Source organism: Ochotona curzoniae, unplaced genomic scaffold, assembly GCF_017591425.1.
Source record: "Ochotona curzoniae isolate NIBS_2020 unplaced genomic scaffold, NIBS_Ocur_1.0 patch386, whole genome shotgun sequence".
NCBI classification, from domain to species: domain Eukaryota; kingdom Metazoa; phylum Chordata; class Mammalia; order Lagomorpha; family Ochotonidae; genus Ochotona; species Ochotona curzoniae.
Window position 1 is genome coordinate 3,468 of NW_024466957.1, and position 139,789 is coordinate 143,256.

General features: G+C 59.1%; 2 protein-coding genes and 1 pseudogene across 3 annotated transcripts in view; 1 reads left to right on the plus strand and 2 right to left on the minus strand.

Moving 5' to 3' along the window:
- LOC121167538 (mitochondrial cardiolipin hydrolase-like) overlaps nt 1-786 on the plus strand; it is a 1,154-nt gene extending 368 nt beyond the window's left edge. The window contains exons 1-2 of the mRNA XM_040997009.1: nt 1-56; nt 533-786. The exon at nt 1-56 is cut by the window's left edge and continues 368 nt beyond it. Coding sequence (XP_040852943.1) covers nt 1-56; nt 533-786 — 310 coding nt within the window. The remainder of the gene's footprint in view (nt 57-532) is intronic.
- Nucleotides 787-6,692: 5,906 nt separating this feature from the next.
- LOC121167534 (myosin phosphatase Rho-interacting protein-like) lies at nt 6,693-99,692 on the minus strand. Of its 2 annotated transcripts, XM_040997004.1 has the most exons (24): nt 99,494-99,692; nt 77,556-77,633; nt 75,546-75,611; nt 46,307-46,458; nt 43,322-43,406; nt 40,100-40,316; nt 38,442-38,955; nt 34,384-34,525; nt 33,609-33,722; nt 32,242-32,298; nt 31,269-31,337; nt 29,591-29,680; nt 26,959-27,068; nt 24,315-24,882; nt 23,716-23,832; nt 17,954-21,661; nt 13,836-13,983; nt 12,451-12,568; nt 11,876-12,035; nt 11,366-11,485; nt 10,788-10,874; nt 10,304-10,463; nt 8,967-9,052; nt 6,693-6,980 (listed from the first exon to the last, which is right to left on the minus strand). In XM_040997004.1, the coding sequence occupies exons 1-24, from the start codon at nt 99,614-99,616 to the stop codon at nt 6,909-6,911; spliced, it is 7,161 nt and encodes a 2,386-aa protein (XP_040852938.1). In that variant the 5' UTR covers nt 99,617-99,692; the 3' UTR covers nt 6,693-6,908. The 2 variants fall into 2 exon arrangements, with proteins under 2 accessions (XP_040852938.1, XP_040852939.1); XM_040997005.1 differs by lacking the exon at nt 17,954-21,661 and having other exon boundaries at nt 38,796-38,955; nt 99,494-99,688.
- On the minus strand, nt 46,599-47,324 carry LOC121167535 (annotated as a pseudogene).
- Nucleotides 99,693-139,789: the final 40,097 nt, after the last annotated feature.

A 139,789-nucleotide genomic window follows, 5' to 3' on the forward strand; every position in this document is an offset into this window, starting at 1 on the left:
CGACTGCGACTACATGGCGCTCAACGGCTCGCAGATCGGCCTGCTGCGCAAGGCGGGTAGGTGGCGGCCCGGGGGAGCCGGGGGAGCCGGGGTGGCAGGCGCGGGGGGCTCGCAGGGGGCCGGGGTGGCAGGCGCGGGGGGCTCGTGGGGAGCCGGGGTGGCAGGTCCGGGGGGCTCGCGGGGGGCCGGGGGAGTCGGGGTGGCAGGCGCGGGGGGCTCGCGGGGAGCCGGGGTGACAGGCCTGGGGGGCTCGCGGGGGGCCGGGGTGGCAGACCCGGGGGGCTCGCAGGGGTCGGGGGAGTCGGGGGAGCCGGGGTGGCAGGCCGGGGGGCTCGCGGGGAGCCGGGGGAGCCGGGGGAGCCGGGGGAGCCGGGGGAGCCGGGGGAGCCGGGGGAGCCGGGGGGCAGGCGCGGGGGGCTCGCGGGGAGCCGGGGGAGCCGGGGGAGCCGGGGTGACAGGCCTGGGGGGCCGGCGGGGCGCGGGCCGGGCCCGGTGCGAGGCGCCGCGTGCGCTGTGCGTGTGCCGGCCGCAGGCATCCAGGTGCGCCACGACCAGGACCTGGGCTACATGCACCACAAGTTCGCCATCGTGGACAAGAAGGTGCTGATCACGGGCTCGCTCAACTGGACCACGCAGGCCATCCAGAACAACCGCGAGAACGTGCTCATCCTGGAGGACGCCGCCTACGTGCGCCTCTTCCTCGACGAGTTCGAGCGCATCTGGGACGAGTTCGACCCCGCCAAGTACACCTTCTTCCCGCACGCGCACGCGCGGCGGGGCCGCTGACCGCAGGCGCCCGGGGTGCTTCGCGGGCCCCCGGGGACACCTGCTTTTAGCACCCCCGTTCCTCCCCCCCACGCCCCGTGTTTTCTAATATTTTGGAAATAAATAGGGAAAGACGAGAAGTGTGGGACCCCTGATGCGCAGCGAGCGGGGCTGGGGGGGTGCCTGCGGAGCCCACAGTGGACCGCCCCGCGTGGCCCGTGTCCCCAGGGCCAGGCCTTCTGCTGGGCCCGTGGGCCTGGCTGCAGGGCGTCCACTGCTCCCCTCCTCCCGCAGCAGGACGCAGGGACCCCGCGTTTGGGCTGCCCAGGGGTGTGGTGCTAGTGCCGACTTGATTTCCCGACCCACGCAGTGCTTTGTATTTTTTTTTTTAAAAAATATTTATTTATTTTTATTGGAAAGTCAGATATACAGAGAGGAGGAGGGGCAGAGAGGAAGATCTTCTGCCCACGGGTTCACTCCCCAAGTGACCGCAACGACCGGAGCTGAGCTGATCCAAAGCCAGGAGCCAGGAACTTCTTCCGGGTCTCCCACGTGGGTGCAGGGTCCCAAGGCTTTGGGCCATCCTCTACTGCTTTCCCAGGCCACAAGCAGGGAGCTGGATGGGAAGTGGAGCTGCCGGGATTAGAACCAGCGCCCATATGGGATCCTGGAGGTTGCAAAGCGAGGATTTAGCCACTAGGCTACTGCACCAGCCCCCAGGTACTGTTTAACAGCCCCTTGGAGATGTGTTTAAACGGCAGACTTCTAGTCACGGCTGGATGGTGCCCTGTCTGTGGGAAGGCTGCCTGTGCCAGGGAGCCCCTGGATTCGGCCGTCCCCCCACGTGCGGGCTGGCATGCCTGCTGGCCATGGTGTTCACTGTCGGTGGTCTCTGGCATCTGCTCCATGGGGCTGCCCAGGCCGCCTGCAGGGCACGGCCAGGGGTGGGTTTGCTGCTCAGGCAGCCCATTTGGGAACGTGGCCCCCGGGCCGTGCAGCCCTCCCTGCCCGGCACCTGCGCCGCCAGAGCCCCCAGGGGCCACACCGCACTTGCTGCCGATTCCTTGGGGCCTGGATGCTTCTCCCCGGGAGATGCTTTGGGGATTCTGTGCCGTTTCCCGGGGCGGCCCGAGTTGGCAGGGCCGGTGGGGGTCATGGTGCCTCCTGCCAAGGTGTCCTGGGATGCCCTTGGCCATGGCCAGCGTTGTGGCATGGCAGGTTAAGCCACCGCTTGAGTTGGGGTGGCTCTGCTTGAGCCAGCCACCCCAAAAGGCAGAGTTAGAGGGAAAAGCCCAGAGACCGCCCATTTGCTGGTTCGCTCCCCGGATGCCCACGACAGCTGGGCCTTCCTCCAGGTCTCCCATGTGGGGCGGGGGCCCAGGCTCCACTGCCTTCCCAGGCCATCAGCAGTGTGCTGGACTAGGAGAGTGGAGCAGCCGGGACTTGAACCGGCACCCATGTGGGTGTTGGCATTGCCGCGCAGGCCACCAGCCCCTTAACACACTGGAAACGCAGATGATGGTCCGAGCCCTTGACTCTGCCATCCGTGTGGGAGACCAGGATGGAGCCCCTGGCTCCTGGCTGTCGAGGTCTTCTGTGGCAGTGGCTGGCACTGGGCGCCCCCGGCCTGGGGGTTTGGCCTCTGGTCCCCCACGCTTTGCAGTCACAGGGCCGCTCCAAGCGTTTCCAGCTCTGATGCCAGCTCCCGACCTGCTCTTGTGCATGCAGTGGTGGTGGGCACGGGGCAGGAGCCGGCCGCCCAGCGTCTGCCGTGGCGGGCAGCGCACAGCCTGGCCGCTGAGCCCTCGGTGCCGAGGCGGGAGCTTGGCATGCGGCAGCAGCTGAGCCCTCGCTTGGGATCCCTGGAGCCCAGTCGGGATGGCTGCCAGCTCACTGCCGAGTCTTGGCTGCGGGAACCCACGGGGGATGCCCTTCCCAGCGTGGGTACTAACTTCTCTAGCAGCGTGTGCAGTTTCTCTAGAAAATTCGTTTTGGGCGTGTGCCTCTGGTGTGCGTGGGCAGACTGGAACTGGGGCTGCTGCGCGTCCAGCTCGTGCCAAGGTGGTGGGGAGGCAGCGGAGGACGGCCCGAGCGCCTGGGCCTCTACCCACGCAGGGCACCCGGAGGAAGCGCCTTTGCCCGGGGAGCCCGGCTCTGCCTGCTGGGGAGGGGGTCAGGACTGGAGGCCTTTCTGTCCTCGCATTTTAGATTTGTCTTCCTAAGGAAAGACAGAAGGGTCTGCCACCTGCTGGTTCACTCCCGAAGCAGGGAGCTGGGTGGGAAGTGCAGCCTGGGGATTAGCCAGCGGAGCCTTTATGCCAGGCCCTTGTTGGCAACTTATAATTTGCCTTTCAAATGTAAGAGTGTGGAGCAGTTGGGACTGGAACTGGTGTCCCTGTGGGATGCTGGGTTGCAGGCAGTAACTTAACCTGACACGCTGCCATGCGGCCTCCTGTAAACATTTTAAAAATGTTTACCTATTTCAAAGAGAGCAGATGGGGCCTGACGCGGTAGCCTAAAGGCTAAAAGTCCTCGCCTTGAACGCGCCAAGATCCCATATGGGCACTGGTTTTAACTGAGGCAGCTCCAAGTGCTTGGGCCTCTCCACCCACACAGGAGACCTGGAGGAAGCTCCTGGCTCCTGGCTTCGGACTGGCTCAGCTTCAGCCATTGCGGCCAGTTGGGGAGTGAGTCATCAGATAGAAGATCTTCCTGTCTGTCCGACTTTCCAATAAAAATCAATAAATAAAAAAGCTAGAAAATGTAAACAAATCTTCTACAAAAAGGCATCAACAGCCAGGGCTGTGCCAGGAGCTCCATCCGGGTCTTCCCTGTGGATGCAGAGCACCAGCGCTGGACCCTCTCCGCAGGGAGCTGGACTGAACCAGCGTGCACACGGGGCGGCAGGGCTGCAGCCTGTGGGGACTCGCTGTGCCAGGTTCTCCTCCCTCAGCCGAGTTTGGAAACTGCAGTAACATACAGAGTAGCATGTTAAAGCTGTACGCTAACATCCATGAGCAACCGGGCAAGGTCACGGAAACATGGGACGAACACGTGTGTACTTGGGCCTGGCCTGATGGCCTAGTGGCTGCCAGTCCTCGCCTTGTAAGCACCAGGAGCCCAATGGTTGCTGGTTCTAACCCAAGCAGCTCCACTTCCCATCCAGCTCTCCTGCCTGTGGCCTGGGAAAGCAGTCGAGGACGGCCCAAAGCCTTGGGATCCTGCACCTGCGTGGGAGACCCGGAAGACTTTACTGGCTCCTGGCTTCAGATCGGCGCAGCTCTGGGCGTTGCGCTCACTTAAGGAGTGAAGCAGCAGATGGACGCTCTCTTCCGGCGCTCCCCTCCAGATGCCCAGCCCTCCCAGGGGCTTGAGGGGCAAGAAGAGCAGGCTGCACACACTTCCCAGACTGTCTTAAGACTTTTTTTTTTAAGATTTATTTTTATTGCAAAGTCAGAGATTAGGAAAGACAGGAAGATCTTCTGTGTGATGATTCACTCCCCAAGCGGCCACAATGGCTGGAGCTGTGCCGATCCAGAGCCAGGAGCCTCTTCTGGGTCTCCCACATGGGTGCAGGGTCCCAAGGCTTTGGGCCGTCCTCCACTGCTTTCCCAGGCCACAAGCAGGGAGCTGGATGGGAAGCGAGGCTGCCGGGATTAGAACCGGCGCCCATATGGGATCTTGGTGTGTGCAAGGTGAGGACTTTAGCCACTAGGCCATCGTGCCAGGCCCTGAACATGTTGGTTAAGCAGGACCCTAAAACGCAGCTCTGCACATCTGGCTGTAGTAGTTAAAGTACTAGCAAATCGCTGAACAACTGGAAGAGTGCCCCGGGTCTCCGGTCTGTGCACTATGCCTCTGGTACAGACTTTCCCCCCGTCTGGGTAAACGGTTTCCATGCAGGCGGCTCCCCATGCAGCACTGCTGGAGGTGTGCCCTGGCTGCCCCCCAACTGCAGGGGACCCCAGGCAGCCGCGCGGCACAGCCCGCACAGCATGAAAGCTCGCTGAGCCACACACACAGGGTGAGCCAAAAATAGTTTATTATGATGGAGTTATGTAAAGTCGGAGTATTTACAGAATACAAACGAACAGCTACATCTGCAGAGCCCGGCCTGCCATAGCAAGGACAACACGGAGACCCCTCCCGGTGCCCAGGGCTCCCTGCCAGCCTGTGACCCCTTGGTGCAAGTTCTCAGGGCCGGGGCGGGCTGCAGCCGTGTGCCGCCAGCCGTGACGTCCTCTGCGCCAACACGCCAGTGTCCATCAGTAGCCCAGTCAGTTCTCACGTCCTCCGGGAGCCACGCTGCAGGAAGCTCTGCGTGGCCAGCACCAGCCGGCGGGGCTGCGCTGCTCCCACCTGCTTCACCACACTTGCACATGGCGGTCCTGGGGAGACCTGCATCCCCGCTTGGGCATCCTGCAGCCCGCCGCCGGGGAGCCCACGTTCACCCACTCTGCCCGTCTCCTGAACATTCCAGGTGGGTACCTGGGTGCTTGGACCAACGCCATCCAAGGTGCGTGCCCCAGCTGTGATGTGCACCCAGGGGACACCCTCGCTGTGCCCCGCGCGGGCCAAAGTGCCTTCACTGCCACGTTGCCCGCCGCCCAGCCCTGGGACTGTGTGACCACGTCCCCCCGACACCCTGTGACGAGGGTGTGCCTAGCAATGGGGCACGCAGCCTCCCCGAGAGCTGAGAGGCCAGGGCGGGAGACGGGCACGCACAGGGGCCAGCCGTCAGCCAGGGCCCTCCAAAGTGGCCCAGAAAGCGCTGCGTGTCACACCCACAGGCCCCACCACCTCATACCTAACTCGCCCTTCGGTGTGATTTCAACACTACCCTGTCCTTTGCAACATGAAAAATCCTCCATTTCCTCCCTCTTTTTTGGGGTCAAAGGGGTCCCTGATTTTTTAAGTGATGTTGGGACCTGTGCTCTGACCACTGTGACTCCACGTGGCCCAGTCCCAACCGCAGCCCCCCCGCAGGTTGCGCTGCAGAGGGATGGCCCGCCAGCAGCGGCAGCTGTGAGCGCAGCCTGGCCTGGCCCGGGGCTCTTCGCCCACCCAGACAGAAGCCACCTCTATGCCTGGATCAAAATTCTCTCTTCCCTGAACTCGAGGGCCGTGGGCCCTGAGGGGGACACAGGCAGCGAAGCCCTGGAGTGGGGTCTTTGCTGCCTGCAGGCGCCATCTGTGGCAGCTGAGGACAGATGGGCGGACGGAGGAATGGCACCAGCCACTCTGGGCGCAGCACCACCAAGCCACCTGCGGTCCCTCACGGGATCCCCTGGCAATCTAGGCAGGCATAGGCCATGACCCAAAACTGAGAGGGTGCAGGTTCGAGGCCAGGAGAGGACCCCAAGCCCTCCAGGGAAGAGGGTGCCCCTTCCCCACCTCAGTGCAGGTGCAGAATGAGGCCAGGTTGACTCGGCGCTGCTGGCTCTCACGTGGCTCTAAGTTGGCTCACCACTTTACTGAGGCTGCTGGCTCCTGGTGGCACCAACTGCAAGGGGAGCTTCCTGCGCACTACACAGGTCTTGTCCAGTGGTTCAAGGACTGGCAGCTGCCCAGGGTTGTGGCCTGCAGTCCTCGGCTCCTTCGCACCTTCGTGGCAACGTGCCAGGGGCCTGAGCGCCTCCTAGGCCACACGGCACTGCTCTGTGGGGCGAGCTCTTGGCCACACGCCAGAGCCCGGGGAGTGACAGCGGAAGGAACGAGAGGGCCGAGGGCCGGGGTTTGTGCAAGATTTAATAAAAAAAAAAAAAAAACCAAAAACCGGAATGGCTGCCTTCAACCCCCTCCAGGCCGTGAGGAGTCCTGCGGGCTACGTGGGCTGTGAGCAAAGCTGCATCAGTGGAGCTAACAGGTGCCGGCCCTCCAGCGCCCCTGGGGACCCCCGGCCTTAATACTGAGTGCAGTGGGGATGGCCAAGGGGGGCCCCCACCAGCCGTGCCGCCTGCCTCGTTTCAGGAAACCACAGAGGAAAAGCCGTGTGCCACAGACGACAGGAAGCTGGAATCGCAGGGCAGGGTGGGGCCGCCCAGTCTCTCATGCATCCAAACCCAGTTAGTGACAGCAGGGACAGCAACGACGAGGAAGGCACAGAGCCGGGGGAGGGGAGGGCAGCCGGGAGCGCCCTCTGCTCAGTCTTTCTTCAAGTCCCTGGATTCAAAGAGCTTCAGCCGCTCCTGCACCGTCAGGCCTTCCTTCAGACTCTGCGGGAGAGAAGTGCGGGTCAGCCTGCTGCAGGTGCGGGTGCCGGTGTGGCCAGGGCGCCGGCCGTGCTGGAGGGGCCGCCGAGCAGGGGCCGTGGTGCGAAGGGAGGAGGGCTCACAGCTGGCTCACCAGTGCGGGAGCGGGGTGCGGCTGAGACCCGGCCTGCTGCCTGCTGGCTCCTGCGCCCTCACCAGCCAACAGCCCATCACGGGCTATCCCGTGCCCTGCCGGCACCCACGCGCCAAGCCTCCACTGAGCAGGGCGGTGTGGACAGTGGCCCGAGATAAACATTGGACCAGGTACTGGCCACGGTGCCCATCTGACCCGGTGCGAGGAGCTGACTTCACCAGGAAATAGCAACTGAAGGGAGGCCTCCGCACCCCCGCTGGGGACAGTCACAACTGCCGGGACACCCAAACATGGTGAACTCACCAGCCCCTGACCTGGACAGGCCCTCCCACCCACAGCAGCCTGGTGGGCTGCCTGGCATTTCCCATCAGGGCCAGGCCGAGGGGCACCTAGCTCCCACCTTGCCCCTGCCTAGGCCACGTCCACTGTCCGACTCGGCTCCAGGGCTCAGCCCCCAGCCTGCGGCCGGCCTGCAGCCTCGTCTTCGTGTGGCACCCCTTGCTGCAGATCTGACCTCTAAGGGCCTGTATCTGTCCCACGTCCCTCTCCCCCCATCTCCCGCCTGCCACTCGGAGCTGTGGTTAAAGCCACAAGACTGAGAGGCTGGAGGCGGAGGCCGGCCTCAGAGGAGTCAGGCGCCAACAACACACCGTCTCATTTGGGGCTGCTGTTGGGGCGGGGCAGCCTAAGCCTCAGCTTGCAACAGCAGAACCCCATGCTGGCGAGCTGCTCTGCTTCTGATCCAGCTCCCTGCTGCTGTGCTGGGAGGGCAGAGAACGCCACCAAGCCCCCGGCCCCGCACCCGTGTGGGAGGGCCGGCCGGAGCCCCTGGCCCCTGTCCTTGGCCTGGTCCAGACCTGACTTTTGAAGGCATCTGGGAAATAAGTCAGAACATGGGAAATCTATCTGTCCCCACCCCCACCCCCATCACTCTGCCTTTAAAACCAACAGATATTCTACAATATTTTCATGTTAAAAACAAAGACAAAAAAAAAAAACCACCCTACACCACATCCCAGTGACTTGGAACTGTGGCAAGGTGACACCAGTTGGCATGGCGGCAACAGGTAAACTTCCCAAACCCGCTCCGGCTGAGCTTTGGACGGAGCCCCTTGGCCAGCAGAGGCCGCGGCCTCGCCAAGCCAGCTCCTGGACATCTGGCCCTGCCCAGGCAGCTGCTGGTGGCTTCTGACCACTTTGCAGGTTGGCCCACAAGTCACTGGGCCCCTGGAGGAGCAACCCATAAGCCCAGACGGATGCGGCGCTGGGAAGGGCAGCAGAGACCTCGGGGTGGCGGTGAGGGCAGCGGAGGCTGTGGGGCTGCCCGCTGCCCGGGGGCCTGTGGGAGGGGGTTCCCGCGAGGGTACTGTGGACTTGTCTAGAGTGGGAATGTGAGCGTGGTGCCGTGCACGGATGACCCGCATGCATGCTGCGTGGCGCTGTGGGCCGAGCTCCACCGAGCGGTTAGAGTGCCGAGGACTCCGAGGTTACGGCCCCTCGCTGGGGCGTGTGCCGGCTGCAGCAGAGTGCGTGCCAACAGTGGGGTGTGAGCGGTGCATGCAGGCAGGCGGTGAGGGGGGCTTTACCTACGCCAGGGGACCTGGAAGCGGACGCGTGTCAGTTATCCCATGAGACCTGCTCAATTACGGACTGTCAGAGAAAGAGCGAGAGTGAGACACAGTGACGGCCCGCGCCCTGCGCGGCTCCCGCCTGCCCGGCCTCCCGGCTCCTGGAGCGCTTGGGGCTCTAGTGGCAGCAGAGGGCAGGCGGCGAGGGACGCCACAGGCCGGCCCAGCTGCTGCCTGGCAGGGCGGCCTCTGCCGCAGGAGCCGGCCCGGGCCTGGAGCCCTGCTCACCTTGGACCTGATGTTTCGGAGTTGCCGGCCGACACAGGATCGGTCCTTCTTCAGGAAGTCAGGGTTGCTCTTGGACTTCATGATGTCTGCAGGGACAGACAAGCCAAGGGTTCCGGTCTCCTCGACCCGCCTGAGCCCTTCCCCGCAGCTCGTTCCTGCCTCCGGCGGGGCTGTGACTGCACAGGTCCCCTGTGCCCTGCCGCGCACACAGGGGCTGCTACGCAAACTGGGGGGGGGGGCTGTGACTCCACTTTGAGACAGCGCCCCTCAGACGTGTATGCATGAGTGCGCGTGCACACACAGCACATGGGGTACCACACACACACTCACACAGCACATGGGGTACCACACACACACACACTCACACACAGCACATGGGGTACCACACACACTCACATTCACACACACTCACATACACACAGCACATGGGGTACCACACACACACTCACACAGCACATGGGGTACCTACCACACACACACTCACACAGCACATGGGGTACCACACACACACCCACAGTGCCTTGTGGTTCTTCGGACACGCAGAGCAGACTTATGCTCATCAGTGTGTGGAGCTCTGCCCGTGCCAACCCAAGATCCTGGGAGACTGCCCATCATCACAGCGGTGCACCCGAGGGCCCCAGTGGACACAGCCATCGAGAGGCATGCATGATACTGTGGCGTGCTCTAGCCCGTGCCGCCTGCTGCTACCCACTCCTCTTGGAAGCTCTGGGACTTGCTGCCCTCATCCCCGAGGCTCCCCCACACAGCCCGCACCCCTGCCTGGCCACTGTCCATGAGAACTCCGCTCCCTGCTGCCACTGCCATGCCACTGCTGGCTGACGCAAAGGCTGGACTGGGGCACATTTGTGGGTCTTTTTTCTGAAGGTCGGCCAAGGTCAGGTGTGATCCTGAGGCCCTCCCAGTGGCTTTATGACCACAGTGCCCAGCACTACCCTTAGAGCAGGTAGCACAGAGCACCCAGGAGTGTGTGCCATGTGTCCGGGTGGGTCAGCTCAGACCACCGTGACTTCCTGTCCCCACTGCTCCATTATGCGTGCAGCCAACACGCTCCTGTGGCTGAGTGCCCTCGGCCGTCTGGGCATTGTTTTCCTCAGGGATCTGCTCCCGCAGGGGATGGTCCCAGCTTCAAGGGGACCCACATGCATGTCTAACGCACTCAGGCTGGAGCTGGGTGCAGTGCTGTGAGCGTGCCCATGCTCTGGGAGCCCAGGTGTGGCACTTGTCACTGTGCCCAGGCCGGCGCTCCAGGTCTCAGATTTGGGAGCCTTCCCAATTCAGGCCTGTCTTGTTGCCCCCCAGGGAACCCAGGAGCTCACCATAGCCCACAGCAGCGCTCTCGGGGGGCTTCTCCCCTAGCGCCTCTGTGGCTGCTTTCAGCTGCTCTTTCAACCTGCTGATGTCACAGTCGGCCTTGGCCTTGGCGATGCTGAGCTCGGTGTAGATGTCTTTGTACTTGTCGCTTGCGTACTTCTTATCCTGGGGAGCGAGGCAGCCGCCAGCGGGATTAGAGCTATGCAGGCCTGTGCCCTGGGGCTGCCATGCTGTGTGTGTGTGGGGGGTGGTGGCTGTGGCGGGCAGAGCGCAACTGCCTTCGATGGCAGTGGGGGACTCGGCCCAGGCCAGGCCTCCGCCCTCTCTGGGACTTCCTGAAGGACTCAACTGCCCCGAGACTCCCACCTGCTCCCCCGACGGCAGGAACCGCCCCGTGGAGCCCAGGGACCTGCCCTGTCGTGCCACATGTCCCGCTGCGGGCCTTGGCCGCGGCGACAGCGCATCGTGTGGGAGGCGGGGCGTGCTTACCCGCAGCGCCGTCTGCAGCTCGTCCTTGAGGGAGCTGATCTCCTGCTTCAGGTACTGGATCTCGGACTCCTTGACCCGCAGTAGGACCTGGAACGACGGGCACTGACTCTCAGGGGCCAAGGAACCCTGGGGCTAGGCAGGCACCCTGGCACAGCACTGGCTCACCACCACATGGCAGCAGTGCGCAAGGGTGGTGAATCCCCTGGCAGGGGCCCTGAACACTGCTCTGCCCACTGCCCGTCTCGCTGCTCAAGCCTCTGGCTCACAGGAGATCCCTTGATGATGAGCTCTTGCTGCTGCGCCAGCTGGGGAGCGAACCAGCAGATGAAGAACTCTCTGTGACCATGTCCTTCCAGTGAGGGAGACCGCCCCACAGCCCACCACTCGGACAGAGGGACTGCCCAGCCTGCAGAGGGCATGAGCCTGTGCTGGGGGGCTGCGGGCAGAGAAGTGGGCTGCAAGCTGAGGACTCGCCAGCCTCTGTTGCTGTCTCAGGGACGGCCAGACGACCCAGCCAGCTGCGGCTGTGGCCTGAGGGTCGTGCTCCCAGAGCCCCCTGCGCTCCCCACGTGCCGTACCTCCAACTCGTAGGCATCTTTGCCCTGCGTGAGGGGCGACCCAGCAGCCTCTCCGCCCCCATCCCCGGTCAGCAGGGTCCGTAACCGTGTGATCTCTGAGGCCAGGCGGTTATTCAGCTCCTGTGGGACAGGCCAACAGTCACCTCCACGGAACCCACAGTGTGCGCACGCGTGGCCCCTTCTGTGAGAACGCGCCAGGCTGCCACGGCCTGCACTGGCAGCTGGGAGCAGGGCTGTGTGTGAGGACAGAGCAAGGCTCCAGACCCAAGGGCCTCCGGTCTGGGAAACAGCTGGGCCAGCTGCCTGGCTGGCGTCCTCTCCAGGGGCCCTGGGCACTGCAGATGTGCCCACAGACTCCAGCAGCCAACACCTTCTGTGGGGACACGTGGGGCAGGGCTCGGGGTGTGGCTCAGGTTCACAGTGTGGGCCAGCACGGGTGTGACCCTGGCCATCGTGCAGGCCAAGAATGCACAGGAGACTTGGGGTGGCCCTCGACGGGCCTCGCCTCACCTGGTTGTGTGCGTTGAGCTCCTGGTTCTCGCGCTGGCACTGCCGCAGGGCCTGCCGCTCAGCCTCCAGCGCCTGCGCCAGGTGCGCGTTCTCCAGGCACTTCTGCGAGTACTGCTCCGACAGCACCTCCAGCTCGCGCTGGACTGACTGCAGCTCCTCCCTGCAGAGCGAGTGGTGGCTCAGCAGCTGGGCTGTGGCCACGGGGCCTGCGCCTGCCTGCCTGCCTGCCTGCCGCTTGGGGAGGCCTGGGCACACGCAGGCGTGCAGAGCGCACCCTGGCCCGGGAGAGCATGGCCATTCAATAGGACGCCATCAGAGCCTCTGCACCAGCCACTTCCAGGAAGCAGGGGTGCTGGCTACAGACGCCCTGCCAGGAGTCGGCATGTGTGGAGGGCAGAGAAGGGGCGCAGGCTGTTCTGGAACACAGATATGGGTGCTTTCATCACACTCAGCACCAGAGCGCCAGGGCGGCAGACACGCCCCGGGCAGCCTCCAGGTCACCCTGCCCTTCAGCCCTTGGTGAGCAGGGAGCCGCGTGGCGTCCACTGGCTGTGTGGGGCGAGTGGCCAACTCACAGGTACTGCCGCCGCAGCGCCTCGATGTCGGAGTTGATGCTGCTGATTTGCGACCGCTGGCTCTTCTCCAGCTCCCGCTCCATCTCCTCCCGGTGGGCATTCTTCATGGCTTCAATGGCTGTAGGAGAGACACGACAGCCCTCAGCACCAGGCGGCTGGCCGTGGGCGCCCGTGCCACGTCCCCGCTGGGGCCAGGGCAATGTGGGCAGAATGGTGGTACCTCACATACTGTCTACCACCTATCAGCAGCCTGTTTTACGTGCCAGGTTGCCTCTCACACCCTCGGCCTGGTAGGGTTCCTGAAGAACCCCACTAAATGCCTGCTGCAGTGTCTCAGTGGCTAGGATCCTCGCCTTGCACAGGGATCCCATATGGGTGCAGGTTTGCGTTCAGCTGTGCCACTTCCCTCCCAGCTCCCTGCTTGTAACAAAGCACTGGAGGATGGCTCACAGCCTTGGGACGCTGCACCCGCATGGAAGGCCAGGAAAAAAGTTCCTGGCTCAGGCTTCAGAATAGCTCAGCTCTGGCCATTGTGGCCATTTGGGGAGTGAAAGAGCAGATGGAAGATCTCTCTCTATATATCTCCTTCTCTAAATGTGCCTTTCCAAGAAAAATAAATAATAATAAAAAAACACCAAGCCTGAATCCGCCCTGCACAGCTATCTGGCGTGCAGCAGGGGTTGTACGGGGGCGACGTGTGTAGCCAGTTACCATATCACAGCAGCTGTTGGGTCCGGTGGCTCCTCTTTTTTTAAAGAGTTTTTTTCTTTTTCTTTTTTTGGAGAGTCAGAGAGAAGACGGAAGATCTTCCATCCACTGGTCCACTCCCCAGAGGCCATAACAGCTGCAGCTGAGCTGATCTGAAATCAGCAGCTGCTGCTTCCGGGTCTTCCACGCAGGTGCAGGGTCCCAAGGCTTTGGGCCGTCCTCGACTGCTTTCCCAGGCCACAAGCAGGGAGCTGGATGGGAAGCGGAGCAGCCGGGACAGGAATTGGTGCCCATATGGGATCCCTGATGCGCACAAGGTGAGGGTTTGGACACTAGGCCGCTGGGCCGGGCCCATGGCTCCACTTCTGATTCAGCACCCTGCTAATGCATACTGAGAAGTAGAGGAGAAAGGCCCAGGTGTGTGGGTCCCTGCCTCCTGTGTAGGACTTGAATGGGGTTTGCGACTCTGGCCTGGCTTAGCCCTGGTCATTGCAGGCTTTTGGGGACTGAACCCACGGAGGGAAGGTCTCTGTCTGCTGCTCTGCCTTCCAAGATGAAAACAGACACTTAAAAAGCCCCTCACGTGAGTCACCCCCCGAGTGGCCGAGCAGGCTGTGGCGGCCCCGCGCGCAGAGCTGGCCCGACTCCCAGTGCCAACGGCACGGCCCCCGGCCCACCTGAGATGGTGGCGGCGGTCTCCTCGGCGAGGAGCCGGTCCTTCTCCTCCCGCAGCTTCTCCAGCTCCCGCTGGTGCTGCCTCTGCAGGTCCTCGATCTTCTTCTGATGCGTCTCCTCCATGGCGGCAAAGCCGCGCTCGCACGTGGCCTGCGAGGTGCACAAGTGCTGTCAGTCTCTGTGCCCGGCCAAGCCCTGGGGCACCAGCAGGCACCCATGGAGGGGCTTGCGGCCACATGCGCCCTGCCTCGCTCCTGCTGTGGGTGGCAAGAGGGGGCCGGGCCGACGCTGCTGGGTGGGGCAGACAGGAGAGGGAGGAGGGCGCACAGGTGGGACTCACAAACAGGGAGGGCACTTGTTGGCCATCCTGTGACAGGAACCCTGGCAGGCCCTGGTTAGGGGACCCCCTCCGCCCCACCGTGGGCCTTGCTAAGTGAGAAGAGGCCATGGGACCAGATTGCTTTCAGTGCTGTCTCCGACAGGCAGGTACACAGGGGCACGGGGTCAGAGGGCCTCTGCCGGGACAGGGCACCTGATGCAAAGAGCCATGTGCAAGCCAGAGGCACAGCTGCTTCCCGCACAGTGAGCACAGCCAGGCACTTCCTGCCGAGGCCCTCCTGGAGCTGCATTTCCGGGCAGGGCTCAGGCCGCTCACCGACGCGTGTGAAGCGGAACACTCCACTCTGGCATGGCTCGCCACACGTGGCTTCCAGCCCGAATCCTCACGGCCCGACTGGCACACAGGTTGAAGTATCAAACCACTCAAGGGGCAGGGCCTCTCCGACTGCCCTCAGGATCTTACAAGCTGTGCTTGTGTCCTGGACTCCACTGCCCCACGCCGCTGTGCTGGCCGAGGCCAGCGGGCAGCCCTCCTGCCAGGTCTTCCTCCTCTCCCTGGCTAATGCTTCCCAAGAGGCCGCAGTGAGCCTCACGCTACGTGCTCTGGGAAACACGGAGCGCGTCATCTCCCAGGCCCCTTCCCGGCAGGGTGAGGAGTCAGGGCTCTCGGGGAACTTCATGGACAAACAGAATTGAAAGATCAGTAACAATGAAGGAAGGAAATCCATCTGGTCGTTCATGATGCTGATTTTTTCATCAATTTCAGGAAGACCCTTTGACCAAGGCTTTCAAAAATCATCTGTGGCGGGCCTGGTGGCGTGGACTAGCAGCTAAAGTCCTTGCCTTGAACGCACCAGGATCCCATATGGGTGCCAGTTCTAATCCCGGCAGCTCCACTTCCCATCCAGCTCCCTGCTTGTGGCCTGGGAGGGCAGTTGAGGACAGCCCCAGAGCCTTGGGACCTGCACCCACGTGGGATACCCGGAAGAGGTTCCTGGCTTCGGATCGGCATAGCATTGGCCATTGTGCTCACTTGGGGAGTGAATCATCGGACGGAAGATCTTCCTCTCTGTCTCTCCTCCTCTCTGTATATCTGACATTCCAGTAAATAAATAACTCTTAAAAAAACGAAATCATCTGTGGCTACCCCTGCTCCTGTAGTGCTGGCACCTATGTGGGTGCCAGGTCAAGTCCCGATCGCTCCCCTCCAATCCAGCTCCCTGCTAATGTGCCTGCAGAAGCAATGGAGGGTGGCCCAAACGCTTGGGTCCCTGGCTTGAACTGACCCACCTCAGGCCGGAGGGGCCATCTGTGGAGATGACCAGTGCACAGCTTCTCCCAAGTGAAGAATGCACGCCTAGCCTCCCTGCTCCTACACCCTGTAACGCACACTGCTTGTGGCCCGCCTCACCAGGTGTGTGCCACCCATGTGGGTGACCCGGATGGACATCCTGGCTCCTGGCTCCACTCTTGGTACAACTCTGGCCCACTGTGGGTATCTGGGGAGTGGACCAGCAGATGGAGCCCTTCCTTGCTGTAATTTGCCTTTCAAGATGATACATCCAAGCCTGGCACTGTAGCCTAGCAGCTAAAGTCCTAGCCTTGAATGCGCTGGGATCCCATAGGGGACCTGGTTCTAATCTTGGCAGCTCCACTTCCCATCCAGCTCCCTGTCTGTGGCCTGGGAAAGCAGCTGAGGATGGCCCATAGCCTTGGGACCGTGTACCCATGTGGGAGACCTGGAGGAGGCTCCTGGCTCCTGATCGGTTCACCTCTGGCCGTTGTGCTCACTTGGGGAGTGAATCATCAGACAGAAGATCTTCCTCTCTGTCTCTCCTCTCTGTATACCTACTTTGCAATAAAAATAAATAAATCTTCAAAAAAAAAAAAAAGATACATCCATGTTGAAAAATATATTGTGGGTCGGGGCGGTGGTACTGACATTCAATGTGGACACGGGTTCAAGTCCAGGCTGTTCTTCCCAACCAGCTCGCTGCTCTGTGGCCTGGGAAAGCCGAGGACGGCTCAAGTCCTTGGGCCCTTGCACGTACAATGGTAGACCCAGGAGAAGCTCCTGGATTCCGAACGGCTTAGCTCTGGCTATTGTGGCTGTTTGAGGAGTGAACCAGTGGATGGAAGGTCTCTCTGCTTTTTTTTTTTTTTAAGATTTCTTTTTTATTGGAAAGTCAAATATATGCTACACTTGATCTTAGCCAAAAGGCCAAGAAGTGACGGAAAGTCAGATATGTATAGAGGAGGAAAGACAGAGAGAAAAATCTTCTGTCCATTGGTTCACTCATCAAGTGGCCACAACGGCCAAAGCTGAACTAATCCGAAGCCAGGAGCCCAGAGCTTCTTCTGGGTCTCCCACGTGGGTGCAGGGTCCCAAGGCTTTGGGCCTTCCTCGACTGCTTTCCCAGGCCACAAGCAGGGAGCTGGGTGGGAAGCAGACTGCCTCGACACAAACTGGTGCCTACATAGGATCCTGGCAGTTGCAAGGTGATGACTAGCCACTAGGCTACTATGCCAGGCCCTCTGTCTGCCTTTCAAATGAAAAAAATCTTAAAAGAAATTCATCTTTTAATTTCACTTTCCATGAACTTTTTAAAGTACTCTCACATTTGATCAAAAAAAAAATCTGAATTTTTAAGCCAGTCATCACAAAGTTCAAAAACAGGTGTTCAGCGGTCTTGATGTGGGCATGGCTGAGGGGCAGTGGGCTCCCCGACCTAGGCAGAAATCCACCAGTTACAACAGTTACAGTGGGCCCACAGGCTGCTGACACACCGCACGTCCTGGGGGAGGAGGTGAAGCCAGCACACAGGGAGCATGGCTCCTCCCGACCGGCCTCTGCGGGCTGACTCCGCCCACCAGAGGGGAGCAGCTCTTCCGGATGTGGAGAGGTTCGTGCCCAGGAACCACCATGTGGGCTGACTGGGCGCCTCGCAGAGGTGGGCATGGACTTGGCATCCGCGGGCCCAGGAAGGGTCTGTGCAATTCTTCCCGCACACCTGAGCTTGCCCACCCCAGACCCGGGAACAGACTGCGGTGGAAGCCTTGCACAATTCATTACGGGGTTGAACGGTTCCGGCCGACTAGGGACAGAAGAGCGGAGACCAGCTCTGTGGCTGCCTCAGCAGGATCTGTCTGCTTGTAGGGTACGTGGAGGGTAGAGGGCTGAGGGCAGGGGTCTGTCACAGGCATGCTGAGGACGAAGGACTGCACATGGCCTGTGCAGCTCAGCAGGCTGTGCTGCGGGTGCCCGAGAGCACCTGGCACCATGCGGTGTCCGCTGAGCCAAAGGCAGCCGGAAGGTTTGTGCAGGACGCGCAACAGCCACACGCACGGTGCACTGTGTGATCCCGCGTGCCTGATCGCTCACTTAACTCAGTCCCTAGGGCCCAGCAGGGCGAGTGGGAAATGCAGCAGCGTGTGGGGACTGTTCCAGGAAAGAGCTGTCCCCAAACCCCTGGGGAGGACAGGAAGGCTGGCTGCAGCCCCTCTCGAGGGAGCCTGTCGCGGTGCTGGGGAGTCGGGGGCAGGCAGTGGAGAGGCAGTGGACAGACGGACTCTGCTCTCCTCCTGCCAGTCCCCCCTCCCATGGTGAGAGTGGGGTTTTTTTTTATGGGGGGGGAAACCCATCCCTTGATGACGTCACCATGGCCAGCAAGCAGAGGGACAGCAGAAGAGTGCACCCGGCTGCGGGTCAACTTTACCAAGCCCCCTCCCACACCGCCCTGGAACCGGCAGACGGTTCTGTAGACTAAATGATGCCGGAGACCTTGAGATTCTCCAAGTCCCGCTGGTATTTCTCACGCAGGGAGGCCGTGTCACCTTCCAGCTCCTTGTGGCCCAGCTCCTCCCGCATCATGTCCATCTGGGCCTCCAGTTCCTGGATGCGTTCCCGCAGACCCGTCATGGAGTCGGCCTCCCCCAGGGCCACGGCGGGCTGGGCTGGCCAGGTGGCGCCGGGGGCTGGCAGGGCCTCGGGCAGAGGCTGTGGGCCAAGGCCGAGGGTCTCTTGCAGGTGGCGCAGGCTGTGCGAGTAGTGCTCCTGCAGGGCCCTCAGCTCCTCCTGGTGGATCGTCTGCAGCTCCTTGACCTTGAGCTGGAACCGATCCTCCAGGGTCTGCATCTGCTGCCCATGGTGCCGCTCCAGGTCCTGACTGTCCCTGGCCGAGGCGCCCAGCTGGCTCCCCACCCGGCTGTGCTCTGCCACGCAGCTGCCCTGCGGTGGAGTGCTCTCACTGCGCTCGCTCTCTGCCTGCTGCTGGCCCAGCTGGCTGGCCCTGGCTTTGAGCTCGGCGTTCTCCCTTTCAATGATGGCGATCAGCTGCAGGTACTCGCTTTTCTGTTTGTGGAGCAGTTCCTCGTACTCCTCGCGCAGCGCCTGCTCCTGGCAGGAGGTGCCCCCGCTCTGCCAGGACTCCCGGTAGAAGCGGAGTTCTCTTTCGTACTCGAGCCGGATCTTGCAGGCTGCGTAGCACACCTGCGCCTGCACGATGGCGTCTTGAACCAGCAGGGACGAGTACTGCCCGAGGCCTCCCAGGCAGGCGCTATAGGAGAGCTCGTGAGACGCCTGCAGGAGCCTCCGGCAGCCCCCGAGTGACTCCCAGGGCGGCAGAGACGGGAGGGCAGCCGAGATCTCCTCCAGCAGCCTGGCCTTCTCCTTCAGCTGCTGAGCCAGCTCTTCCTGGATGGCCACGAGGGCCTGCGGGTTCTGCTGCGGCCCCCGCAAGGGCTCCTGGGTGCCCTCTGTGTCCGGACCCAGCGCTTCTGAAGGGCTCAGCTCCCAGAACGTGCGCACACTGTCCTCGCTGCCCACCGCCGGCCCCAGGGCCTCTGACACCCGCTGCACCACGCGCTCAAAGTCCGGTGTCTGATAGGCTCTCAGGATCTCTCCCAGCATACACTTGTGCTGCCGCAGGGCCCGCTGCGTCCCCTGCAGGGTCTCCTGGACGCTCTGCAGCCTGTGCTGGAACGACTCCCTCACTGACTGCGTGGCGAAGCTGAGCTCTGCCCTGACCCACGTGGCCTCGGCCAGGCCCTGCGGGACATGCTGCTGCCCGCCTCCCGGGACGCTGGCAGCTTCTCCTCCCAGTGTCCCCAGATGCTTTCTCAGGGATTCCACCTGGCTCCAGAACTCGCCGTCTACCAGCACCTTCCTGGCCCAGGCCTCTGCGGGCGCCAGGGCCAAGTGCGTACCCCGCTCAGCCTCCAGGGACAGTTCCCCTGCTCGCGACAGCTCACTGAGGACGCGGGACACATCCAAGGTGGTGCTCTTCAGAGAATCCGCTATCTGGCTGATCAGAGAGGCCTCCAGGGCAATCTGGTCGGACAGCAGCTTCACCTGCTGCTGCTCACTCAGCTCCGGCTGAGGGCCCTGGGCCGGGGGGCCCGCCCCGCCCTCCACCAGCCGTCTTTCCTCTAGCCATGCCTGCACCCCGCTGTCTGCAGGGCCGGGCCAGGGCTGCAGGGCCTGCATGACGCTCACGAGCGCGCTCTCCATGCCAGCCAGGGAGGTCGGGCCCGCATCCTGCTTGTCCTGGCCGGCCCGTGGCAGCAGCCTCAGCTGCTCCCGGCAGCTCTCTAAGCACGACAGGGCCTGGCTGTTTTTCACCTGGAAGTCCCCCAGCTCCCCGACGTGGCTCTCAACACCCGAGGCCCTCTCGCGTCTCTCCTGCTCCAGCTGGGCAGCCAGGGAGCCGACCTGCAGCAGGCTGGCGCGAAGTTGCTCGCGGAGCTGCGCCTCAGCGCCAGCCCACTGCTGGTGCAACGCGAGCAGTGCCTCCCGGCTCTGGCCCTGCTGGCTTTCCAGCCTCAGGGTCACGTCCTTGAGCTTCTCCTCTGTGACGTAGAGCTTGGTCTCCAGGGAGTGGATGATGGACAGGTACGTCTCTGCATCACTGGCTGCGGGCAGAGCGCCGGGCGCGGCCTCCGAACACACGCTCTCCTCAGAGGGCGAGCGCTCCTGACTGGTGTCCGACGACGTGCTGCTGGTCCAGGTCTTCTCAGACCCCTCGGGTTGCACGTACTTCTGGCACTGGATCGTGGAGAACCGGATTCTCTGCCTTTTTCCCCCAGCTGCTCCCGCGTCAGGCTTGGCTGAGCTCTGCACATGGCCCTCCCTGCTGGACACTTCGGCCGACTTGGGCGGTGCCGTGCCCTCCTCTTTGCCAGGGCTGCCATCACCACCCTCGTCCCCCAGGGCAGCTGCTGGGGCCTCGTCTTCCAGCCGCGCGTGTGGGAAGCCCGAGGGTGTGCTGCTGGCAGCTGGGTGCTGCTGGCCTGGAAGGGCAATGCCCCCCTCTTGCTCTCTGTCTTCCAGGGCCCCCGAAGACTCCTCTGCAAACTTCCTTAAAATCTCTTCCTTGGCCTGCAGCTTTATTTCTGTTTCCTCCAAGCTGCTGCCCAGGGCGACCACTTTAACCAGAGCCTCGCGGAGCTCCTGCTCTTTCTTCTGCAGCACGCCCTCGTGCGCGTCTTTGATGCGCTGCAGCTCCTCCTCCCTCTGCCGGAGCAGTGTGTGCGCGCTCTGCAGCTGCTCCGAGACGCTGTGGTAGGAGCGCTCCAGGCTCTTGTAGTCCGCTTCCCGCCCGCTCAGCTTCTCCTGCAGGGCGGCCACATCGTGGTGGGACGCGGCCACCCGCTCCGTCAGCTCCGTCAGCCGCTGCCTGCTGAGGTCGCGCTCCTCCCGCAGGTGCTGCGCGTGCTCAGCGAGCTGGCGCAGGCTGGTCTCCCGCGCCTCCAGCTGCTGCTCCAGCTGGTGCACCTGCTCGCTGCCCTCGCACCTGGCGCTCAGCTTCTCCTTCTCGAGGGCCTCCACCTGCTGCGCGTGGCCCTGCAGCTGGTCCTCGTAGGCGCTGGCCTTGTCCTCCAGCTCCTTCAGGCTCTGCAGCAGCGCCCGCTTCTCCTCCTCACAGCTCTGCAGCAGCAGCGCGTAGTTGCTCTGCAGCTTCTCCTCCATCAGCCGCTGAGCCTGCTCGCTGGCACCCAGCTGCTGGCTGAGCGCAGCCACCCGCTCCTGCAGCCTCTGCACTTCCTTCTGCCGGTCCCGCTGCAGTGCCTGCTGCGTCTCCAGGCCTCGCAGCTCCTGCGTCCTCTCCAGGAGCAGGGCCTCGGCGCTCTGCAGCTTCTGCTCGCTGGCCCTCAGCTGGGCGCTAAGCACGGCCTCACGCTGCTGCCGCTCCTCCAGCTGCTCCCGGACCCTGCCCTGCTCCAGCTTCAGGTCGCCCTTCAGCTTGGCCAGCGCCTGCTCCTTGATGGCCAGCTCGGCCGCGGCATTGCTGAGCCTCGCCTGCAGGCTCCGGATCTCGGCCTCGTGGTGCCGGATGGCGTCCTTGGCCTCCCCATAGCTACGCTTCAGGGTCTGAATCTGCTGCGTGATCAGCTCCTGGCGCTGGCACTGGGCTTCCAGCTCTCTCTGCAGGTCCTGGTTGACTTTATGGAGTCTCTGCCAGGCACCCGATGGGGAGGTGGCCACTTCAGTCTTAAAAAAACCGATGAGATACTGGTTAGTAAGCCTTGGCCGGACCTCCCCGCTCTGAGTGTCACACCTCTGGCCAGGGTTAGCCACAGAAAAGCTCCTTGGTAGGTTTGGCTCTTATCCTTTGCACAACTTTTTTTTTTCCCATTAAAAAAAAAATCCAACAAATCATCTTAATCGTTCTTTTTTGTTTTTGGTAAAGTAGTTGCTTCCAGGTAAACAAAACATGGACAGTGACATAAAAAAAAAACCAGCTCTAACCAAACAGCTTCTAGGAGAAATAAATCAAACAAAACGGAGTAATGGGACACACCGAGGAGGCAAACGCAGACAGGGGGAGGGGGCTGGGGGAGAAGGGGGCGAGCGGCGGGGAGCGGGGCAGGAGGAGCACAGAGCTGCGCCTGCGTCTGGAGGGGGAGCGCTTGTCGCAAAACAAAGTGCACGTACGGCTCTAGGCAACAAGTCCTACGACAGCGCAGACACGGGGTGCAGGTACACGACGTCACTTCCTTCCAAGCCAGGAAGAGAAGGAAGGAAAGGAGCTGCTGGCGAGATGTCTGCGAGGGGCCAGGCCTCCGGGGACAGGAGAACTAATCTCTACCTGAAAGGGGACGAAGACCAGGGCTGAGACCACCACAAACCGACCAACCTTGTGCAGCTCCAAGTGAGAGCGCGAAGCAGGCAGAGAACGAAACGCAATGGCACGAGACACGATGGAACCAAACTCCCCCAACAGAAAGGCATGCACGGTGGCTGGGGCCAAGGGGAGCGACAACAATGGGGACTGGAGAGGGGCCAGCCCCGCCCTGAAGCCTGCCCTTCCTGAGGCTCCCTCTGCTCTGCTGCTGGAAAGCCACAGATGTGACACTCAGTTCAAGTTCAAGCACACGCCACACCCACGCCACGCGAGCTCCTCCCAGCACAGTCCATGCGGTACCCGTCCCAGCGGCCACCCCTCCCGGCCTTTCCTTCCGAGCAGCCCTGCTTCCACAGACCCCTGGTGACCAGCTCCAAGGCTGGTGCCAGGTCACCTGGCCCCAGAGGACAGCGCGGCCTGGTGCTGCCGTGTGGGTTCCTGGGACCCCTGGGTGCGCCCTCAGGTTAGCAATGTGCCAAGGCTGCCGCCAGCTTCTCCCTCACCCAGTCTGCAGTCAGCTCTTGCAGCATGGGCCCAATGAACGCTTGCTAAGAGGCCCCCGACCGGAGGGCCAACACAAGTGACAGACCTCTCTGTACACGCAGGTAAGCAGCAGGGTTACCCCGACCTGTTACTAGGGCCTGACAGCAACCCAGATACAGGACGGTCTAAAGTGGCTCGGGGGAGGAGGAGGGAGAGAAGGAGGCCAAGGAGGGCAAGCGGTGCCCGGGGAACACGTGGCATCCTGGACATGCCACTCCCTGCCTGTCAGACTCTGGGTCTTTGTGGCCACGCTCTCAGAGATTGCAGTCTAATTCTACCAGGACAGGACCTGAACATGAATCTGGGAACTTGCCACTAATGCTGTACCGTCCGCCTTACCAAGAGCATGGGGGTAGAAGTGCCTGCTTTGTGTCCCTGAACAAGCATGGACCTGGGATGCTATAGCATGGGGGCGGGGGGGCAGGGCAGCCACCCGGGCTGTCTGCCTTATTTTAGCCCCCAGGCTAGGCTATCTGGGTGGCCACTGTCCCTTTCAAACCTCAGCCTGGCCAGAAAGGAGCAAGTGGGGACGTCAGGCTTGGGTCAGCAGCCCGGCCTGTTTATGGCGTGCTACAGGCACAACTGGGGACCTGTGCCTGAATCCGCCTCTGAGGTAACCCCGCTCCCCCACCTCTGCACAGCGGCCCCACACAGCTACTGTGGAGTCAGCTGGAGATGACATCTAAGTGTTGGGGTGCTCGTGAGGAGCGTGCCCTGGCCCCTTGGAGAACTCGAGGACAGCAGAGGAAGCGGCCCGCGCAGAGCCGCCAGCCCGAGCAGGCACTGCCTCCGGGAGCTCAGCTCTGCACACCGCTAGCCTGGCCAGGCCCTGAGTGAGGGCCCGGGGTGCACGGCGAGCAGCAGCCGCTCACCCTACCTGCAGCACGTAGCCCTCACGGGCACTCTGCTCGCGGCCAAGGGCCACCCTCAGCTGGTCCTGCAGGAGCCGGTTCTGCTCCAGAAGGTCCGAGGCCTCCTTCTGGCTCTGCTCCAGCTGTCGGCAAAAAGAGACAGTTGTGAGCGACATGACGGCCTCCGTGGCCAGTGACGGGGCGCCTACAGGGTGTGGGCCGGGAGGCACTGTACTGATCGAGACCTTGTGGCCTCAGTGTGGGGGACAGCTTCCTGAGAGATGACCTTCAGCCCACACAGGGCTGAGTTCCTCATCTGCTCCGGCACCCCTGGGTGGCTCCCTGTCTCAGTCTGAGACCTGACCCTGGTCCCTCCGGAGCTGCCGCCAGGGCCAGGGCAGGCATCTGGGGAGTGCCCTTATGGAATCCCTGCTCATGCCCTCTTGCTTAAAATCACCAGTTCAGGTACTATGATGGGCAGAACCACAGTACAGCATCTATCACTCAGGAACTCCACCCCTTACTGCCAACCTGTGGCAGCTGGCCCTGCCCGCACGTCAGGCTGCCCGCATGTCACTGTGCCAGGGTGGGCACGGTCTGTGCTGCCCAGGCCCCTGGGAATTACCTCCTTCTCCAGCAGGGAGGTCAGCTCGTGCGTAGAGAGGCGATCAGTGCCATCCTCGGAGGGCAGGTGCAGGGGGGCGATGGGCACCTGCTTCTCTTCCCGCAGTGGGGTGGTCTCCACCTGATGCCAGCGTTGTTCGATCTCCACATGGACGTTCTGCGCCTTCAGGTCGCTGGGGCCAAGCAACCCCGGGCTCCGGTCAATCTCCATGCGCAGGGCCGCGTCCTCAGCGCCCACTCCGTCCGGGGTATCCAGCATCCCGAAGCGCCTGCGCCGCTCTTCCCGGCGACGTGCACGCTCCCGTTCCAGCTCACCAGGCTCTGCCTCGGGGTGCCCAGGCTCCTGGGTGTTGGGGGGCCGGGCAGCCCTCTCCTGAGCCAGGGCCTGCTGGATGGGGCGGAACTCGGCCCAGTCAAAGGTCTTGGAGCGGCCCTCCCGCCTCCGCTCCCGGGCACGGCTCCTCTTCAGCTCCGGGTCGGGCTCCCCGGGCTCGGCCTCGGGCTTGTCACTGGGCCTTGGGCAGGCCTCCAAAGGGGAGCTGCTCTTGCTCTTCTCCTCTGGCAGGGAGCTGCGGGCAGGAGAGGAGACACAGTGAGCAGCAGGGGGATGCCCGCCCTATCCACACCCGCCGTACAACTCGGCACAACTGCCTTGCCTTTATCCCACGTTCTTCCCTGGGAGAAGGAGAAGGGCGGCGCCTCAGCCAGCTAGGGAGACACCACACAGAGAGCACTGCTGGGGTCCCAGAGTGTCCAAACACCTGCACACTGGCCAGGGGTGACAGACAGAGTGGAACAGCCGTTCCAAAAGGGCACTGAGGGCTCAACAAGCAGGCGGTGAGACTTCCATGTCTGCCAAGTACCCTCTGCCTGACATGAAAGGGGAAGGTCAAGACCATGGGGAAGCATCAGGGAGCCACAGGCCACACCTGCAGCAGCGCAAGGGCCAGGCCAGAAGGCGGCACAGTGGGGTAGACAAGTGGCCAGGGGCACAAGCAGGCAGGGAAGGGCAGGGCTCCTGGGTCTCTACCACTGGCTGTGGGTACAGCTGAGCTCAGAGTCCGGGGAATCTCCGCCTTTCCCCAGTGTGCCTCTAAGCAAAGATTTCCAGCAAGGGAGGCTGCCAAGGAAGACAGGAAGGGACCGGCACCAGGCTCCTCTGCCGTCACCCGGCAGCCGCAGGGCTGGCAAGACCTCACTACCCTACGGTCAGGAGGACTGCGAGCACACGGCATCGCAGAACCGCAGAGCCCGTGACCACAGAGATCCGGCGTGACATGCAAGCAGGCGCCACTGCAGGCCTGCTGCCCAGGTGTGGCAGCCAGGCTGTGCCTCCAGTGAGGGGAAGCTTCCTCCAGGGCCAGCAGCCGCTTCGCCCACCCCAGAAAGCAGGCCAGCACTGTGTGGAAGGGGTCTCAGCAGCATTACAAAGTCTTGTCTTTTCAGACGACAGAAACCTCCCCGGGAGAATGACGGAGGCCTCGATGACCTGGGGGGTGAGCCTGCTGCCACCCTTGACAGAGGCCGGGCAGCAGGAAATGGCCCGAGCACAAGCCCCGGGCTGGGAGGCACCACGGCTGGCGTGGGAAGCCACCACAGCCGAGCTACACAGCTGCAAACGAGCAGATTCTGGACGCCTGCCGGGCCAGCTACAAGCTGACTTCTTCCGGTCTGCGGCTCAGGCCTGGCTGTGACTGCGGGAAAGCGCGGTCTTGGGCTCCCAGGTGTGTGGGTAGTCCAGTCAGCTGTAAGCAGCGCTTCTCATAGGCCGAGCAGAGGGAGGGGGCCCTCAAGTTCCAGCTGAGCGAGGGCCACAGAAGCAGCGGCAGAGGCCACCCGGGACAGCCAAGGGTACCCCCAGCCCAGCCGCGTGGGCACGTGTCCTCCTCCAGGAGACACACAGGGCCACCAGGCCTGACCTTGTACAGGCAGAGCCACTCGGGATCACCTGCTTTGTGAATGAGTGACCAAGGACTAACGCAGAGAAGGAGCGTGAAGACCCTTCTCGGGCTTCCAGTCCTTACTTCTCACCCAGCGTGTGGGGAATTCAGCAAAGCCTGGATGTGGCGAAGTGCCCAGAGGCGGGCACCTGCTGCCTCACTGCCCCGGCCCAGGAAGTTGCCTGGGTGTGATCCAAGTATGACGCCGGAGAGGCCGGCCTTGGGGGTGCCAGAGCCCCGGCCAGCACGGCAGCAGCCCTGCACGCTGGAGCCTTCTCCACGCGCTTCTCACACGGACGCTGCGGGGCAGGAGGGAGAAGGCATGCAGCGCGTCGCGAGGCATACGAACCACAGAGCGCTAACACAGGAGAGAACACAGTTTTCCAACTTGGGCATCAGCACCGAGAGTTTCAAAGAGAAGCCTTTCCTGGTTGCATAGAAAGCAAACAGACGTAGGAGTGAGGCCAAGAGGAGACCCAGGGGGGCCGCGCTGCGGCGGGGGCCCACGGCCACGGCACCACAGGGCTGCAAGGCCGCTGCGCAGGCGCAGACCCTCAACAACTCCAAGCTGACAACGGCCACAGATGCCATTCACGGAACGACCCAGCCAAGGTGGGCAACCCCAGAAGCCGAAGGGAGGCTAGGTTAGCCAGCAGCAGATCACAGGGCAGCGCGAGCGGCGCGTGGCGGGCTCCCTGGGCGCACCTGGTCACGTCCGGGGCGGTGGCGGGGTGCACGTGCTTCATGATGGTCTGGATCCAGTTGCGCCGGATCCCGGAGGTCATGGCCGACAGGGTGAACGCGCCCTCCTTGGTCTGCACACAAGGCAGGGGGGTGTCAGGGGCTGTGTGGGGAGGCTGGCACCTCCAACCTGCAGCAGAGGCCCCAGCAGGAGGAGGCCCCAGCAGGCAGCACAAAGCCGAGCGGGGAGAAAGGCAACGGATGGCCACCTCCTCGCAGCACCGCGGGCACCCTTGCAGCTGCCCTGAGTGCTGTGGCCTGGTGCCAGGTCCCCCAGACCTCGGCCCTATGCCTCCCTACCCCGGGCAAGGTCCGACTTACATCCCTTGCTACAGTGACACCAATCCCGAGTTCCCGTCCAGAGAATTCCCACTAAGAAAGTGGTGTCCTGAGTGGGTGACTGCCACGGGGTGGGGCCGACTCTGGGATGCCTTTGAATCACACGGCGGAGGAAATGGCCAGGGAGAAGCATTTTAAACAAGAACGGCGCTGCAGGGCAGCAGGCAGAGCTGCCGTCTGCAATGCCAGCATCCCATGTGGTGTCTGTCTCAGCTGCTTCATTTATTTGTAAAGACTGACTGACCTGAATGGCTGATCCACAGAGGGAGGGGGAGAGGGAGACGGAGATTGTGTACCTATTGGTTCACTTTGCAAATGGCCACAATGTCCAGAGCTGGGCTGCTCTTCTGGCTCTCCCATTTTGGTGCAGGGACCCAAGCACTCAGGCCATCCTCGGCTGCTTTCCCAGGCACATCAGTGGGGAGCTGGCCTGGAAGTGTAGCAGCTGGGACTTAAACTGGCACCAACCACGGACACCAGCACAAGTGGAAACTTGACTTCTTATGATGCTATGCCGACCCCTCTTTTTTTTTTAAAAAAAAGATTTACGCATTTTGGGCCCAGTGCAGTAGCCTAGCAGTTAAAGCCCTCACCTTCTATGTGCTGGGATTCCATACAACCACCGGTTCTAATCCTGGTGGTCCTGCTTCCTGTCCAGCACCCTGCCTGTGGCCTGGGAAAGCAGTCGAGGATGGCCCAAAGTCTTGGGACCCTGCACCCGCGTGGGAGACCTAGAGGAAGCTTCTGGTTCCTGGCTTCAGATCAGCTTAGCTCCGGCCGTTGCGGTCACTTGGGGAGTGAATTGGACGGAAGATCTTTCTCTCTGTCTCTCCTCCTCTCTGCATATCTATCTGACTTTCCAATAAAAACAAATATTTAAAAATTTTTTTTTACTAACTTATTTGAAAGTTTTGGAGGGAACAGGGGCCGGGAGACAAAGATCCTCCACCCACTGGCTCACTTCTCGAATGACCAGGACAACTGCAGCTGGGCTGGCCGCAAGCCAGCAGCCTCCCGTGGCTTTTCACGTGGGGGCAGAGACCCTGGGCCCTAGGCCCCTCGCGGAGCACTGCACCGTTACGCCACAGCACTGGTAAATGGGCTGTTCCACTTTTGCTCCAGCCCCCTGCCAGCTGTGTGGGAGACCCCGGGAGTTCCAGGCTCCTGGCTTTGGGCTGGCCCAGGCTTAGCCGCCATGGCATTGGGGCAGTGGGTCAGCAGAGAGAGGGCTGGCTGTTCTTTCTCACTGTCAATCCAGCTGACAAATAACTTTTTTATTTTTTAAAGAACCATCTTATTTGAATTGCCAATTGTTTTTTTTTTTTTTAAAGACTTACTTTAAAAGGCAGGGCAACAGATAGAGCCAGCTGACCCAGAAGCCAGGGCTGGAACTGGAGCTGTGACATGGGAACAGACATGCAAAGCAGTGGCTTAACTCTGCACTACAACAGCCCCTCGGGCTGCTTCTGAAGGCCTCTCTGCTCATCTGAACACCCCTCAAGACTTCGGGGAAAAAAGATTTAAACAGCAACACACATCCCTTCTAAGTCCCACATCCTTCCAACTGCCCCAAATCCAGGATCAGAAAACAAAGGAGAATGCGTAAAGTCCGCTGCTGTGGGCAGTGGGTTACGCTGCTGCTTATGATGCGCACTCAACGCATCACAGGGCAGGCTCCTTTATCTCCCATCCAGCTCCTGTTGACACACTGGGAAAGGCCCACACCATCGGGTTCTGCCAGCCACCGGGGAGCCAGGGCAGCCATCCAGGATGAAGATCTGTGACCGTCTCTCTCTAATACACAAGTCTTTAAAGAGAAAGAGTGCGCCTGGTGTGATAGAGTAACGGTTAAAGTCCTCATCTTGAATGTGCCAGGATCCCATATGGGCGCCAGTTCCAATCCCGGCAGCTCCACTTCCCATCCTGCCCCCTGCCTGCGACCTGGGAAAGCAGTGGAGGACGGCCCAAAGCCTTGGGACCCTGCACCCGCGTGGGAGGCCCAGAAAGAAGTTCTTGGCTCCTGGCTTCAGATCAGCTCAACTCTGGCCATTGTGGTCACGTGGGGAATGAATCATCAGACGGAAGATCTTGCTTTCTGTCTCTCCTCCTCTCTGCATATCTGACTTTCCAATAAAATAAAGTAAATAAATAAATAAATAGAAAGAGGTGTCAGTGTTACAAGAAGGACACGGTGCTACGGGGAAGGGCTTGGTCTTGCCGCATGTGGGAAAGCAGACTCTCTCCCTCCCACACTCACATGGATCTGGAAGCCATAGTTCCTCTGGACTGGATACTCCGTGACGTCGTAACAAGTGGACAGGTCGATCTCCCCATCCAAGTCAGCCGCCTGCAGAGATGAGAAGGCGTCAGGAGATTCCTGACAGGAGCCCATGTGCGGACTCCCTGTCCCGCTGGCTTGCAGCCCGGCAATGCGCCCTGCTCAGACACCCGATCACCACCTCTCCCTATGAGAGCCACAGCCCTCCACACAGCCGCTCCCTAGCGGGCCTACCTCAGGGCAAGTGTGAGAGGGAGTGTGAGCGTGCCTGTGTCTTTGTACACTCACTGCACCACAATGCCAGCCCCACAGATTATAACCTCGAGGATCACTACGTCTGGCTGGGCAGTGTGAAGTGTGTTCAGGAACTAGCAGCTTTACCTGCTACTGCTTTTGTGCCACTGCAGCGGGCAGCACAACAGACGCTGGCGTGTGCTGCCACCCCTGCAGCGCTGCCCCACCCCTCAGTCACGAACTGGCGTTCCTGCCCGGCCCCGGTTCTGTGGGAGTGGGAAAGTGCGACCCTCACAGGCCCACTAGCTGAAACCCAGCATGACTGAGGCTGTCCCCACGAGCTCTGTCCCACCAGCACGTCGCTATGAGAGCGACCACAGCGGGCACTGCGAAGCGCCAAGGAGCCTGACATCCCATGCCTTGCTGGGCATCGCCCTCGCAAGCTCTCCTGTCGTTTACCAAGGGCTCCTCTCTCTGGCGTGGCCTACGCCTCAGGCTTGCACTTCCTGCCGGCTCCCAGGAATGTGCCCACCTGGCCATCTGTGCTCCCATTAAAGGGTCTACCCAGATGCCCTGCACACACAACCAAACACACATGCTTTTCCTCCACATACCGCTGTGCCTGTCTCAGTCCATGGGCAACCTCCCCACCCTGTCCAGGCATGTGATGCTCATGCCCCTTGGTCACTGAGCATTGTGCCCACTTTGCGGTCACAGCATGCATCCTGTCCATGTGTCCACTGTGTGCCCAAGTGAAGTGTGTCCACCCTGCGTGTACAATGCATGTAACTGGATTGTGCCCTGTGTGTGGGGTGTGTACACTGGGCACACGTCCACCCTGTGTGTGGTGTGTGTATGTGTGTGTGTACACATGCATACCACCCAAGAATGGCTGCTGAACCGCTCCCCCTCCCCGTAATGACAAATTCGTGGGGTGACTAGCTGAAGGCAGCTTGTACCCAAGTGTATAGGAAGGGTTCCAGAGGAAGATTTCCGGGAAGAAGGTAATTACAGAGTTGTCCAATATTTCTGCAAGCTGACTGGGTGGAGGCGGGGAGAAGCAGCCCCTCTGGCTGGTATCTGATTACAGCATCAGCGCCCTCCAGTGGCCACAACCCCCTGGTTCTCCAGGACTTGGCCAGGGCACAGGGCAAGCTTAGGTTCCACTCTCCTGACACGCTGGTTCACTTCATCTCTACAGAAAAACAACTGCTTCTCCGAAGCTCAAGTTTCCATCGGTTTCAGAGAACAAGCGAAACAGCAGCTGCTGGAAACTACCACCTTCAGAGGCTAACGTGTGGCCTTGGGGAAGTCAGCACCCGCCGTCCCCACAGCAGCAGAGCAGCACAGACGGGGGCACACGTGCAGCAGGAGGCAGGGACCCACAGGCAATGCCTGACGCCTGGCAAGGCTGCCCACTCACCTCCTCAGCCACGGAATCCCTGTAGTATCTCAGGCTTTGGTCGGCGAGGACAAACCAGTGCTTCTTCCACTGAAAGGGAAACGGGAGCCAGGTTCAAGCCCACCAAGCTGCCTGCGCCGCAGGCCTGGGCCCCGCTGAGCACATGGCAAGCAGAGGGCAGACGGCACACACAGGGCTCGGCCCAGGACACAGGCAGCCAAGCACGCACAACCTCGGGGGCTTGCTAAGCAGCTCCTCCCACGATCAGCCAGCACGAAGAGTGGGCTAACCCAGCAGGGCTGTGTGCCCACAGGGAGTGTGACCAGTGCCCTGCAGCCTCCAGCAGAGCCTTGCAGGCTGCAGGCAGTGGGCTGGACCCATCACAACACACAGGTGGCTGTGAAAGTGGCAACTCCCTCTGCAGGTGGTGGTGACAAGTCACGGCCACTTTGGTGGCCAAGCAGATGGGCGCGTGCCCCTGCAGGAAGCAGGAACAAACTAACCCACCAGAGTCCCAAGTCTTCACGGGGTAGCAAGGAGGGACCCTTGAGTCTTCAGGCAAGGCCAAGGGCATTGGATACGGAGCAGATACATGGGACCTTGTGGCACAGTGGCTTGGGAAGTAACAGAGGAGCCTGAGGGTGGGGCGGAAGGGACTTCGTGCACACCCGTAGCCCACAGTTTGGCCACAACCTGCTCCTTCTGCCCAAGTTAGGGCAAGAACGTAAGCCTTGCTCCTCTCGGGGTCCAGCGATGGCATCCTGGCAGAACTAGTCTCTTGGTGGCCTCAGGCCAGAAGCAGAGTCCTTCCCTGGTCATGGGGACTGGGGGACTGGGCCCCTAGGGACCTTTGGGGAGGACCTCCAGCAGAGGATCACGTTGGAAGATGTCCCCGTGTGTGGGCACCAGCAGGCCTGGAGGGGCCACTCAGAAGTACCTCTCAGCAGTGGTGCCACAGATGGCTGCTGGGAGCCAGGGCCAGCACCATACTCACCTGGCCCTCCTCATACTGCTTGGTCAGCCAACCTTTCTTGAAGTTCAGCAGGTCGGGCTGAGAAAGGGAGAGAGAAAGAACATCTCAGTGAAGGGCTGGGGTGCCTGGGGCACAGGCACGGGCGTGCCCGACAGGGCCCAGGTTCTGTGCAGGCGAGACGGGGACCAGGAAGAGACATGGCCCCCAGTCCCCGTGGGTGCTGCCCTCAGACACACACGTCTTGGGGGAAGGAGACAGCCACAGCGTTCAGCAGCCAGGGATACCCCGAGAGCCCCCTGTGTGGCCTGTGTGGAGGCAGACAGCCCAGAGATGGAATCTCTGAGCCCTGAAGTGAAGGCAGCATGGGAGCAGCGGTAAGGAGCACCCTGAGAGTCCTACGGGAGCCCAGGAAGACCGAAAACAGACGCCAGCAGACGCTGCATCTGGGTGAGGAAACAGCAGCCTGGCCTGGACCATAGGCCACTGAGGTCATGGACAAGACAGCCACCACTCCTGCGAGAGGCAGGGCAGCAGACAGGAAGGAAATGAAGGTACCGTTCCCACGAGGTGACCCACACGGCAAGGAGCAGCCCAGAAGGCAGGCTAGCCTTCCCCCGCCCCTCCGCACTCCCGCTTGCCCATCCTGATCCAGAACTGGTGTGCAGACGCCTGGGACCAGAAGGGAATCAGAGTGAATGGGTGACACGTGACTGCAGCCAGGACGCAGCTTGGCAGGGAAGTCTCTGTGGGGGCTGTGCAGGCTGGGCCTGGGGTGATGAGAGCAGGAGCAAGCCCGGCCCCACCTGCCAGAAGGCAAGGAACCCGAGCATTGAGGACCCCACCTGAGATGGCCCTTATGCCAGGGGTCCCCTCTGGCCACCCTGCCTCACTGGAAGTAGTAGAAGGCCCTGGGTCTGTACCCGGGGCCACGCCCTTGAAAGCAACTTGATGGAGAGAGGCCTGGGGTTTCTCTGAGCAGCCCCAACTGAGCTGTGTCTGAGGTAAGGGGCAGAGGCTGCCCCAGTCCCAGGAGTCTGCCTGGAGAGGCAACGACTGCGCCGCTGTGCGCAGGCCACTGGGCCAGGCGGGGGACCTGGGAAAGGCTGCTCTCCCACACAGCATGGCTGAGAACAGGACAAGCTCCTGGCAAGGCACAGTCCCTGCTGCTAAAGGCCCACCAAGACAAGCACCTAAAACAAAAGGAGAGGGAGAGCGAGACCCTCACTCTAGGGAACCTCCTTACAGGACACCCAGGGCTCGGCCAGGCCCACAAGAGCAGGAAGCTGATGTCCGTAGGTTCGTGGGTAGGCTCCCCACAGACACGAGGGCCGTGAATTACAGGCTGGCCAGCCTACGGAGGTGTGCAGAGAAGGTGGCTCCCGGCTCACCGTCATGGGGGACTCCGTGGACCGCCTGTCCAGTGACTTGGCTCGTCGGTGTGGAGACAGGGGGGAGGTCGTTGCGTCTGAGAGCGGAGCTGTGGGGGCTTCGCTGGTGAGGTCCTGTGGCAGAGAGCAGCCGCCGGTCAGAGAGGCCCAGAACAATGCGGGCGGAGCATGGGCCGGCAAGCCAGGGCCATCCACCCGCCCAGAGCAGAAGGGCCTTGCTCCTGGACGGGGGAAGCGCTGCCCAGGCTCTCAGGGCAGTCTGCAACAGGGCAAGACATGATTCAGGTCCTCAAGCACCCTGGCCATCAGAACGGCACTTTGCCTGCATGGGGTCACAGCTCTGTGGCAGCGAGTGGCACAGCAGGTACTACTGGACACCTCACGAGCAAGAGAGAAGCCAGGAAGGAAGACGGACTCAGACTGGGTGGCCTGGAGACGAGAGGACTGCAGGAGGCCCAGGGAGTGGAGAAAGAGGGGTGCAGCTGCCACTGCAAAGAAAGAGGAAGGCAGGTGGCATGGGTAGCCTTGCTGCTGGGCTGCCACGGATAGGTTGCAGGGTCAAGCTGGCGTCTAAGATTGCAAGAGTATCTCTCCAGAAGATGGATGAAGTTTCAGGACAGAGATACGCAAGACGGCTCTGCCCTCAAGAAGTTCCTGGAGAGAGGAGGCTCAGAGAGTGAAGCCTGGCTGGCCCATGCGTGTCTCCAGTGTGAGGGCCAGGGTGCACCACGTTGCCAGGAGGCAGGGCTGGCCCTCCCTGGGCCTCGGTGCTCACCCGCCTCCTAGGGAATGCCCTCTTCTCGCTGCGACCTTGTCGCGTGTCACTCGACGGTGGGGTCACAGCTGAGGCATTGGTCTCCATGTGCTCTGCCTTCTCAATGTCCAAGGCCTCAAACTTCTCAATGACTTGGGACCTCCTGCAAGACAGGATGCATGGCTGCTGTGGCGGGAGAGGTCCTTCCCAGGCCCCGAGGTGGCTCAGTCCCCCCGAGGCCACCTTGGGGGATGCCAAGTGTCCTGTGGCATGTCCCCTGTGCCCCCACAGGCGTGGACCCCATGGGCTCTGTGGTGTGGGCTCCCTTGGCACGCACACTGCTCGGCACCCAGCAGCCTCTCCAGAGGCACAGGCATGATCGAAAGGAACCCACCACCTCAGAGGGCCCCCGAGCTCCCTGCGCCCCCTGGATCAGGTGCAGCCCCCACCCTGGGCGCCCAAAATGCAGCAAGAAAGAAGCCCATGAATTAACATTGCTTCCGCCAACAGGTAAAAGGAATCAAACTCCAAATCAAAACAAAAACAAGCAGGTTGATTTCGTGGGCAAGGCTGGCGGCCTCGTCAGGTGATGAAGTGCCGGAGCTGAGATGGGAGCGAAGCGGGCGGAGGAGGCACAGCAGAGGGCGCAGAGGGCAAGACCTGGAAGAGAACAAGGCTGGAGAGTGAGTCACGGGAAAGGGCCAGACAACTTCCCATCCAAATCATCCACAGGACACGGGGACACACACTGAGGTGCCCGCCGAGCCCTCCTCACCAGGCCTAGGGTCAGCCTTCCTGGGGACACCTGGGTGGGTGGCCAGGGCTGGGGACAGGGAGTGAAGGGCTTCACCCTCAAAAGACCAGAACCCGATGCTGCGGGGAAGGAGGAGACAGCCGTGCCTTCCCAAGCGGCAGCCCTCTGCAGTGGACAGCTAGTAGGAGAGCCGCCTCGGGAGCGGGCCCGTGGGCTCTCTGCTGCACCTCCCTGGCTCCACGCACAGCTGCAAGGAGGGAGCTTGTGCCACGCAAGCCTGCCCGACTCAGCAGTGAAGGTAGGGGGCAGGGCAGGGTGAGAGCGAGAAGCTGAGGAAGCTGCCACATCACCAGGCAAAGAAGGGAAGCCGGTGACTACAGCTGGGACAGAGGGATCTGAACAAGTCCCTGGTTCCAGGGCCTAAAGTCCTCGCTTTGCACACCCTGGGATCCCATTTGGGCGCAGATTCTAATGCTGGCGGCCCTGCTTCCCATCCAACTCCCTGTCTGTGGCCTGGGAAAGCAGTCGAGGGCAGCCCAAAGCCCTGGGACCCTGCACCCATGTGGGAGACCCAGAAGAAGCCTCTGGCTTTGGACCAGCTCAGTTCCAGCTGTTGCGGCCGCTTGGAGAATGAATAATCAGACAGAGGATCTTCTTCTTTGTCCTCCTCTCTGTATACCTGACTTTCCAATTACAAAAAAAAAAAGACCCTGGCTCCACTGATGGGCCTGTGTCTGGTTGCTCTGGCCTGAGGGCACCTTTGCCTGACCCTGGGGCATATAAAGTCCTCAGGAAGCAGCAAGTGGTGCATGGGGTCCGAATGGAAGGCTAGCTACCTGCCACAGTGCCATGGTCACCACAGGAGTGACAACAAATGCCCCCTTGGCTGGGCACTAAGAGGAGGTGAGGGGGCGGGACCACAGGGGACCTGCCTGACTGTCACCTGCAGTCCAGTGTGGACCCTGGCTTCCCCACCTGGCACGCTTGGAGAGGGCAGTGAGCATCTAAGAAGCCAGGGCTCAACGGGCTGGGAAGGGATTGCTCACAGGGGTATGGCTACTAGGAACCCTCCTGCAGGACCCTGTGCCGCCATCCAGGCAGCTGTGCACCCTCTCGGGCTGCTGTGCAGCTTCTGCTCCGGTGGCTCGGGATCAGAAAGCGGGGCCCCTGGGCAGCGGCAGCCAGTCAGACATCAGCAGGCCAGAGAGAAAGCGCCATTCCAGAATCAGCAGCAGAGCGGGTACCCCAGGGACCAAGAGCATGCACAGGCCAAGCCCCACAGGCAGCAGTGGGCCCTGGCTGGGAGCCTGACTTCCCCGAGTGGCAGCAAGACCAAGCAGGTATGCTCACATCCATTCTGTGGTCGGGTACTGCCCCTGGCGCAGCATGAAGCCCCTGTACCCCCACCGGCCTCCACACTGCCTCAGCTGCTGCTAGGGGCAGCCTGGCCCCAGCCCCGGGTCACACTGAGGGAGCCCAGCCGCCAAGGAACGCAGACGCTGTTCAGCACTCCCTCGGCTTCCATGGCCTCCCTCTGAGAAGCCCACTGCTCTCCTTGCTCCAACACCTTGTCCCTAGTCCAGAATGGGCCCCTCCCATCCAGGACATCCGCCAAGAGCCAGAAAGCGAGCAGGAGACAACAGCATCTCCTGTGATCTGCGCTTCAAGGGACAGAGCCCACTGCCCACTCTAGAAACTTACACAACCCGGTTCTGACCCTCCTCTTACACAACTGCTTGGGGAAGCCTCAACATGAGCTGAGTGTCAGGAGCTGTGGCTGAGGCAAAGCTCCCGCATGCAGGGGCAGGCGGGGCTCCCCATCCTGGTGTGGCTCATGAGCCTCACAGCTGAGCCCGCCCTGGCTCCAGGCAGCTTAGGGCAGCAGAGCAAGGGCAGGGCTGGCGAGCAGCGTGCCTCTTCTCGGATGGGAGCAAGCTCTGCTGGGCAGTCCAGACCCATCCTCCCTGAAACATGGGCTCTCCGTCACCTCATCTGGGCCACACCTCCAGGACACACCTGGTGTCACTGTCTGCCTCGGGCTTCCCTGTGATTCTGGGGAGGTAGGTCCTCAGAGAATGGTGCCTGCCCCACCTTTCTGCACACTGTCCCTGCATGCCCCCTACACCCGTTCCCTCCCACCCACAATCCACCTAACCCCACGTGGCCCAGACAGCTGAGAGCCCAGCAGGGGCTAAAACGTCCGATTCTGGGAAGCAGAGACAGGAAGCTGCAGGGCTCTGGCTCAGAAACCTTGCACTTGGCTGCCAGGAGCTAAATTCTCCAGAGGGACGGACCCAGGTCCAAAGGAGGTGTGTTCCCTGTGGGAGCCGTGCGTGTGAGAATATGTAAGTGTACTGTGTGCATGTGCGCACTATTATTACATGTCTGTAAAGAGCCAGTATGCACCCATGGCAGGGCAGTGTGTGTGCCTTAGAGGGGATACACACAAGGACAGCCCGTGTGTGTGTGTGTGTGTGTGTGCGTGTGTGTGTGCGTGTATCAGCCTTAGAGGGGATACACACTAGTACAGCCCGTGTGTGTGTGTGTGTGTGTGTGTGAGCCTTAGAGGGGATACACACTAGTACAGCGTGTGTGTGTGTGTGTGTGTGTGTGTGTGTGTGTGTGTGAGCCTTAGAGGGGGTACGCACTAGGACGGCCCAGGTTTGTGTGTGTGTGTGTGTGTGAGCCTTAAAGGGGATACACACAAGGACAGCCCGTGTGTGTGTGTGTGTGCGCGCGCGTGTATCAGCCTTAGAGGGGATACACACTAGTACAGCCCGTGTGTGTGTGTGTGTGTGTGTGTGTGTGTGTGAGCCTTAGAGGGGATACACACTAGTACAGCGTGTGTGTGTGTGTGTGTGTGAGCCTTAGAGGGGGTACGCACTAGGACGGCCCAGGTTTGTGTGTGTGTGTGTGAGCCTTAAAGGGGATACACACAAGGACAGCCCGTGTGTGTGTGTGTGTGCGCGCGCGTGTATCAGCCTTAGAGGGGATACACATTAGGACAGCCCATGTGTGTGTCTGTGTATGTGTGTGTGTGTGTGAGCCTTAGAGGGGATATACACTAGTACAGCGTGTGTGTGTGTGTGTGTGTGTGAGCCTTAGAGGGGATACGCACAAGGACAGCCCGTGTGTGTGTGTGTTGTGTGTGTGTGTGTGTGTTTTTGTGTGTGTGTGTGAGCCTTAGAGGGGATACGCACAAGGACAGCCCAGGTGTGTGTGTGTGCGCGTGTATCAGCCTTAGAGGGGATACGCACTAGGACGGCCCAGGTTTGTGTGTGTGTGTGTGCACGCGCGCACGCTCAGCACCCCATGCCCTCCTTACCTCCGTTCATTGCCAAAGAGACGTGCCACCTCTTCCCTGCCAGGGCTCCGGGCCCGAGTCCTCCGCTCCAGCCGCCTTCTCTCTACCTGGAAAGCTTCTCGGTGGCTGATGCGGATGGCCTTGGGGACGTCGGCCAGGGCGGCATACTGCCTGCTGGCTTTAAAGGCAAAGGCGCTCCCCGGCTTCTCAGGCCCCTGCCTCCCAGCGCAGCCAGAGTCCGTGTGGGTGGAAGGCCGACCGGCCACGGCCAGGGAGCCAAGGGAGGTGCTGTAGACCATGCGGCCGGCTGCTACAAGACCTGGTGGGTCAAGGGGATGGCAGAGCTCCTGGGAGGGTGACTCAGGGCCACTGTACCTGTTGTTGGGGGTGCTGGGGCTGGGAGGGGAGAGCGGTGGGGGGAGCTGCTGCTCCTCAGCCTTCAGGTCTTGCTTGGTCTTCTCCAGGGAGAAGTAGCCACTCTCTACACGGACCTTGCGGCCACAGTCCATGCGGTCGCTGCTCATGGTGCTCTCCTCTGCAAGGGAGCAAGTGAGGAGGGAGTCAGCCCATGGCAGCCTGGACACCCTGCGGCTGTTGGAAAGCCCATGCCTGGGACCTGGGGCTGAGGGGCCATGTGGCTGCTTGAGACACCCACACCCACATCACAGTGCTGGGACCGACTCAGACCTCTGCTTCCGAATCACCTCCCTACTCATGTGCTTGGGAAGACGGTGGCGTGGGCCCCTGCCAACACATGGGAGATCTGGCTGGAGCTGCTGGTCCAGTCGCTGATGTTGTGGGCACTTAAGGAGTGAACCAGTGAACTACCCGCTCTGTCACTCTTTCAAATTAAACAAACAGAATCCCACACGGCATTCAAGCAGAGACAACCTCTCTATCTTGCGAGGCTAACATGTGATGTGCACGCCAAGTCAGAGCACAGAACGGGAATGAAATGTTCTGACGTCCATTTCTCGTGGCCCATCTCTCCTTGCAGCCTGGTCTGCCGTGTGGCCAGGAGAGCAAAAGCCGTCCTGACCAGGACACTGACAGGGGCTTCCAACAGATACCAACCAGACAGCCAAGGGCCAAGTGGCCCTCTGTTCTCCCTGAACATTAGGGGGAGGTCAGAACGCAGGACTGGCAGAAACGAGACTTGTGTTTGTGGTACAGACGGGCGTAGGCCACCTAAGGAAGATGGCGACACCTCTGCCCGGGGCTCCCAAGGAGCTGCAGCAAAGCTGGGACCACCTGCATGGCCCTGATCTCCATGTGTCTGCCACGTGAAGGAAACAACATCCTCCGGGGTCTGGGCGACGGAGGCAGAGGGGAACAGTCATCCCATCAGGCAGCCTCACAGCGGGGGGCAGGGGTGGGGCGTGGAGTGATGCCAGTAGCTTCCACCTGACTCCAGCCAGGGCAGTGACATCACGGGGGCAAAGAGGACAGCCTCTGGTACTTGCAGAACACGGGCGATGCCAGCCATGCGCATGGGGCTTAGTACAGCTACACATGCAGGCCTGATGTGAGTAGCAGAGGCCTGCTCCCACAGTGACCACGATGCCTGGGGTGGGTCATGAAAGCACCGCCTTCCTGTTTTACAGTCCACGACCAGAGGCCGGGGCTGTGGGGGCCTGACAGGGCCCCTTGCCTAGACCCATCCAGCATATGCTGCTCACCTTCTCGGCTTTCCAGCCCTGGCTCTCGGAGGGAGCTGGCCACGGGAGGCTGGCTCTGGCTGGGACTCTGAGCTGGACTCAGGCTGCTCCCGTCCGGCTGGTCCTGGGCCCTCATTTCTTCCTGCCAGAGTGTGGACTTGGTGGGGGGGACCTTCTCTGCACTTGGGATGCTGCTGCTGCTGCTGCTGGTCACAGCCACTTTGGCAGGTCCTGGTTCCTGGGGAAGAGTATGACAAGGACGCGCAGGTCCACCACATGGGCCAGAGGCCGGGATCCTTAGAAAGCTCAGAGAGGAAAGGAAGCCTCATCCTCAACTGCAGCGCCTGGCCCAGGGAACGGCCCGCATCAAATGCATGCAGGCTGCCCACATCTTCCTCAAGTGACAGCACCCAGAGTGGCAAGCCGGGGCTGCCTCACACAGAGCATACCTGAGCCCAGCCAGCCCCGTGCCTCCAGCCACCCTCCACTTGGTCATCAGAAGCTAAACGCAGCACACAGACCCAGAGTGCAGGAAAGAATCCGTGTCTGCCAACCCGAGTGCTCAAGGCTGGGATCGGTACTCAGAGAGCAAGCTGGCAGGAAAGGCTTCAGCGGACACTGTGCCTGCTGGGGCCTTGGGCCTGGACTTCTCAGGCCTCAGGCCTGATGGGTCTCCACTGTTTCAGAGACGTCTCACCGAGGTGTTGTTATAGCAGCCTACAAATACTTGGTGCTGAAGAATTCGTGCACACATGCCAGGTGCCCTCGCTCACTCTCACCCAGTGGCACACTGGGTGCAGGAGGACCGGGATCAATTCTCGCCTTTCCCTGGGTGGCAGCAGGGGCAGGCACAGCAAGCCCAGTTCTGGACCATGAAGAACCGACACTCGACTCCCCAACAGAAGAGCTTGGGCGGACATGGAGCTGGGCCCCTCCCTTGCAAGGCATAACACAGCGCTCCTACTAGAACAGAGTGGGGAGACACAAAACGCCCACCGTGGCGCATGCCTGGACACAAATCCCTGGTGAGGGGTTCAGGTTGTTAACCTGGCATATGAGTTCATGTGCACTGTACCATCCAACTTCACCTGGCCAACAGGGGGCAGCAGTTCCACCAGAACAGAGCCCCAAGGGAAAGGAAGGCTTCAAGTGAAGTGCTTGGCCTAAAGCCATCACCAACAGGTTTGCAGAGCTCGCAGTTCAAGAAATCCAGAAGATCCGCCCCACAGGCCCAGGGCAACTGCCACACACAGACGCCCAGTGGGCCTCTGTCCAGAGCTGGCCCCGCAGAAGCAAACACCAAGCACTTCTGATGGTTTCTCGAGGCTTCCAAAACCCAGGGACCCCAGTCCCGCCCCTACCCCCGCCACCATCCCTGCAGCCAGCACCACTGCCCTGCAGGAAGGCTTACCCAGAGCAGCAGTGCCCCCAGGGCCCTCTGCCCTGCCCCTTCCCTGGGTTAGACCTTCCACTCAAAATACAGGTGGCCAAAGACAGGTCCAGCTGGCCAGGGGGGCTGGCCAGGGAGCTAGGACCCCCACACACACTGTGCATGCAGAGGACTAGGACAGCCAGAGGGGCAGATCCCTGGCCAGCACGCCTGAGCCCCCACCTCCCCACACATCCCTTCCCGAAGCCTGAGGCTGTGGGCTGTGCCAGGTTAGGGCTGGGCCTTCTCCAGTCTCTGGCGGCCTGTTCCTGTCTGCTTCTCTGTTGGGTGCAGCGGGCCAAAGCCACACCATCATCCAGGGGAGCCATGTGGGTGAGTGCTGGGGGCTGACGAGTCGTTAGTCAGGCCTACCATCGGGCCCCTGCATTGCCCACACCCTGCAGGCACTAGCCAGGGCTGGGAGAGAGGTGACAGCCTCTGGGCTCTGCGCTGTCCCTGGGTGGCCACCGAGGTCACAAAGACCCTGCTGCTGGCAGAACCTCTCGGGAGGGGCTCCAAGGCAGGGGAGAGAGCAAGTCGGTCAGGCTCACCATTACTGCGTGGTAGCAGGCAGGGCCATAGAGGAAGCGGGTGCGCACAGAGCCCCGGGGCCAGCAGCCTGGCTCTGGAATCCCGCACCTCCTGCCTTCCCAGCAGGCCGCAGTGAGAGATGAGCCAGCCTTTAGGCTGAAACCTCTGTCTTCAGCTGTCCCGACAGCCCGATCTGTGGCCCCTCCTGGAGCAGCAATCCCAGGAAGTAAGGCCGAGGCTACTGGGTCCAAGTGGGCTCCATGTGGAGCTGTCCAGCTACAGCCTCAGGGCCCTCAGGCCTGAGCTCAGCTCAGGGAAGGCTGCTCTATAGACCACAGCCCAGCCCTGAACCCATCTCTCCTCTGCAGAGGTCTGGGAGCAAGGCCACCCAGACCCTCAGGGAGGGCTCGTGATCCCCCAACCCCAGGATGAGGCTCATATATGCAGCTGCCTTTGTGCCAGGGGCGAAGGTTGAGGCAGGCCACACATCGAGCTGGCCAGCCCTGCATACACTGGAGCTCCCGAGGCAGCACCATGGGAGTGTGGCCTAACCTTAAACTGTTTCTCTGCCTGGGGTTCTTTCCTCTCAAACCAGGCAGCTCTGGGAATCTGGGTAACCGCCATTCAGCAGCACCCAGGAACGACTCTGAAGGTGGGCAGTGTACATCTCTCTCCCGAGGGTGCTGCTGTGCGTGGGGACTGCTAGGAGAGCAACAGCCCGGGACAGGTGACAATGCCCACCAGCTGAGGGAGCGGCTGTACGCAGTGCAAGGGAAGGAGGGCTGTGTGGGCAAGGGGACCCGGGCAGGGCTCACTCCTCGGCCTTGAAGCCCGGCAGGGCCCCACAGGCCCTCCACCTCAATCCCACTTGTTTTCGGTTAGGCTAACCTCTGGCACAGAGTTCAGACAGGATCAGCGACTCATGGCCGACTGTGGCAGCTGGCTAAGGCTCACAAAGTGTGGGAGCCGCTGCAGGAGGCACAGAAGCCTTGAGGGCCCTGTGCCCCTGCAAGCCTGCAGCGGGCACTGAAGGAGAAAGAGAGGGCTTGGGTAACACCCACCTAGCCTGGTCACCTGGCAGAGGGCCTGGACCCTCCAGATTCCCTCCCACTGCCTACAGGGCCAACTCCTCTTCCAGGCTGCAGCTGTAGAAGCAGTGCACACAGCAGGCTGTCCCCTGGTAAGCTCCTCCCCGAGGCAACCCTGCGGCACACCTGCCCTAATGCTTTCCCCACTCTCAGCTCTCTTCCTGGTCCTCTCTCTCGGGGAAGCCCAGGGCCTACCTGTGGTGTGGGTGGCTCCACCTTGCGCTTCTTCTTCTGGTTCTGCTTGTTGGTCCTAGGATAGACCATGAGTATCTCCAGCCACCTGGGGAGAGGAGCCACCACGCCAGGTGAGTCCCAGGCTCTCAGGACCGCAACCCCTGCCCGGGCCTCAGGCAGAGCAAGGCAGTGCCCGACGGGAGCCTGGCAGGCAGACTCCAGCAAGCACAGGCCTAGGATGTGACCCCCAGGCTGGCAGGGGGCAGGCCTGACTACAGTCCATGGCACATGGGACACAGCAGTTACCCAGGGCCTCCTGTGCCTCCGAAATGGCCCCTCCAGGGCAATCTCTGGTGGTCCAGAGAGAGGAGCTGAGACAGGAGAGCAGGAAGGCAGAAGGCAGGAGCAGAGGATGCAGTTTCCTGTGGTGGGTCACTCTGTGGGGCGAGCTGCTCAGGGAACCCTCCCAGGGTACAGGTGCTGGCAGGCTCCCTCTAGGCCAGCATCACAGGGTGAGGGGCTATAGGCAGGAGGCTGCCCTGCCAGCCTCATTAGTCCCCACAAGTCTGAGACCAGGCCAAGATCAGGCCATCATTCAGCCACTGCCCCTTCCTCTGGGCGGGGTGTTCAGAAGGACAAGGGGACACAACAGGGCTTCCTCACTGGGGCTTTGCAGCAGTCCTGGGAAGGCGCAGGGTGAGGGAGACCGTGTGGCCAGGCAGCCCTGTCATCTCCCCAGGAGGGAGGGAGGCCTGAGGCAGGCACTGGGCATGCTGCTCCAGATCCTCCCCCGAGCTCCAGGCCCTGGAGGCTGGCTGCTCTGATGGGTGGAAGAAGCAGGCCTTGCATCGCGGACTGCTTTCGGAGGGGAGAGGCTCATGGGTTCAGGGGCTGCTGCTGATGGCTGTGAACACTCAGCTTGCTGAGAGAAGAAACCCACAGCCAGGCCACATGTGGACCCCAGGTCCTGCAGGGAGCTTCTCTTAGGCCCCAGAAAGAGGAAGGTGGGGCTGCCTCCACAAAGGCAGTGGGCGGGTGGGCTCCAGGGCCCTGTGCCGGCTCCTGCTCCCTGCTCTCAGCAACGCTGGCCAGGAGCAGGGGTTCCAGGGGAGCCCAGCACAGGAGCCTGTCAGAGGGAGGTCATTCAAAAGGCCCGCCTTCCAGCCTGCAGCAAAGCTGCCATTTCTGCAGGCATCCCCCCGTCCGGCACCGCTGTGCTTGCCCTGCACCATCATCTGGCCACACCAGGAGGCCTGAGGAAGAGGAGAGGGCTGGCCACAGCAGAGCCCGCCGGGGCCTCTAGAGACGCTGTGTGGGAAGAGCTGATGGCTTGTGTCCTTGACACCTGGGTTCTCATGGGAGGCCAGCAGGAAGTGCTTGATGCCACCCGGATGTGTTACCAAGGGGGAGGGGCCAGGTGACAGGCACCAGGCTCCCCAACTCTGCAGGGCAGGGGTGTGGCAGAGCTGACAGGCAGATCCAGGGAAGGCTCCTGGCTCCCAGCTTAATTGGCTCAGCTCCAGCCGCTGAGGCCATTTAGGAAGTAGATCAGCAGATGGAGGACCTTTCTGTCTCTTCTCTGCCTTTCCAGTGAAAATAAATTTAAAAGGAGAGGAACGTAGTGCCTCATCACGAGGGACAGGATGATGGAGACTGAAGCCAACTTAGGGGTCAGAGTGAGCTGAGGAGGGCAGAACCTCAGGCCCAGGCCTGGGGGACACAGGTGATGTAACCACTCAGCTGAAATGTGGGAGATGTGGAACCCTCCTACCCTGTCACATGGTGCTGCCTCTCACGACTGATCTGATACCCCAGGATGCAGCTGTCACACCCGGGACCAGCACGCCTGTTCAGACCCATCAGGTTTGCATATGCAGCTGGGCTGCTACAGCCTCTCCTCAGACAGAGGTGGGAAGAGCCCCGACTCACAAGTATGGCTCTCACTCCCTCTTCTCCCACGCTGGGACATTGTGGGGTGCACCTCTCCACCTCACCTGGGCCTCCCCCGGCACCACTTCCCCGCACCCCGACCCTCTCTGGTTTACGGGAAGCTCCTTGGCCCTCACTGCTAAATAAGCTGATCCTGTTTGTACCGGACACAAGCTTCTCCTAGTATTTGCATCTGTGAGAGGTAAGAACCTGGACTGGAAACCAGCGTGCTCACTCCCCGCCTCTCCAGGGCTTCCTAAGTGGGGCAGGGAGCAGAAGCTCTCAGCTCCTGGGGCCTGGGCTAGCTGGGAGGCACTGTGGCTGCAGGCCCTCGGCCTTGCAGGCATGAGGAATGGAGTACCAGAAGCCCCTGCAGCAGGAGGGCAGGGCAGGGCAGGTTGTGGACCGAGACAAGGAAAGGTGGAAATGCTACCTAGGGTGGCTGCCAGCAGATGGCTCTGCTGTCGCCCCATGGTCTGCCCTCCTAGCCCCAACCCCAGCTGCCAGGGCTGGGGCTCCTCCATCAAGGCAGCGTTAGGGGTCACCCATGCGCTTACCCCAAGGGCACTAAGCTATGTTTTTCAGGCTGTTGCCAGCAAATGCCCACCCACTTCTATTCCTGACCTGAATGGGTGCCAGAGGACCCCCTGGGACTCTCACACAGCACACACAGCTCTTCCAGCAGCCCAGGCCGTGGGCAGCAAGCTGTTGTGCCGAGGGCTCCCGAAGACAGAGACTTCTACGGGCTCAGCAGAGAAAGCTTCGTGCCCCACCCCATGGACATCAGCTGCCTGAAACCCTGGCTCCTTCCCCCTGCCCGGCTTCCCAGGCCTCCATACAGGGGAAGGGAATGGTATGGCAACACAAGGCAGCTCAGCTCCCAGGCAACGGGGGCACAGCTGGCTGTACTGTGTGCGCTGTGTGTGAACACGCATGCGTACAGGGGATGGGGGCAAGGCCAGCACAGTGCAGACAGGAGCAGCCTGGTGGCTGTGCCGTGCGAGGTGAGGCACAGAGGATTCAGGGGGCCCTGGGAAGCCGCCAGTGCTGCCCTGGCCCAGGCAGCTGTGCACTCACCCGCTGATGGTCTCCTTGGTCTCAGCTCTGATGAAGTGCTCCTTGTCAGGCGTCAAGATGCACAGGGAAGACTTCTGGCCAGTGCGGCCCTCACCATCCACCACGTCTGTGCACTGGTTCATGTTGATGGTGCCTTGTGGGAGGGTCGTGGGCTGTGGGGAAGACAACGCCATCAGAGAGGCCACCAGGAGGCCACGGTCTGTGAGGCGACCTCACTGAGGGGAGACGGGCAGCTGAGACCCTGGATTCCCAGGGGCTGCAGGCCCCAGAGTGCCGGCAGACAGCTCCAGGGGAGGCCGTTTCCATATAGCCAGGTTGCCAGAACAAGTAGCACTACTTGGGGCGGAGGGCAGATCCCTGCACCTGCCCAACCATGCCGACGCAGCAGACCCCAACTCTTTCTTGACAGCAAAGTTACCGGATACAGAGATGAAGAACAGAAACCCGAGTTGGGAATGGGCAGCTTTGTTTATTTTCAGTTTTCAAGGTTTTATTTATACATAAACAAAGCATGCACTCCAGCTGGCCATCCACTTGCTTCACTGTGCAGCCTGGCGCTGGGGTTGGTGACTCGGACGGCCAGCTGGGCTGCTCTTTCCGCGATGGCTTTGAGGGTCCTCAAGCACAGCTGTGAGCAATCTCCGCACATGAGCAGCGCCTCCAGCTCCTGGATGTGGTGCACCTGCGGGAGCCGCTGGGCAGCGAGTGCTTGGCCTTGTTGCTGCCGTAGCCGATGGTGGGCATCAGGATCTGCCCCTTGAACCTGCGCCGCACCCTGCGGTCGATGCTTCGGGGCTTCTGCCAGTTCTGCTTCGTCTTGATGTAGCAGTCAGGCTGGTGCCAGATGAACTTCTTGGTCCTCTTCTGGTTGGTCTTGGGCTTCACCAGGGGTCTGGGGGCAGCCATGGTGCCTTCAGGGAAGCGGGGGAGCCACAGGGTCAGCCCGCGCTCCCTGGAGCGAGGCGCTCTGCTGTGGCAGAGCTCTTTCAGCTGCCGGCCACTGGGCGGGCTGGGACGGGAACAGGTGGCCCTGCGGCCTCGTTCTCCCTCCTGCTGCCGGACCTCACAGCACTGGTCAGTCTGCAGCTGCGATCCAGGGAGGTCGGAACAGGCAGCTTTAAAAGACTCTACGGGCATGGAGGCCAGGGGTGCCCTGTAGAGACCTGCTGTTCAGAGGAGGGGAGAAAGCAGAGCGGACCCACAGGACACCCCTCTCCAGGCTGAGGGTGCCAGCAAGGGTTCACCAGGGCCTGCTACTTCCCCAGCCTTCCCCGTCCGGAGAAGCAGCACTGAATTCAGACAACAGCAGAGTGGTGGTGCCTGAGGTAACTGTCGGGCTGCCCTCCCCAGGGCTCCAGGGGGGTCTCTTCCCACCACTGGAAGGAAGAGGGTGTGACCTGGCGCCACACATGCCCCCTGCAGTCCAAGCCACACTATCTTGCTGCCAATTCCATCAGGCTGACACACCTGCCACCTCCTTCTGTAGCCAATGCCCACCAGGAGCCCACTGCGGCAAACTCTGCAGCAGGGCTGGCCTGTGTTGGTAGTGGGGCAGGGAGGACAGCAGAGCTTTGCTGGGTAATTCTTCCTCCTGGGTTCTAATTCCCACTACAAGTCTTGGGCTCATGGTCTCAAAAATGGCAACAACATCTTATCCGTGCCAAGCATCTACAGGTTATCAACACAGCGCACACACAGTCACACGAACAGTGAGGCCTTGTGGCACGGCAGTTTAGGAAGCTCCCTGTGACACCAGCATCCCACGAGGGCAGGTGTGAGTCTCCACTGCCACGCCTGAGAACCAGCTCCCAGATGACGTGCTGAGGAAGACAACAGCCCTGCTTAGTGTGATCATCTGGAGAGTGAACCAGCTCGAGTCAGGAACTTCTCCCAGCTCTCCCACGTGGGTGCAGGGCCCCAAGCACTTGATCCATCTTCCACTGCCTTCCAGGCATTACCAGGGAGCTGGATAGAAGGTGGAGCAGCTGGAACTCAAACTGGTGTCTATATGGGACGCTGGCAGCTTAACCCACAGTAGCAGCATGGCAGCCTCAGCTCCACAGAGCCACTCGAGCTGGAGGCCCCAGCAGCAGCAATGACATAAACACCGCTCCCTCAGCCTCCCGCCACACACCCACAGCTCCAGGAGAAGGCACCCCAACACCCCAGGTAACTCATTCAAGCTCAGAACGTCAGGCTCAGCCCTGCGACTCCAGCACCATGCTGCAGCAGGCTCACCTCCCTCCAGGCTGGGCTGCTGCCCACCAGCCCACAGGACAGGGCGGCATGTTCCAGCCCTGGTTCCTGTGCTGTAGGGCAAGGGCGGGTATCTAGGCCACGGCCCACATGCAGCCGGGAAGCGCTCACTGCTGGTGCTGGCCCACAGAGCACACTGCTCTCATTCCACACGGCCAGCGCTAGGAATCCAGGTCTTGAGAGGCTGGCTGCCATGGAGCTTCAATCTGCAGATCCTCCAGCAGAGACAGCCATCTGCAAGCCACAGAGCTCCCCAGACCTGTGACCACTTCTGTCTCCTGCAGCCCCCTGGGGATCACAGTCCACTTCTTCCTCCCACAGTCACAGCTAGCAAGACACCAAACAGGCAGGGGCAGGCAGGGGCCTTTGCACAGAGGCAGCAGAGCAGGTCAGAAGCCTGGCCCTTCCACCTGTCCTCTCCCTGCTGACCTGTGAGAGCAGCAAGACCCTATGCATGCCAGCCAGAGTGCGGGTGCAAGGCTGGCACCCACATCCAGGGCTAAGACATTCTCTCCACAGGAGGCCCTCCTGGTGCTACTCTACCCCGACCCTGCTCCAAGCAGGCATGCATCTCTGGGCAAACCCCACTGCCCCACATGTCAAGGTCAGAGCCTGCCGGGACGTCCCACACAGGCATCGTCTGCATCCACGGCGGCCTGGCAGACAGAGCCACACCAGCTGCTCCAGAGAAAGCTGGGTCTCCTGCTGGAAGCCTGGGTTTACGGTGAGGTTCCAGCTGCCGATTGGTGCGGGAGCCCTGGCCTGAGCTCCCATCTCCTGGTTCCTAGCAGCTTCCAAAGCCCTGGCTGCAGCGGGCAACTGGGGGATGAATCACTCGATGGGACATTTCAGCTCATTTCTCTCTTCTGTGTAAGTGACATAAATAAAATACAAATGCTTTAAGGGGCGGCTGTTTCAGGGTGACACCTGGCAGTCCTCCGGCGGGTGGGGCCGAGACTCCCAGTTGATGAAGCGTGTGCACACACAGGTGTGATCAGAGCTAACCGACGCGCCACAGCTCTGCCTCTGCTATTCGGGGCAGGCACATCCCCGACTCCAGCTCCAGATGCCCGGGGACCAGAGGGGTTCCAGGGCACAGGAGCAAGTCTGCATCACAGAGCAGCACCTTGCCTCCTCCTCACGTTTTCAAGTCACCCCACACTTCCTGGGGAGCCTGAAGGCATGGCCAGCCAGGCTCACCCGTGTGGGGGTTCTGCCGGAAGCTGCAGGGGGAGGCGGCCTCTCTGCAGAAGCTGAGGGGCAGCCATGCTGGACACTGGCGTTGGCTGCTCAGTCCAGGGTCAGGGGGACTGGATCCAAGTTCTCGAAGCAAGGAACAGGTGCATCCCACAGTCCTTCCCAGGGACCCCCAAAACCCATGCCTAGGAGAACACAGCTAGGCTCTGCTTGGACCCAGTGGTCTCAGCCTTCTCTTGTGGTGCTGGTGGGCACCCCAAATGCCCCCGGTGTGGAGTGGAAACGTGACTCTGGGCCCCTACACGTAACACTCTCCACAGGTGGCCATTCCTGTCACCTGAGCTCTCTGAGGAACTGCGAAGAACCTGAGGAGGCAGGAGCCCACCAGCCACAGCCTCTAAGGAGCCTCCCCATGGAAGAGACAGGGCCCAGGGCCAGACGGGCAAACGCCCAGCACACACAATTCTTGCCTCTTCCCTGTTGTCGCTGCCAGCCCCATGGGGCCGAGGGGCCTTGTGGCTTACAGGGCAGCATCACAACCGAAGTTACAAGACACGCCTGGAAGCGCACAGCAGCCCCGGTGCTGTCCTCCCCTGCCTCCTCCAGAAGACGGCCCTGGCCCGGGCCCCTCCCCACCCAACGCAGGCCCCCAGGAACCAACCGGAGGAGAAGCCTGCTCTGCTGCCTCTGGTCCCTCGCTCCCCACAGCACCAGAGGCCTATGCGGATCATCAGTTTCCCGTCTTGAGAGCACCCACTCCGGGCCAAAGCCCAGCAACGGTGGTCTTGTTGAGGGGCAGGTCACAAGGCCCGGTCTCCGTGGACATACCATGGGGTAAAGCAAGGTTGCGTTGAAATGTGGAACAGTGTGGTGCCATGGAAATGCCTGGCGTCTGAGCCAACAATCCCGGGCCCGGGCAAGTGTCCGATGAAGGCACGTGCCAAATGCCAGCTTGTACACAACATGGTCTGAGCAGCACTGCTCACAAAGGCCAGAGGTGGCAACGACCCGCCTGCGTCCTGGCTAACAGAAGACACAGCCTGTGGTCTGCATATCCGTGACACAGCCACACAGAGGAGAGAACGCCGGCACGGGCAGCCACAGAAGTGACTGCTGGGCAAGCCGGGCTCCCCACACGGGCAGCCTGGCAGACAGAGCTAAACGAGTGCTGGCTGGGGCGAGGGGGGCCGGCGCGCATCCGGGGATGCTGGCAGCCAGAGGCCGGGAGTGTACTGAAGAGCCACCTCCCAGGGCTGCCACAGTGCATCGTGTTACATGCAATTTTCCATGACGAGAACAGCTCTCATTCGGCAGAGCCAACCTGTGGCCAGAGAGGGTGCTCTTCCCAGGAGGCCGGGGCCTATCCCTCAGGGTATGTCCATGCGCCCCACGAGGACAAGGCCGCAAGGAGGGGAGCACAGCTGCTGGGGGGACTCCGGGGTGACGCACACGCCTGCGTGCCTCATGCAGGGCCCACAGCCAGCTCTGAGAGCCACAGCCCCTTTGTCCACCGCTCTAAGCCAGGTCGGGGAGACTGGAGGCTGGGCTGGGCAGGCCAGGCCGGCAGTGAGCAGTATGCCTACACGAGGCCTGGCACTTAGTGCCTCAGTGCTGCTCAGCAGCAGGGCCCAGGCACCAGGCTGCCTCAGGCCCCTCATCACAACCACAGATGTCTCCACTGCTCTGGCAGCCTCCCAGCCTGCCCGCTGGGCTGGAGGCCTCATTTCCTGCCGGGGGGCACCCCATGTGACCACAGCGTCTGGAGGCCACACACCTGTTTGAGAGACTGTGAGGGGTGGCGCGGCAGGTAAGCACAACAACAAACTTTACATAAAATCTGATGTAACAGGAAAAAACCTGTTCAAAGTTGCGAATAACAGATCGTCTCTCTACGAGCCAGGACAGGGGCCCAGGAAGGCCTCACCTGCAGGGTCCTCGGCCCACCCTCTCAGCGCCTGGGGCCATGGGCCATGGCAGCCACCACGCTGACCTTGGGCAGGCCTTATGCAAGCGGCACAGGACAGCTGAAGTCAATAGCCATGTGCTGCGACCCAGACAGGACAGGTGACGAGGAGATGAGGGTGTCAGGGTGGTAGCTGGGGGGGGGGGGGGGAATGAGGTGGGGTTGGATGGTCAAGGTCGGAACACCTCTTTTAAGGGCAGTGAAAAATGTCCCCAGGACCAGACACAATGGCTCAACTGGCTGGTTCTCTCCTTGCAAGACACAGGATCCCACAGGGTGCCTTCATGTCCCAGCTGCTCTACTCCCCATCCAGCTTCCTGCTATGGCCAGGGAAAGCAGTGCAGGATAACCCAAAGCCTTGGGACCCTGTGACCATGTGGGACACCCAGAGGCTCCTGGCTTCAGATTGGCTCAGCTCTGGGAATTTCAGTCACTTAGGGAGTGAACCAGCAGATGGAAGATCTTTCTGTCATTTTCTCTGTAAATCTGCCTTTCCAATAAAAATAAATAAATAAATAAAAATGCCCTCAAACAAAATGACAGGATCCAATGCGGTAGCCTAGCGGCTAAAATTTTCGCCTTGCATGTGCCAGGATCCTGTATGGGTGCAGGTTCTAATCCTGGCAGCCCTGCTTCCCATCCAGCTCCCTGCTTGTGGCCTGGGGAAGCAGTGGAGGGCGGCCCAAAGTCTTGGGACCCTGCACCGTGTGGGAGACCTGGAAGAGGCTCGTGGCTTCAGATCGGCGTAGCTCTGGCTGTTGTGACCACTTGGGGAGTGAATCAGTAGGTGGAAGATCTTCCCCTTTGTCTCTCCTCATCTCTGTATATCTGACTTTCCAACAACAACAAAAATAATAATAATAAAATAAATCTGTTTTAAAAGAAGATTGCATAGCGATTGTGAAACCCTGCAATCCCCCTAAAAGACATGACATGTATACTTACAACGAAGCAAAATCATCACCCCTGTCAGAGTGCCCGGGTTCCAGTCCCTCTCTGCCCTCTACCTGGCCTTACTGCTAGCCTACCATGTCCCCGAGTGGTGACAGCCCACATGCCAGGTAACAGGTGTTCCCAGCTGCAGCCTGACCCCTCCTTCCCGTCATGGGACCCGGGGAGTGCACCAGTAGACAGAAGAGTTCTGTCCGCCTTGCAATTAAAATGAAAGGAAACTGTTTAAGAAACTGAAGCACTGGAGCTGGTGCTGCAGCACTACCGTCTCATACAGGCAGCAGCCTGAGTTCCGGCTGCTTCACTTCCCATCCAGCTCCCCGCCAACGTGCCTGGGAAGCTAGCAAGTGCCTGAGCCCCTGCACCCCGCGGGACACCTGGATGAAGCTCCTAGCTTCAGCCTGGCCCACGCCGAGCCGTTGCAGCCATCAGCGGCGGGGTCAATCAGTGGCCACACACCCCCAGAAAATTCTCTGCTTTTCAAGTACAGGTTCACACCCGCAGGCTGGACTCACAGAGGGGGGCTCCCGCACTAAGCCAGCTCACAGCAGCCCCGCCAGGAGTCCACAGCAGGTGGGCAGCGCCTGATGCTGCACAGACAGAAGCAGTTTGGGAAGTATACTGGAATGATGTGGAAATGACCCATTCGGGTCTTTCAGGGGTGTTATCAGAGACAGCTAAACTAATTTTTTTCAAGAAAGGAAAGAACACAAGGACCCCTTTCACTTGCTGCCAAAACCAGGAAGCTCCTTTGTACACCTGCTGCGCCAGGCCCGCCTGTTGGCTGCTGCTGCTGGCGGGGCAACAAGAGCCTGGGCCAGGGAAGACCCCCTCCGGAGGCCCTCAGCAGGCGGCCCCGGCTCCGCTTCCTCCTACCAACAGGGAGCGGGGTCGGGGGCTGTGGGACCCGCACGAATGGTTCCTGCTCCTTGCCAGCCACACAGCTGGCAGGCAGGCTCAGCCAGAACCACGAGCTACTGCGCCCCCCCACACAATGACCTCAAGAGAGGACAAAGACCTCAGTGTAAGAGCTACCAAGGGGAACGCCGGGCTGCGCAGCGATTTCTTGGCTGGGACACCAAAAGCACAGGCAGTAAGAGAAAACACGCAGGTATGCTGGAGCTCGTGAAAACTCAGTGTCTGTGCTTCCAAGGCCACGGCTAAGGGAAGAAGCTATGTCTGATCATCTCCCTCACAGAAAATCAGCACCTCTTCAAACCCGCAACAGGAGAGACAACCAGAAAATGGGACACCAGGAGCTAAGCCACTGCTTGTTTCATGGTTCAAATCCCAGCTGCCCTGCTCCGGATCCAGCTCCCTGCAAATATGCCCAGGAAAACAGTGGAAGAGGCCCCTGCCACCTGTGTGGGAGCCCCAGGTGGAATCCCTGGCTCCTGGTTTTAGCTTGGCCTAGTCCTGGCTGCTTTGGCCATTTGGTAAATGAATTAGGAAATGGGAAAACAAATCTATTATACTCTGCCTTTCAAATAAGCATCATCATTAAAACAGCTCCAGTGTTTTAATTTTTAAATAATTTGCTTTCATTTTAATTGAAAGGCAGACAGAGCTCTTCCATTTTTAAGTAAGGGCCAAAGCTGAGTAGAAAATGCTCAAAGAAGATACCCAGGGCCCAGCATGGTAGCCTAGCAGCTAAAGCCCTCACCTTGCATGCACTGGCATCCCATATAGGTGCCGGTTCATACCCTGGCTGCTCCACTTCCCACCCAGAACCCTGCCTGTGGCCTGGGAAAGCAGTGGAGGACAGCCCAAAGACTCGGGACCTTGTACCAGCGTGGGAGACCTTGAGGAAGCTTCTGGCTCCTGGCTTCAGGTCAGCTCAGCTCTGGCTGTTGCGGCTACTTAGGGAATGAACCAATGGATGAAAGATCTTTCTGTCTCTCCTTCTCTCTGTAAATCTGACTTTCCAATAAAAAATAAATCTCAATAAAAGCAGCAGCAGAAGAAGATATCTAAGTAACCAACAGCCACAGCGAATACATTCAAATTTCTGGGCAGGAGGCAAGCTGAAGTCCAAGGCATGGGGAGAGCTGTACACGCCCTGGGACGCAGTAAACACACAGCTGGGGAGCAGTGAGCACTCGGAAGGACGGTGAGGACCAGAGCCCACGTGGGTCAGGGGACGGTGCAGCCTCCGAGGAGCCCACGGGCGTCGAGGCCCGTGGGTCAAGGACGGTGCAGCCTCCAAGACAAACAGCAAATGCTCCAAACACAGACTTACTCTGTGTGAACACAGGCGTGCGGAGAGCGTGCTCCCCTGCCAGAGGAGCGAGGCTGCTGGCTGTGGGCTTGTGTAACACACACTGCTGCCGGGGGAGCTGGGGCGTGACGGCAGATGAATGGATGAACTCCACGCACAGCCCCAGCACCTCCAGTGTCTCACACTAACTTCCAGGTTACGCGTATCTGAGTGTGCGCACACACCCCTGCCCTCCCAGTCCCAGCCTAGTGTCCACTCCGAACCAAAGCAGGGGCAATACAGAGGGGAGAGTGCCTCCAGGCCAGTGCAGCCGGCGTTCAGGCAGGGTTGATGCCTGGCTGGCGCTCCCTGCTGGGAACGGGGCAGAGGTCGGGAACAGCCTCCCACCTCGCTTGCTGCCTTCTCCCCACCCCGAGGTGCCCAGGCCCCGCCTCACAGCTGGGCAGTAACTGAGACCACATGCTGATGCAACAACTGCACTGGGCGTGTGGTGGCACCATAGACCACACCCAAGCAACAGCTTGAGGCCCTTCCACCTGAGCTGGTGGAAAACGGTTCCACCTGGTCGGCTGCACCCGTGGGCCGGAAGCTGACTAATGCACTTGGCGCCAAGGGATGCCACTCTCCTTCCTTCGCTGACCGCTAGGCCCTCACACTCCACCCGCTTGCGGGCTATCTGCACACCCCTTGGTCCCGCTGAGTCAGAGTCTGCCCCACCCTTGCTGGCCCTTCGGCCGGTGTGTGCCCTGCCCCTGGCTCCGCCGTGTGCCGGCAGGTCCCCGTGCTCATGGGGGAGCGAAGCAGTCTTCAAGGTCAACCACAGGTCGCCTGAAACACACCTGGGCTTGCGCTGCTCATGCAACAGAGCAGACAGCACACAGTCCAGGGCTTGCTCACGGTTTCTGTTTGATGGTGGCCTGAGGACCTGGCTAGGGCACACAGAACTCGGGGTGCAGTGGGTGCTGGAAGGTCACAGAGGCTGTATGCAGGGGAAAGGAGGCAGAGCCTCTGGCCTGGGCTGGTTCCAGGGAGCGGATGGGAAGGGGGCGGACACGGTCTCTGGCTGCTAATGAAAAGGCAGGGCTTGGGCTGGAGTGAGGGGAGTGGCAGTGACTGGAGCTGAGAAGGAGGGCAGGGCAGAGATCCAGGTGAGCCTCATGGGACAGAGACAGGTTCTGAACCCTTGCTGGGGTTTGGGACAAAGGTGGGAGGCCTCCTCCTCCTCCTCCTCCTCCTGCCGCCCACTTCGGGAAGCCGGGAGCGCAGTGCTGCTGGCTGGCTTGGGGCCAGGCTCACGGGAGAGGGGACCTGACCAGAAAAAGTACAACTTGGGTGATGGGAGCAAAGACCAGGAGGAGCCCCCACAAAGACTGCAGGGACCCAAGCTGGGGCTACAGGCCAGGCCCAGGGGCCACAGGGAGAGGAAACAGCTACCCCGGGAGAGGAGCACCAACCATGGTTAAATAGCGGCATGCAACGAGTGTGAACTCGGCCATCTAAGAGCCGCCAGGGAATGAGCCCTGTCCCGGGAGCAAAGAGGCCCAAGCAGCAGGATCTTGGAGGGCAGGGTGGGATGGAGGGCCTCCTGGGGGCCGCTCCTCCATCCCTTTAATTGTGCGGCAGCATCAGCCCCACAGGAGACCACTCCGGAAAGGGGTCTGGCACCACTGAAGGGGTCGATGTCCCTATCAGAATGCCTGGGCCTGACTCCCCACGTTGGCGCTGGCCCCAGCTTCCTGCTAATGCACACCTGGGAGCCAGCAGTGATGGATGGGTCAGGTCAAGGGCTCGGGTCCCAGCCACCGAATCCCCAACTCACCCCTGTCAGGCACCCGCCACTGCAGCACAGTCCTAGCACCCCTGCACACGCTTCAGAGCTTCCACGCTGTCCTGAGCACCGAGCACAGCTGACCCCAAGTCCTTGGTCCCCACCGTCCCCTTTCCTGTCCCAGGATCTTCGCACATGTAACTCACCTGGGCTGTGGTGACTCAGGTGCTCTTCATGTGCCCTTCACTGGGACTGGACTGCCACTTTCCTTATGAAAAGGCTGCGGTTAATGGGTTCACTAATAAGCAAGGCCTCTTAGCCTGTGCAAGCTGGGGCTGGAGGGAAGCGAGTGTGGACCTGCTGTCCCTACAGGTGCCCCGTGGCTCTCCCCATTCTCCTCCCTGTCACCCACAGTGAGCCTGGTGCCCCCACGGGAAGGTGCTAGAAGTCCTCTGGGCAGACAGTGTCCTCCCAAGATGTCAAACCAGGCAGGAAGACGGAAAACTCGGGGCTCACCAGGCTGTCACTGCCATTCAAGTGGGCCAGATGAGGCCTCCAGGGCCAGCACTGTAACACAGTGGGTAAAGTCACCTCCTGCCACAGCAGTGTCCCATATGGGACTGGTCTGAATCCCGCTGTCACATCTCCGATCCAGCTCCCTGTTAAGGCACCTGGGAAAGCAGCAGAGGATGGCCCAAGGCTATGGGCCCTGGGACCCACGTGGGAGACCCAGAGGAAGCCCCTGGATCTGGTCTGGCCCAGCTCTGTCATTGTGGTCACTTCCGTGAGTAAACCAGCAGATGGAAGATTGATCTAACTCTACTTTCAAACAAAGTCAATCTTTAAGAGAAAGAGAGAAGCCTCCAGGAGGGAAGCTTGAAGCAGCCGAGGACTGGGCGCCAGGGCCACCTAAATGCAGACCAGCCACCCCCGCACTTTGTGGACACTGCCTGCACCCCTGGCTCAGACCCCACTGCCAGCCCTCAGCTTCCTGGACTCTCAGAAGCAGTCAGGCCTGGGAGACACCTCAGGAGTGGCAGCTCTGCAGTGGGTGTGTTGTCTAGGAAGACGTGGTGTGGGTTGCAAAAAGGGTCAAGAATCTTCCACAGATGCTGCGTAGTGAGGCTCTGCCCAGGTCCCTTGCCGTACACAGGCAGCTCTTCTCAGAGCCAATGCCAGCACTCATGATGGCTCAGGCTCACTGGGGTGTGGGCAGGGAATCCAGGTGCCTCCACTGTCCAGTCCCTCCTAGGCCAGTGGCCCACAGAGCACCTGACATGCCAGGAGATCACTGCCGTGTGGGAGCACACAGCCATGCCCCATGACAAGAATACGAGCTGTTCGTGGGAATGACCTTTCTAAGGGGCATGGTGAAGAAGGCCTGTCTGGGCCACGGGGCTGGTGCTGGTGGAGCTGGGCCAATTGCCTTCTCCTGAGTCATGGGGGTGTCCAGGGATCCCTTGTTACAGGACTTGGGGTGACAGAACCAGTGTCTCAGGACTGAGCCTTCTCAGCCCCACACAGATGGCTGCTGATGGCCTCCAGAGCAAGGGGAGAGTGGGGCAGGATGGGCAAAGGGCTCCTATATTTCCAGTCTGCCCATCCAGGAGAACAAGGCGCAGCCTGGCCAGGAAGCGGTCACGAAAGCCCCAGGGTGTGGACAGCACAGCTGGCCGCCACCCTCCCAGCAGCACGGGAGGAGGAAGCCTGGCTCCGGTTACGCAGCTGCAGGATGAAGGCCAGAATCCATCCGCAGGTGTGTCTGTGGGCTATAGAACCCCTCTGCAGAGGGCCTGTGACACCCCCAGTGCACAGAACACAAGTCGGGGGCCGCTGGAGGGCCACACCTGAGCTGGGCTGCTCTCCAGAGCCCACACCGGCTCCTGATCTGCCTAGGCATTTGTTCAATGACCACCTCCCGAGCCCCTGCAGGGTCCCCCACGCCAGGGTCTATCTCCCGAGGAGAACCAGTTACTGCTCAGAGCCATGGCAAGGAAAGCGGCAGCTAGCAGGCAGCCAGGCCACCCGGGACCAGTCCTGGCTCTGAAGAACCATGGGCACTTACTGCCCATTCTCAGCAGCCCAGGATCCCCAGCCCCATGATAAGTTGGGGGAGGGAGGACCAGCAGGACTAACCATGTGAGCAAGTTGGCACCCGCATGAGTTGGTCACTGACCTGCTGCTGTGTGCCCCTGTACTAATCCTAACCAATAGTCTGAGCTGGGCAGCACAAGGACCAAACCAGCCTCTGTCCTCTGACCCCAAAGCTTTGAGCAGTCAGGACAGGTCTTGGCTCCATTGCCTTACTCAGAGCAAACAGCTCCCGTCGGTGCCCATAAACGCCGTGCCACCCCCTAAGGATCCTACCACCTCACAGGCCCAGCATTTCCTGCCCCCTACGCCAGCACTACTGACTCTACCAACCTCTGCTGTAAAGCCAAACAACTGTGGGTCACGTTAAGCCCAGGAGGCCTGCAATTTGGCCAAGCTCAGAGCCTTAAATTTGCTGGACACTCTAGCCATCCCCCAAATGCAAGCCCACAGCTCTGAAGGGTGGACCTTGGGGACAGCTGTGCTAAGAACACCCAGATGGGGCCTGGAGTATCAGGGTCACCATCTAGGGCAAGACAGGAGAACACATTGGGAGGCCATCTGCATCCCTGCAGAGTCCACTTCCGTATCTTCAATGCCCTTGTTGCCCTGCGCCACCCGAAGCAGCAGGTGAGCTGCCCGTGTTCTGTGTGGACTCAGGCAGGAAGGAAAAGGCATCCATGCCAAACGGGAAGTGGCTGGGCCATGGTGGGCCATGGGGGTGGGGACAGGGCCACAACAGGAGTGTCTTTGTCTTCGGGTGATGAGATCCGCTGAGGTCAGGGAACTTGCCTCAGCTCTGCCAGCAGCATGCAAAGCACAAGGGGAAAGGGACGGCTGTGCCAGGGCCTCCAGCTAGCGGCTTGCTCAAAATAAAGACCGCCACTCCCAGGCAGTCCTGGCAAGCAGCCCCCAGCAAGCTGCCCGCAGCCAGGGCTCTGAGCAGAGCTCCCAGCAGTGCTGACCGGGGAACCGGGCTCCCCTGCCGGCTGGCCGAGGGTGCAGCAGGAACAGAGACAGGCACCTCCCTCTGGGTGTGGAGCCAACTGGACTGGTGCCACCGCAGCCCCATGCTTTGTCCAGACTTTGACCTTTCCCATCTAAAGACCCCAAGGATGTGAGGAGGATGTGACTAAGGCTGACTAAGCTCAGCTGGGCTCCAAGGGCAAGGAGACCCAAGGGTGGAGCAAACAGGCTGGGGTCTCCCAACCCCCCACAGAGCTCCAAAGGGGTGTGCAGCCCACACCCAGCACCAATCCCAGGGCACATGCCAGCAACAGTGGGTACATGAATGTTAAGTAAATGAAGCGCACCTGTAGAAGGTGCCTGGTGAGGCTGGGGAAGGGTGGGCAGAACAACACAGAGCCACCTGTCCACTGCACGCTGCCCAGCATAGCCAGACAACACTGTTAGCTGGTGGGTAGCAAGCCGTGTGTGTGCACCAACCAGCTGACACGTCTCCGGCCACTTGTGCCTGCACGGGATATGGTCTCAGGAGGAGGTTGAGCACTCCCCAGAGCTCAGTGAGGGGAGTGGACCCTCTTCGTCATGGTTCTGACGCTCTGAGGCCTCAAGCCTGGGGTCCCCTGGCCCCATCACAGTGACCGATCCTTCCTAAGATACCAGACACCCCTCCCAAAATGCCTGCCAGTCTGCCATGGCATGGAACACAAGGCATGGCGCCAAGGGGAAGAGGGGCCCTGCTGGGCTCACGAAGCTGAAAGCAGGTCACCTTCTTGTCCCAAGGCCTGGCCTTGACTCCAGAATGGCCCTAGAACAGGGAGGGGTGCTGCCCCCTTCTCCCTGGGTCTTAGCCTCAGGGGCGTGGAAGGAGGCATCCCAGAGGACTCTGTGCACAGCCCAGAGGACTGGACCCTACAGAGTTCTGCAAATGTGCACAAGGCAGAGGTGGCCTGATCCACCCCCTGACCCCTTCAAAATCCGACTTCTTCCCTCCCCCCCTTTTAAAGATTTTTTTATTTTTACTGGAAAGACAGATATACAGAAAGGAGAGAGAAAAAAAATATCTGTCCACTGGTTCACTCCGAGTGGCCACAAAGCTGGAACAAAGCTGATCCGAAGCCAGGAGCCTCTTCTGGGTCTCCCACATAGGTGCAGGGTCCCAAGGCTTTGGGCCATCCTCGACTGCTTTCCCAGAGCACAAGCAGGGAGCTGGATGGGAAGTGGAGCAGCTGGGATACGAACCAATGGCCATATATGGGACGCTGGTGCATTTTAGCCACTAGGACTGTATCCTTAAGAAACAATTCAAAACTATGTCAAGGCTGGAGTCCACACTGCCGCGCAGTGTTGTCAAGCGTCTCGAGTTCTTTCCTTTTAGCTAACGTGGTCCATCTGAAAACCTGGAAGTCAGTCAACATTTCTGAAACGGCCTCTGCGCCCTTGGAAGGGCGTCTGGTCCCCCTTCTGCTGCTGTGTGCCTTGGGGCGGGGGGGGGGGGCGGGCAGCAGATGGCTCACGTGCTCAGACTCCGCCACCTACAAGGAGACCCAGACAGAGCTCCCGTGAAAGTCACCCTGCCTTTCAGTGGCAGACAGCTGTCCTTGAAACTCTGCTTCCCAACTGCCTGGCAGTGTCCTGGGCCAGAGATAGGGAAGGGGCAGCCGTGAGGGTCCCACCTGTACAGGCCACAGAGACGGGTCCGGTGTGACCCTTGTCCTGCAGGTCTAACTCCCGAGAGCTGACGGGCGCCTGCCACCTCCCTCAATGCTGTGCCCCCCCCCACGACAGCAGCGAGAGATGGAACTCAAGGTCAGCTGACAGGGGCAGGACTGGAACTCCCACAAACGTGCAGCAAGCCTTGCATTTCCGGACAAGCACTCAAGGATATGCCAATTCACTTTTCTCCACAAGCAGGGACAAAAGCCCTCGCTGGGCCAGGTGCCCCAAAGACCCCGTGTGCTCTAGACTCTCACCATGTGGGACTGGTGTTGGGGAGGCAGGAGGGACAGCAGGACTCTGGACAAGCCAACAGTTTGGGTGGGAAGCTCATGCTGTGCCCAGCAGCCCTGCATGGGTGGACAGTAGCTGCAGGAACCCACAAAGGGCCTTGGGCATGTCCCCGCCCCCCCCCCCCCCGGGCAGAAGGCAGCATTCCCTCCTGCTGTGTGCCACATGATGCTCCCAGGGGTCTTTTGTGGGGCTCATCTCAGCCAGTGTGTGCCAGGGAGGGCCTGCCATCACCGCACGGCCACAGCCTCCCCTCAGCAGGCAATCTGCACTCAGCTGACCTGCTCCCCTCCCTGGCCTCTGCTCCATGTGGCTCCTCCCCTAGCTGCCCCATCCTCTGCCCTGGAACTGCAGGTTTGCTCCCAGGGAAGACATCTGAGCAGGAAGACGGGCAGGAGCCATGAGAAGCGCCAGCAACAGCGGGAGCCTGCACACTCCCTGGAGGACAGCGCTGGGCAGCCCCCGCCTGCAAGGGGGGCTCAGAGCACGGCCGGCAGTGGCGAAGGCTTGCAGCTGGCCCTTCTCGCTCTCACTCCCTGTGCTGGGGCCTTTGACATGGCTATTTTTGGGATTCTGAGTACGGGTGGAAAAAAAAGAAAAGGTTTGCAAGGCCGGCCGCCTCCTGGGGTGGCTTTCTCTCCGTAGCCCCTCCTCCCCTTGCCCCTCTGCCCAGAGGCAAGCAGACCCGCAGTATTATTTCTCCCCTAACCAGCCCCCTCACCCCCCATTTTCCCAATGCTGGTGAAGTTTCGGCAGGCCTCGCCCACTCGCTTTCTCTCTATACCGAGCTGGGAAAATGCAGAGATAAATAAAGCCTCAATTAGGCAGGCGGCCAAGCTGGGGGCGGGGTGGGGCGGGGCAGGGCCAGGGCTCTGCCTGGCCCCGGAATGCCTGAGAAAGCCCCAGGGCCCTAGGCAGCCTGAGGTTGGAGGCTTCCCACAGCCTTCTCTTGCTCTGCTTGGCCAGGCGCGGTCAGGGGCTGGGAGCCGGCTCGATTCCCACACAGGACCCCTCCAGGCGGTCTGGTCGGTGCTGGGGGGGTCTGGCCCCTTTACTGCCCACATGACAGGAAGGAAGGGGTCCTCATGCTCGTCTACTCTGCCTTTTTCTGGATTCCCTTCCCACAGGGGGCAAAGGGCCGGCCCAGGAAGGAGGGCAGCAGCAGGCCCGCTTTCCGCCCTTCACCCAGGGCACTTGATGTCCCGTGTGTTCCACTATGTCTGGCAGGTGCAGTGAGAAGGAGAGCAAGTTTGTTCCCAAGTCAGGTCTCAGGGGAGGACAAGGCAGGCAGGACCTGGGACTTCCAGAGATTGCAAAGGACTTGTTTTGATCCCAAATCCAAAAGGCCGGGTGGTGGAGGGCCAGGGGCAGGATCAGCCACAGGAAAACAGCCAGAGACCAAGAGCAAAATCCCACAGCTCAGGCTCACCTCAGTCATCCAAAAGTGGACACCCGTCACCATGGCCTGACTACGCTGGGGCCCTGCCTGCCCTCAGCAGCTCCTGTCCCCACTCCTCGTGCTGCTGGCTCTGGAGGTCAGCAGATGAGAACTGAGCTACGTGCAGGCTCTCAGGCGTGCAGCCCTCCATTCAGACTATAAACAGCATTGCAAGGCATCTCCACAGCTCCGGAAACAGGCTGGGCATGCAGAGGGAAAGGCGAGGCTTCAGTGTCTCCTGCTGCTGCGCCTCGGCTGCCTGGCCCTGGAGGTGTGCCCGCAGTCCACTCTTTGAAGCACCATCTCAGGGAGGGAGCCGGGGCTGCAGTGGATGAGCTAGCACGGCAGGAAGCTACAGCACACACACTGCCAAGGACGACACAGAACTGGTGGACAGGACGCTCTGATTAAAAACAAAGTCGTGGAAGTTTTTACTTATTTATTTGAAAGAGTGACAGAGAGGGTGAGTCTTGTATCTGCTGGCTCACTCCCCAAACACCCACAAGAGTGAGGGTCAGGCCAGGTCCAAGGACGCAGGAGCTCCACCGGGCTCCCGAGCACCCGGCCCACTGCCTGCTCCTCCCAGGCACACCAGAGCCCAGGCTCTCGGGCAGGGATGAGAGTGTGCCAAGCAGCTGCTGCTCAGCTCTCTGCACCACAACAAAATCCTTACATTCTGGCCTCACCTAAATACACAAGTGCACACCCTGTGCAGATGGAAGCTTGGTAGCATCGTGCTGTCGGCTGCTCTGTCCCCGCAAACCTTTACCATGGACCCCAGGACTCCTGGCACTGGCTGGGTGGGACATTCACTGCCCTCAGGTTCACTGCTCCCAGCTGTGGCAAAGCCTGCCGGGACCACAACCCCCAAACACAGCGGTCCTGGGGCTCTCTGGCCAGATGTCAACACGCCCAAGGGCACACCCTAGTCATCTTCGTCTCTCCAGCCTCCAGTCCAAGCAGGCACAGCAGGCACAGCAAGCACAGCAAGGCACAGGCATGCGGCCTGGCAGGCAAGACCTGGCCAAGGGGGAAAACACACCAGGCTGTGCGGCCCACCCCTTGCAGATGCTCATGGCCAATCTGTCCCGTACACGACAAAAGGGTTCCACTGTAGTCCCAAGGCAACAATGGTCCTCCTCACCAAAGGGACGTGAGGCGAGTCGAGCAACCGTGTCGGTGGCCCTTGGCGCCTCTGTCCAAATGTCCCCACGTTTGGACAGTGCTCCTGACACCATCAACATGGGCTGCAGGCACCCACACACCTCACCAAACACACGTGACCCGCCCAGGATGAACCAAGGACAGAGAAAAGGTGGCTGGGAGGCAGGAACGATGCCTATGGCAAAAGGTGCGACACCCCAGGGAGTGCAGCCCTACTCCTACCATCATTTCTGGTCTCTCATCATTTCTGCTAAAATCCTAGTAAAAACGGCCACAAATAAGCAACAAAGTGCAAACTCTCAAGCACAAAGAGCTAGAGGGGAGACAACAGTACCCCTGAGCTGCCTAAGTGCTGGAGATGGAAGCCTCCGCATCCAAGGAGGGACCAAGCGTGGCTGCAGCCACGAGGAAGTAGGCTGACACTGTCCCCCGCCACACACACGGGGGCCACAAGGGGCTCCAGAGGGGCAGGACCAACCGGTGGGCAGGACCACCGATTAAGTGCCTCTCTAGGGGCAGCTGGGTCTGGAGCCTGGGCAGCAGGCACAGCAGGAGGACCAATGGCAGGGAGAGGCCAAGGAAGTCCACAGGGGGCTGGGGCTGCCTCCACGGACTGGAGCAGACTGCCTCCTCATGCCGGGGCCCCCAGCCAGGGAAGGGCCAAGGCTCGGAGGGCCCTTCCCCGTCTGCCTGTGCTTCTGAGGCAGGGCCCTCTGGCCAGCTCCCTCACCGCCCTGGCACAGAGCCTTCTTCTTGGAACCACTAGGTGGGCAAAGGCAAGTTCGAGAGAGACAGGGCACTGAGAGAAGGCGAATGAGTCCCGACTCAGAAGGACCCCTCAGAGTGTAACAACCACACAGCTCATGCACAACGCTCCACAAGGGGACACCCACGGACACCCAGTGGGAGCTGATGGCCTGAAGGCCCAAGGCAGAGGAAGTGGCAGCCAAGTCGCAGATTTGTAGGAAGAAAAACAAAAGCAAAGGAAATGCCAGAGAAGAAATTCTGGGGACGACCTTCCCCCGAGGGGCGCACAGGCTCCTGTGCTAAGAAAGGGACAGGGTCCAGGCCAAGGCACATCTTCGTCCAAGTCCAGAACTCAAAGCAGAGAGAGGCTCCGAGCATTTCCAAAGGCAAAACTCCATCCGTTGACAAAACGAGCCACACGCCTGCTTGTGAACGCCTCAGCGGCACCGGGGGAAGCCAGAACAATGCCTTCACAGTCCCAAGGGAAAGTTATTTCCAAGCTAACATTCCACAGCCAGGGTGGCTGCCAAACACGACCAGCAAAGGGTGCGGGGCCTTCTCTTCTCGCCACACCCGTGCAGACGTGAACCAGCCACGGTGTGGGGCCTTCTCTCCTCCCTCTTCTCCCCGGCAAATGTGGCCCAGAAGAGAGAGGGGCCCTGACTCTGAGAAGGACCCCCCACCCCTGGCAGGATGGACACTGAAGAGCCCAGCCACCCCACGGGAGCAGTCCCAGCCCACGGCTCACTGCAGTCGGGTCGTTAACACAGAAAGCCAAACAAATCCAGACCGGAGGAGGGGTGATGGCTGAGGGCAAGAAAAACCAAACCCCGAGTGTGAGCCCCAAAACAAACCCCAACTCACACACTGCGTGCGGGAATGGAGCCCGTCTGACCCTGACTACCGGCTGCGGTCCGAGCGTCTGGCAGGTACCAGTAGATACGTCCTTTAACATTCAGCCATGGCAACAGCAACACATCACTAAGCTTGATACTGAGAGCACCTGGTTGCAGACTTCAAAACAGCCTCTCCTGGGGCAGGAGTGCAGCCTAGGGCGGAAGCTGGTTGTGCTGGCAAGCCTGCCAATGCCTGTCTTTTTTCCTTTTCATTTTGTCTTCTCAGATTCATTTATTTGTATTGGAAAGGCAGATTTACAGAGAGACAGAGAAAAATCTTCCATCCTCTGATTCACTCCCCAAGTGGCTGTAATGGCCAGAGCTGAGCTGATCTGAAGCCAGGAGCCAGGAGCTTCTTTTGAGTCTTCCATGCCAGCGCTGGGTCCCAAGGCTTTCTCCGGCCACAAGCAGGGAGCTGGATGGGAAGGGGAACGGCTCAGACTTGAACTGCTATCCATATGGGATCCCAGCATATGCAAAGTGAAGACTTTAGCCACTAGGCTACCGGCATCAGGCCCAATATGTACATCTTTCAAACAATTTTTAAATTAAATACAAGTGCAGGGTCCAGCGCAATAGACTGCTGGCGGAAGTCCCCACCTTGTGCACACCGGATCCCATATGGGCACTGGTTTGTGTTCCGACTGCTTCACTTCCCATCCAGCTCCCTGCTTGTGGCCTGGGAAAGCAGTTAAGGACGGCCCAAAGCCTTGGGACCCTGCACCCGCGTGGGAGACCCCGAAAAAGCTCCTGGCTTCGGATCAGCTCAGCTCCAGGAATTTCAGCCACTTAGTGAACTTGCAGATGAAAGATCTCTTTATCTCCCCTTCTCTGTGCAAATCTGCCTTTCCAATAAAAATAAGCCTTTAAAACAATTAACAAAATTTTATAAAGAAAAACTATATTCCCAAACAATGCAAGGGCAGTGGGCTAGTGCTGTAACATAGCTGACAGGGCCCGGCAGCGTGGCCTAGAGGCTAAAGTCCTCGCCTTGAACGCGCCAGGATCCCATATGGTCGCCGGTTCTAATCCTGGCGGCCCCGCTTCCCATCCAACTCCCTGCTTGTGGCCTGGGAAAGCATCGAGGATGGCCCAGAGTCTTGGGACCCTGCACTCACGTGAAAGACCCAGAAGAGGCTCCTGACTCCTGGCTTCGGATCAGTACTGGCCGTTGCAGTCACTTGGAGAGTGAATCATCAGATGGAGGATCTTTCTCTCTGTCTCTCCTTCTTTCTGTATATCTGACTTTGCAATGAAAATAAATAAATCTTAAAAAAAAAAACATAGCTGATAAAGCCGCCGCCCGTGGCACAAGCTCCCCATATGGGTGCCAGCTGGTCTGCTGTACCCTTTTGGACTCGGCTTCCTGCTGACACACCCAGGAAAGCACCAGAAGATGCCCATGTGCTTTGACCCCTGCAGCCAAGTGGAATTTCCAGAAGCTCCTGGCTCCTGGGTTCGGTCAGGCTCAGCTCTGGCTACTGCAGCCATTTGGGCAGTGAACCAGTGCATGGAAGATCTCTTTCTCTCTGACTGCCTTTCAAGTAAAATGAATCTTTTTAAAGAAAAATCCAAGGGCAATTACTGAGCACTGCTTATGCACCTGAACGACCGTCTCGCCCCGCACAGGGGGGTGTGAGCGTGCCAGATCCCCAAGCGGGCAGAGCCCTCCCACCCGAGCCTTTGGCACACTATACAGGCAGGTTTGTATGTGCAGAATCCTTAACTACTGAAAGAACAAAAAACATGTGCATTTCAAGATTTTTTTTCTGTTTTTCAAAAGACTTGCCTTTTCCCACAGAGCTTTGGGAGGCTGCCACAGGCTCCTCAGCGAGCAGGGCTGGGGCAGCGACGGCTGCCCGGGTGGGGCTGCAGGATGCCACACGCCACCCAGGGCGGGAACGACTGCTCAGTGCTATACCAAATAACCAACACGTTCGAAAGCTAGGCAAGCGTCTCCTGCCACGGGGGAGAGGCAGACGACACGGGAAAGCCAGCACAGCTCCAGGCACACACACCGCGACGCACAGATGGGCAACTGCAGGCATGCCATCTCCCAGACGGCTGGCAGTGGGCCCCCCAGGACCATCAGCAGGACCAGAGGTGTGTGCTGGCAGACCCTGTAAGCCTTCCATTGCCTGAAAGTGAGCCTTCCCCTCTCTCCAGCCTAGAAGACAAGACCCGTGTCTTCCTCGGAAGAGCCAGAACTGGAAGGCTGCATGGAAGCAATGAAGGTCCCCAAGGCCCTGCAAGCCAACATCAAACCCCTGGCCCACAGCCCACGCACACGAGGAGGACGGAGGGCGAGTAGGCACTGTCCAGCCGCTCCTGAGGACGCAGTTGCTCGGTGTCAAGGCAGGCACTCAGTGATGGGAAGAAAGCCTGGGCATGGTTCTGTGCCTGCCCAGTGCACATACGTCAGCCACCTCCAGGAAGAGGCCAAGGAGGAAGAACTAAGCAGGGCCAAGGGATACAGCGGGCCACCTGCTATCCATCTCTGAGCACTCAGCTCAGCACCCCTCACCCAGTGCAAGCCCCCACAGCATCCCCACAAACGTAAGAGGGCAGACCCGGGCCCAGGAAGTTGCCAACTGAGCAACAGGGCACGTTACCACCACCTGCCACCAGTCCATGTCTCCCCACTTATCCTGTTGGTGTTCCTGGGAAGAGAGCGTCAGTGGTCGCTACCTGCCACGGCCAGACAGGACAGAGAAAGGGCCTGGGGCAAGGTGATGTCCAGCCCGTGCAGGCAACAGTCAGCAGGCAGCCCCGGGGGGCGCGTCTCCACGTTCACAGCACTCGATCTGCCGCACGAACAAGCTCAGGGCTGACCCCAGCACACGAACCGTCAGGCACCACAGGAAGGACCGCCAGCCTCAGATGCCGCCCATCGGGTGACTGTGCAGTGCCCTCTCCTCTAGGCCTCAGCTCCCTCGTCCACATGGGTGAGGCCTGTGCCAGGGCCCCTCCGAGAACCTTCTGCCTAACTTGATTGGTATTCTCATGGTCACGTGGCTAGGCATCCTGCGTCTCCTGCTGAGGTCCCACCGAAGGCCCTGCACCAGCAGGGACTCCGCGTCTCAGCAGCCTGCCGCTCCTCTCACTGCCAGCCAAACCACCCTGGCAGCCCCCGGCAGAGGTGGGAGGACTTGTGCTCTGGTTTGCTCTGGCACACCAGAACTCCCCAAACATGAACCAAGCAAGGTTGCCAACCACCCAGGCTAGAGGTGCCCAGCCTTCCACCCACCTTCAACACCAACTCCCAAAAGCACTCTCTGCCCAGGCCAGTGATTGCTCAGGGCACAGCTTCTTCCTACCTCTGCCCCCACTGTGTGGCTGGCTGGCTGCACACCTGCTGGCACCATCTGGAGGATGGCTGGGCTCCTGCTGCACACAGCTGCAGGGTCCTGCGGGCACTGCCTCTCTGTTGGGGCTGTGTCCTGCACAGCTCCACCAGCCACCAGAGCTTGGGGGCATCCCCTGCCTCACAGCGGAGCAGCCTCTGAGGAGCAGCTGGTCCCCGACTCCCACCCAGGCAGAGGGACAGCAGGGACAGCAGGGGCAGCGAGTGGAGCCATGCAGCCCCCAGGCACACTCCTCCCACACAAGCCAGGCCAGGCCTGCTTCTTGTGGCTGCCGGGGGTGGGGCCTGAGTGCTCAAAGCCTCTGGTGCTAGGGACCTGTGGGCTCTCTCCCAGCTTCGTCCCCGGGGCTTGCTCAGCCACGTGCACCTCACGTGCAAGATGTAATGCAGGAGCAGCTTCACAGGCAGCCACCAGCCTTCCCTCCAGGGACAGCTGGCCAGCTCAGGGCACAGACACGTGCTCCCGGACTCTCCGAGCGGGCCCCAAGCCCGCCCAAGGGGACAAAAGGCTGATGGGCTCCGAGAGGCCTCAGGAAAGCCCGGGCCGGGAGCCACCTCTGGAGGAGCTGCCCAGGAGTCCCAACACAGGGCCTCAGGAGGAAGGAGCCCTGCCCACACTGGCCTTCCAAACCATGCGAGGGCAGCTGCCCTGTCAGACACCACCGAGGGCACGGCAGCCGCCTGTGCTCAAGGAGTGGCTCAGTGGCTGTGTCAGCCCTTCACACAGGGCACACCTGCACCACCCCAGGGGTCACAGGGCTGTGACTGCACACCCCATCCTCTTCGCGGCCAAAGGCTCTGTTAGGTAGTGCAGGGCACAGCAGGGAGAGGACACTGGGGAGTGCCTCAGGGGACTGGTGGGTCAGGCTGACCTCTGACAGACAGCAGGAGGGTGGGCCGCAGCGTGCGAGGGCCCCACAGGGCAAGGTGCTGAGAAGGTGCCCTGCAGGATCTTTAGCTGGGTGTGGGCATGGCGGGCAGCACTGCACACCCACACACACACTCGGACAGCAGCCATCTGGCTTTATGTATTTGTTTATTAAGATTCATTTTTGGGCCCAGCGCGATAGTGTAGCAGCTAAAGTCCTTGTCTTGAACATGCTAGGATCCCATATGGTCACCGGTTGTAATCCCAGTGGCCCTGCTTCCCATCCAGCTCCCTGCTTGTGGCCTGGGAAAGCAGTCGAGGATGGCCCAAAGCCTTGGGACCCTGCACCCACATGGGAGACCCGAAGAAGCTCCTGGCTCCTGGCTTCGGATCAGCACAGCTCTAGCTGTTGCGGTCACTTGGGGAGTGAACTAGCAGATGAAAAATCTTTTTCTCTCTTTCCAAGGGAAATAAATAAATCTTAAAAAAAAAAAAAGTTCTTGGGTGCTGGTGTAATGGCTCAAATGGTTCATCCTCCACATTTAAGCACCAGCATCCCATATGGGCATCAGTTAGTCCTGGCTGCTCTACTTCTAATCCAGCCCCTGCTTGTGTCTTGGGAAAGCAATGGAGGATGGCCCAAGTGCATGGACCCTGCACCTGCATGGGAGACAGAAGAGGCTCCTGGTGGCTTTGCTCTGGTCACTGCAGCCACTTGGGAAGTGAACCAGTGGATGAAAAGATCTTTCCATCTCTTTCCTCTGTAAAACTACCTTTCCAATAAAAATAAATCTTTAAAAAAAAAATAAACAAAATTAAAAAGTAAGTTCTGGGGCTAGCATTGTGGTCTCTGCAGCATCCCAGATGGGCACCAGTTCAACATCTGCCTATTTCACTTCCCATCCAGCTCCCTGCTCACACACCTGGGAAAGCAGCAGAGGAGGGCCCAAGTGCCTGGGCCGCTGCCCTTACACGGGAGACCTGATGGAGCTCCAGGCTCCTGGCTTCGGCCTGGTCCTGACCCAGCCTTTGTGGCCATCTGGCGAGTGGACCAGCACAGAAGGGAAGAGTCTCTCTCTTTCCTTCTGTCTTCTCACTCACCTTGCCTTTCAGATAAATAAATCTCTTTAAACATCTAAAAAAAAAAAAAGTCTGAAAATGACAGCCACAAGCTGTCTCCTGGGGGTTCTGTCTTGCCCTGCACACAGGGAAGGTCCCCAAGCCTGGGGAGCGTCTCTGCCTCCAGGACAGCTGTAGGGGCCACCTTCTGAACAGACTCGTGACACCTGAGCCACTGGGAGACTTGGGAAGTCACCTCCCAGGCAGCCAGACCCCCCTCACTGTGCAGGGGCCCGAGGTTCTCGGGGGCACTCCTCCCAGGGCCTCAGGCAGCCGTTGGGACCGGATGTTACGGGCAGTGTGGCCACAACGGTCAGGTTCGTGGCCACGCACCAAGAGCCAGCCTAGGGCACCAGAGCAGCCCCCTATGCCCCCGCTCTCCCTGATCTCAGCCCTGCACCGCCTCTTCCTCCAGGCACAGAGTTTCTGTGACAGATTTCACATTCCCCCAGCCCCTGCCAGCCGTCTGTGGCTGTGTACACTTCCCTCAGGGCTCACTGTGACGGTGACCCAGGAATCAGGCCGAGTGGGGCCCCGACACCTGGAGAGCAAGCAGGCTGATCCTCCTGCTTGCTCAGGTCAGAGCTGCGAAGCCGAGCTGCAAGCAATGAGGCCTGAGCTTGCAGCTGTGACGTTCCCACAGCACAAGTCACCCGGATCCCTCCTCGCCCTTCAGACACAGAGGCAAGGCTGAGGCTACAGAAACAGGGAGCCAGGTGGGGGCAAACTGCAGGTGCAGGTGCCAAGCACATGGCCCAGTCCCCGGGAACCTGGCATGCTCCCACAGGGACCCCACACAGTCCTGCTGGCTCAGGGGCATTCTACACCTCAAAGATCCTGGGGGTGGAAGAGGGCGAGCCACTGGGAGCCAAAGCCAGCCCTCGGTGCTGTGGCCTGCCAGGGAGAGGGCAGCTCTGCTCACCTGGGAGCAGTGTGGTTCAAGAGCAGGGCCTGGCCACGGAAGAGAAGCCCACCTAGAGGACACCAGACACAGACACAGACACACACACACACAGACACACACACACACACACACACTGGGTGGCTCCCCTCTGACAGGCTGAGCTCCCACCCGACTCCATGCATCAGCCGCCTTCCAAGTTCAGTTCCACAGCCAGCCTCAAGGGGACGACGGGCAAGCCATGGTCAAAACACAAGCACCCTAAGAACACCGTGTGCGCACCCTGACTGCTCACAGGAGGGCAGAGCCCACTCACAGGGGCATCTCACAGACGCCGGTGTTCTAGAGCTCATGACGCCCCCACCTGAAGCCCTTCTGCTCCGGGCGGCTCAGGTAAGGCGTCCAGCCTGTTGCCCAGCAGCCTGGTCCCGAAGGAGCCCCACCGGAGTCATGCGAGAAGGAGGGAGGGCTTAAGGGCACAGACTCTAGGAAGGTAGCCTGGGCGTGTCCTGAATGGCACCAAACTCCACATGTCCAGGGGGCTCAAGGGTTAAGGTTTCTGCCAGCTGGAGCCCATCCCAATCAATAACAGAACCCCAACATCAGATGGTCTCCCCATGCTCCAGGAGGGGGCTGCCTCTCTCTGGAAGCCCCAACTGGCTCAGGGGGAAGGGGCCCAATTTGGCGAAGCCACAGGGTGGTGGCAGCAGCTCGGGTTTCGACTCCGCAGTTGGCCTGCTCCTGAGAAACCAGGGGCCCAGCCAAGCTTCCCAGGCCCCGCTCATCTGCAGGCGGCCCGAGCCCACTCACCTCACTTGCATTGGGGAGACGTCTTTGCCTTTTTTGGGAAATCTGCCTCTCCTCCACACCCACTAGTTACAGCCATGTGGGTGTATGGAGAGAGAAATTTCCCAAAAAAGGAAACAAGATTCCCAACAGCCAGTCCCACCTCTCAGAGCCACCCACAAGGCCATGGTCAGCCTGGAGTGGGAGTAGACCCCCAGGCCCGAGCCCCGCCCCAGCTGGGGGCTAGGAACCTGGGCCCAACCCTTGTCCTGTACCCCAGTACCTCTGACACCCACTCTGGTATCACTTTGGGTCCCCCCACCCTGCTCTTTCTTCCCAGCCATATGTTCACTGTCATGTGTCCGCTGCCCTGTGTTCACGAAGCTGGACAGCCCAACTCCACACATACTCAATGAGCACTCCCCAGGTCTGAGCAACCCAAAACCACGCCAGACGATACAGGGTGACACCCAGGGTTAGCAGGGGCCCTGATGAGGGGAGACAGAGCCACAATCTCTCTGGCAAGGTAACACACAGCTAGCAAGGTCCCACAAAAGCCAAGCAGCAGTACCGACAGGCTGATTCAGCGTCAGAGGGACTGGCTGCTGCACATAGCAGAGCAGCGGGGAGGCCTGGAGGTGTCAGCGGCGGCAGGGGGAAGCTAGCCTTGCTGCAGACTGCTTGGAGCTGCTCCCCGGGAGACAAACACCCCAGTGGGAGCCTCTCACAGGCATGGTGGGGGGTGGTGATCTGGGTGGCCCACAGGGGAGGAAGCTTCCGGCCAGCAAGGAGTAGCCACACGTGAGCCTCCACGCAACCTCTTGGTTTGGTGGGTGCTGGAGCTCCTGGGCTCCTGGCACTCTGCCCGTCTTGGGCAGCAGCCATGAGGACAGGCCTCTGTGGCCCTTGGGCATGGGAGGCACCCCACGCCTCCTCCACCCAGCCTCCACCCCTGCAGCCTCCTTCCTGCTCTCCCCCAGGGCACCTTGCTGACCCAAAAGGGGAACCATGAAGAGCTGAGCGGAAGCTGCAAAATGGCCAGCAGGTGGCCACCACTGTGCCACAATGGTCACACACAGCACGCGCCCCAGCAGGGGCTGCCTGGTAGCACCAACTGGCTCAAGGGACAATTCTCAAGTCATCTGCCAGAGGCGTTCATGCCACCGCACACCCTTCAGTCCAAGCCTCTTCTGGGGGTCCGCCTCTAAGCCGGGGGTGCCAGGAGACCACTGTGGACAGTGAGGGCCCAGGTACTCAGCAGCATCCTGCATGTGGGCCACCACCAAGGGGGCCCTAGAGGCACCCTCAGGGCCTGCACAGCTGAGCCGCAGGGAGCTCGCACAGGACTGTCAGGCTTCAAAGATGTCCTCACGGGAATAAGCAGCCGCTGAGGAAACCCAAAGAAACCAGGCAAAACCAGGGAAAGCCAGGGAGCTCTCGTCTCAGGGTGGCCAATGGTCCCGGCCTGAACACAGCATGGAGCCAGGGCCTGCTCCGTTCACCTGTTACGGGACTCAAGAGTGGCTCAGCTGGGCACAGGCAGGGCAAGGCAGACCCGAGGGCTCACAAGGGCCCAGCACCTGCAGTTGATGACGTCAAGGGCAGGAGGGCCTGTGAGTCCCAACCCTGCTGCCCACTCGCACACAGCAGGACGACCCAGCGAGGTGGCTGTCATTCAGAGCAGCAGAGCTCAGGGACTGGCAGCGACGTGCACACACGCACACTTCAGCCTTCCCTGCGTGAACTCTAGCTGCCATCCATACCCACGACCAGCAGCCTCAGAAGCCCCCCTGGGGGCGGGGGGACACGGCCACCGCCAGGCACACTCCAGAAGCCATTCTCATGCACAACAAAGAACAAATTCCTCTGGGCTGTTTGGGGACCAGCCCGCCTCGCACGGGGTCACTCGACTGTCCAGGATGATCCACTGGCCAGCTCACACTCCCACGCGTCAGGAAACTGCAGCTGGTTCCTCCCTTCCCCCACAGTGCGCAGTGTGGTTTTCTCTAGGCAGGAGACACCTCCTCTTGAGCAAAGGGCATGAGACCAAAACAGATGCAGTGGGAAAAAGCCAGAACATTCTACCTGGCGGAATTTCCACCTGGCTAGCGGGTTTGCAGGTTTGTCTCAAACAACAGCAGCAAACGCTGATGCAGGTGGAAAATCAGGCAGGGAGCAGAGCAGAGCCCGAATGCCACCGGGTTCATGATGAGAACACTGGCCCAGGGAGAGGGGACCTGTGATGGACTCAGCAGACAGGACAGGCAAAACCTGTTAGCAAAAGGCTGCCCGAGGCAGCCTGGCAGGACGACCCACCAGCACAAGGGTGTCCCATGTCAGAGGCCACAGCCAGCACAAGATCTGCCCTAAGCCCTCCTAACAGTGAGTGCTCTGCCAGACGCTAGAACAGCACGGACTCCGCCCTCACTGACCCCCACGGACGGGCCTCATGCTGGAGCCCAAGCTCCAGGCTGCCAGCTGCCATAGCTCTTCCCATTGTTCCAGACTCCCCTACAGAGGCCCAGACAGCCAGGATGCTCACCATCTCATCCAGGGCGTAGCGCAGGAGGCCGTGCTCGTAGAGGATGAAGAACCGCCGCTGCCATTTCTGCAAGAGAGCAGAGGGCCAGTGAGAAGGCCGCGAGACTGGGCCCTCGGCCAGCCACCACCGCCTCTAAGGAACGCCAGTCCCCTGACCTCATTTCTGGAGCTGATGGTAGAAGGGGGTCCGGACTGGGGCACCCTGGGAGTCACCGAGGCTTGAGCATCACTTGTGCACTGTAGAGGCCCCTGGGGGCAGGGACGCGCACACACGGGGCTCCCACAGAACACCAGCGAGGGCTGCAGGATCTGTGTGACCTGAGGGCCGAGGCACACACTGCCCACTCTTGGGTCCCTGGGAACTCTACTGAAGGGCCAGCTCTCACGATCCAGTGGGGAGTGGGGCAAGGACAGCTTCAAAACTCACTGACAAAACCCAGGAAACAACTCCGATACCTAGGGAGTGGCCAGCTGGTGCTGTGGAGCAGCGGATTAAGCCACTACTTGCAGGAGCTGGTGCAATGCAGCAGTAAGCTAAGTCTCTGCTGCAGTGCTGGCGTCCCACATGGGCTCTGGTTCGAGTCCCGGCACGCCACTTCCAATCCAGCTCCCTGCTAACGCACCTGGGAAGGCAACAGAGGATGGCCCAAGAGCCTGGGCCTCTGCATTCATGTGGGAGACCTAGAAAAAGCTCTTGGCTGATGAGGCCATTAGGGGAATGAACCAGTGGGTGGAAGACCTCTCTCTCCGTCCTTGTTAACTCTGCCTTTCAAATAAAAATAAATCTTAAAACAAAAACAACAACAACAACAAAAACACTGCTTACAACACGTATATCCCCTACTGGATTCAGGTTCAACTCCTAACCACTCTTTTTTTTTTAAGAATTATTTTGTTTTTATTGTAAAGTCAGATATACAGAGAGGAGGAGAGACAGAAAGAAGATCTTCTGTCTGATGATTCACTCCCCAAGTGGCCACAATGACCGGAACTGAGCCAATCTGAAGCCAGGAGCCAGGAGCTCTTCCAGGTCTCCCATGTGGGTGCAGGGTCCCAAGGCTTTGGGCCGTCCTCAACTGCTTTCCCAGACCACAAGCAGGGAGCTGGATGGGAAGCGGGGTGGCTGGGATACAAACTGGCCACCCATATGGGGTCCTGGCTCATACATACAAAGCGACAACTTTCGCCACTAGGCTACTGTCCTGGGCCCCCCAACTACTCTACTTCTAATTCGGCTCCCTGTTAACTGAGGAGGTGAATGACAGCCCAAGCACACGGGTCCCTGTCACCATGGGGAAGACCAGGAGAGTCCATGGCTTCTGGTTTTAGCCATCCCAGGCCAGGTCATTGTAGGCATCTGGGGAGTGAACAAAACCTTTCGTTCGTGCCCTCCCTATGCCAAACAAAGAAATCTTCAAAATAAATAAATAAAAGGCAAAGGTATGGGCTTGCTGAAGTAGTCACATGCTGCCAAGTGCAGGCATGCAAAAGGCCACGAGGGTGAAGGACTCGGCCATCACAGCCTGACTGACCTCTGGCACCCCGGGTCCTCTTCTCAACACTTAGCAGGCTGCCAGCAAGACACAGGGACTGTGGAGGCGTGCTCTGCTCTGCGCCAGCACTGCACCCCGTCTCTCATTCCCCAGGAGCAGGACCCAGAAACCTCCATGGGCTTCAATGACCCACCCTTCCACGGCCAGCAGGAACAGGGCTCACGTGGCCTCGCCAGAGGGGCGGCAGGGGCTGCCTGGCAGACAGGCCCTGCTGTGAGCACCTCTCCTGCTTGGGGTGCCTGCCACGGGGAAGTTTAGGGAGAGGTAAGCCTGGGTTCTGCAGTCTCAACCCCTGGGTCGCTAAGCCCCCGACACCAAAGGGACCTCACAGGTACCCTCGCCTGTGAGTCGAGCCGGCCCACCAAACCGGCAGCATTTTTGTCTGTGGCCTCTGAGCTCACAAATGCCTCCCACGGCCTCCCTGTCCACTGCCCTCGGGGTGAGTCCTGCCCCCTTACCCGAGACCGGTGCACAGGATTGTCAAAGTCGGTCCCATCCGGAGCCAGGAGAAGCCAGCCGCCGTAGATGGGCTTTGCCTGCAGGACAAAAGGGAATTGGGTCAAGGTGGCGAATCACACTGGCCCCCACACCCCCAACCCAGCTACGCAGAGGCCAGGCTCACAGGCAGCCGGCTGACAGAGAGCCGCGGTGGGGATCTACAGCCCCCAGCGAGCAGGAGGACTCTGCCACAAACCACAGGACCGTGGCAGCGTGCAGGCCGAGCTACTCCCTGTGACACCATAATCCCATATCAGACATCCCGCCCCCTGCAAATGTGCCTGGGAAGGCCAAAGACGGCCCAAGCACCTGGACCCCACCACCCATGCTGGAATTCTCGCCCCTGGCTTCAACCTGGCCCGTGTTGCAGCCAGGGGAAGTGAACCAGCAGACACAAACGCGCTCTCTCTCTCTCTCTCTTCCCACCATTCAAATACATAAACATTGAACTGTGTATCTTAAAAGGATAAATACTGTGTGTGAATTATGTGAACTGCTTCTCAATAAAACAAGCCGGAGGAGACGACAATCCCAAGTGGAGCATCTGGCCTTCTTGGCCCTACTCTGTGTTGACTACCATGGTCCCCCCCTTCCCAGATCCAAGCCCCTGGGCGGAGGCCCAGACAGTCTGGCCCCATGTCCCCTTTCAACCTCCCCCAGCTGGCAAGGAGGCCCAGAAAAGGTACAACAAAGGCCAGTTTGTCCACCACCCTCTCGGGCGCCACCAAAGTCACGCCTAAAGTCCCAGGTTGCCCCTGACACACCTGGTAAGCCTTCGGGCCCTCCTAACATGCTTTTCAAACTCCCAAGGGCTCCCGGGAGATCTGTGGAATGATCACTCAGCATGTGCGGCTTGCTGCAGCGCACACAGCCCAGAGCCCTGTCCCCCACAGCCTCTCGGCAGGTCCTAAGGGCTTCTCTCATGCCCAGGACTGTGCTGGGGGTCGGGACAGGCAGGAGCCCAAGGCAGCGGAGGGCTGGTTTCTTTACCAACACCAGAGGTGCTCAGGGGCTCCCTGTTCCACCCAGGTGCCTGGGGCTGTCTGACTGGGAGCCTGACTGGGAACCGGCTTCCTGGCCTCTGACCCAAAGGCTCTGGGGTGATGCTGTGCAGCTGGCCACACCTACCTGACCTTCCCCCAGAGCAGACAGCAGACACTGTACCCTGGGGGGGTCTCCACTGGGAGCCCAGCCCCCACCACCCCCTATGGAGCAGCACAGGGGTACTGGTCCTAGTGGACAGGCAGGGCAATGTGGGGCTCGGGGTGGAGCAGGGAAGCAGGTGCTGCCCCCTCCAAAGCAGTTACCTTGGCAAGCCCCAGGGGCAAAAGCTATAGGTGTGGCCATCTGAGGCTGCAGGCAGGCAGGCAGGCAGGCCAGGTGACAACTAAAGGACACAGGGCTTGAGGAAATGCCCTGGAGGTCCCTATGGGGATAGCCGTCCATCCCGAGTACACAACAAACTGTCCCCAGAAACGTCAGTATACACATTGCTCCTAACTTCCTGCACTTGATCTTAGCCAAAAGGCCGAGAAGCGATCCCCTTTCTGAAGACCCTCACACACTTTAAGACAGGACACCTGCAAAGGGTGGTGAATTTTATCTTACAGTTATTACAAGAAAAATACTTGGGGCCTGGCATGGTAGCCTAGTGGTTGAAGTCCTAGCCTTGCACACTCCAAGATCCCATATGGGTGCCAGTTTGTATCTCAGCTGCTCTACTTCCCATCCAGCTCCCTGCTTGTGGCCTGGGAAAGCAGTCGAGGACGGCCCAAAGCCTTGGGACCCTGCACCTGCATGGGAGACCCAGAAGAGGCTCCTGGCTCCTGGCTTTGGATCAGCTCAGCTCAGCCTTTTCGGCCACATGGGGAGATAACCTGCAGAAGATCTTGCCTCTCCTTCAATCTGGCTTTCCAATAAAAATAAATAAATCTTAAAAGGACAGTGGGAAGGACAGTGAGTTCTGCTCCCAGATGGAAACACCGGAAGGACGTCTGCCAGGGGCCCAACACATGGCTACTATTGCCAGGAAACCTCATGGAGAGGGTGCCACGGAGGTGGGGTCAGGTAGGCACTGCTCAAAGGGTGACTCGGGCCTGCAGGCAGACAGGACAGGAACTCTAGGGCATACTCCGTGGGCAGTGTGCCAGAGAGGCTCACAATCCACACAGACGAGGACATCCCCAAAAGGAAGCTGGCCTGGGGGCACTCCTGGGGACACCATGCCCCTTGAGTTCACTTCTAAGAGAACCTGCAGTCCTGCTGACTGCCCACGTGTGGGAAAGGCCTCCCAGCGGCCATCTCTCCCCCTTGGCTGGAGCCGAGTGGAGGTGCCAGAACCTCCCCGTCGGGCTGGAGGTCCACAGACAACAGGGGTGGGGGGGAGCAGCTTCCATGTCCTTCCTCCCATCTCATCCGCTTCCCGGGCGGGGTCTCTGACAGTTCCCCAGATAACCTGAAGCTCAAACTACCAGAGGAAACTGGTGGAGGAGAGCGCCTTGCCACACAGGCTATGGCCCACTGCTTGTGGTTGCACAGCCGGGCTTCGGATGGAAAGCTGGGAGCTGGCCTGCTGCTGACCCACAGGCTGAGTCGGGCTGTGAGGGCCTAAGTCATGTGACCCACAGCCCTGGGAGTCCCAGTGGAAGCACACTGCTACAGACCCCCTCACAGCTCCTGGACCAGTCCACACCTACTCGGGGCTTCGGGAGCGGCTGCCAGACACTGGCACCCACAATCTTCTGAAACAGGTGTGAGCTGCCCCCTGGGGGGAGACGCTACGGCCAGCACTTCCTAGCACTCTGGATAACTACAAACTAGGCAAGACAATGACTGCAAGGTGAGGGCAAAGCGTAGCAGCCCAGCGCCTCGGGCCCCGAGCAAGGACCTGGGACAACTTCCCTGGGCAACTCGCCTGTGTGTTCTGTGACCTCATCATGCAAGCTGGGCGCTGGGAAGGCTGGCATGACAATCAACGGGCAGAGAGCTGCTTGTTCTTGTATAAAGCCACAGAGGCCAGCCTGGCAAACAGAATACCTTAGACACCAAACACGTGCCACGGCCCAGCGCCACAGGGAGCATCTGCATCCGTTCAGAGTGGGTGCAGGGGACCACACCCAGGCCCAGGACTTCCCTCCAGCACAGCAGGATGAGGCCCCCTCCCTGTGTGTGCCAGGCCAGCGCCATCAGGCAGTGAGGAGGGGTTCCCCACCCAGGGGTCAGCAGAAGCCAGCGACTCACCCCAGGATGCAGGCGAGTAACTGGGCAATGGGCACCTTCCACTGCTGGAGCAGTACACAGCAAATGACTGGGATGACACACTGGCACAACAGCTAATCCTCTGCCCGTGGCACTGGTATCCCATGTGGGCCATGTCCCAGCTGCCCCAATTCCCATCCAGCTCCCTGCCTGCGAGCTGGGAAAGCAGCAAAGAATGACCCAATTCCTTGGGACCCTGCACCCACGTGGGAGACCCGGAAGAAGCCCCCAGGTCCTGGCTCCAGATCAGCTCAGCTCTGGCCATTTGGGGAGTGAACCAGTGAATGTAAGACCTTTCTCTCTCTGCCCTTCTCCTGTAAAACTTGCCTTTCAAATGAAAAATAAAATATCTGACGATAGGTTCAAATGACTCAGATAAACCAGCCCTCACAGATAAATCTTAAAACATTGAAAACATAGGGCCAGTGTAATGGCTCAGTGGGTTAATCCTCCATCCGCACGCGCTGAGCTCCTGTATGGTTCATGTCCCGGCTGCCCCACTTTCCCTCCAGCTCCCTGCCTGTGGCCTGGGAAAGCAGTGGAGGACGGCCCGAAGCCTCAGGACCCTGCACCCGCGTGGGAAACCCACGGGCTTGGGATCAGCTCAGCTCTGACCACTGTGGCTACTTGAGGAGTAAATCAGCGGGTGAACATCTTTTTCTGTTTCTCCTCTCCATAAACCTGCCCTTCTAATGAAAATAAACAAATATATATATTTTTTAAATCCGCTAACAGAGGAGTCAAAGGAGCTGGTGAGGCACACCACCACCGACTGATGGGGATGGAGTGTCCACACACGCGGCCAGGTGCCGGAGCACCAAGGGGACACAGGGCCCGCACACGCGGCCAGGTGCCGGAGCACCAAGGGGACACAGGGCGGGCCCGCACACGCGGCCAGGTGCCGGAGCACCAAGGGGACACAGGGCCCGCACACGCGGCCAGGTGCCGGAGCACCAAGGGGACACAGGGCCCGCACACGCGGCCAGGTGCCGGAGCACCAAGGGGACACAGGGCCCGCACACGCAGCCAGGTGCTAGAGAACTGACAGGGCACAATGAAATCATAAGGAAAATACACAAGAAACCAACAGAAAGCAGGAAAAAGACAGGAAAACGAAACTTAGCAGACTAGCACATCAATCACGTTAGTGACACAGCGTCAAAGGCTGAGACTGAGAGTAACAGAAACGCGGCCCAGCTGCACCCTCTAAGAGGCTCCCGTCAACGAGCCATCCATTCAGGTGGAAGGTCTCTGTCAGGACCAGGCACAGAGCAGCAGAGTCACTTTACTAAAAGAAAAAGTGGTGCAAAAGGGATGGTCAGAGACAGAAGCAAACCTCAGTGATTAAAAAAAAAAGGGGGGGGGGGCCTGGCGCAATGGCCTAGTGGCTAAATCCTCACTTTGCAACCAGAGATCCCATATGGGTGCCAGTTCGTGTCCCAGTTGCTCCACTTTCCGTGCTTGTGGCCTGGGAAAGCCTGGGACCCTGCACCCACATGCGAGACGTGGAGGAAACTCCGGCTTCGGATTGGCTCAGCTCTGACCCTGGGGCCACTTGGGGAATGAACCAGTGGACACAAGATCTTTCTCTGTATCTTCTTCTTTCTGTAAATCCGACCTTCCAATAAAAATAAATAAACCTCTAAAAAAATAATGAGAGGTAGCCATGACACAGCGTACCTAAACACACATGGCACAGCAGGGGAGCGCTCACGGGGTGAGACCCATGGAATCCGGAGCAGCCAATCTGGACGGGAGCTGCGACCCCCCCTCCCTCCATCACAGCGTCCCCACGGCAGCCGCTCTGATCTGCTCTCCCTCTGCCCTTCCTGCCCTTCCGCCTGCTGCCGGATGATGACGCAGCAGGCGGACTGTGCCAACACCCACACCTCGACCTTGCACCTCGCGCTCCCAGAACTGTGAGAAAGTAAACTTTTGTTCATTACAATCATGCAGTCTCGGGCATTCTGCTGCAACAACACAGAGCAACCTGGCTGGCAACCAAGCAAGGAATCCCCACCCGGGCAGCCAGCGGACACGTGCTTGTTTGCTGTGTCCTCGGGACAGCACACCTCAGTGAATAAACCAACCAACCGACAGCACGCTAAGTGTGCTAAGGCACAAGCAGGGAGTAGCTGTGTGTGTGACAGGGGCCACTGGCGCAGGGGCACAGCAGATAAAAACCCCAGCAGCCTTGGCCCATCCAGCTCCCTGCTAACGGACCTGGAAAAGCAGCAGAGGATGGCCCGAGGGCGTGGGTCCCTGCACTCAAGTGGGAGACCCCTAAGAAGCTCCTGGTTCCAGACCCTCCAACTCTCGGGAGTAAATCAACAGATGGGAGCGCATGCTGTATGGGCACTGGGTCAGGCGTGCACTTCCGACCCAGCTCCCTGCCGATGCACCCGGGAGAGATGAGCGCTTGGGTTCCTGAACCCAGGTGGGAGACGTGGATGAAGCTCCCAACTGTGGACCGGCCAAGTTCCGGCCACTGTGGCCCTCTGCGACTGAATCAGCAGATAGAAGATTCTCTGTTTCTCCCTGTCTCTCTGTAACTCTTTCAGCCTAAGTAAAATAAACCCTAAAAAAGAGAAAGTGAGGGCCCGGCATGGTAGCCTAGCAGCTAAAGTCCTTGCCTTGCACATGTCATGATTCCATATGGACGCTGGTTCTAATCCCGGTAATCCCGTTTCCCATCCAGCCCCCTGCCTGTGGCCTGGGAGAGCAGTTGAGGATGACCCAAAGCCTTAGGACCCTGCACTTATGTGGGAGAACCGGGGTAAGCTCCTGGTTCCTGGCTTTGGATGAACTCAGCTCTGGCAGTTGTGGCTGCTTGGGGAGTGAATCAATGGATGAAATATCTTCCTCTTGGTATATCTGACTTTGCAATTAAAAAGAGAAAGTGACAGTGCTAGCTGCTATGATGAGCCAGTTGTAGATGCATGTTAACTTTCATCACATGTGGGGATGTCACTGCCGCGGGCCTGTGCCCACCCTGGCAGGAGACTCCAGCAGGGCCATGGCATCCCTCAGCTTAGGCAGCCCTGCACCCCAGACTCCATTATGCCAATACAACCTCCTGCCTATGGACACACCATGTCACGGGCCTGGCCTGGAACACTGAGGCCCCAGATCAAACCCTGAATCTGCAGTATGACCCAGGACAAGACGCTGTCCATGACTCATCTCATCATCACACTTCATGTCCCACAGAGAGATCACACACACACACCTCCACACCACAGAGATCACACCACACACACACACAACAGAGATCACACACACACACCTCCACACCACAGAGAGATCACACACACACACCTCCACACCACAGAGATCACACACACACACCTCCACACCACAGAGAGATCACACACACACACCTCCACACCACAGAGATCACACACACACACCTCCACACCACAGAGATCACACCACACCACAGAGAGATCACACACACACACCTCCACACCACAGAGATCACACACACATGAGATCACACACACACAGAGATCACACCACACACACACTCCACACCACAGAGAGATCACACACACACACACACCTCACACCACACACAGCAGTCACACACAGACACACAGAGATCACAGATCACACACACACACTGTCACACAGACTCACACTTCATCATCCACACCACTCCACACAGAGAGATCACACACACACACCTCCACACCACAGAGATCAGATCTCCACACCACAGAGAGATCACACACACACACAGAGAGATCACACACACACACACACCTCCACACCACAGAGATCACACACACACACCTCCACACCACAGAGATCACACACACACACACACCTCCACACCACAGAGATCACACACACACACCTCCACACTCACACACACACAGAGATCAGAGGACAGGAGAGAGGAGAGAGAGAGATCTCTGAGGGGGAGATGGGAGGGAGGTCTCTCTCACACACACACACACACACCCTCTACACCATGGGGGAATCACAACCCCAATATATACACATATACACTTGTACACCACAGGGGTCACACCAGCCACAAACGTGGGTCACACACTGAAGAATGCCTCAAGGTCAGGATCGCCGGCCCAGGACTGACACAGGGCTCAGCACAGAGCTGCCCAAGACGCCAGGGCCATCAGTGAGGGACAGCAGCTCCGGGGCTCCTGACTCCAGGACAGGACACATGAACCCCACTGGGCTGTCACACTTAGCCCCATACCTGAGATCCGCATGCCACACGGCCCACCCCATCGAGTTTCTCCTGAGGAAAAGCCACAGGGTCCTAAGGAAGGCCCCGACGGGATCTGCAGGAGAGGCCCAGGCCGGGCCGGGCACAGACGGCCTCGCGGAGGTTGTCATGTGAGCAGGGCAGCTCGTGCCTCCCCTCCTCTGTGGTATGGGGCTCTCCCTCCTTTTTCCCAGAAGTGCTTCTGGGCAAACTCTCACAGGCACACCACGAGCAGCCTCTGTTCCTGTGGTTCATCAGCAAAGACAGAACCCTGGCCAGGCAGTGCCCTACAGCCATCTGTACGAGATGTGGAGGGCGCCACCCCCTGGGACATTCAGACCTAAGCCGGAGCTGGGCGACAGTGAGGCCATCAGCCTCCCCTGCCAGGCCCTTGCAGGGCCCATGGCCGCCAGAGAGGAATGGACAACTCTCAACTAAGCACCCCGAGGACGCATCGCAGGGAGCTGTGGGCCCAGCGACCCTCCACAGCAGGGTCAACACACACCTGTGCCCAGAGGGGCTGCTCCTGCAGGGCCCACAAGCCCTTGAAGATGAACTCTGAAGAGCTGGCCACAGGGCGCAGATGCAGCAGGGAGGAGCTGCGCTGAGCACAGCCTCCAAACAGAGCACGCAGCTCAAGGAAGGAGACGTGCAGGCAGGAAGGTGGCTGTGCAGGGGACGGCCCCTCAGCCCAACGCGCAGGCACGGTCACCACGTCTGCCTGCCATACAAGCCAATGGAGGCGCAGAGACTTCAGGTGGCCTGTCCATGGCATGTCAGCAAGTGGCGGACGCCAGATCAGAGCTGAGGCCCCCCTGCCACACCGCCTCTCCAAGCCAGCAGGGCCCTCTTGAAGGTGAGGGCGTCTTAGTTCTTCTCCAGACACCCTGCCCCGGGGTCAGGGCCCGCAAAGGGGCCCGAAGCACATCTCCTGTGACGTGTTGGCATCCACAGCCAACCGAGGAGGCTGGGGGGAAGAAGGTGCAGGTGGCAGAGCTATAGCGGGCAGAGCCATGGCCATTAACACCAGCATCCCCCACTGGAGGTAGTCCACGTCCCAGCTGTTCCACTTCCGACCCAGCCTCTCTGCTCATAACCTGGGGAAAGCTGCGGAGGATGGCCAGGGGTCTGAGCCCCTGCACCCACTTGGAGGACCCAGGGGAAACTGCGGGCTTAGACCTGACTCCAGCAGTAGTTGCTTCAGCCATCTGGGGAGCAAACCAACAGATAAAAAGATCTCTGTATGTCCTCCCTGTAACTCTTTCAATATAAATCTTGGGGGTGGGAGGGACAAGCCAACCACAGCAGAAGTGACTCCACCAGGACCGCTGGCTCCGGAAGTGAGAACACTGTGTCTGCCTCCCCTGGCCCAGCGGGAGCTCCTCCCACCTCCACCAACCCACAGCCCAAGGCCAGGGCACAGAGCTATCAGCACAGACCACAATGCCCAGAGAACATCGGAAGAAACAGAGACAAAGGCACAGAACGAGGTGGAGCTGGGAGGAAGAGCACTCCCATAGCGAGAGGCTGGGCACCAGGGGACAGCTGTAGGGGAGCAGAGGACACTGGGCACGTGGTGCACAGCCCACGAGGCCTGGTGCTCCGGAGCCACTGCTGACAGTCCCAGCTCCAGCTGGCCCAGCAGCACCCAGCCAGGACAGGGGTTCGAGGGCTGCAGCACTAGGTGACACCCCTGAGTCACTTCAGCACAGCTTCTTCTCTGCATCTGTGCACCTGACTCTGACACAGTGGGGTGGGCACCACAGGGCAGGGCCCAGCGGGTCCTACAGCCCAGGGGAACACCTAGTGGTAACTGCCCTGAGGCACAAATGTCGGCTACAAGCATACCAACCAGGGGTCAGATAGCCAGACAAGAAGATGCAAAACTAGGCAGACGTGATTAGGTCTGGACTTTCTGGAGCCGTAATTCCAAGGCCACACACTTCAAACATTCAAATGTGCAAAGCAATGGCCACAACTAATTTTAGGACATCTTTATCTCCTCTAAAGGAAATCCCATCTTGGGGATTAGTGTAGTGGTACAGTAACTGAAGCCCCCTACCTGTGATGCCAGCACCGTGTAGGAACACTGGTTCAAGTCCTGGCAGCTCCACTTCTGATCCAGCTTCCTGCTAACAGCCTGGGAAAGCAGTGGCTGGTCCCAGGACTTGGATCCCTGAACCTACATGGGAGATTTGGAAGGAGTCCTGACTCCTGGCTTCAGCCGCTCAGGATCGTGCCAAGCTGTTGAGGCCATCTGGGTAGTAAACCAGTGGTTCCGGGTCTCCTACTCTGGTAGCAGTCAGGCCATCTTCCTCTGCTTTCCCAGGCCATGAGCAGGGAGCTGGATGGGAAGTGGAGCAGCTGGGACACGAACCAGTGTCTGTATGGGATTAACCCATGATACCACAGTGCCAGCCCAGAGTTGTTTTTTTTTTTAAGATGTATTTTTATTTTAAAGATTTTTTAAAATTTTTATTGAAAATGCAGTTACAGAGGAGAGACAAAGAGAGACCTTCCTTCTGCTAATTCACTCCTGAAATGGTCGCAATGGTCAGAGCTGGGCCAATCCAAAGCCAGGAGCCGGGAGCTTCTGTCGGGTTTCCCGTTTAAGTGCAGAGGCCAAGGACCTACCTGAGCCACCCTCCACTGCTTTCCCAAGCTATACAGCAAGCAGCTGGACCAAAAGTGGAAAAGCCGAGGCTGAAACCACAAGTCCATACGGGATGCTGGCACCACAAGCAGAAGCTTAGCTACTACTCCACGGCACTGGCCCCCACTTACATTAAAAAGGCAAAACTCATGTAGGCCCAGCCTGGTCTTCCCCACACTCGCCAGCCTGAGCAGTGGAGTCCCCACTACTCCCCTATCAGGTTCACCTCCCCAACCCAGTTCCACATGTACTGGTGGATGTAGCGGTACAGTCTGGCATGGCCCATCTCACCTCGGCATTTGCCAGCAGATGCTGCAGCCCAGCTGGGTCTGCCCCCATTCCACCTCACGCTGGCTACAGCTGCCACCCAACCAGGCACAGTCAGCCCCCAGGCCCAGGCCTATTGTGAACCAGGTTGGGGGAAGAGCCAGGCTGGGCCAACCGACTATCCACTGGTGCAAGCATGACCCAGAACAAGGGCAGGGGTGTTGGGCTTTGCTGCAGCATCAGCTGGTAAGTGCTGGGACTGGGGGCAAGTGCTGTCGAGCTAGACTGCAGAACCACCTGGAGAGTGCAAGATCCAGGGCTGGGAGTGGGGCCAGTGGGGAGGCGGTGGGCACCTCTCTGATAGGCTGCAGCTCCCATGAGTGAACACGAAAACCAGCACTGGGGGCAGGCCTGGCTGGACAGTGACACCCGCTGGCATGAGTGTGTGCTGGAGTGGAGTCAGCTGGCGTGTTCCACAATGGGGAACCTGGAATGGCATCGGGTGGCAGTCCCCCATCCCTGGGTAACGCGGCAGCTGGGAGGCTGGGCGTGGCTTCTCTGGTACCCCCTCCCCCCACATACAAGTAGAAAAAGAAAATGTGTAAACAATGGTCTCACCCACCATCCCCTGATCCTCCACCCTTTCCACCCTGATCAACTATGTAAATATCATCACAAATAATAAAAACAATAATTAAAAAATAAAAGGCACAACTCAATCCAGGCTTCCTACGTGAGTGGCAGGTGCCCACTTACTTAAGCCATTGCCCACTGTCTCCCAGGGTGTGCCTCAGCAGGAAGCTGGACAGAGGCAGAGCGGGCACTGAATCCCAGGCAACCACCTCTCTGAACCACCACGGTCAAGAGCTGTCCCAAAGATCACAGAGTCTGCAGGGGTCAAGTGGCACCACACACTAACCTCAACCCTGCAGCACCAGTGTCCCTTATGAGAGCTGGTTCTAGTCCCAGCTGTTCCACTTCCAATCCAGCTCTTTGCTTATGGCCTGGGAAAGCAACAGAGGACGGCTCAAGTCCTTAGGCCCCGGCACCCAAACCAAGCCCGTCTCCCGATTCCTACTGAGCGTCCTCACGGCACTCCCTTAAAAGGTAAACCCCCCAGCCCAGATCTGCTCTGCACAGACTGTGTGAACATGAAACGGGCTCCAGACCACAAGCACAGAGGAAAACGCCTCACCAGCCTCGGCCTGGCCAAGGCTGCAGGGGAGCCCCACCATGGGCCTCCACAAGCACAAGGCACCCCTGGACTGGGGCGGGTGTAGGGAGGACAGCAGCCTCCAAGCACACGCTGTGTCTCTTACTCCCTGGAATAAGGCAACTGTTCCCCTCCTGCAGGGTAAGGCTGGCCTTGCTTGCCTGGGCCTCAGCTGTGGCCCCTGGGAGCTACATGGGGAGACCTCCGGGAGAAGGGACACCAGCCATAGGCTCCCTGGGGACACTCTGACAGGACCATCAAAGTTTGATTTTGCAAGTTAGGCTGCAGGTTTAGGAAAATTCATTTTATGATTTAATTTACATTAGACTTATACTGCAGGTACATGCTCTCTATATATATTAAACATTTCATCCCACTGAAACCTTTAATGCAAATATCACAGTAAATCGGCATTTTTTTACACTGTGAATACCCCAGGCTGCTGAAGGGCAAGGAGCAGCAGGTGGTTCCATGGCCGGGGCCAGTTCTCTTGGCCTTCAACATTACAACTTTGACCAAACGTGAGGTGCAGCTCCAGTGTAAGCTTCAAGGGGGACAGAGAGTGCTCGTTCAGAAGCTGGTAGGGAAGCAACCAACAAGACAGAGAAAGCCTTTTCCCTGACCCACCCCAAGCCCCCTGGGTCAGCAGCTCCTGGACACTGCCACTCCCTACAGTCAGCTGTCCACGCCACGGCCTCCTCTGACCACATTCAAGCCTTGGCTCATCTCCTCCTCCTCGGGAGCTCAGGAGACCCCAAAGCACCAGCGTGGCCCCTGCACTTGCGAGCCCCAGGGTGTAATCCATGCCCCCAGATTTCCATGCTGGGCTCCTCTGGGTGAGGAGGGCAGGGCTGTGGGCAGCTCTGACAGGGTCTCCCAGGCCTGTATTCTCGCACCTGACCATGCAGGGCCCACAGTAGGCCTGGCACACAGCAACAACCCCACCCCGGTTTCCCCCCCCAAAAGCAGAGGCAACAGGTCTTGCAGCAAAACCCTGGATACAGCAGGCACAGCTGCACTGCTCGCAACAGACAGCAGCAATGACCCCCTGGCCAAACAACCAAGGCCTGGGCACACGTCAGACTCCGCACAGCTGGATTCCTGCCAGGCTACTAGGTGCACCAACAGGCGGGCAGGTGTGTGACTGCTCACCGCTCAACTGTCCAGAAACGGCACTGGCAACGGTGCTGCACACAACTGAACCATGCCCTTGAACGTGGCTGGCTGTAAGACAGCATTCCACCTCCAAACGGAGAAAGAAAACCCAGCCCAGCTCGCTGCAGGGCTGCCACGCATTCTCAGTCCTCCTGCTCACGCCCCACCCCAGTATCTGCCCTGGGCTCCTCCCAGGACCCCAGGGCTGGAGGAGTGGGTGGCACTTCTAAAAGCTGCTTCCCTGTTTGGCCTGACAAGGCGCCCGTGGCCACGGGATTTTTGGAACATGACGCCATCGTGGGAAAGGCAAGAATGCTGGCAGGCGTGCACATAGGGCCAATCTGTGGGCGACAACTTTGCAGGAAGTCATTGGCAGCCTGGGGGAGGCCGCCCTTCCAGTGAAGGGGCAGGTAGGATAGGCAGTGGGCCAGGCAGGAGGCAGGAGGCAAGAGACAGGAAGGCTAAACCAGGGCAGCTCCACCCATCCCAGCACGCGCCCTTCCCTAGGCAGCCCTGCTCCTGGCCACGGTACCCACAGAGCAAACACTCAGAACGCCTGGCCAACCCTCCCAGGTCAGTGCGGGGCCCAGGGCAAGAAGGCCTTGAGGCTTCCGCCTGGCTCTGCCACTTACGGTGATGCCTCTCCCCACCCCATCTCCGTGTCTGTACTTCCATGGTGCCCAGTCCCAAGTGAGCCGCTGACAGGCATGGCAGCTGGCCCTGCCATTTCACCAGGACCCCCAGCACCTGTGGCTCAGGAGGAGGTCGTCTGGGTGGCCAGGCAGCCCCCGTCCTCCTCACTACACCTGCCCGTCAGAAGCGCCAGACCACAGGCTCTGCGCATCAAGGCTCCCTCACACGGGCCCAGGCCTCAGCAAGGGTGCCACGTTGCCACGCCGACCGGAGGACAGGCCTGCCCCGAGAACTGGACTCCAGGCTGTGAGCCCCACCTCGGCCATGGTTCCGGCCCCCAGGGCGGCTGCTCTGGAAGAGCAGCAGGTCAAGCATGGCTTCTCTCAGCCCTCTCCAGTCTTGTCAGTAGTCAGGCACCCACTTCGCTGCAGAGGGATGTCCAAACTCAGGACCTGCATGACCCTTGCCTCCCACACTCCACTTCCCCTCCCAAAAAGCACCCATCAAGCCAGTGTAGTGTGTACACTCACGTGTTCTGGAAATCCAACTCTCCCCATTTAGCCACCTGCGGCTCTCCCAGTCCTCCCTGAGCCCGGTGAGGGAGGGAAAGCTGGCAGTCTGGCCTGTTGGGGGTTCTGATTGGGCGGGCAGGGGCAAAGGCCTAGGGGAGAGGCAGCGCCTTTCCTGGGCCCATTTCTGGGGGCTAAGATCTCCCTCCCATCATTTGTTCAGCTCCAGGAAGGACGCAGCAGGGGTCCCAGAACACGTCTACCCAGGGCAGGACGAGCAGCCCACCTGTGAGTGACAGCCACTTCAGGCAGGGCCTGAGACCCACATGCAGCTCCACCAGGCGCGGGCCCGAGGGTTCGCTGCATGCCCCACAGATACCACAGCCTCGGGGTCAGCATCACCACTGCCCCGCCCAGGCCTTCTGCTCTGCATCATGTGCCCAGGCAGCCTGTACAAACAGCCTGGCTGAGGACCCGAGCACGAGGAAGAGCCTGCCCTTCCGTCCCCTCCCTCACCTGCAGCAGGGAACAAGCGAGGCTGTCCCGTTTCTAGGTCACAGTCACACGGCTGCCCAGGCCTGCCAGGGAGGGTCTGGGTGTGGCACCAGGACTCAGGCGACCTGGGGACCCACTGCGCCCACCATGGCTCTGCAGAAACAGCATGTGCATGGTGCTGTGGATCCTCACGGTGCTAAGCTGGTGTTTCAGATGCCACCGAGATCAAGGACACGGCTATTTTCTGACTCTGAATTCCTCTTTCAGGGGGAAAAGAAATTCGTGCTTCCAGGGCAGGGCTATGCCCAAGGTGTGGCTCCTGTACCGGGCCAGTGGCCGCCTGCAGGACACAGGCAGGGACCCCAAGGCTAAGAGGCGGCGAGGACCTGCACAGCCACACCCACTACCCATGCGTGTACCCCACCGCACACACACCCTAGACCTGGGGAAGCCCAGGCAGGGGCTAGAGCTGTCCCCACAGCACGGGCTGGCACTCAGCAGCTCCAAGGGGGCTAGGCAGCACCTGGAACCCCCCGCAGGCCTTCCGGGGACCTGTAGGCTGCTGCACCAGCTGGGGTCTCACCCCACTCACTGCTTTCCAGGTTGGAGTAGGGCCCACACAAAATCAGCCCCAAGTTCTCAAATCAAATGGTCTTGTCATGCAGTGGCAAAGAACAAGTTCCACACCACGCCCAAGCGCTCAGAGGCCTCGGCGGGCTGCCCAGGCCAGTGCGGGGCCACGGGGCTCATGGCTGACTCCGCGGGGAGGCTGGGAGGCCAGCAGGCCTGCCTGCCCAGCTCCCTCGCTGGGCCCCTGACCCTGGCAGGCCACGGCCACCACCTTGGGCCCCCAGGCAGGAAGGAGCAGGAAGGGTTACAGGCTCCGGGCAATGACTAGTCTATGGTTTCACGTGAACTAGGATGACCTTGCCTGAGAAAACCAGAGAGTGGTTTGGAAGATTCCAGACTCTGTCTCCAGAGGCAAAAATACCAGCTAGCCACCTCCTGGGCCCTGGCCCCCAAGGCAGTGACAATGCTATGGAGGCAGTGAGGCAGGCGTCCATAGCTCCATCCCGGGGCAGCTGCGAAACTGCCTGCAATGCTAACTCTAGGGCAGAGAGTCCCCAGAGCCGGCACGGGGGCCCTCGCTGGAGGGCAGCTCGCAGTCCAGGAGGCCAGCCCCACACTGGGAACCAGCTTCCAGGGCATAGCAGCCTTGCCCACGTCACTCGCTCCCAGAAGAGCAGCCGACAGTCCTGCCCACTCCATGGCCCTCTCCTACAGGGCAGGCTGCATCCTCTCCTCACCCAGGACAACTGGGCAGCTTGGGGACAACTGACAGCTCTGTGTTCCTGGAGTCCCTAGAGAAGACCATGGCCAGGAACACACCAGAGCAGACCACGTCAGCTGCTCCCCAGCCTCAGGCCCACGGATGGGAGGGGGCGAGCAGGGATCAAAGCCCCAAACACCAAGAGATAGGATGGAGCCTGGCGCGCTGGCCTAGTGGCTAAAATTCTCACCTTGAATGCACCGGGATCCCATACGGGCGCAGGTTCTAACCTCGGCAGCTCCCCTTCCCATCCAGCTCCCTGCCTGTGGCCTGGGAAAGCAGCAGATGGCCCAAAGCCTTGGGACCCTGCACCCTGAACCCAGGGAGACCTGGAAGAGGCTCAGCCCCAGCCCTGGCAGTTACAGTCATTTGAATCATGAACCATTGGATAGAAGAGATCTCTTTCTCACTCCACCTTTCAAATAAAAATAGTAAATTAAAAAAAAGGGGGGGGGGCAAAAGCATCAAGGTCTCGGTGGAGCAGGTTCACCCGGGGCCCCAGCAGGAGCAGCACCTGAGCCCTGTGATGACAGCAGCATGAGTTCAGGAGCAGAGGTGCGAGGCTGCCCCACGCTGCAGGACCCAGGCTAGCTGGGGGTGGGCATGCCAGTCACGCAGTGGCCACAGGACCTTGTGGACGTGTCCAAACACTGCATGCCCACAAGGTGCCCATCACACTATGTGCGGAATGGACAGCATTTCAGAGATCTCAGGGTGAACAGGGCAGAATTAACTCCTAATGTGGCAACTCCAAAATTTAACATATTTCTACATGGCTTCTAACACATTCTACTGGACAGAGCCGGCCTATCTCTAGCTGGCAAGCTCTGCCACCATCTACTATGTTTTTTTTATAAAGATTTATTTATTCTTATTGGAAAATCAGGTATACAAAAAGGAGGAGACAGGAAGATCTTCCATTCGATGATTCACTCCCCAAGCGGCCACAACGGCCAGAACTGAGCCAATCCAAGGCCAGGATCCAGGAGCTTCTTCCAGGTCTCCCACATGGGTGCAGGGTCCCAAGGCTTTGGGCCGTCCTCCACTGCTTTCCCAGGCCACAAGCAGGGAGCTGGATGGGAAGCAGGACTGCCAGGATTAGAACCAATGCCCATATGGGATCCCAGCACATGTAAGGCAAGGACTTTAGCCGCTACACTATCGCGCCAGGCCCTCATCCATTATTTTTAAGGCTTGAACACCAAGAATGGCTCTTACATTTTTAAATGGTTACAGTAAATACCTACTTCAACTTCCCTATTTTTCCTACTGGCCGGCAAAACCTCAAATATCTGAATTTACTATCTGGCCCTTAAAGAAAAAATTTCCCTGAGCCAGCATTGTGGTGTAGCCGGTCAGGCCGCAGCCTGCAGCACCCGCACCCCATAGGGGCACTGTGAGCTAGCACTGTGGTGTAGCCGGTCAGGCCGCAGCCTGCAGCACCCGCACCCCATAGGGGCACTGCTTGGAGCCAGCACTGTGGTGTAGCCGGTCAGGCCGCAGCCTGCAGCACCCGCACCCCATAGGGGCACTGCTTGGAGCCAGCACTGTGGTGTAGCCGGTCAGGCCGCAGCCTGCAGCACCCGCACCCCACAGGGGCACTGCTTGGAGTCTTGCCTGCTCTGCTTCCTATGCAGCTTCCCCATGAACCGTTCCCTGCTGATGCGCCCGGGAAAGCAGCAGAGGATGGCCCAAGCATCTGGGCCCCTGCACCCACATGGGGAGACCCAGGGGAAGCCCCTGGCTTTGGCCTGGCCCAGCCCTGTTATGGCCATTTGGGGAGTGAACCTAGGAATGCAAGACCTGTCTCTGCCTCTGTGGACTCCAAAAATTAGACACTCACCCTAGGTGGTATGAGGGGCAGGGACAGGCCCAGGGAGAGAGTGGGGTGTGTGTGTGTCTCATTCTTGCACATTTTTTTAAATTAAACTAAAATTCACCATTTTAAAGTGAGCAATGCGGTGGTGTTTCATAAACTGCACCCTGTTGCATAACCAGCACTTCTATTCAGTTCCACAACGTCTCACCACTCACCCCCGAAGCCGAATTAACGGCCCCTCCGTGGTCACTCCTCATCACTCCCCTCAGCCCTGGCAGCCACTCCTCCCCCTGGCGAGGGTGGGAACCCGTCCATCCTGCACGTTCCCATGATGCAACCGTGCACCGTGGGCCTGCCCAGTCCTCCCGCTGCATGTTCCAGGGACGCCCACGGCCGGGCAGGGCACGTGCCTTTAGAACTGAGCCTTTGCCCACAGCCGGGACACTCCGCCACTGCTCCTCAGCTCCCACGCCCGGGGCAGCACGGATACACTGTACCTTGGCAGCCTCCCCCAGCCTTCCGGGAGCAGGACCGGAAACACCGGCTCACCTCTTCAGAAACCAAGGCGCTCGAGCTGGCCTCCCCAGCAGCACTGCCGGGGAGGGTCCACACCTCTGCCTTCCCCACCACTGGCCACACTGCACCTTTCTGAATTCTAGACCCTCCGCGGGCAAGAAGCAGCCCCTCACTGTGGTCCCAACACACACCTCCCTGGCAACTGACGCTGTCAGCACCCCCTCACATGCTCCTTGGACCATGGCACACAGTCCCCAGGCCACACCCACGTTCCAAAGCTTCTGATGAATGGTGGGCACACACTCCCCGCTGCTTCTGAGATCAACACTGAGGCAAAATAATAAAGTCCAGGGGGTGCTCTGGCACTCCCCAAGTCACCGGAACAAAGAGAAACCAGACCCTGTGCCAGCCCGGCCAGCGGCTGAGAGCCTGGGGGAGACGGGACAGCCCTCACACCAGGTGAGGAAACGGGGCTCCCCACGGTGGGGGTGAGGCCGGGCAGCGCTCCAGACCCCCCTCCCAGGCTGCCCGAGAGACTGTACCCACTGCCACAACCCACGGCGCTCCCACAGACGGACTCCTGCCCCACTCAGCCCCCAGCCCCTGCCGAGCTCCCATCACTGACCCTCTGCCACCCCCACCTGGGCTTCCCGACAACGCCCAGGCCGCTCAGCAGCATGGACCGTGGGAGGGCCAATCCACAACCCACCTGGCCCGCTGCCGACGGCCTCTGCTAGGTAGGGCTTTGCTAGGAATTCCCTGCCGGAGGAACCGATGTGAGCGACTCAAGAGCTGAGCACCAGCAGACAGAAAGATGGAGCAAAGTAGGAGAGGAGGCCTCCCTCTCACACATGGGGTCTCGACAAGAAAGGAAAACCGAGAGGAAGCCGCACTTGCCCACGGACCTGCCAGAGGACAAACAGCAGCACACCAAGGTGAAGGCTAGGGCACACACCTGCCAGGGCACGACACGTGTGGCTGCTGCCCGTGAGAGCAGGCGACCCAACAGGGTCACCGAGGCACCGAGGGGGTCTCACCTGCCCCACGGGAAGCTTGTGAGGCGGGGTACCCCAAGGGAGACATACAAACAAACGCTCATCGTGTAACTATAAAAAGAACCCTAGCCTTCCCGGTCACTGGGGAAATGATTAAAGAATTAAATCATCTGATAGCATCCAGTCCTGGAAATGTCACAACACGGCCTTTTTTGGAAGGCAGTTCGGTGGTATCCATAAAAAGGAGGAAAAAAAAAAAAAAACAGCACTGTGCGAGCTGTCAACCCAGCCATTCTATTTCGAGGTATCTGCCCCAGAGAAAAGCTCACATCTGTACATACATGCACCCCCAAAGGTATTTATGAAGCTCTTGCCCCAGGCATTCTCTGCAGGGCAGCCAGACCCGATGCGGGGTCTTGGCGCACACAGCTAAGGGACATGCATGCCCTGCCCAAGGACCGGGTGTACTGCCCGTGACACCACCATGAGACCAACACCTGGCGCGTGGGGAAGCCCCAAAAAAACGCACTCACGCAGCGCAGGTGAGAACGGCTGTGCCGTGGGCTGGGGTCCCAGCGCAAAGGAACAGGCAATGAATGGCCACTCGGTAGCCCAGCTCACGGCGAGGACCGGGGGCCGAGAAGGTGCCAGCTAGCTCGTGGCACCTTCTGCGACACAGCCATCCTCCCAGCGGGCTCCAGGGGACGGCTGCCGCAGACCCTGAACGGGAGCGGGGCGGAGCGTGGTGGCTTCAGGCTCCTGGCTCGGTGCCCCGCGCCCAGCCAGGCACTTCCCTTCTTTGGGGCTGCCGCCTTCCCACCGGCTAAAAGGAAGTGGTTAGGTTAGCTGACCTCGGAAGCCCCTTCCAGGTCTGAGACCACAACAGAGCCCCAGAAGAGGTTCCTGGAGCTCTCCGTGGGGAAGACAAGCATGCCAAGCCCACAGCTCAGGACGCAAGATGCCACACGGAGCAACAGCAGAAGCGCCCCACTGCCTGGGCTGGCCAAGAGGACGCTGGCCGGCCCTGATGCATTTCCCAGCTTCGAGGCAGGGCAGGGAGGGGCGGCAGGAAGCAGGGGCTCGGGGGAGACTGATGAGAAGCAATTGGCTGGGTTTCCTAACACAGCCAGAAGGATGAGAGCTCCAGGCTGGGGGAGGGCCGGATGCAGGGCGCTGGCAGCAGGCCGTGTCTCCCTTCTCTCTCCCAAAGATCCCAGGAGGCACAAGGCTGGGCTAATCTCTCCCAGCACAAACAGCCCCCACCCCCCCACCCCCACATTAGTTCAAGAAACTGCCAGTCCTGTTGTGCCCTGCAGGTCTTGGGCCTGTTTGAAAAACCACTGTGAAAACCCGCCTCCCACCCCCTTTGAATCCAATTAATAATCAACAGATTTCCTTAACAGATTCAACTCGAACAGTGTCTGCTCCGACCTCCTTAAAGCCTAGGAATCAGAGAACAGCCCGATGAGGTGTAAATTCCAATCTGCCAATTCAGGGGGGCTGCGGGGTGGGATGGTAGCAGAGACAGACCCATCCTTGCCAAGCCTCCAGGCTCCTGAACTCAGCGTTGACACCCCGGAGGGGCGGTGGGGTGGGTAGGTTTTGTTTGTTAAATTGTTAAAGAGAAAAAGTTGAATAAGCTGTCAGGCCTCGATTTTCACACAACCAGCCGGTGGGGAAGCAAGGCCAGCCACCTGGATCTGCGTTCCAACTCAGAGAGGTATGGGACCTGCTCAAGGTCACACAGCCCAAGGAGAAGGCCAAGGCCGGAGGCAGAGAACACCCCATCCCCACAGGTGGGGTTGGGGTGAGGGGGCACCGAGCTTTCTTCTCTTCCCCACGGTGCCCTGGCACTCTGCAGGAGGCCCACCCTTCCACGCTGATGCCCTCCCCAGGCGCGGTGACCCCTGGGGGGCTGGGGTGGGCTCTGGGAAATCAGCCTCTGCAGACGGGCAGCGGGGGGGGCCCAAGCCATGCCAACGCCTGCCATGCCAGCCGGCCAGCCCACTCGGGCCAAACCCTGCAAGTGCGCACCTCGGTGGCATTCCAAACAGCCAGGCGGGGGCACTTGAAAGCCGCGCTTCTGCGAAAGCTGCTGTGCCTACAACTAGGTCACACGAGCCCGGGAGTGCTGGCCGCCTCTCTCTCTCCCTGCCCGCGTCACGGGGGTGGGGGGCCAGGAGGGTGCAACCCCAGGCCAGGCCGAGGGGGCCCCAGGGCGGGGCTCCTATGTTTTCAGCACGCCTCGGCTGCAGCCTGGGAGCCCTGTGCTGACAGCTAGCTAGGGCCGGCTGATCGAAGCCCCCCACCTCCAGCTCGGGCGTGGGGGGGGGGGGCTGCACTTCCAGACCCTGACCCTGACCGGGAACACCCTGCTCCCTCCTCGGGGGTCCTGGCCGGAGACCAAGGGGCGCTGTGGCCCCAGCAAACTAATCTTAGCGGGAGTCCGGGGTTCTAGCATCGGAACCCATCTCTGCCTTCCCTCTTGCCCCAACCCCGGCGGCTTTGTCTCCCAGGAAGAGAGAAACCAGGCATGATTGAGTCATCCCCGCCCCCCAAAAAAGGGAAAAAAAAAAAAAAGGGCATGAATCACCCAGCGGGGCTATGGGAACGGGAAAGGATGTTATTTTCCCTTTGTCCCGGCTCCGTCGGTCCACTTTCCGCCCCCTCCCCCAGCACTCGCCCAACATCCCGCCCCGCTCCATTTTTAGGTCGGCTCCCTCCGCCCCGCGCCCGGCGGCCTCCCCGCGCGCACACAAACACGCACACACAAACACGCACACACAAACACACACACGCCCCGGGGTCCGGCCGCTCGCACCTGCGTCAGGTCCTCGTCGTTGAGTAGGTGCGACTCGCGCGGCTTGAAGCAGTTCTGACACTTGCTCTTGTTAAAGATGTTGGCCTGGAATTTCCTGCACGGGTTCTCCTTGGCGGCCGACATGGTGGGCGGCGAGAGCCGCGGGCGGCGCGCGCGCTCTCTCCTGGGTCAGCTCGGCCACCCGCGCCGCATGCCCCGCCGCTCTCCGCCGCCGCAGGCCTCGGCCCCGCCGCACGCGCGAGGCTCCCCGCCGCCGCCGCCCGGGCCTCACAGCGCGCGCGCCGCCCCGCGCCGGCCCGCACCGCCACCGCCGCCGCCGCCGCCCCCGACGCCGCCGCCCCCGACGCCGCGCGGCCGCCGCGGGCCCATGGACGCGGCCTTCAGGCCCCGCTGCCTCCCGCCGCGGCCGCCCTCCCCGCGACGCCCAGGCGCGCCGGGTCGCCGCCGTGCGCGCCGCCCCCCTAGCCCGACTCTCGGAGCGCCCCGGACGCCCGCGGCCGCCGCGACTCTGACGAGAAGCCGAGCGCCTCACGCAGCCCGGGCGGGGCGGGCGGACGCGGGCGGCGCGGCGGGGCGGGCGGCCGAGGCCTCCCCCACCCCGGGCGGCGTGGGGCGGAGCCGCGCCGGCGCGATCGGCAGCCCGCCGGGCCAATGGGCGCCGCGCGCTGCCGCTAACAAAGGAAGGCCTGGGCCAATGGGCGCCGGGGGGCCGGGCTCCGAGGGCGGCGGCGGCGGCGGCGGCGGCGCGCACGGGGAGCCGGGCGGGCGGAGGGGAGGAGCGGGCATGGACGAGAGGGAGAAGGCGGAGAGGACCGGAGATGGGGCCGGACGGCCAGGCTGGGTGGGCTGCCGACCGGGATCGGGCCTGCGGCGGCGGGCCTGACAGCTGCGGGCCGCGGAGCCGAGCGAGGCCTGGCCTTGGCGAAGGCTCGCGCGGGGCTTCCAGTGCGCGAGGCCTCGCCGTCTTTGGGCACCGTCCTGCTTGGGCTCAGCCTCGGGCCGTGGCCATCCAACTCAGCCCTGAGAAAACTGGAGGTGCAGAGAGAGAGAGAGAGAGAGAACCCAGGGCTGGCCACGAGAGGCCTGGAGGAGCTGCTGAGCCCCACAGCGGGCGTGTCCGGGTCAGGGCCCGAGCGTGGCGTTTTCCCTCGGGTAACCCCGGGGTCGCTCTGCTCTCTGCTAAGGAAGCCGTGGCTGTGGCTCCTGTCACACGCCTCCACGCCGAGGGGCTGTCAGAGGCTGCGGGAGCTCGGCCAGGCAGGAGGAGGAGGAGGGTGACAGGAGTGCATGAGGCCTTCGGGTTTCCAGCACAAAGCAAGCACACCAGGGCTTCCAGAGGAGCGAGCCGTCGGGGAGGGAGCGAGGTGACATTGAAAGCCAGCCACTCCGGGGTCACGGGGGGAGGTCTCCGGGTGGATGAGCTGCGTACTTTTCCACTGACGGTCCCTCGGCGGCCTGGCTGTCCCATGGAGGCGAGTTTCCACTTAAGTGTGGGAAAGTAGGGAACCCTGGGAAGGCCTCGGAGGGCGCCTTGGGGCTAGGCTGGGGTGGGATGCGCTGCCTGGCCATGCCATGTGGGGGGCTTTGGGCAAGTCTTGCACCTGGGCCCACCTCCCTCCTCCACAAAAAGCTTGAGTTTGTTCTGAGCCCGGAGTGGGCCTTCGCATCCAGAGGACGGGATGTTTACTATTCTGGCAAGTTCTCTGGTGGGTTTTATCTTTTCTTCGTTCCCAAATCCAAGGAGGGGGAGGGAAGAGCAAGGCTTGACCAATCTTTGCTGGAAGACCCAGAAGCAGCTACTGCCAGTCGGTGGCCTCTGGGGAGGGGAGCTGGGTGATTGCGAGGTGACCTAGTTTTAATTTTCTTTGTAAGCCCTTTTGTTCCTGCACCGTGTATGCGTGTGGATGACTCTCCTTTGAAAAATGAGTCCCACCCCTACTTCCAGGAGAAGGACACCTACCCCAGGACACTGCAGGTCATCCACGTCCTGCAACTAGACCCAGGGCCAGAGGGGGTCCTCCGGGGCTGGACAACAGCTGTCAGAGCTCACATCCAAACAAGCCAGCGGACACACAGTTGGAGGCCAGCTGCGGTGTTTTGGGGGACAGTAGTTTCAGGGCAGGCTCCCAGAGAGGCTGTGTGTCTGGAGTGTGACCTGGCTCAGGCCCTTAACCCAAAGGGGTGCCAGGGTCAGCTAGGGGAGCTGGGAGTGGCCAGCCCTGCTGGGAGGGGTGGCTAAATAATAGGGGAGGGTCCCAGCTCTACCCTGCCACCCCCCCCCCAGGCATAGTGGAAGGTGTATTTTCATCTCTGTTGTGCAGAACACACACTCAGACACACCACTCACACACTAGCTCACACCGCTCACACATACCTACCTGCTCACACACACCATTCACACTCTGACGTGCTGTCACACACACGGTGGTTGGAACACACCAGGAATTTCTGTGGTCCCAGTGTGTGTGCTGTCAGCTGCATGGCCGTGGGGAAGCATTAACTTCGTTAGTTTCCCCCCCCCCCCCCCCCCGTGGAGTGCTTCCTGTGGGGCTGTGGGGCTGTAGGAATCGGAGGAGGCAGAAGGCCAAGCAGGAGTGACTAGGAAAGGAGGCCTGGCAGAATGCAGGGTGTAGGGGCTTGAACCGGAGCAGGGGTCTGGAGGGCTGTGGCAGGGAGGAGAGAGGAGCCGGGCTGACACAGCCTGTGAGTTAGCCAGACGGCCGGGCCGGGTTCTGCTCTATTTAGGTGGGTTACTATGTGCCTAGTTTGGCCCAAGTGTTCAGGGGAGCCCAGTCTGTACCCCAAGATCTCCTTCACCACAGTGTAAAATCCCTAGGATCCCTCTCCAGGGGCCTAGAGCAGTAGCTGGCATGCGATTCCCCAGGGCTCAATGCAGACATGAAAAGAACCATGAGGTTGTGTGTGTGATTTACTCACTGGAGCCTGCGTGGTGACACAGTAGGCTAATCCTATGCCTGGTGGCGCCGGAATCCCTTATGGGTACTAGTTGGAGTCGCAGCTGCCCCACTTCCCATCCAGCTCCCTGCTTGTAGCCTAGGAAAGCAGTTGAGGATGGCGCAAAGCCTTGGGACCTGCACCCACGTGGGAGACTCAGAAGGAGCTCCTGGCTTCGGACTGGCTCAACTCTAGCCATTACGGCCATTTGGGGAGTGAACCAGCAGATGGAAGACTTTCTTCTCTGTAAAATCCACATTTCAAACAAAAGTAAATAAACCTTTTTGTTATTTATTTTTCTTAGAAAGGCAGATTGATGGAGAGAAAGAGATAAAGAGAGAAAAATTTCCATCCGCTGGTTTCCGCAGACGCCCTGGAAACAGCCGTTGCTGAGTGAATCTAAACCCAGGAACCTAGAGCTTCTTCTGGATCTCCCACATGAGTGCAGGGTCCCAAGGCCTTGGATCATCCTCGACTGTTTTTCCAGGCCTCAAGCAAGGAGCTGGATGGGAAGTGGAGCTGCCGGGACATGAACCAACAAACACATGGGATGCCAGAACATTCAAGGGAAAGATTGAGCCATTGAGCCATTGTGCCAGGGCCAAAAGTAAATAAATCTTTTTTAAAAATTGTTTGCGGAAATGTGTACATGCAGATGGGGTGACCCCTGCAGTAAACAAATGCACGAGCAAATGGGAAAAGGCTTCTGGGGTGGGCTCTAGCTCAGACAGGCTTGCTCCTGGGGCCCTGCCTGCCACACTGAGAAACCCCTGCATTTGGGGCAGCAAATTTCATACACTCACACACATACACACACACAACCATTGCTTGCACCTTTAATGCAAAATAATCACCATCAGTTAATGTTGTCCCCTTTTCATCTGATGTTTAACTATTTAAAAGGCAATGCAACAAAGAACGAGATCTTCTACCTTCTGGTTCACTCCCCAAATGGCCACAACGGCCGGAGCTGAGCGGATCAGGAGCTTCTTTCCAGTCTCCTGCACAGGTGGCAAGGAATGCAAGCACCTGGGCCATCCTCAGCTGCCTTTCCTGGCTCATTAGCAGGATGGGAAGTGGAGCAGCAGGGATGTGGGATACCAGCATGGCCAGCACTGGCGTCCCAACATTGACTCCAGTCTTGTGTATCCTTGAGCTTGAAATTGCCAGACAACCCCCCACCCCCCGCACGGCCCGGTGCCACTGGATCCTGGGGTCCATCCGGAAGAGCGTGCATGCTGCAGAGTGGGCCTGTCTCTGCAGAGCAGAACCCTGCTTGGAAAATAGTGAGTCGTGTCAGGCATTTCTGTTCCTTAGGCAAGTCTTGGAAACAGTGGGTGGGGTCATGGTTCCAAAATCCCGAGAGATTTAAGACCTTCCTATCACAGGCCCCATGCCCAGCTATTCTGGGTTAATTGGTGTCTGAAAACACACGCACAACTCCTTGGAAAATTGTGTCCACGCAGGAGTGCAGGAAGGGAGGGGTGGTGGCAGGGAACAGGAGGGGCTGCGGGTGGGCAGGCCTGGAATAATCCTGCTGTGGGGACATCTGTGTCAGCTGCCACCCTCCGCCATCAGACGTCGCGTCTTCACCACCCTGGTCCGTGTCTCTCACACTTCAGTGAAGCAGTTCCGGCCCCACTTGATGCCTCTCCTACAAGCGAGTTGGATGGATTGCGGGGGATGGCTTGGGGGCGTCTTGCAGGCTGCACTGAGCCAGGTCCAGCTTGGCCCCTGCCCTCTCCTTGTCATCTCAGAACCATCCCCAAAAGGTCCCAGAAGGGAAGACGTGCCTGTCTCTGGCTAGGTTGGGGGCTGCCAGTCCTCCACTCTAGCCAGGCAGAAGGGGAGCACCCTGGGGGGTACAACCAAGGCCCTTGGGGGGCTCTGAGACGCTCTATCCTAAACAACAGCTCTGTCTGCAGGGACCCAGCAGCCCAGTGGTTAGTGCGGCCAGACTGAGTGCTCAGGCCAGCATAGCTCTCTCAGTGCCCGTGACCTCTGCACACGGCCTGGCCAGCCGTCCTCCACAAAGAGCCACATAATAAATATTGGAGGCTTTTCAGGCCATATGGTCCCTGTTGTGACTACTTGCGCCCTGCCCCTGTCACATGCAAGTATTCATAGATAATACATAAATGAATGAGGTGGCTCTGCTCCAATGCATTCCTAACCATGAGAGGAAATGGTGAGCCGGCTGGGTGGAACCGGGGGACATCTCTTCCGGATAACCCCTGCTTTCCTGCTGCTGGGGCTCCCTTGTCAGTCATCCGTCAGCTCTGGGAGGGGTTCACCACCATGGAGGGCTGGCAAGCACGGGGCCTCAGGAAGCCCTCTGTTTCCCCAAGTGTGCCAACTGCTGCCTGATGGGGTGCCGAGTACCCTGCTCCTGCCCCCAGAAGTCACCCCAGATGAATCCAAATGCTCAGAATACAACTTTTGAGAAAGATCTCCCAGCCGCTCCCTCGTTGCCACCCCAGGGTTAGTGTTACCTACAGCTTTTTTTTTTTTCAAGTATTTATTTATTTGGAAGGCAGAGAGCTTTTCCATCTGCTGGTTCATTCTCCCCAAATGCCTGCAAGGACCAAGAATAGTGTGAATGTGAACTATGCAGGCCTGAGCCATCCCACTCACAGCGGCCTCATTGGAGCCCCGCCTCCTTGTTCTCCATCGCGGGAGAGCTAGAGCTGCCCCCACTAGCCGCTGCCTAGGCCAGCAGCTAAATAAATAATGGTTCTTTGATACTGGGCACTACCATGAGGCTGTTGGATACAGTGATACCCACAGGCCAGCAGGAAAAGCACAATCTGTAGGGGGTGGCTCCTGCCTCTTTATAGAAGAGGTGCCATTCGGGTGCAAGGGACGAGGCCTCTGCATTGCTGGCATCCCACGTGAGAGCGGGTTCAAGACCGCATTGCCCCTCTTTGGATGCAGCTTCCTGTTCATGTACTGGGGGTAGGGGCAGGGTGGGGTGGGGTGGAGTGGGGCGCATCAGCAGGCAGCCCAAGTGTCTGGGCCCCTGCCAGCCACATAGAAGGCCAGAGTGGAGTCCCTGGCTCGGTTGTTGCAGCCATTTGGGGAGTGAACCAGTAGATGGAAAATTCTCTCTCTCTCTCTCTCTCTCTCTCAAAGTTGTCCGGTGTAACTGAACCCCAGGAGGTGGAAGAAGGAGGACTTTTTTACCCAGCCCTTAGATGGGTGCATTCCATGTTGAATTTGTTTTTAACCAAGCCAGTGGGATCCTAGCAAGCAAGGCCGGTGTCGCTATCACTTGGCATCGACTGGCAGGCGTTGCTTCCGCCCTCCCCCTCCCCCATTCCATGGAAGCCAATCTTGGAGCCATAATTCCTTCCATAAATATTTCAGTGCATGTCCGTGAACGATAAGGCCCGTCTTCCAAAAGGAGACAAAATACCATTATCACACCTCCCCCCAAAACAAGGGGGAAAAAAAAAAGAATTCCTTGATATCCTCCCATATCCAGTGTGTAACATTCAGTTATTTCATAAAAACATGAATTACTTTTGTAACAACGAGGGAAACAAAAGGTTCAAAGAGAAAAATAAAATGTTCAAACCCAGAGGGTGATGAGGCAACATTTCTCCCCCCTGCAGGCTTTTGTTTCATGAGATTTATCGAAGGCGTTTGCAGTCCACCCCCCCAGAATTCATCCTAAGGAAAAAATGAGAAGGAAGAATGCGTGTGTTACTTGCTTGCAAAGCAGTTGCTGACGTTGAACTTCAGCCCTGTGGTCTGCAGCTTTGTTTGTCAAAGGAAAAATTGAAAGTGATGGCGTGGATGGAATGGGGCTCTGCCGTTTAAAACCTGGCCCTGGGTCCTGACACTTGTGGGTCGGTTGGTTCAGCCTCTGCCTGCGTGAAATCCCTTCGGAGCCCTGGCCCTGCTTCCCACCCCACTCCTTCCCTACTGGTGTGCCTGGGTGGGCACTGGAAGATGGTCCAAGTGCTACTTGGGCCCCGGCCACATTCATGGGACACCCAGATTGGAGTCTCTGGCTTGTGCCTTTGGCCCCACCGAGCCCTGGTCATCCTTGGAGCACTTGGGTGGATGATGATCATTTGTGCAATCTCTCTCTCTCTCTCTCTCTCTGCCACTCTTTCAAAGAAGTCTTAAAATAAGTGACATAATGGACACAGCACAGTAGCCTAGTGGCTAAAGTCCTCGCCTTGCATGTGCTGGGATTCCATATGGTCACCAGTTCGTGTCTCAGCTGCTCCACTTCCCTCCCATCCAGCTCCCTGCTTGTGGCCTGGGAAAGCAATTGAGAACAGCCCAAAGCCTTGGGACCCTGCACCTGTGTGGGAGATCCAGCAGAGGCTCCGGGATCCTGGCTTTGGATCAGCTCAGCATCGGCTGTTGCCGCTACTTTGGGAATGAATTGGCAGGTGGAAGATCTGATCTTCCTCTCTGTTTCTTCTCCTCTCTGTATGTATGTCTGACTTTCCAATATAAATAAATAAATAAAATGCTATAAAATCTGACCATGGAGACTCAGCGCAATAGTTCAGTGACAAAATCCTTGCTTTGCACATGCCAGGATCCCATATGGGTGCCAGTTCACATCCTGGCTGCTCCGTTTCCCATCCAGCTCCCTGCCTGCGGCCTGGGAAAGCAGTGGAGGATGGCCCAAAGCCTTGGGCCCCTGCACCTGTGTGGGAGGTCCAGAAGAGGCTGCTGGCTCCTGGCTTCTGATAAAAGATCTTTCTGTCTCTCCTTTTCTCTCCGTTAAATTAAAGGCAAATTAAAGTCCTCTATGGTTCTGGCTGAATGTCACTTGTGAAAAACAAAAATGAATGACAGAGTGTGTGACTGTCCGCGAGATACATGTGTGCAGGGAAAGAAGCATCTAGAAGCTTGGGTTCGCACTGTCAAGGTTGCAGGTCTAGAAATGTGCAGGGATCACTGGGGAGCTAGGAGAATGAAGGACCCATTCTCCTTAGCTTGAGCAGGCACGTGTAATCCCCCCAAATGTTATCCTGTTAGGGCCAGGACCCAGACTGGTCCCCAAAAGAACCTGAAATCTGGGTTGTGAGGTGTCTGCTCAGGGTCCACTCCGCTGTGAGGAGGGTTGTCCTTTAGGGTCCCACAGCCTAGGAGAAAAGTGCCAAGACCACAAAGCGCAGGCAGACAGGCAGGCAGGCAGGCAGGCAGGCTGTCAGCTCGACTGACCCTGCCCTGACCCCATCAGCTGCACCCAGTCCTGGAGGACAGCCAGCTGGCCCAGGCAGTGGAGCTGCTGCCCTTCTGGAACATGCCTGCGTGCAGCCCGGAGTCCACAATGCCAGGGCAGGGAGGGGTGGGGAAGCGGGGTGCCTCTGCTTCCACAGCCCCTGCAGGGCGGCGGCCCTCTCCGTGTATGTGCACTAAGCCTTGGCTACAGCCTTTCCTTACAGTTCCGTGTCGTGTACATCTGAGTGGGATCCGGTTGTCTCCCAGGGGGGCGTGTACAGAAGCAACCACCCGCTCTGCATCCGGGATTGCCTATCGGAACATTTACCTGTATGTCCGCTCCTGTGTGAGTGTGCGTGGGAGCCGGACAGATGCATCCATATTGGTGTGTCTGTTGCATAATACGTGAGAAGCTGTTAGGTGCCCATGTGTGCCCCGTGGGCACCTGCGCCCAGGCTGGGAGTTGCTCTCGAGAACTTTTGACCTGGAACCCCACAGCAGGCCCACTGGCCCTCATACGTGGGGCAGGCAGGAGGGGCATGGGTCTGCAGCTGCCAGCCTGGGACCTGAGGCCCAGCCTAGCAGTGTTAGTTCTGCTTTGCAGATGTAGATACTACGCCCAGAGAGGGTGAAATACTGCCTTGTGGTCACACAGCACAAGGCCCCATCAGAAGGAGCGGAGCTACTGGCTCTTGGCCCCGGGGTGGGAGGGAGGGGGGGACGGTGCAAGATGCAGCAATCTCCCCACCCCCACCCGGCAACACTTCCCACCCCTGAGATCCTTTAGCCTGACTGGCTTCTCAGGGTCCCTCCCTACCCCCATGTTCAAAGCCAAGCTTGGCACAGATTCAGGGGGATCCTATAAGGTTTCTGGTGAGCTTGGAGAGGCAGCCGCCATTTATAACGGATCAACTGTGTGCTGGGAGCCTCCCCTAGTTGGGTTGCTCCTGCTAGAGGAAGGGGCAGCCCCACGTCCCCTGGGGCAATGACACGCCTGCATGCCATGGGTGACCAGAAGAGGCCTCTGGCCACACCATCTTGTCTGTTGGACAGCTCTGGGCCTGCCCAATCTACAGGCTCAGTCTCCCTTGCCCCACTCCACCTGGGCATCCCTGGTGGGCAGCTGGTTGCTACACGCGCCTGTGGCTCCTGGAGGCAGGTCCTCCCTTCTCCACAACCCTCCACGTCACAGCTACTGAGACAGGACCAGCTTGATGTTCCCCTGCCCCGTCCCGCCCCTTACAGCACACACGCATCCTTGCCCAGTGCTGGGCAGCCCAACCTGTCCTCCTAGGCCCTCCGGCCCCGCCCTGGGCTTACGTCAGCGGGTGCCCTGTCAGAAGAATGCCCCCATTGTTAGCCTTGTTGGCTGGTAGGTGGGGATTCCTTGCCACAGGCGGGGCTGCCAGGGTGGCCTGGGGAGAGGCTGCAGGACAGCTAACCTCTCCCACCCAGTGCCCAGCTCCAGCCCTCAGAACCAGAGTGGCCAGTGCCACTTGACCTGGCAACTATTGTCATGTATGATTTTATCCTTAAAGAAAACAAGGAGACTACAAAAATAATCTTGTAGGGGCCGGTGCTATGGCAAGCAGGTAAAGTTGCCAGCTACAGGGCCTGGCACAGTAGCCTTGCAGCTGAAGTCCTTGCTTTGCATGTGCCAGGATCCCATATGGACACTGGTTCATGTCCCAGCTGTTCCACTTCCTTCCCATCCAGCTCCCAGCCAATGGCCTGGGAAAGCAGCAGAAGATGGTCCAAAATCTAAAAAAAAAAAAAAAAGAGAGAGAGAGAGAGACAAAGAAAGAGAGAAAGGAAGGAAGTAGCTGATGGAAGCTGTTCAGGGCTGTGCACAAGCAAAGGACACTTTGCGTCTGGTATAATGCTATCCCTGGGGCATGAGCAGCATCTAGCCTGGATTTTAAGTTTTCTGCACAACAGAGACCACCCTGCACAAGCCTCACCTAGAACGGTGGCTGACCACCGTGGTGGCACCTGCTGAGGCCCCAAGGATCTGCTGCTGTGCCTGGAGATGGCTCCTCTACCATCGGGCATTCAGTGGACAACAAGGCCAGTGCATGGTCCCCCAGCCGGCAAAGTCGTGCTCACAGTGGCTTGAGTTCATGGCTGTATCTGGGACATTCACAGGAGACACACACCAGGAGGACACAGAACACCTGCCCATCAAGAAGAATGTGGGGGCCAGCGCGGTAGCCTAGTGCCTAAAGTCCTCACCTTGAACATGTCGGGATCCCATATGGGCGCCGGTTCTAATCCCAGCAGCCCTGCTTCCCATCCAGCTCCCTGCCTGTGGCCTGGGAGGGCGGTCAGAGACAGCCCAAAGCCTTGGGACCCTGTACCTGTGTGGGAGAACTGGAAGGGGCTCCTGGCTCCTGGTTTCGGATTGGCATAGCACCGGCTGTTGCAGTCACTTGGGGAGTGAATCATCAGATAGAGAATCTTCCTCTCTGTCTCTCTTCCTCTCTGTATATCTGACTTTCCTATCAGACAAATAAAAAATAAATCTTTGAAAAAAAATTTTAAAAAATGCAGGAGGCAGTTGAGAATACCTGTGATTACAACTCTGCATGGAGAGGCCTCTTCCTGCCTCAGCCACAGCAGGTCCAGGTCCTCCAGGAAGAGGACGGCTAAGATGCCCAGCTTCTTGCCACCCAATGGCTTGAGCACCATCCTGCTAACTGCCAGCATGCCCGCCCCGAGGGAGACCTCAGATATTGGGCAGTGGGACTCCCCTCCTTACCAGCCCCTCCCGCCAGCCTTGCTGCCCACGCTTTGTCCTGTGACCTCTGGGGCTAGCTGACCACTGAAAAGCCAGGCTGGGTTTTCTGGAACGTGGCACAGGGCTGGGATGGCGTCAGCCACGTGGGCGTAGCTAGCAGAACCCGCCCCCACATCCCCCAGCGTCCGTGACATACTCCGAATGCTTCCCACGCAGTGATCTTCCCAGAGAGCCCCCGCACCCAGGAGAACAGGGAGTGGCACCCTGACACTGCCTTCCCCGGGCAGGGCTCTGCACAGAGGTCGGAGTGAGGTCCCTGGGGTGCCGTCAGCCGTGTGGGCGTGGCTAGCAGAACACCCGTTCACCCCTCCAAGCCCCAGCACCAGTGACATGCTCCGCCTGCTTCCCCATCACCAGGGCTCTGCACAGAGGTCCGAGTGAGGTCCCTCTGGCAGCCCTGCAGGAGGCAGGGCCACAGATGGACATGGCCTCCTCCGAGGTTAAAGAACCTGGATCTTGTCCTACCCGCACAGCTTCAGAAGCTATCCCACGCCTTCAGTACCTCAGCGCCATTATGAGCAAGCTTGTGTTGCTGGGGTCACCAGGACCTGAGGCTCCTCGGTGCAGCCCTAAGTGGACCTATTCTAGGCGCCGTCAAAATGCTACTGGAAAACACAATTCGAACAAAGATACTGCAGCTGATGCTCTGATGTATCCAGGTAAGCCACTGCCTGGAGTGCCAGCATCCCACACAGAGGATGGTTTGAGTCCCGGCTACACCACATCCAGCTCTCTGCCAATGGCCTGGGAAAGCAGTGGAGCCTGGCCCAAGTCCTTGGAACCCTGCAACCACATGGGAGGGCCAAAAGAAGCCCCTTATTTCAGCTCTGGCTGTTGCAGCCACTTGGGGAGGGAATGAGCCAGTGGACAGAGGCCCTTTCTCTCTCTCTCTCTCTCTGTAAAATCTGACTTTGAAATAAGAACAAATGAAGCTATTATATAAAAAAGATTAAGAATGAAAACTGGAAACTTCACGTTTAACATCAACTCCATCAAGGTCAAGATATTTTGGTCCCGCGGCTACAGTCCTCACCTTGAACACCCCGGGATCCCATAGGGGCGCCGGTTCTAATCCCGGCAGCTCCACTTCCCATCCAGCTCCCTGCTTGGGGCCTGGGAAAGCAGTCAAGGACAGCCCATAGCTTTGGGACCCTGCATCCGTGTGGGATGCCCGGAAGAATTTCCTGGCTCCTGGCTTTGGATCGACATAGCATTGGCTGTTGTGCTCACTTGGGGAGTGAATCATCGTACAGAAGATCTTCCTCTCTGTCCCTCCTCCTCTCTGTATATCTGACTTTCCGATAAAATAAATAAATCTTAAAAAATAAATAAATCAAAAAGATATTTTGGTCAATGATGATGATTAGCCACTCAATGCACCTCTAAGAAGTAGAAGTTCCTGGGAACTTAACCGCATTAGCACATAATGGATTTATTTGAAAGGCTGAATAATAAAGACAGGCGGAGATGTTTCATGCATCTTCTATCCACAACAGCAGGTCTGGGCCGGACCCAAGCCAAGAGCCAGGCCCACCATCTGGGTGTGTGGTTGGACTCCAAGCACTCGGAGCATCTTTCACTGCCTCCCAGGTGCGTTAGCCGGCGCTGGATCAGCAGCAGGGAGCTAGGACTGGAGCTGCAGCTGGTACCACACCACTACCTCCTTTATACTAATAACTAAAGGAAAATGAGTGCTCTTCATAGTTTTTTTTAAGATTAAGAAACACAAAGAAGGACCCGGCTCAGTAGTCTAGTGCCCAAAGTTTTCTCCTTGAACACACCGAGATCCCATATGGACATCAGTTCTAATTCTGGCAGCCCCACTTCCCATCCAGTTTGCTGCCTGTGGCCTGGGAAAGCAGCAGAGGAAGGCCCGGGCCCTGGGAACCTGTATTTTGTGGGAGACCCAGAAGAAGCTCCTGGCTCCTGACTTCAGATCAGCTCAGCTCCAGCTATTGGAGCCGCTTGGGGAGCGAACCATCAGATGGAAGATCTTTCTGTCTCTCCTCCTCACTGAATATCTGACTTTCCAATAAAAAGAAAATAAATCTTACAAAAAAAAAGTTAGTGAAAAGCATGTGACATGTATGGACAGTCAGGTGGCATGACTCCCCAGGGAGGGGAGGCCCTGGGCAACCTGGTGCCAATGGCCCTGGCTGAAGCCCTAAGGCCTGCCAGTAGCATTGGACACTTGGGTGTGTTATTATTTTTTTAAGATTTATTTTTATTATTTTGTTTATTGGAAAGGCAGATATACAGAGAGGAGAGACAGAGAGGAAGATCTTCCGTCCGATGATTCACTCCCCAAGTGAGCGCAACGGCTGATGCTATGCCAATCCGAAGCCAGGAGCCTCTTCCGGGTCTCCCACGCGGGTGCAGGGTCCCAAAGCCTTGGGCCGTCCTCGACTGCTTTCCCGGGCCACAGGCAGGGAGCTGGATGGGAAGTGGAGCTGCTGGGATTAGAACCGGTGCCCATATGGGATCCCGGGCGTGCAAGGCGAGGACTTAACCACTGCGCCACCGCGCCGGGCCCATGGTGTGTTCTTACATTTGGTCTGGGAGAGGGCACAGGTGGGGACAAGCAGGGAGTTGAGGGTTCCTGTCCAGAGGTGAAACGACTTCTGAGGGTCTTCCATGGACAAGGCCACTGTACTTGCAGGGATGGATCCCAGAACCTACCTGTGAGAGTCTGAACAAGGAATGGGTAACGTGAGGCTGGTCCATAACATTATTACATGAGCGAATGAGGTCTTGGGGCAGAATCTGTGGGCAGTATATGAACTCAATCTGTGTTGGCTTGGAACAGGCCTGATTGCAGAGCTAAGGGGATGCCCCAGCTGAGTGGTGGTTCCTACTGGTAAGTGGAATGGGGGTCGTGATCTGGACTGGACATGGCTGCAGCCTCTCCCGGCATGCGTGACGACTGAGTCTGGGAAGTGCCAGGCTTGGCTAGACTCCAGCACCCACTGGTAGTCATGAGAGCCGGACCGGGTGTAAAACAGGCTGGGCTAGGTCTCATCTCCCACTGAACCACGTGAGGGCTGTGTCTGGGTGTGGGCCCAGTGTGGCTGGGCTGCAACACCTGATAGTAAGAGCTGGATTGGGTATGGGCCGGTTGGACAAGGATACTGTTCCTGCCAGAGCAAGAGGTGGACAAAGTCAACTTGGGTCAAGGACCCACTAGTGTGTGCAAGATCTGCCACTGGGAGGAAGCCTGAAAGAGGAGCTGTGGGTGAGCGCAAGGACCAAGGCAAGGGGCAACCCATGCCAGGCCAGGCAACAGTACTGCCCAGCATACATGTAGATAAGGTCTGGGGGGTGGGTAGGCCAGGCCACACCAGTTCATAACATCCATTGGCACATCTGAGGACTAGGACAGAGTGCAGGAAGCGCTGGGTTGAGCCGCAAACCAACCAGTTCACTCTGGGGTTGGGATAAGGGGCTGGCTTGGCCAGGATAGGCTGCAACACCAACCAGCATGAGCTGGAGCTGGAGACAGACTGGACCAAATCAGACTGAAAAACCCATTGAGGAGCCCAGCGCGGTGGCGCAGTGGTTAAGGTCCTCACCTTGCACGCCCGGGATCCCATATGGGTGCCGGTTCTAATCCCAGCAGCCCCGCTTCCCATCCAGCTCCCTGCCTGTGGCCTGGGAAAGCAGTCGAGGACGGCCCAAAGCTTTGGGACCCTGCACCCGCGTGGGAGACCCGGAAGAGGCTCCTGGCTTCGGATCGGCATAGTATCGGCCATTGCGCTCACTTGGGGAGTGAATCATCGGACGGAAGATCTTCCTCTCTGTCTCTCCTCTCTGTATATCCGCCTTTCCAATAAACAAAATAATAAAAATAAATCTTTAAAAAAAAAAAAACCCATTGAGGCAGAGGTAAGGTGAGCCATTGCAGTCGGGGGACAGTGGGTGCCAGGTCCGTGAGTTCCTGGAGGTGCAGGCCTGGTGGGGTCTGGGTCACCAGGCTCAGGTCTTTGGATCCACATGTGCAGTGGATGCTGGGCCCATGAGCCTCAGGGGTGAGGAAGGGGGGTATCTGGCAGGGTCTGGATCACTTGGCCTGGGTCCTTGGGCCCACCAGCATGGTGGGTGCCGGGTTTGTCAGCCCGGTGGGGCCCAGGTTGTCTGGCCCAGGTCCTTGAGCCTGCTTGGGCAATAGGCACCAGGTCTGTGAGCCCCTGGGACGCAGAGTCTGGTGGAGTCCAGGTTGCTAGGCTCAGGTTCACATGTGTGGTGGGTGATGGGTCCATAAGCCCTGGGGTGGGGGGTTAAGGTTTAGTGGTGCCCAGGCACCTGCCCCAGGCCCTTGAGCTTGTTGTAAGAATTGGTGGAGAAGACAGTAGTGGACAGCTGGCCCAGAGCAGCATAGAGGATATGGCAGCAGCTCATTGGGGCCTTCAGAAGACATCCGCTACCATCCCAGAGAAAAGAGAACAGAGCCAGATTAGACAATCACCCTGGCCCGAGGATGACAGCCAACAGCTGGCGAACAGAGACTCTAATAAGGTGGACCATGTCAGCTAGTGGACATCGAAAGTGTTGCCCCATCCTTGGATCGGCAAGATGGACAACATTTCAGAACTATCAAAACCACCTGGGCAGAACCCTCAAGGCCTGCGCCGCGTCGGGGACCCTGGATTGATACTGAGTGGCTGTTCCCTATATCTGGGTGCTGGGCAAGTTGGGAAACAGGGTGTGGCTTCTCCGTTTGTCTCCCCGCTCCCTCCAGATGCAGGAAAAAGACATGGGAAACGTGGAGACAGTGATTGTACCTGCCTTTGCCTGGCCCTCGATCCTTCCCTACCTGATCAACTATGTAAACATCATCTAAAATTTAAAAAAAAAAAAAAAGAATTTATATGAAGAATATAGGGCATGAATTTTGATGAATTGAAATTCTTTTTTTTGGCATTTCACTGGTGCTAACAAACCTGAACAGGATCTCACTGGAGGCCCAAGAAGAAGGCATTGGTGTGAGAAGAGCCCCTAGCAAGTCCTGTTGAGAAGGACAAGCATGAAGCTTACTGGGAAACTCGGGGAGGAAGAATGATACAGTCCTTGACGCTGGCCAAACTTCACGTAGAGAATGTACCCGGAAAACCAGCGGTGGGGGCTTGGTGCGATGGCTCCGTGGCTAAATCCGTGCCTTGCACGCTCCATGATCTCATGTGCATGACAGTTTGTGTCCCAGTTGCTCCACTCCCCATCCAGCTCCCTGCTTGTGGCCTGGAAAAGCAGTCGAGGACGGCCCAGAAGAAGCTCCTAGCTCCTGGCTTTGGATTGACTCAGCTCCGGCCTTTGCAGCCGCTTGGAGAGTAAATCAGCAGACAGAAGATCTTTCTCTGTCTTTTTCTCCATAAATCTCATCTGCCTTTCTGAGCAAAATAAATAAATCTTAGAAAGAAAGGAAGGAAGGAAGGAAGGAAGGAAGGAAGGAAGGAAGGAAGGAAGGAAGAAAGAAAGAAAGAAAGAAAGAAAGAAAGAAAGAAAGAAAGAGAGGAAGGAAGAAAAAAAGAAAGTAAAAGGGCCCAGCGCAGTAGCCTAGCAGCTGAAGTCCTGGCCTTGCACGTGCAGGGATCCCATATGGGCACCAGTTCTAATCCTGGCAACCCTGCTTCCCTTCCACCTCCCCGGGAAAGTAGTTGAGAACAGCACAAAGCCTTGGGACCCTGCACCCGTGTGGGAGACCCAGAGGAAGCGCAGTGGTTTAAGTCCTCGCCTTGAATGTGCATGTGCAGGGATCCCATATGGGCGCTGGTTCTAATCCCGGAGGCTCCACTTCCCATCCAGCTCCCTGCCTGTGGCCTGGGAAAGCAGTCGAGGACGGCACAAAGCCTTGGGACCCTGCACCCATGTGGAAGACCCAGAGGAAGCTCCTAGCTCCTGGCTTCGGATTGCCTCAGCTCCAGCCGTTTTGGCCATTTGGGGAGTGAACATCGGACGGAAGCTCTTCCTCTCTGTCTCTCCTCCTCTCTCTATATCTGCCTTTCCAATAAGAATAAACAAATCTTTCTAAGAGAAAGAAAGAAAAAGAAACCAGCGATGGGTCTAGTGTTGAGGCATAGTGGACACAGCTGGTGTCTGCAGTGCCGGCATCCGTAATGGATGTCAGTTCAGATCCTGGCTGCTCCACTTCCCATCTACCTCCCTGCTGATGCTCCTGGAAAAGCAGTTGAGGATGGTCCAAGACTTTAGGCCTTTGTGTCCACGGGAGAGACCTGCAAGGAGTTCCTGGCTAAGTTCCAGCTTAGCTCTGGCTGTTGTGGCTACTTGGAGACTGAATCAGCAGACGAAATGTTTTGTCTCTCCTTCTCTCTCTAAATCTGCTTTTGAAACATGAATAAGTAATAAACATTTGGGAGGGACTGGCATCATGGAAGTGTGGGTTAAGCCCCCACCTGCGACGCCAACCTTCCATACGGACGCCCCAGTTGCTCTACTTTCTTCTTTCCCTTTAAAAAGAATTTTATTTATTGGATAGATTATTATTTATTTATTCCTTTTAAAAATAATTTATTTTTATTGGATAGATTTTACAGCGATAAGGACATACAGACAGAAAGATCTTTCATCTGCTGGTTCACTCCCCAAGTGGCTGTAACAGTCAGAGCTGAGCGGATCTGAAGTTAGGAACCAGGAGCTTCTTCCAGGTCTCCCACATAGGTGCAGGGTCCCAAGGCTTTGGGCCGTCCTCCACTGGTTTCCCAGGCCACAAGCAGGGAACTGGATGGGAAGTGGAGCAGCTGGGACAAAAACAGGGGCCCATATGGGATCCCGGCGTGAGCGAGATAAAGATTTAGCCAGCGAGCCATGGTGCTGGCCCCTGTTGCATCTTTCAGTCCAGCTCCCTGCTAAGGCACCTGGGAAAGCAGTGGAGGATGGCTGAGTGCTCGGGCCCCTGCACCTGTGGGAGACCCAGAAGATCCTGGCTCATGACTCTGATCTGGCTTATATCCACCCTTGTCGTAAACCTGGAGAGTGACGCAGCAGGTCGAAAAATCTCTGTCATTCTGTCTTTCGAATATATAAGTCAACAACTTCTTATTTCATTATGGTTTCCTAAGCTGTATTTATTTTTAAGATTCATTCATTGATTTGAAAGTTTGGATTACAGAGAAAGAGAGAATGATCTTCCATCGGCTGGTTCACTCCCCAGATGTCTGTTACAGGCAGAGCTGGATCAGGCCAAAGCCAGGAGCCTGGAGCTGCTTCTGGGTCTCCCACATGGGTACAGGAGCCCAAGCCCTTGGGTCATCTTCTGCTGCTTTCCCAGGCCCATTAGTGGGGAGCTGGATGGGAAGTGGAGCTGCTGGGATTAGAACCGGCGAGCCCATATGGGATCCCGGTGCGTTCAAGGGGAGGACTTTAGCCGCTAGGCCACGCCGCCAGGCCCAGCCCACATCCTCTTGAACCCAGCTCTGGGACTCTATGGCTCTTGCCAGCCCATGCCCAGGGGCGCCCAGTGCCCTGACTTGCATCTCTGGGCCCCTGCTTCTCACTCTGCCCAACTGACAGATGCTTTGGCCGTCGAGGAACAACAGGGTGTCTGTGTTCTCCTGAGGATGGGGGTGTTCTGTTTGCATTCCCTTCCCCCACCGCCCCCTCTCCCCACCACCCCCCACCCTGCCTAGCATTTCTCAGCAGGCTGGCAGCCAAGTTGATGCCTTAGCCAGCAGGTGGAGTTTGGGGATGCTGAAGCAAAAAGACAAGCCCAGACGGGGGTGGGGGTTGGGTGGGGGGAGGGGGGTGGGGGTGGGGGGAGGGGGGAGTGTGCGCCTAGGGGGCGGGTATTGGGACGCGGCTGTATTAGATGCTCACGTGGCCTGGAGGAGGTGGGAGGGGGCTCAGCCCAATTCAGTGGCTGGCAGAGCCTGCACGCCTGCCTGCCTGCCAGTCGCTGCCAACAGGTCAGTGGCTCCTTGGCACAGGTTGGGTGCCTCATTCAGGCAGAAGGAGTGGCTTCAGAGGGTGCTGGGGTGGGGGCGGTAGGTGGGCAGACCTGGCTTCCTCCCCACTGCACTGGCATTTTTTTTTCCGGAGTGGCATCCTTGAAATGCCAGGGAAGGCCGGGCCCCTCCAGTTGCCTGCCAGCTAACAGCAAACAGCAGGGCGATGGGGTGTGGAGGTGGGCTGGGCTGGGTGGGGCTGCCTCCTTGGAGTCCCAAGAATGCTGTCCTTTCTCAGCAGGCGTGGCTGGGACCAAGGCGGGGGGCGGTGGGGAGGGGTGGAGAGATCTCAAGAGCAAAAGACACCTGCTCTTAGAGCTGGACAGAATCCACTCCATCCTCTCCCTGACGTGAAAACTGAGCCCCAGCACGGGGAGGACTCCCACCCCTGCAGGCCAGGATGACCTGGGGTACCACAGATATCCTTGAGCACACGAAGAAAGTTCTGGAAGGTGTCCATGAGGAATGGAACAGCCTGGCCCTGGTGATGGGCAGGGGTTAATCAGTGCTGTGTCTGTCCTGTAACAGCTCACCTCCGCTCTCCGAGCCAGGCAGGTGGTGCCTGGCTGGAGCTTGCAGGCATACACACCAAGGGTACAGACAGGGATGACCAAGCCATCTTGAGAGCTGGGGAAGGACATCCAGGGGGTTTGTCCCGGTCCTGAGGTCCTCGGGGACTCAATGCTGTTCCCTCTTGGTGGCCCCAGAATCCCAGGATGCCAGAACACCCAAAGGCACCCAAGCCCCTCCCACTCGCTCTGCGTGTCTTCTCTCGTGTAATCTGAATGCCACGTGCTAATCACAGAATGCTGGTGATCGCGTTGCCAGGGCAACAGTCTACACACCACGCACACTGGGTGCAGTGGCTTCCCCCGCCCCACGAGCATTTCCCATCCATAATTCACTGAAGCCTCGCTTCTCAGCCTTTTGGCTGAGATCAAGTGTGGAGGTGGAATCTGCCAGAGAACTGAGATCCGGAGGTCCCTGCAAAGACAAGGCCCCCAGGGAGTGTCATATGCAGCCCTGGTCTCACTGCCCGGGCGGGGGGTAGCACACACAGAAACCCAGGGGAGAGAGGTGGGGCCCCAGGTTGTTCTCCTTGAGGTAGACATCAACCCTCTCCCCTTCCTCAACCACTCTCGTTTCCTTGTTGTTGTTGAAGATTTGATTTATTCGGGTCAGTGTCGTGGCAAAGCAAGCTAAGACTCTGCCTATCCCACCAGCTGCCTACATCGATGGCGGTTTGAGTCCCAGCTGCTCCACTGTCAAACCAGCTCCCTGCCAGTGCATCTGGGGAAGCAGCAGAGCACTGCCAAAGTGCTTGGGCCCCCAGTCCCCCCCACAAGAGGGATCTGGATGAGGCTCCTGGCCCCGCCCTGGCTGTCACGGCCACTGGAGGATGAACCAGTGGGCAGAAGAACTCTCTGTCTCTCCCTCTGTCCGTAACTGTTTCAAATAAAAGTAAATAAGCATTTTAAATATTTGCTTTACTTATTAGGAAGTCAGAACTAAAGAGAGATTTCTTTATAATTAATTTTGGTCACCTGCCTAGATGCTTTCAACTGGCATGTGTAGTGCTGGTGGGCTGGGCCACGCAGCCCTGAGGGAGGGGGGGTTCCGGTGGGGCCTGGGATCGCCCACCTAGGTCCGAGTATACCAATGGAGCTGGGCGATGCCCATGGTCTGACCATGGAGCGCATGCGTCAGAGCTGGGCCTCCTCAGTGGCTTTGACGGAGCAGTGGACGGCACAGCCAGAGGCACGTGGGGGGGTGTCAGACACTGGAGCCTGCAGAGGACACCAGGTGTCACAGCAGAGGAAGGAGGGCGGGACAAATGGACCGACCACCCCAGGGCAGCATGAGAGCAAATGCCCGGGCAGACGGAGACTCAGCGGTGGACTGTGTCAGCCAGGGGTCCTGGCAGGATTTCCTCATCCTTGCATCTGCGAGATCCAAAGCACCTGAGCAGAACCCTCGGCGCATGCTCCAATCGGGGACCCTGGGCTGACATCAGGAGGGCGTGCCCCATCCCCGGGAGCTGGGGTGGTTGGGAGGCTGGGTGTGGCTCCTGCCTTATCTGTCTCCTTCCCCCAGATATGGGAAGAAGGAAAAGAAAATGTGAAAACAAAGGTCTCACCAATCTCCCCTGATCCTGGACCTTTCCCACCCCAATCACCTATGTAAACATCATCAACAATAACATTTTAAAAATAAAATAAAATATGGGCCTGGTGCGATGACGCAGTGGTTAAGGTCTTTGCCTTGCACGCCCTGGGATCTCATATGGGCGCTGGTTCTAATCCTGGCAGTCCCACTTCCCATCCAGCTCTCTGCCTGTGGCCCAGGAAAGCAGTCAAGGACGGCCCAAAGCTTTAGGACCCTGCACCCACGTGGGAGACCCGGAAGAGGCTCCTGGCTCCGGATCGGCATAGCATTGGCCGTTGCGCTCACTTGGGGAGTGAATAATCGGAAGGAAGATCTTCCCCTCTGTCTCTCCTCTCTGTATATCCGCATTTCCAATAAAATAAAATAAAATAAATAAAATAAGAATAGTATTTTAAATTGGAAAGGAGATTTATAGAGAGAAGGAGGAAAGACAGAGAAAGATCTTTCATCTTCTGGTTTACTCCCTATGTGGCCATAATGGCCAGAGCTGAGCTGATCTGAAGCCAGGAGCCAGGAGCCTCTTCTGGGTCTCTCATGTAGGTGCAGGGTCCCAAGGCTTTGGGCCATCCTTCGCTGCTTTCTTATGCCATAAGCAGGGAGCTGGATGGGAAGTGGAGCAGCTGGGACATGAACCGGCCTCCATATGAGGATTAGCATGTTGAGCTGTTGCTCTGGGCCCTGAGCCATCCACTGGTTCACTCCCCAAATGCTGACATTACAGGTGTTGTTAACTTAACTCTGCCACATCACATGACTGCCCTTCTGTCCACGGGTCTTTTGCCCCATAGGCCAGGGGCAGTATAGGGTGGTGAGTAGAGATCAACTGGCCCCATCCAGAAACCCTGGCACCCATGGGCTCTAAGATCTCAGGCCACATCCTTCCCCTCCCCGAGTCCTGGTTTGCTTGAAGGTGAACTGTCACCTGTCAAGCCAGATGGGGCCCATTCATGCTCACCTCCCCCAATGGGACACATGAATTCTCACCCCTCTCAAGCAGGGCCTGTTCATGCTCACCTCCCTCCAGACGAAGCCCATTCATGCTCACTCCACCCCCCGCCCCGCCTGTCCAGGTCTCTCTAGTTGTGCAAGTGGGCCTTGGGCAGTATTCCAGTACCCTGGTCCAGCGTGGCCATCTCCTAGCCTAACCTCACCCCAGGGCTTGTCACTACGCCACCCTGAGTCACCACCTGGGTTTGTCCCTGTGGCTTCCTGGCCCTGCCCCCTCTCTCTGGCTTCAACTCTCCCCTCCCCTGCCCCGACCCCGTTCCTAGTTGGTCTTTCTTTTTGGGTCCCCAAAGGCTCATCCTCTTCTTTTTTTTTTTTTTTAAGATTTATTTTTATTATTTTTTAATAATAAATAAATAGCAGCTTCAGCTCCTACCTTCCTATTTGTTCACCTGCTCTGGTGGGCTCTGAAGCTCCGACAGCGCAGGCAGGGGGCTCACTGTCCACTGGGCAGGCTGCAGTGTTCCGTGGCAACGATTGCATTACCCCACTAAGGGGGTAATTAGAGGGGGACCCTGTCCCTGGCCTCCCCAGAGCACAGGACTGTGGTCCCTGAGGCTACGCACTGGCCAGACAGGTTCCCCAGCCGGTTCGGCAGGATTGCTGCGGCCAGCAGGCAGCGCTGGTTTGGAACAACCTGACCTGACACCTGTGGCCCAGTTCCCTGCTACAAGACCTGAAGGCCTCGGGGGGCCCAGGGGATCCGGCCAACCCTCTCCCTGGCTGCAGCAGACAGCCACCCACCGAGGCCCCTACAGATTGCCTGGCCACACAAGCAGCGGGACCCAACAGGTGTCAGCCTCGGGCTAAGGTTCCGCTCCAATCTGGGTTTCCCGATCAGAGCGTTCTGAATGCAGGGTGGGGGTGGAGCTCCACAGAAGTATCTAGATGACCCAGCAATGCAGTCCTGTGGGGCAGCGGTTAAGCTGTATTGTCTGTGATGTCAGCAGCCCATCTGGGTGCTGATTTGAGTCCTGGGCTGCTCCACTTCCTATTGAGCATTATGCTAATGTGCCCGAGAAAGCAGCAGAAGATTGCCCTGGTGCCTGGGCCCCTGCACTTATATGGGCGAGCCGGAGGAAGCTCTCGGCTCCTGGCTTCAGACTGACCCAGCTCTGGTTATTGTGGTCCTTTGGGGAGTCAAGCAGTAGATGGGAGATCTCTCTGTAACTTGGAGCTACATAAATCTTCAAAACAAAACAGTAAGAAGGATGTGGGCCCTTGTGGCCCAGCAGGCCAAGCCACAGCCATACTCCCTAGCACGGTGTGGTTCCTGTCCCCTGCTGCTGCACCTGGGAAGGCAATGGAGGACGGACCAAGTGCCTGGGCCATGCATCAAGGGCGCTGATGAAGTTCCAGGCTTCTGCTTGCTGCCTGGCTCAGCTCTGGCTATTATAGGCAATTGGGGAATTGGGGGAGTGAATCGGTGAATGGAAGATTTCTCTCTCTTTCTCTCTCTCTCCCTCCACTCACCCCACCTTCAAAGCCAGTAAAAAGAACAAAATGAATACAATTTCAAAGCTAACTTATGAGAGGATGTGCATAGGTTCCATGTCAAAGCCATACCATTGCCTGGAAGTTTCCCGAGGCTCCTGGAGCCAGGGAATGCCTGAGGATGCCCGGGGAAGCACTGGAAAGCCGGGTTCCCATCCATGTCTTGCCACACCCGTTGGACAAGGAGCGCCCCGTCCCCCACCCCCCGGGGCACCGTGCTTCATCCTGCCCCACCTTGCACACGCTCTCTGACTTGTTCCTAGCAGCTCCGTGAAACATGGACACTCTCTCCAGCCGCAAGGGGGTCCCCCCCGCCTACAAGGAGTGCTTGTGCCCTTGTTCTTGGCTTCCATGGCTTTGCTCAGAGACATGGGCAGCCCCTCGCTGTGGTCTGCTGGCTTGTGTGCGCAGGTGGACTCAGGTCTGATTGCCCGGCTCTGTGTGCCCACTATGGTGCCCAGCTCTGGAGCACTGCTCGGCCATCCAGAGGAGGGACCCAGACCCCCACGACCCCCTGTCCGTGTGGGACCCAGACGCCCACTTCCCCTACGCCTGTCTCTTCTGTCCACCTGAGCAGGCAGTGCCAAGCAGGCAGTCCCGGCTGGAAGAAGGAGAAAACCCTGATACTTCTCTCTGAAACCTTGACCAGGCGAGGGTGGACAGAGCTGTCAGGATTCCTTAAATCACTGGATCCGCCGACGTTGCGTTCAGCACAGACAAAACAAACAAGGAAAACGGGGAGGAATTGGGGCGATGAAACGGATGGGTGAGGAGCCCCATGTTGACAAGCCCTGATGTGGGCATGAGATTTAGGTAAACTAGCTCAGACAGCTCTTGGGTTGGTAGAGCGCTCTCAGCTTCCATCTTGAACTGGCTGCAATCAAGATTTGAGTTCCCGGGCTTGGTGTGATGGCTCAGTGGCTAAATCCTCGCTTGACATCTGCTGGAATTCTATCTGGGTGCCGGTTTGTGTCCCAGCTGCCTCACTACCCATCCAGCTCCCCACCAGTGGTCTGGGAAAACAGTCAAGGATGGCCTAAAGGCTTGGGACCCTGCACCTGCATGGGGGAGATGCGGAAAAAGGTCCTGGCTCCTGGCTTTGGATCAGCTCAGCTCTGGCCATTGCAGTCACCCGGGGAGTGAACCAGCGTACGGAAGATCTTCCTCTCTGTATCTCCTTCTCTTTATAAATCGCCTTTTCTAATATAAATAAATAATTTTTTTAAAACTAATTTTTTTAAAGATTTGAATTTCTTTAGTACATAAAGAGTTGCTCCAACTCAACAGGATTAATACAAGTGCAATGTGGGGAAAAAAAAAAAAAGTATGCCAAGAGACTCCCCTCGCCCTGCGAGAGTCACCCCTGAGAGAGAGCCCATGGGATGGGCGCAATAAGTGGTTTCTTTTTTTTTTTTTTTTTTTTTGGTAAGAGTTAGGGCAGGCAAATTGAAACTATAGTCTAAGACTATTTCCCGCCTATCAGATTGGCCGTGAGCCCATGGTGATAACACTGCGTTGGCGTGGGTGTGGGAGACAAGTACTCTCGGACCCGGCTGGTGAGAGCGCAGACTGGAATTGCCACTGCCAGCATTTTTTTTTTTAAATGCAGTTGCCTTTTGACCTAAAAAAAAAAAAAGAAAGCAAAAGTTCTATTCGCCGGGATTCTGACTATTGAGACACACCTGCAGCGGAGCCAGTGACACTGATCGTAATACGTTCTTCACGGCAGCAAGAGGTTGGAAACAATTGAAAGACCCCCTGGGGAGACTGGGAGGCTTTCTGGCAATGTATGTACCGGATGAAAGCTGGTTAGCTCTGCAGGATCTAATCTAGATGGAGGATGAAGCCAACATAGCAAGGCGTGAAAAGAAACTCACCTTTTAATTCCATTGGCAACTTTGAAAGAGGGTGCGTTCTTTTTCAACCAATTATTTGAGAGGCAGGGAGAGCGTGTGCGCGTGCGCGCCTCTGCTAGTTCACTCCCCCAGTGCCTGCAGCAGCAGCCAGGAAGGCTTGGGCCAGGAGCCAGGGACTCAGGGCAGCTCTCCCATGGGGGTGGCAGGAACCTGATTCCTTCCCCTCCTTGGGCCGTCAGCTGCTGCCTGGCAGGGCGTGCCTCTGCAGGAAGTTGCACTTTGGAATGAAGCTGAGGTTCACGCCCTGGTACTCTGACGTGGAGGTGACGTGCCTTCGGGTCATAGCCGAGGACTGATCTTGACCCCGTAGAACGTGAACACTTAGGCTGAAGGAAACCACAAGGTGACGCCTGCTCCCCAGTACCCCAGGGGATCAGGGCTGCCACCCTCATTCCCTCGCCGGGTGTGGGGCCTTGCTGCCATGAGACCGGGGTCACTTCCAGCGGATGTTGAATGGAGTCCTTACAGGTGTGTGCTCAGCTTGGCGCCCGAAGGGACGCAGGTGCTTCCGGTTCTACAGGTGAGGGGACCTTGGCTCTTGGATCCGAATGAGTCACCTTGGCTCCCATTAGGAAGAGTCAGGTGGCACTAAAGTCAGGCTCTGGCTCTGGAGCCAAGCTCATTTCGGCAGCCGTGTCCACAGCTCGCAGAGCACACCGGAAGCGCACTTGCACACAGGCCAGGCGGGGCAAGCTCCCTGCTCCCACCAGAGGCACACTGTCCTTCCTGGCCTTCCCTTTGCAAAAGGCAGATCCTGAACTGGACGTGGGACCCTGGAGGTGGCCACCAGGGGAACGGCCTCCTGGGGCTCCATTCCCTCCATGCCCCTGGGCTCCTTTGGCCATCATTACTCCTTTTCCATCTGTGGGCCACCCCCTGCACACCCTACTAAGAGTCAGGCGTGGGGGCATGGTAACCTGGCAACACGTTTGCCAGTATTGCTGGAGAGAGCGTGCGTTGAGCCCCAGAGACACCACTGTGCAAGCACACTGCCACCCAATGCCCGGCAGGTGAGTCAGCCCCCAGGAGGATGGTGGTTTCCTCCAAGCCAGGAGGGTGAGATGGAGGTCAGAAGTAGCTCCCCCACACGGGAAGGGCCTGCCGAGTGAGCCCCTGACCCAGCTTATGCCTGGTAGCTGCCTGGTAGCTTTGCCTGCATGAGGAGACTGAAGGCAAGTCAGGCGACAGAGTTGCAGTGGTCTTGACTCCGCCTGGCGCAGTTTTATCGACCAAACGAACATGTGACTGGAAGTCTTGGCAGGTTCTGATGGGAGGGTTGGAGGGAGAGGGGAGCCCTTGTGAGGGCTCCAGGTGACCAAGAGGCTCTGGGATGCTGGGGTCAGCTCTGCACGCCGATGAAGGAGGTGCTGGAGGAGGGGGACGAGGCGGCCTCTGTGGAAGGCACAGGTGGGCTCAGGATGCATTCTCTCTCCATTTCCCAGAGAAGCAGAAGGCACCTTGGAAAAGGCGACTGTCCTATAGCGCCTTCGCCCTGTTAATGCACACCCCGGGGTAGCCCAACGGCTTGAGACCCCTGCTGCCCACGCCCACGTCCATGCAGGAGCGACCCAGATGGCAGAGCCTGGCTCCTGGCTTCCTTCCGGTCTGGCCCATTCCTGACTTGTGGGTATTCGGGGAGTGAATCAGCAAATAGAAAGACCCCTTCCTTGTGTGTCCCTCTGCCTTTTAAATAAACCAGTCTCTCTCTCTTTTAGAGAGAGGCTGATTTCTTTGACCTTGAATTGGGAGGGTCGTCTGAACAGGGGTACCGCCTCCCTGTGGCTTCGGGACACAGCTGTGCCTTCCCAAGGGCTCTCACTTCCTGGGGGCCAAGTCTTTCCTGGTGGTGGAGGGGGTGGGTCGGCTAGAGCAGAGAACGGAAAAGGCTCCCACGGGGCAGAGCCAGCTGGGGTGGACAGGGTGCGGCCAGGGTTCCAGGACTTGGCCCTCCCCAGGGGAGCATCTGCTGGCCAAGGGGTGACGTGGGCGGCAGGGCAAGGGAAGGAAGGAGTGGCTCAACTTCAAAGAGGCGCCTGCGATGGGTTCCGGAGGAATCTGCTGTGTTTACATCAAGCTGAGGCCAACCCTAAACACCCAAGAGTCGGTCCCCACCGCAGGGCCTCTGAGCGCCTCGGCTCCAGACACAGACAACAGAGCAACTGAACCACACACACACACACACACACACACACACACGCACACGCTACAACAGGAAGACCGAGCAACCCTCCCTTAGAAAGAACCAACTGGATTTTTCTTTTTGCTAATTTTCAAAAAAAGATTAATTTGGGGCCCGGCGGTGTGGCCTAGCGGCTAAAGTCCTTGCCTTGAACGTGCCAGGATCCCATATGATCGCCGGTTCTAATCCCGGCGGCTCCACTTCCCATCCAGCTCCCTGCTTGTGGCCTGGGAAAGCAACCAAGGACGACCCAAAGCCTTGGGATCCTGCACCTTCGTGGGAGATCCGGAGGAGGTTCACTGGCAGGACCCCCACCCCGAGCCCGGTACTCGGCCTCTTCACTGTCTCTCTAGACTTCGGAGAGATTGACCCGAAGTTGAAGACTTTGGTTTGCGCTCCTTAAGCAGGTGAGCGTGGGTATTATTAGCTAGCTGATTCAAATGGAAGATTCTGAAAATCTTTTATTTTGGAAAATTTCAGACTCACACACGCACTTATTTACTTACTTGCAAGGTGAAGAGCGAGGGAGAACAGAGAGAGAGAAAGAGAGAGAGAGAGAGAGAGAGAGAGCTCTTCCACCCACTGGCTCACTCCCCAGATGGCTGCACAGCGGGGGTTGAACCCCAGCTGGGTCTCCCTCCTGTGTAGCAGGGACTCTGCTCCAGCCGCCCTTGGCTTCCTCCCAGATGTATTAACAGGAAGAAGCTTGGTGGAGACTTGAACTAGCACTTCCAGATGGAATGTGAGCAGCCCACAAGTGGTGGATTAACCAACTACACCACAACTGCTGCTGGTTCACTCCCCAGTTGGCTGCAACAGCTGTGGCTGGAGCAGGGCCAACACCAAGTCCGGAGCCAGGACCTCCATCTGGGTCTCCATATGAGTGGCAGGGGAGAGTTTCTGGATGTTTTGCCCAGGACCATCAGCAGGGAGTTGGATTGGAAATGGAGGAACAGGTGCTAATATGGGATGCTGGAATTGCAGGCGGTATGGCTTAATCTACTATGCCACAACACCAGCCATTCTGTAAGGAATTTTTTTTAAAAGACTTATTTATTTTTATTACAAAGTCACATATACCGAGAGAAGAGACAGAGAGGAAGATCCGTCCTCTGATTCACTCCTCAAGCAGCCGCAACGACTGGAGCTGAACCAATCCGAAGCCAGGACCCAGGGGCTCCCATGCAGGTGCAGGGACCCAAGGCTTTGGGCCATCCTCGACTGCTTTCCCAGGGCACAGCAGGGAGCTGGATGGGAAGTGGAGCTTCCAGGATTAGAACTGGCGCCCCTATGGGATTCCGGTGCATTCAAGGCAAGGACTTTAGGCACTAGGCTACCGCGCCAGGCCCGCAGTGTGGGATTCTGACACATCACAGGACAGGGCGCACATCCTGTTGGCTACGTGCACTCACACACACCGGATGGAATGTGAGCAGGTGACCTGGCGGGAGGCGACGGTTTCAGAGAATGTCCCCACAGGAGGTCCGATGGCCACAGGGCCGGAGCAAGGAACAGGTGCCGACTGGCCTCCGCCCCCAGCACCTCGTCTGCTGCCCACCAACAGCCTTCGTCGGCATCATTTTTCATTCTGGCTTTTTGCTCTTTAAAGATTTATTTTTTTTTTATTAGTAAGTCATATTTACAGAGACAGATCCTCCATCCGCTGGTTCACTCCCCAAGTGGCTGCAATGGCCAGAGCTGAGCCGATCCAAAGCCAGGAGCCAGGAGCCTCTTCAGGGTCTCCCACACGGGTGCAGCCGGGACACAAAGCAGCACTTCTAGGGGATCCAAGCCCAGGCAAAGTGAGGATTTAGCCACTGAGCTATCGCATCACAAACATTACGCTGTGAGCATTTCCCTGTTATAACTATTCCTTTAAAATGCAACTTTTATTTATGTAGTGTTTTATTTACTAGAGGGCCCAGCAGCATGGCCTAGAGGCTAAAGTCCTCGCCTTGCATACATAGGGATCCCATATGGGCGCCGGTTCTAATCCAGGCCAGCTCCTGCTTGTGGCCTGGGAAAGCAGTTGAGGACGGCTCAAAGCTTTGGGACCCTGCACCCGTGTGGGAGACCCGGAAGAAGTTCCTGGCTCCTGGCTTCGGATTGGCACAGCACCGGCCGTTGTGGTCACTTGGGGAGTGAATCATCGGATGGAAGATCTTCCTCTCTGTCTCTCCTCCTCTTTGTACATCTGCCTTTCCAAGCAAATAAATAAAATCTTTTTCTTTAAAAAAATTTTTTTTGGTGTTTTTATTTTTTTTATAAATAAAATCTTAAAAAGAAAAATGGCAGAGTGGCACAGAGGGGCCCGTACAGGCACACCCTGGTGAATGGGAACCACCCGGTGGTTCATTCCGCAAATGCAGGAGCCTGGAATTGGACGGCCTCCCATCAGCAGTTGCCTCCGGCAGCGCACATCGGGGTGTGGCCTCGGCGTGGGATGCCCGCATCCGCTGTGGGTGCTGGCGGCCGGTGAGGAGGCCAGTCGGGCCAGCTTGGGTCAGGAAGTCCCTCCTGGGAGCCCACCTCGTTCCCCACAGCCCCACGCTCAGGAGAGGCAGCAGGACCACGCGCCCGGGCGGCTGGCCCAGCAGTGTCCACCCACCCCCCGAGGGTGCTGCCCCACGCCCTTTGCTCCAGGGCGCAGAGGGGCGCCGGGCGCCACTCGCCCTCCACCCACCGTGTCCTCCACCTGCACCCCACGCCCACGGTCCCGCACGCAGCGACCCGCGAGGGTCAGTGCCACCGGCCGCCGGGTCCACCCCTTCTGTCCGCGCACCACGCCCTTCCCGGCCGCCGGACTGCACCTCCGGGGGAAGCGGGTGAGCCGGCTTCGGAAAGGAGCTGTGGCCTGGGCTGAGCCACCCTTGCGCAAGCCCACCTGCTGCTTCCCAGTCGGCTGGCTGTGCGTTTGCCCCGGGGGGTCGCCTCTCCCCTGGCCACTGCTCCTGGCCGTTCTCGTTCCTGCGTGGGCTCCCTGTCTGAGCTGAGAGGAGGCATGCATGCCCGCCGGGCAGAGGGGAACCAGGAGAATCCTGGCTGGGGATGGCGCGCCCAGGGCAGCCACCCAGGAGGAACGGGGTGGCTGAGGTGCGCTGGGTAAAGATACTCACGGTGGGAGGCGCTGGGTTGCTGCCACCCAGTTTGGGCCCCAGCCCCCGGTTCTGGCTGTTGCTGGCATTTGGGGCCGCAGGGATGGGGGGCGGGTCGATGAGAGTTCAGTCTGTCTGTGCCTCTCACAGTTAAAAACATTTTTCAAGGGAAGAAAGTGGATCCAGTTTAGGCCATAGGGGCCCGCGTGGGTGTGCGGTGTGTCCACCTGTTGCCTGCAGTGCTGGCATTCTGGATCACAGGGCTGGTTCGAGTCCCGGCTGCTCCACTTCTGACCCAGCTTCCTGTTAATGCGCCGGGAAAGCAGCAGCAGATGACCCGAGTGTCTGTAGCTCTGCGCGTGCGTGGGTTATCATGGGAGCTCCTGGCTCCTGGCTTCCACCTGGCCCAGCCCTGGCCACTGCGGCCAGCAGCTGCAAGTACTTGCTCTGGCTCTCAGAGAAATGCATCTTTAAAAAAATGAATAAACGGAAGTTAGACAAGCTCACGCTGCAACTCCGGAAGTCACGGTGCAGGAGGCCGGCATGAGTGAGGTCTCGCACGGGCTCTGTCTCCCGTGGCTGCTGTCTCAGCTCCCTCCAGCACTCCCAGGCTCCAACCTGTTTGCTGGCGGCTTCGGGACCGACAGTGCCACTCAAGGCTGGGTCGCCAAAGCCCAGCACGTAGTAGGTACTCAACAAATACCCTCCAGCCCTCCGGGAACCAGAGAGACCCAGTGGATCCTCCAAGAATGTGTGCTGGTGCGTGTTGACACGTGACGGCGTGTGTTGGTGCATGTTGGCGCAGGATGGCGTGCGCTGGCTGTGTTGACACATGTCTGCATGTGTTTGGTGTATTGATGCGTGCTGGTACATGTGTGGCTGTTGACACATGATGGCATGTATTGGTTGTGTTGTGTGTCAGTACATGTTGACACATGATCTGTTGGTGCGTGTCGACACATGTTGACACATGATGGCATGTATTGGTTGTGTTGTGTGTCAGTACATGTTGACACATGATCTGTTGGTGTGTGTCGACATGTGTTGACACATGTTGGTGTGTCGAGGCACTTCTTGCGTGTGACTGTTGACATGTATTGATTTAAGTCACTGTGTGTTGTTACGTGTTGACATGTGTTGGGCACGTGGCTGCATGTTGGTGTGTGCTGACGTGGATGCATGTTGGTGTGTGCTGACGTGTGACACCTGCTCGTTTTGGTGCCCCTGAGAAGGCAGCTCCCACCTGGGTCAGTGGGAACCTTTGCCAATGAAAACAAGAACGGACAATTCCAGCAGGCCAGGCTCTAGCTCGCAGGGGGGCTTGGGAAGCAGGCACAGTGGGGAAACATCCACTCATGGCCGCCAGGCCCCCTTCTCCCCGCTACGGGGCCCAGGAGCCAGGAACAACAAGGAGGCTGCCGGGGACAGCCTCGGGGGAGCTGCCCGGGCCACCGCACACCTGCAGCTCCCCCGGGCAGGAGCTGAGCGGGCTCCTGGGGATCAGAGGGTGGAGGCCTTGCCCCATCCCATGACACACGTTGGGTCTGAGTGTCCTCCCTGCCGTGCGGGTTTTGCTCTGGGCCACCGGGTGATGAGCCCAAGGCCCCGGAATCACACGGAGGACTCCCCATGCGCCTGGGTGATTTTTTTTTTAAAGATTTATTTTTATTGGAAAGGCAGATATACAGAGAGGAGAGACAGAGAGGAAGATCTTCCGTCCGATGATTCACTCCCCAAGTGACCGCAATGGCCGATGCTATGCCGATCCGAAACCAGGAACCAGGAACCTCCTCTGGGTCTCCCACGCGGGTGCAGGGTCCCAAGGCTTTGGGCCGTCCTTGACTGCCTTCCCAGGCCCAAGCAGGGAGCTGGATGGGAAGTGGAGCTGCCGGGATTAGAACCAGCGTCCATATGGGATCCCAGTGCGTTCAAGGTGAGGACTTTTAGGCACTAGGCCATGCCGCCGGGCCCACACCTGGGTGATTTCCTCCTGAGCCAAGCAGAAGCCCCGTGAGCCAGCCCCATGGCTTCACCAGGCTACACCTTGGCTGCACCAGGCAGCAGAGAGGTCTGTCTGGGGGCGGGGAACGGGTGAGGAGCAGGTTCAGGTGCTGCCCTTGAGGACGGGTTACTGACACAGTCTTGGTGCTGAACCTGGGCGAGGTTTAAGGGACACAGGATGACTGCTCTCAGTTCCGGAGACAGAGACAGCCAAGGTGAATTGAGTCAAAGTGAATTGAGCCGAGGGTGCTACAGTGTCACTCATGGTGTAGACGAGAGGGTGGGAGGGAGAGACAGAGAGAGAAGGGACTTGCAGCTGCTGTGCTCCCAAATGGCCAAAATGGTGGGGCTGTGTCAAAACGAGGCACGTCTTCCGGGTCTCCCACACGGGTGCAGGGTCCTGAGGCTTTGGACCGTCCTCCACTGCTTTCCCGGGCCACAGGCAGGGAGCTGGGTGGGAAGGGGAGCAGTTGGGGCATAAACTGGTACCCATATGGGATGCTGGTGCTTGCAAGGGGAGGGTTAACCAAGGTATCTTGAGAGGAACCAGGCACCTGGTTTTTGTGTGCTGGGGCCTCAGGCTGCAGCCGAGTGGTCCCAGAGCCACCCTCCCGCACCAGGCAGGGGGTGCTATGCATGTGGGTGCTGAGGTGTCCCTGGCCTCATCTCTACCGTCTGTCTCTCTCTCTCTCTTTTTTTTAAAGATTTATTTATTTTTATTGGAAAGTCAGATATACAGAGAGGAGGAGAGACAGAGAGGAAGATCTTCCGTCCAATGATTCACTCCCCAAGTGGCCGCAATGGCCGGTGCTGTGCCGATCCAAAGCCAGGAGCCCGGCCAGAGCTTTTTCCAGCTCTCCCACGCGGGTGCAGGGTCCCAAGGTTTTGGGCCGTCCTTGTCTGCTTTCCCAGGCCACAAGCAGGGAGCCGGATGTGAAGCAGCGCCTCCGGGATTAGAATTGGTGACCATATGGGATCCCTATGTATGCAAGGCGAGGACTTCAGCTGCTAGGCCACTGCAGCAGGCCCCATCTCTGCCTTCTTTCACTGTGCAGTGTGGGGACACCAGACTTCAACCTCTGGAGGAAGGGGCATGAGGGGCTTGTTGACGGATCCCAGGACACAGCTGCATCGCACCCTTCTCCATGCTGGGGTGGCTTCCTATTAAAGGCAGCTGAGCCATTGCCTGGAATCACCCGGCAGCCATGGGGGTTGCAGCGGAGGGACAGGGAGCAGGTGCAGGGCCACAGCCATGGCCGGAGGTGCACTGTCCCAGTCCCCACGTGCGGCCCACGTCTCCCAGGTGGTGGGCAGCCGCAGGGCCACAGCCACAGCCACGGCCAGAAATGTCGGCCGCAGCCCACGTGCGTGGGAGACACGATCCCCAAGGCAACCGTGCTGGGAGTGGGGTTCGGTGCTCTCTCTGGAAGGGCCGATCACTCCTCACTGGTGTCTGCCTCTCTCCCTCTCTCACACGCACAAGGCTCTGACCTTTAACCCTGCCCTTGACCCCGGACTTCACTTTGGCCTCCTCAGCCTCCGTGTTGGAACTGCTGCAAATGAGCGCTCCTTCGCGTGAACCCAGACCCCCCAGCTCTGCCCGGTCCTCTGCCCGTGTCTGGGTCCCACCATCCCTCACCACAGCTTCTGCTGTCTGCACTCGCTTAGCTCCAGGGACCTGCAAGGCTGCTGCCGTCCCCGCCTACCTGCTCTGCTCCCATTACATGGGAATGGTTACATAAACCTCCCCTGTGCCTGAAATTCAGAATCTTGCAAGCACAGGCTTCTTGGTAGTGAGGTCTTTGGTGGTGGCAGAGGTGGGGGAGGGTGGTAAATGCTAGAAGGTAGAACATTTTGGGGAGGGGCGGGCAGGCGTGGGTGGTTCTGTGTCCAAGGCTGGCCTCCCCTGCAGCAGCTGCAGCTGTGGCTGCCCAGCACAGGGGCTGCAGGATTCAGTGGCCAGCTCGCCCCTCCCAGGGAGCGGAGGTAGGGGAGTCGGAGCGGGGCAGGCTGGCCTTGGCATTCATGTGGCCAGTCCCAGGCACACGTGGCTGTCACCAAAGCGTGGGCTTCTGCCGTGGCGGGCATTGCGCACCCACGTTCAGCATCTGAGGTGGGAGCAGGCACAGGGCAGAGGTGGGAGGTCTGTGTGCGGCTGGATGCCCTGGGCACAGACAGATTGCTTAAGGCCATCTGGGGGTTGGAGCTTGGGGGTGGGGCAGGGACACAGCTCTGACACCCCACCCCAACACACACCCCTGCTCTCCCTAGGCTGGGCGAAAGCACAGAGATCTTCCGCCTGCTTGTTCACCTTGCAGATGGCTGCAATGGCCAGTGCTGGGCCAGGCTGAAGCCGGGAGCCAGGAGCTCCTCCTGGTCTCCCAGGTGGGTGCAGGGGCCCAGGCACTGGGGCCTCCCTCTGCTGCTTTTACAGGTGCACTAGCAGGGAGCTGGATGGGAAGTGGGACAGCTAGGACAAGAACTGGCTCCCATATGGGATGCTGGCGCCTCAGGTGAAGGCTTAGCTTGCTGTGCCACAGTGCCCGCCCCAAGTGCCGTTTGTTTTTAGCTGCATAGCAGCCACCTCCGTACTTGGAGACAGAATAGGTGGGAAGCAGCTCGGAGAAGGAAGGAATGACTTGCACGAAGTCTTTAGGAAGTAGGGAGCCTGAGTGGCTGAGGTGGCTGTGGGAGCCACTTCCTGGTGCTGCATTGCTAGGGCAAGGAGGGCTGCACCTAGGACTCCTGGCCTGGCTGAGCTGCTGAGCAGGGCCAGGGCTGGGCTCGGTGTCAGAGCGCCAGCCGGCCTCCCGTGCTGCAGACAGGGGTCACCAAGAGGGCCGTGACCCTCCTGGGCCCTGGGACCTGCTTCCACAGCCACCTGACCTGCACTGGAAGGAAGACTGCCCCATCGCAGGGCCCCCACCCTGAGACACAGCGGAGAGCCGCAAGCCAGGGCTGCAGGCTGGTGCACCTCATGACATCACCACGCCGGCTCCCGCCCCTGCATGACGTCACCAGCCTCCTGCCTACTCACATGACATCACCGACACAGGTCTCCCGCCCACTCCTGTGATGCCACCAGCGCCGGGGTCTTGCCCCTGCATGACGCCACCGGCACCGGACTCCCGCCCCCTCCTATGATGTCACCAGCATGGACTCCCGTCCTCCCATGACGTCACCGGCACCGTGCTCCCTCCCCATGACGTCACCGGCGCCAGGCGCCCCGCCCCGCCCTAAGGTGGAGAGAGCGGCCTAGCACGCAGCACACGGGCGCCCTCTGCTGGTGAGAGTCGGGTGGCGCGGCGCCCGGTGCTCCCGGCTGAGGGATCCGCTGGGCATCCTTGCTGGAGGAGTCCCATGTGAGTGGCCGCAGGAGAACTTCGCACGTCCAGTCTCGCAGTTCCCGAGGCCCGAGTGCAAAGCAAGGTGCGGGCCTGACTCGTCCGTCCTGGACGCTCTTCTTCAGAGTTGGGGGGAAAGCGGAGTTGATCCGACTTAGCTTCCTTTGGTTCTTCCAAAAGTCCCTCTTCTTATAAGGACAGCAGTCACCGGATAGGGTGTCAAAGACCCCATTCCAGGGCGGTTGATGTGGCCAGCGGCCACTGCATCCCATAGGGGCGCCGGTTGAGGTCTCAGCTGCTCCAGTTCCCATGCAACTCCCTGCTAACGCGCCTGGGAAAGCAATGGAGGACGCCCCATCTGCTGGTTCGCTCCCCAAATGGCTGCAATGGCCAGAGCTGGGCCAGGCTGAAGTCAGGAGCCAGTAGCTTCTTCCAGGTCTCCCACGTGGGTGCAAGGGTCCAAGCACGTGGGCCGTCCTATATTGCTTTCCCAGGTATGTTGTTAGCAGGGAGCTGATCAGAAGTGGAGCAGCTGGGACTCAAACTGACGACCACGTGGGATGCCTCTTGTTGGTGGTGATAGCTTGAATTGCCATGCTGTGGCTCCGGCCACTCTTTCTCCCTTCCTTCCCTACACCCTATCTCAAGCCAGGCCACATTCCCTGGTTCTGGGTGTTTGGGCATTCTGGGGTGAATCCTGGGGAACTCTGTCCAGGGGTCCAGCTCACACCCTGCCCCTCCCTCCCTGCACCCGGTGCATTCCTGGCCTTGTGGACTGCTGGCTGCTGTAGCCACTCCGATCAGCACCCTGCCCTGGGAGCCCTCAGCCACTGGGATGCCTCCATCCCCGTCTCCCAACTGCTCGCACGTTCGATTGGGATCAGCGCATGCAGGCTGGAGAGCCCACAGCACAGAGAATTCCCTGTCTCCTTCCATGACCATCGACCTCTGTCTGGAGAGTCTCATGTGCCACGCAGGTTCCGTGGTAGGACAAGCTATCAGATGTCTGTTCCGGAGCAGCTGTTTCACGGAGGGCTTCTTAGCCAGGGAGCGTGAGGTGGGCTGCATTGCCCTGTGGCCCCCAGAAAGTCCCACCCCATCCCTGCACCCCTTCCCCCCAGCCTGAATGGCTGTATCGGTGTGCGGGGAACTCTGCCTTGGAGAGCATCGGTGTCTATGAAATATGTTCGGGGTCGTTGAGTCCTGCACTCGTGTTCCTGCAGGAACCATGAATACACTGCCTGTGTAGACTGTGTTCCTCTGTCTGTCCCGAGTGTGTCCCTGTTTGTTTGTGTGTGTGTGTGTGTGTTGGGGGGTGCTGAGCACGAGAGATGTGCTGTGTGTGGCTGCATGGATGGGGTGGTGGGGTGGGGTCTCTCTGCCCAGTATCTGTGCGAGGGGATGGGGTGGAGGCGTGGCACAGGTGGTACCCAAAGTTCCATGATCTGCTGCCAGCAGAGGCCGGCAACAGGGGTAGGGCAGGTTTAGGCCAGCGGGGCTGGTGGCCTTTATATGTTGGATGGCTTAGGCTACTGGAGGTGGACAGGCAGGAGATGCATGTGGGTGGGGTGGGAGGAAGGGAGGCCCTGGCATGTGTGGGAGACGTGAGGTGGGGGCTCGGCCCTCCAACGCCAGCCACCAGGACTTGCTGTGACAGCTGGAAGTGGCGTGTGTGTGTGTGCTGTCCTGAATGCCTGGACTCAGGGGCCATCAGCCGCATGCTGTAGATTCAAATAGTGCCGTGCTGGCCGGGTGGACCTCGGGCCAGGGCGTACCTGTTGGTGCCTCCTCTGCGGCCTCATCTGGGTGGAACTCGGACCTGGCCCCTGGGAGCAGGGCGTGGGCAGGAGCAGGTGGGAAGCACAGCCCGTGTCCTGCCCCCGGTGGCCTCATCTCCATTTTCCACCAGAGGCCAGGGTTGCTCATTTGAACCCAAATCCTAAGTTCTCTCTCTTCTTTAAGTACGTATTTTGTGATTTCAGTTGTTAAGGCAAAACTCTTGGTGATGCCAAGTTGTTTTTTAAAAGGTATTTATTTGAGAGTTACACACAGAGAGAGCTCAATCTTCTGGTTCGCTCCCCAGATAGCTGTAATGGCCAGTGCTGGACTAGACTGAAATGAGGTGCTATGGACTTCTTCTGGGTCCCCCACGTGGCTGCAGGGGTCCAAGCACTCGAACCATCTTCTGCTGCTTTCCCAGGCCATTAGCAAGAAGCCAGATCAGAAGTGGAGCAGCTGGGACACGAACCGGTACCCCTACGGGCTCTGCTGTTGCAAGTGGTAGCTTAGTGTACTTTGGCACACCAATGCACACCTCTTCTCTTTATAAAAAAAAACAGACAAACTTGTCAGGGGTTTCATTGCAGCAGTAAGTATCTAAGCTGGAGTCCTTGCTCTCTGCAGGCACTGCGCCCCGGCCTGTTCCCTCTCCTCCCTGGCCCTTGTCAGTGCGGTACCCCATCTGTGGATGGTCCCTCCCTCTGCTCAGACGCACCTTCCTTGTCCCCTGATAAACTTCTCAGTTCAGTCACTGTACTTTCCAGCTCTAAGAAGTGCTTTGTGGACTTTTCTTTGAGTTCCTGGTGGTTGAGGAAAGACAGAACTACAAGCCTGTCTCTTTCATGGGTGGCAGGCACCTGACTCCTGGGTCCCTCACTGCTGGGGTGGCAGGAAGTGGAGCCAGCAGCTGGAGCTGGGATGGAGCCCAGGCAGCCTGCTGGGTGGCACAGGGGGAGAGCAGCAGGCCAAACACCTGCTTTCCGCTTAGCGTTTGTGCCTCTCAGCCACCTGCCTCCTCTCATGTGCGCACGCTGCTTTGTTTTCCTTCTCCACCTCCCTCTCCTTTCCATTCTTGGAGCATCATTAGTGAAGTTTCAAACTCTTCATCCTGCAGATCTGTCTCTGTGTCCCCCCAGCCCGCCGCCGTCCCCTCACCCCACCAACTTTTTGTTTTCATTCTTTGCAGTTTCTTTTGTTATTGTTGAAACCAGGGCATTCACATCTCCGCTGCTGGTCACCTGACACCTCTTTCTCTCCCTCGTTTTTGTTTTGTTTGTTTGTTTTGTTTTGTTTTGCTTTTTTTCCTTTTCTGAGTGTAGGCTTGTCTCTGCGAGTCAGCCCGAAGTGTGAACTTAAGTTTTGTTTGTTTGTTTTTTGGAGCCTGTACTTTCCCCTGTACGTGCAGTTGCTTTTTAACATTCTAGTCTTTGTTTTAAGACGTGTATTTATGTATTTGAGAGAGTACGGAGAGAGAGCTGACAGAGAGAGAGAGACAGAGGTCTTGCACCTGCTGGTCCCCTCCCCAAATGTCCACAATGGCCTGGGTTGGTTGAGGCTGTAGTGGAAGCCAGGAGCTCCATCCGGGTCTCACATGTGGACAGCAGGAGCTGAAATACCTGGATCCTCCCCCGCTGCCTTCCCAGGCACGTTGGCAGGAAGCTGGATCAGAAGTGCGGCAGCTGAAACTCGAGCCGTCGCCCAGATGGGACGCAGTGTCGCAGGCAGCAGCTTTACCTGCTGCACTAGGGTGCCAGTCCCTGTTTGTCCCAGCTTACAAAGGGGGCCAAAGAGCAGAAGGATGAGAAGGGGTACTGGCCCTTTAAGAGCCCTGCGGGTCACTTTGGCCGCAGAGGGAGGCTCCCAGCGCTGTGTCCCCACCATGCTGGGGCCTGATGCATTTCACCCAGGCGAAGGACAGAGATTCTAGAGGAGGGGTCGGGGAGGAAACTGTGTGTTCAGGGCTCACCCGTGTCGTTCCCAGACTCACGGGCTCTCAAGTCCTTACTGCTTGCGCCTGGACGCGACGGTGTCTGCAGAGGGTCAGCAAAGAAGTAGTCAGGGCGAAGGAAGAGTTGATGTGGTTCAGTGGGCTAAGCTGCCACCTGCAGTGCTGGCATCCCACATCAGAGGGGTTGTTCCAGCCCCCCAGCTGCTCCACTTCCCATGATCCAGCTTCCTGCCAATGTCCCTGGGGAGGCAGTGGAGGGTGGCCACAGGGTTTGGACACCTGCCACCCGTGTGGGAGACCCAGATGGAACGCCTGACACCTGGCTTCAGCCTGGCCCAGCTCTGGCTGCTGTGAACATTTTGAGCAGTGGACATTTTTTAAAAAGGTTTATTTTTATTACAAAGTCAGATATACAGAGAGGAAGAGAGACAGAGAGGAAGATCTTCCATCCAATGATTCACTCCCCAAGTGAGCG

Excerpts from the sequence above, each read along its gene's own strand:
- LOC121167534 (XM_040997004.1), bottom strand. The coding sequence starts at position 99,616 with ATGTCGGCCGCCAAGGAGAACCCGTGCAGGAAATTCCAGGCCAACATC. Across the intron at positions 31,338-32,241 it reads AGCAGTATGAGGAGGGCCAG|TGGAAGAAGCACTGGTTTGT; the intron begins GTGAGTATGGTG and ends TTTCCCTTTCAG. Across the intron at positions 12,569-13,835 it reads GACCGCCGCCACCATCTCAG|CCATTGAAGCCATGAAGAAT; the intron begins GTGGGCCGGGGG and ends TCTCTCCTACAG.